Source organism: Miniopterus schreibersii (assembly GCF_964146895.1).
Source record: "Miniopterus schreibersii genome assembly, chromosome: X".
Classification (NCBI taxonomy): Eukaryota; Metazoa; Chordata; class Mammalia; order Chiroptera; family Miniopteridae; genus Miniopterus; species Miniopterus schreibersii.
Window position 1 is genome coordinate 6,838,312 of NC_138104.1, and position 121,564 is coordinate 6,959,875.

Consider the following 121,564-nt stretch of genomic DNA (forward strand, 5'->3'; position numbering starts at 1 on the left):
CTATTCTGTTCCATTGGTGTATATGTTTTTATGCCAGTACCATGCTGTTCTGATTACTTCAGCCTTGTAGTATAGTTTGATATCAGGTAGGGCGATACCTCCAACTTTATTCTTCTTTTTTAAAGTCGCAGTGGCTATTTGGGGTCTTTTGTGGTTCCATATAAATTTTTGGATTATTTTGTTCTAGTTCTGTTAAATAAGCCACTGGTATTTTGATAGGAATTGCATTAAATCTATAGATTGCTTTGGGTAGTATGGATATTTTAATAGTGTCTTAATTCTTCCTATCCATGTGCATATGCTTCCATTTATTTGTATCTCCTTCAATTTCTTTCTTCAGTGTCTTATAATTTTCCAAGTGCAGGTGTTTTACCTCCTTGGTTAAACTTACTCCTAGGTATTTTATTTTAATTTTTGATGCAATTATAAATGGGATTGTTGTCTTAGTTCCCCTTTCTGATAGTTCATTATTGGTGTATAAAAATACAACCGACTTCCAGATATTTATTTTGTATCCTGACACTTTACTGAATTTGTTGAACAGTTCTAGTAGTTTTTTGGTGGAATCTTTAGAGTTCTCTATATACAGTATAATGTCATCTGCAAATGATGGCAGTTTTACTTCTTCGTTTCCCATATGGATGCCTTTTATTTCTTCTTCTTGTCTGATGGCTGTGGCTAGGATATCCAGTACTATGTTGAAGGAGAGTGGGAGAAGTGAACATCCCTGTCTTGTTCCTAATCTAGAGAGAAATCCTTTTGGGTTTTCCCATTGAGTATGATGTTTTCTGTGGGTTTGTCATGTATGGCCTTTATTATGTTGAAACATGCTCCCTCTATTGCCACTTTGCTGAGAGTTCTAATCATAAATGGGTTTCCTGCTGTTTTAAAGCTAACCTCCCCAGCTCAGATGTGTTGACCCTGAGAAAGAACACACCGGCCAAGGACTCCTGGTGGCTAACTGGGCTCAAATTTAAAAACAGAGCCTAGCAGCTGTTTCTAAACATTGGCCTCTCACAAAAGCCACCTGCCATTTGCCCTGCCTGCACTGTGCTTTTGCAGGCTGAGCCAACCCTTATAAAAGAGATCCTGGGATCATATTTCAACCGAAGGACAGAGCCTATTCCCTAACCAACCTGAGCTGTGTAGCTGTGTGCTCATTAGCATCTTCACCAACCAGTCAGAGTGGCTGCGCTCTGATTAATCAGGACAGTGCTTTTTAGAACAATCAAACTGTGAGGATCTGGAGTCCTCATTTGCATGACGATGGACCACTCAGGGACCAGAGGCATGGACTTCTCAGTCTACAAGACAGCTCCCCTGTGGCTGAGAGTGCACCTCCCTTTTCCTTCTAAGGCTGTGTTTCCCAAGCTGGAGAAGTCACCTTGCTAGAGGAGCCAGTGGAGACCCAGGTGAACAGTCTAGCCAGAAAGGGACCTTACCGCAGGGCCTGCCTCACAGTGTGCCTCACAACTGTAATTAAGCTGTACACTACTGAGCTGTTCCACAGCCATGCTGTTAACACAATTGAGCTGTTTGCACTGAATAATTTCCTTCTTCAGTGCACCCCAAACTGGGGATTCCTGATGGTGTTGAATTGGCACCAATGACCATCGGTTTATAAAAGTCACCTTTGACACCATCTTTTATCTCTCTTCCTCAAATAATATTTTCTCTGCTCTTAGCCTCTCAACCTCACACACCAGAATTGTCACAATTCTTATCTCTTTGAGAACCGTGGATTCCTATTTTCCCCATACCTCTCAGATCACTCCTTAGCCTGCATGGGCTTCTTGTTCTGTCTAAATTTTCATTTTCTACCTTCACATGAATGAACTACAAATCCCTAGCCCTGACCTGCCACTCTCCCTTCAGGTATCTACGTGTTGGATACTGGGTACATATCTTGTTCAGGCTCCTACCAATCTCAAAAAATAAAATTGTTTTTAAATGGATTCATTTTTAACCCCCTACAAGCATGTATTCTTTCTCAAAATTTTCATATCATCAATGGTACTACTATCAATCCAATTCCTATCATTCTGCCTGGAATTCATGATTCTCAAACATTTTCATCTCATGGACATAAAACCTCCTGCCTAAAACAGGTAACCTTCAGGCAACACTAAGCTGCCTTGGTGTAGATTTACTCCCATTAACCAGCTGCTTATGTTCTGCAAGGCTGTTGAGCTTTAAAAAGAAAAAAAAAGTGCTAGAAGGGTGTTCAACTCCAAGTTGGGTCAGGAACTGCTCCAGTAACTGTGAGCTGATTCTCTCCACTTAGTACCTAGGTCTGTCTTTGTTTTCCCAAGAAACCTCACGGCTGCCTGTTACCAATACCCTGACTGAAGCATAACCACACTGCTCTGTTCACACAAGGCTTGGCTTTGTAGAGGCAAGAACCTCACGTGAGGGTCCTTCTCAGTCTCCCTCCCAGATCTATCATGGTCGCCCCAGAAGACTAGCGAAGGAGTATACCTGCTTCTTCAGGCCTAACCACCCAGTTCAAGGCTGTTTTGCCTCAGCACAAAATCATTTTTCATTCTCCTAGTGTTTGGAACTTGAAAAAAACAAAGTCACATATTGCTTGCCTCACCACAGTTAGCAACTCTTTAATTCTCAGACTCTACCTCTGTTTATATGATGCCAGCAACTTAGTACACCCTCCTCAGCAACCTCTTTACCTCCTAGTGCCAGGAGGAATCCTGAGATGGCAATAACTCTACCAAGCAGGCCAATCCCCACGAGCCTGCAGCTCCCCTCAGAATATACTTCTCTCTCACCCGACACTACTTATGCTTCTGACTCTCACCTCCCAGTTTCTCCTCTTACTACTCCCCTCCCTGCCAATCCTTGTCATGCGCTTTCTGGAATGACCTCTATTATAAACAAATTACCCAACATGCTCAGTTGCTGCATGGATGCTCCCTCTGTCTCCTTCTTTTACCAGTACCTGAATTTCGCCTAGGATGTCACATGCTCTATAGCTGTTTCAAGAGGAGGTTGCTCATTTCCTCACCACCCCACTGTGCCACACACACATACACAAATACATAGAACTCACACACTGTATCATGTGGCCTGACGAGGAGTTGGCACTCCATTCATTCACCATTGTTCTTCCAAGTGCAGTGCTCCTCCACCCTCCACTGAAGCTTGAACAACCTCTCCTGTTCTTCCAGCCTTCATCTAATGACTTCCTGTTCACTCCCGCACATTCATGGAGGACTTGGGCATCTGGTTCACAGCTTCCTCTTTTCCTCTGGCTCCCCCCACCCCAGCCCTGGCATATTCTGGGTGACTTCCATTCTCATACAGTCAAGTCACCTGGAATGCAAACCTTGCCTCCTTTTTAACTGGGAAAAACTAGATCCTCAAGAAAATTGTTGTCATCTTCCTTACCCTGAAACCTAGTTAAATGTACCATCAGTGCCTATTCTTTCTTCCTTGCCTCCAGCCTCAGTGTAAGAAGTGCTTCCTACTCCCTTATGAAACTTATGCCTCAGTCTGTACTCTGCATTCCATCACCTCCTTCCTACCCGTTTCAGGATCTACTCCAATAGCCCTCGCCCAAAGGAGAGAGGGTAGGAAGAGAAGGGTTGCAGTATAGGAAATGCCCATATTCAAGAAACAGAATAAAGACTAGGTCACAACTGTTAGAACCCAGCGTAATTATGCTGGAGCTTTCAGTTTATTTCCTAACCACAGCGGCCCAATGTACTCAAAAAGCAAATAAGATGTTCTGTTTCGTTTTGGGTATCAAGGGTTTTTAAAAATGAATAACCATATTAACCCAAGACAAGTAACCTAGGATACTTTGTGCAGATGTGGTAATGAAACCCCAGGAGAGAGATTAGTAAATCTGGAAATGGTCCAGAGGAGAGCAATTAAAGTAATCAAAGCAAAGAAGCAACTGATGTTTTAAGAGAGACTAAAGGGATCAAGAAACTCTTCAGTCTGGAAAAACAGCTAAAAGAGGCAACAGCAGCAATGACAGCAATTATCATGATGGCTAACATTTAGAGAGTGCTCACTATGTACAAGATTATTCTAAACAGTTTACATGTATCATCTCAATCCTGACAATGGTTTTATCAGGCAAGTACTGTTATTATCCCCACTTTACAGATGGGAAAACTGAGGCACAGTGAAGTTAAGTAACTTGTTCAATCTCTCAGACGTAGTAAAGGAGAAGACAGGATTCAAACCCAATCTGATTCTAGAGAATATCCTTTTAACCATAGTAGTATGGACCTTCCAGAAAACAAATCTTAAAAATATGAATCAATTAAAAGCATTTTTGTTTACTAAGATTCGAAACTCGAAATACCAAGGCACCACTTAATGCTTTAAGGGGATCACATTGTTTTGTCATTTCAGTTTTTTACACTGAGCACACATAACTTTTGTAAAGAAAAACATTAACTGAGTGCAATTTCAATATAAATTTTGAAAATCCTACTTTACCCAGAAGGTAGTAAACTACTAGAATTTGGTACCCAGGGAGGTTGTAATAAATATAAATAGCTTGAAAAGATGTTTAGTACCCACAATAGATATATAGATACCTATCATAGTCAGGAATGTATTCCTAGGGAAAGTGGAGCTCTTAACCACTTAGGAAAGGACAGAGTGTGCTAGATGGAGGGAGAATATGTGTGGGAAGTGGAGAGGTGGATGAGTCGTGTATGAAGTTACTTGTTTAGTTGGGTGGAATGCAACAAAGTTCATTAACTTGACAATTCTAGAATTGCAGTGGTTTCTCTATTCAACAGGCTATCCTAGGGAAACGAGATGAGTCTTCATAAATGACATCTGGGTAGAAAACGCTTTAAAGATTGTTGTGCCTACCTTTAATAACATTCACATCATTTATCCACTGGGCATATGGAAAATGGCTGTTTCTTTGGTAAAACCAAAGGCACTTCTGTGGTCACCTAGGGATTTAAATGCTCTTTCTCATGAGGTTTGACTCTTTTTCTAAGAGCCCACGTAAATGGTGCTGCCACTAGATGTACTTTATGCTTTGGGGATTAACTTCAACTGATGTATGAGTGGATTCAAGGTACTTATCTGAATGATACGGTCTGTGGTAACTGTGATAATGAATACCTTGGCTTCCCTTCCGGTTGGAATCCACAGATAAGACAATTAAAATCTCACTCCATTAATATGAGTTAACCACGTATTTCTAGAAAATGTGAAACTAGCCTAGTTTATTTTGCCCTCAGTACATGGGTAAGAGATTCAAAGGAAGAGAGTGGGGAATGCATTTTAAGAGGGTAATGGCGAGAACAAAATTTAATGCCTGGACACAGGTCACTTCCCTGAAGACTTGGATAATATATTACTGGCTTATACAAATATCAGATTCCTTACTGGCTCTTTCTTTTTTTAAATAATCTCATCCTTTTAAAAGAAACAAGATCTCAACTCCTTTCAGAAAACTTCTAATAATGTTCTGCTTCAGATAAATTAATATTAGAAAAGGTAATTTAATAGGGTACCCGAGAAAGGTAATTTCAATTTGACCATTATCAAAACCAAAACAAAATTTTAAGAGTTTTTTTTTGTGTTTTTTTTGTCAACTATTTTTTCTATCTTGTAACCTCCTAGGGGTGGAGAAGGAAGTACTTTCCCAACCCGAAAAGAGAGATTATTTCCTGGTTCTCCCTGATTGTGAGGTTTATAAATAGAACTGCATTTGTAAGGAATACTTTATACTGTACTTGACATTGATCAAGTACTGTGTCAAATCTTGGCTTAGAGGTGAAGAAATTGAAGAGTTCCCAGAGAAAAATAATGATGGTAATTAAAGGCTTGGAAAATGAGATCCAGAACAAAAAATTTACAGGTAAAGTTGAGGAAATCTGATAATTCTTGGACACCTTTTATTTTCTATTTTCTTCATCTTTGAAGAATCTCAAGAATATAAAAAATGTTAATCAACAATCAAATGGTTATCAAAATTTAAGAGTGTACAAGCTCACAGAGATTTTTTAACCCATTCAAAGTAATGGAAGGACTCCTTCCCTCACTCTTTTCTGTAATTAATTCACTTAGCAAACATTTATTTGAGTGCCTATCATGTGACAGGCAGTGTTCTAGACATAGACAGGAATCTCTGTCCTCTTGGAACTTACATTCCAGTACAGCAAGAAGGATAGTAAACACTAATAACACAACAAATATAATAAATAGATAAATCAGCCTGGCCATTGTGGCTCAGTGGTTGAGTGTCGACATATGAACCAGGAGATTGCAGTTGGATTCTGGTCAGGGCACATTCCCAGTGGGGGGGGGGGGTGCAGGAGGCAGCCGATCAATGATTCTCATCATTGATGTTTCTATCTCTCTTTTCCTCTCTCTGAAATCAATAAAAACATATTTAAAAAACTAAAACTAAAAATAGATAAATCATAGAGTATGTTAAGTGATAAAAATAGAGCAGGTTAAGGGGATGGGCAATCAGAAGACTGCAAATTTAAAAGAGGTGATCAGGATAGGCATCTTCAGGGTAAAGTGATGCAGCTAAAAGGTAGAATTCTGACTGGGCTGAGGAGAAAGTATGTTGACCATGGTGTGCATTTACCTTGTGATATGCAGTTTACAACCCTGTGCTAATGGTGGGTACTGGAGGAGTTGGTGCAGAGTTTGGGGAAAAACAATGAATTCGGCTTTGGCCATATTAAGTTCAAAGTGCCAGAGGATAGAAATAAATGACCAACAGGTAGTAGGAAATGCAGGTCTGGAGCTGGGGAGATACATTTGAGATAGAGACGTCAATTTGGAATCACTGTAGTATCTCCGATGGCTGAAGCGGTGGGAATGAATAGGTGAGCTCGCCAAAGAAGAGCAGAGTGAAAAGAGTTCAAGGGGAGAACGTCAGTATTGAATATTTACATTTTAGGGAACAAAGACAAAGAAAAACCGTGAAAGGAGTGTGCATTTTATTCTGATTAGAGAGAGACGGAGACAAGATGGGCCTGCCTTGTTAGCAGCCTTAGATTCCTCCCCTTTCATTTCTCCCTAAAGTAAACTCATTCTCTCCATGACAAAACTCTCCTGCTGTGCTACACCGCTTCCGGCGTGAGTCCTTCTTAAAGAAGGCATTTAGATGGTAAGGAGAAGGGCGCTAACATTGGTGAGCACCCCCCTGAGTGAGCCACGTGTTTTGGGCTCCAAATACCCAGGGCGATTTCCTTTGCAACCCTCCTCGCTTACACACTCTTGCCTCCTCCCGTAGTGTCAGTCCGCAAAGGGCTGAAGATTAGGAAAAGCCAACACAAAACAAAGGACATAGCCTGAGGGAAAAACAACAAACCAACCAATCAACCGAAAATCCCCTGCGGGCGACAGAAACCCAGCACCAAACGCCTTTAACTGCAGCTTCCAGGCCCCCGCTCCTCAGCCCCACCCTCGCCTCTCCTCTCCTCAGGCTGGGCAGCCTCCTCTCCACAGGCCCCGCCCCCTGCTAGCGCTCATTTGCTGGCGTCCTCCCTCTCGCTTCCCCATTGGTCCGCTGTTGCCTCTTCTTTTACGCCCCCTCCTCCCATCAGCCCCACCCCTCTCCCAGAGGCAGTGCCGGCAGTCTCCCAGGCACTCGCAGACCTTTCCCCGCGTGCTTTCCACTCGTTCCCGGCATTCCCGTTTCCGCTTTCCGAAGGCTCTTTGGTTTTCCCACCTCCGTGAGGCGTTTCGCGCCCAGTGGTCCAGTGACGTCATCTTTCTGCGCTGCGTGGACGACCGCCTTTGGAAGGGGGAACTGCTTCGCTGCCCTTCGCCGCTTTCCTCCGGCTGTCGCTCCTCCGGAATAATGGCGCTGTCACTGTGGAAGGGGCTGGTGGGCATCGGTCTCTTTGCCCTGGCACACGCGGCCTTCTCCGCTGCTCAGCGTAAGTGCCTGGGGGACGCGGACCGCTCGGGCGCGGGACCTCGGGGGCGGCGTGTGGGCGCACCACAGAGGGAGTGTCAGACCGAGGGTTCCAGGAAGGGTCACTAGGGACCTTAGAGTTTGGGGTAAATGCAGCCTCACTCCTGTTTTCAATGGCGCGGGGCTCCCCGGAGGAAGACTGAAACAGCATTAGAAGGGGGTGTCTGGGAGAGGGCTCAGAGCGTGATGGACGCACTGCAAGGTGAGCAGAGAGGGAGTCTATCTGGGAATCCAGGACAAGTGATGTCAGAGCCAGCGAGAGGCTGAGCAGGCAAAGTGTCAGATTGAGCACCTCGGATGCTCGTGGTCCTGTGACAACTAGGTGGACAGTATCTTGGGCACTCCTGGGCTGTCCAGGGTTGTCTAGGCAGTGACTGAGAAGTTAAGTGACCATTTGCCTCAGGGAGGGACTGTGGTACAGGGAAAGAGTAATGGACCCGCAGTCTGGAGGGCAGGTTCTTAAAATCTTGCTTTGCCGCTAAATCTGTGACCTTGGGTAAGTCATGTCACAGAGAGTGACTTAGAAAGTTTAAATGAGAAAAAAAGTAGAAGTACTTTATCGTACAGATAAAACTGTATCATCAAGAAGAAACTTGGATTCCGGCAGAGGATGCAGTGCAATCTTAAGACAGCTGATCTGTTTTGACGCCTTCTCTTCTAGACCAAGGGTCAGCAAACTCTGGCATGTGGGTCAAATGCAGCCTCCCTCCTGTTTTCGTAGTGAGCTAAGAATGTTTTTACATTTTTAATTTGTTGGGGGAGAAAGCAAAAGAATATCATTTTATGATCCATGACAGTTATATAAAATCAAAGTTCCAATGTCCATCAGCGAAATTTTATTGGCACACAGCCACGCCCATTCATTTAGGTATTGTCTGGCTGCTTTCTAAGGGCAGAGTTGAGCTTGTAATAGAAACAGAATGGCCTGCAAAGCCTAAAATATTTATTATTTGGCCCTTTACAGGTAAAGTTGGCTGACCCCTGTCCTAGCCTATAGAGCCCACAAGGGCAGGGACAATGTGTATTTTATGTTCATTGCTGTAATCTCAGTGCCTAGCATAATTTTCCTCACAGGAAATGAATTCAAACTTGAACTTTATTCCTTTATTTGCTGGATTGCTCTCCTTATGTAGGAATAAAATAGAAAATGAAATGTGAATTCCTTCAAAGCTCCATTTTTTTAATGTTAAAACCTTTTGTTCTGTTTATTATATATAATTTAAGTAATCAAATTATTTTAACTACTGATTACATACATGTATTGTGACATTGTCTGAAGGAAATGCAACTTATTTTTTTAAATAAATTTTTATTTAGAAGTTTTAGGTTTATAGAAAAGTTGCAAAGATACTACAGAGAGTGACTATATATACCCACCCCTTCACCCAGCTTCCACCATTGGTAACATCTTACATTACCGCGGTTTATTGTCACAACTAATAAGAAACTGACATTGGCATATTACTATTAACTGAAGTCTAGCTTTTATTTGGATTTCACCAGTTTTTCAATTAGTGTCTTCTTTCTGTTCTAGGAATCAATCCAAGGTATCACGTTACTTTTATTTGTCATGTTTCCCCAGTCTCCTCTGTTCTGTGCTCCAAGCTTTAATGACAGTAATAATAATAGCTAACATTACTAAGTGCTTACTAAGTGCCAGGAACTGAACTAAGCACTTTACTTGTATTATATAATTCAGTCCTACCCAAAAGACCTGTGAGGTAGCTATTATTGTTACTACCGACTTTGAGAGATGAAGAGATTGAGACACACAGCTAGGAAACTTGCACAAAAGTACAGAGATGAGAAGGGCCAAGGATTTAAAGATGAGGAGTTTGACTCTAGAGCCTATGTGCTACACGGCTTTATGAAATTCAGTCTCAGGGAACTGGTTGAAATTGCACCGTGCTTAGGTGCTAGAGGTACAGTGAATGATGCCCTGAGGGAGTTCAGTGGCAAGTGGAGAAACAAATAGATCAAGAAATAATCACAATAAAATTATATAAGTGCCATGCTAAAAATATGTAAAGATACGTGGTGGGGCAGACCAGCATGATTGTAATCACGTGGGAGCTTGTTAGAAAAGCCAACTCCAGGTCTCCTGAAACCAAATCTGCATTTCAGTCAGATCCCCAGGTGATTTGTATGCAGTGCCTTAGGGGAGGGTAGGATTCGGTGGAGTACTGCAGCAATTTCTACCATAGCCTTCAGCTGTAAAATGTTAAGGTCCTAGAGCAAGGTCATTGAAGTTCAACCCCTTAGTTTTACAAATGAGGAAATGCCTGGTTAAAGGTATTAGAGAGTCAGATTGGACTTCAGGCAAAGAAGAAAGCTAGCTGGGATCCGAACAGACAATAGGAAGTTAGGCAAAACCTATTTTTGGTATTGGTTTGATTTTTCTTTTACATTTGTCCTTATGATAAACCCTGTAAGAAAAAAAACTCTGGAAATGTCTCTAAACAAATTCTCTTTTAAGAGTCAATATACATTTACACTGAACAATTTAGCTTTTTTAGTTCACAATACATTATTAAATAGGGATTGTGCAAAGTTCATCTAGAATTAGGATTTTGTGTTTTTATGTTTCCAGTGAGATGAAATGCCTTGTGGCATTTGTTACTGTTGTGGGACCTCTTTATAATGTTCATGTTGGAAAGAGACTAATATTTACCTTTGAAGCTAATTGTGTCATGTCAGATGGTGGCAGCAGGCAGCATCCTGTGGTGCCATGGCATGCTCATCTTTGCCATAATGAACTTTGTCCTGGCAGAGAGCCTATCACATATGTCATTTAATCTTCACATTATTCACATTTTACTGTTGCAGAAACTTAGTGAGTGAAAAGATAGGCACTGTATTCCTTTGAGTCTAAGACACTTTTGACCTCCCACATCTCCATCTTAACACTCTGAAATTGAGGTAAATGTTACATGAGACTGTCTTGCGTTAAATGAGATAACATCGGTTACAGTAAGTTGAAGAGCTGGTTTTATGATCCAAGCTTATCAGCTTCCAAATCCTGATTCTTTTCCTTCATACCTTGCTACTTCCTGAGACTAAGGCAGAAGCAGAATTATAATTTAATCACAGAGGCAGAAATTGATGTCCTGGAATTTTTCCTATTCCACCACTGTCACAGCTTATTCTCTCAGGAAAAACGTTTCCATACCAACTCGATGTGATGGTGGTGCTACTTCAGAGTGGATATTTTTTGTAGGCTTATTAATTTCAAAATAATTGTGATTTCTTTGACCAGTTAGTGAGTGAAAGAAATGATTCGTTTCAGAGGATTCTAGTTTTCCTGTAGTAATGAAAGAAATTATGTATAGGTGTTTCTTTCTCATACTTGCTTACCTTTTACCTCGTTTTATAAAGTGAAAACACAGGTCATGATGGGAATAAAATACTTCAAGTTCAGGCTGATTGCCTTAGAAGATAGAGGTTTTTGAGGAATCCAGGATTAGCATTACTTTGTGTAGCATCTAAGTCAGCTGCTTCTTTGGTATATTGATTTGCTTATATTTTAAGGAAGAAAAATTAGCTACAATTTCCTTAATGGTATGCTTCTGGTTTATAGATCGTTCTTATATGCGATTAACAGAAAAGGAAGATGATTCACTGCCAATAGATGTAAGTTGGTCATTTATATTCTATTAACATATATTCTTAAAATTAACCATATGCTTTATAATATTTTTACTGTTTTTTATTCTCTTAAAATTTTTCAGACATGAAATTACATCTGTTCTCTATTTTTTGTCACTGTGCTTGGTTTCTAGAACTATACTTTAAATAGTCTTTCTTGAAGTTGCTCTTCCCTAGTTTGAGATGCACTTAAAAAGTTGATTGATTGACTTCATTTTTTTATCCTCACCTGAGGATATGTTTATATTGATTTTAGAGGGCAGGGGAGAGAGACAGACAAACAGAGATGGATGTGAGAGAGAAACATTGGTCAGTTGCCTCCCGTAAGCACCCTGATGGGGGATCAAACCTGCAACCCAGGTATGTGTCCTGACTGGGAATCGAACCCGCAACCTTCTGGTGTACAGGACGAGGCTCCAACCAACTGAGCCACCCCGGCCAGGGCTTTGACTTCATTTTTTGAAATTTTTCTTTTTATAAAAAGTTTAAGAACAAGCAAAACTAATAAAATATTATTTAGGAACATATACATAGGAGGTAAAATTAAAGAAAAACAAAGAAATGTTCTTTTAAGCTAAAATAATATGTGAGCTTCACACACAATTTTTATCTTTATTGGATTTTTAAATTACAAAATAGTAAGTTCTTTGTAACAGAATCAAACACTAAGTGTGAAAAGTAAAACAGATCCCTTCCGAAAAAACCTGACTCTATTGCTCAACAATTCTACTTCAATTCTGAACAATTTGTAGTGTACCAGTAGTTCAGTTTTCTTCCTATGCATAAACAACATTATCTTTATGTCTGTATAGTTTTAGCTAATCAAAACACAGAAGCTTTCTTTAAAAAAGTTATTATGTGCGTGTGTGTTTGTGTATAGTTTTATAATTAGATTTTTATCACTTAACATATTTTCATGACTACTTATAGATTTACCACATTCTTGTTAATAGTGCCTATGATTGCATTGTATGAAAAAGGTCATGGTACACTGGTGGTGGGAATGTAAACTGGTATAACATATGACATTAGGTTTAATTTAGAAAGAATAATAGCTTGTGGCTAATTTTGCCTCTAGTTGTCTATGATTAAGGATATGGTAGATGTAGCTATTAACTCATACTACCATCACTTGTGCTTTGTGGTAGATGCACACACATTCATTTATATCTATTTAAAATAACTTTCTTCTGTTTATGAATTGGAAAATTTTTTAAATAGAGAAAATCACAATCAGGAAAATAAAATATGCCTGTAATCTCATGTTGGTTAATATCAAGCATGCAAGTTTTTGCTTGCACAATTTCTTTGGAAAGCAGCTTAGTATTACCTAATCAAGTTGAATGTGCATACACTCTACACCAGTGATTCTACTCCCATACACCAGGAGATATACACCAAAGGATATCCATTGACATTATAAAAGCAACACACAGGAAACAGCCCACATAACCATCAAAAATGGAATGGATAAATTTATAGTGTTTTCATGTAATGGAATGGACTACAACTATATACTACAACAGGGATGAATTTCACCCACAAGTTTTCAAAATATGGAAAAGTAAGCAATATATGTTTTAGAGGTACACACATAGCTGGTAAAATTATAAAGAAAAGCAAAGAACAGATTAATACACAATTTGGGACAGTAGTTAACTTTGAGAGAGGGTGAAGGGTATGATTGCAGAGGGATGTATGGGACTTGAAAGGTACTGGTAATGTTCTGTTTCTTAAGCTGGGTGGTGGGTAAGAGGTATTCTTTTTATATTCTGTATTTAACAAGAATACATTAAAAAATTCTTAGTTGCTCTTAGAAGCAAATAGTAGTTGATAACTGAGTTTTGAATGGCTCAGTACCTGTTTTTGCTATTTGAGCAAAACCCACAAGTATTTTTGTAGCCAGTCTGCAGAATTTATAGATTTCATTGTGTTTAAGTCCAAATCCTTTAAACTGAGAATTGACTCTTTGATAGGATCTGGGAGAAATACCTGTTAGAGGCTAAAAAGAGATGGAGAAAAAATTGTAAATTTTTATAATAAGATTTATATTTATTTAGTAATCTTTAATCTTTATACTCACAGATAGTTCTTCAGACACTTCTGGCCTTTGCAGTTACCTGTTATGGTATAGTTCATATTGCAGGGGATTTTAAAGAGATGGATGCTACTTCAGAACTAAAAAATAAGTAAGTTTTTCACTTTTCATAGGCATTTAATTTCTTAGGTGTTTTGTTTCATTTACATAAATGCATGTGTTCTGGTATTTAAAAGTCGGCTTTTACATTTTGGTTATACAATCTGAGTAATGAAATAAAAATATTGAGGCACTGTTTGATATGATAGGAAAAATGGAAGTTGAATGACAGGTTATTGACATTAAAATCAGATGATATATTATGATTGTTTAAAATTACTTATTGGATGGTTGGGTGGACAAGTAGACAGAAATAGATATATAGGAAGCTATTTTCTCAGAAACGTTTTCCTTCCCTCCCTCCCTCTCCTTCCTTCTCTTTGCTTCCCTCTCCTTCCTACCTTCTTCTTTCCTTTTTTCCTTTTTCCTCTTTTTGTCCTCTGTCCCAGCTTAGTCTTTGGAAGAATAAGGGATTTCTTGTTTCCTCTATCACTTGAACCTAGTCTGTGACATAAACTCTGTTCTCAGGCCCTTTTCTATCCCTGGATTAAAGTATATTTGTTATTCTGCTTCCTTTTTTTCTTCTGTATTACTTCTAAGCTATTTTCATGTGCTTTGCTTGGTTTTCTTTTCAATATTTCTTTTTTTAAAAAAAAAAAAGATTTTTAAATTGATTTTTAGAGAGAGAGGGAGGAAGGGGGAAAAAGAGAGAGAAACATCAATGTGAGAGGGAAACGTTGATCAGCTGCCTCCTGCACAACCCCGCTCACAACCTGGGCATGTGCCCTGACCAGAAATTGAACCAGCAACCTTTCAGTGCGTGGGATAATGCCCAGCCAATTGAGCCACACCGGCCAGGGCAATATTTCTTACCTTTATAAAATCATCCTTTAGCTTTGTTCTTTTCCATCTCTGTGCTTTACCCACTTTCTTGATTCTGGAAAATTTAACCCTTTATAATATCTTCTTAGGAGGATTCACAATAAACATTTATGTGTTAAAGGAAACTCACCTTCTTTTTACTTTACATTTTAAATAGTCACATCTCAGGCTTCCTATTTTATGTGGGGATATGTTTGGATTTTTAGGTAGGCTGACTTTGAGATTTGAGTTTTTATCAAAAGAAGAATCCCCTCCCGCCCAGGAAAATAATGTTTAGAAACAAACCAACAGTAAAAGCCATACACTTAGGTGTTTGTGAACCTTTTTTAGACCACGTATCTCTCACTGGAGAAGAAATGATACACTACTGTCATCATCCACTTGGGTTCTTACAAAGTTTACTAAGAATCACAGGCAAAGGGCCAGGAAAGAAAGAAGTAAAACAGAATGGTAGCAAAATATTGAGTTTATTAGGTGGTAGTAAAATGTATGAGTTTGGACAGCAGCAGGTACAGAAGGACCAAAGAAATTTTAGGAATTTTTTCGTTATACTTGAAAGATTCTCAGAAAACAGACCTTTCAAATGATCATAGGGCTTGGATAGTGAGGGCCAAATGAGAATAATCAAAGGTACAATCTCTGTACTGATTTTTTAAAAAGACTATTTGGGATGGGCTTATCTTAGATCTACAGAGGTGATTAAAGTTGAGCAATTGCCTGTGTTATTATTAGGCACACTGGAAGGACTGGATGTATAAGAAAATTCTAAGGCTATATGTTGCTTTTCCAGGTTTCTTATTTTCCTTATACAGGAAAAAAATGAGATATAGGATATAGTATGATTACCATTTATGGTCTGATTTCATGGATTTAATCTTAGCTTAAAATGTAACCCATAGCAAATTCATCAGAAGCCTGCTTATTTTCAAATAGGCTTTTATAAGGGTTTGTCTAAAATTGATGCATTTTTTTTCTTTTAAGGACATTTGACACATTAAGGAATCACCCATCATTTTATGTATTTAATCACCGTGGTAGAGTACTGTTCCGGCCTTCGGATACAACAAATTCTTCAAACCAAGATGCATTGTCTTCTAACACATCGTTGAAGTTACGAAAACTTGAGTCACTGCGTCGTTAAGATTTTTACAGATCATAACAGTATAGGACACAGAGTTGGAATATTGGGGTTTGGAGTATAAAACACTCCCCTATCAGTATTTATATTGATCTTTTAGACCTAACTAAAAAGTCTGTGGCTCTTGTTTGTACACTGTAATCAAATTATTATTTTTTTTGGAGAATTTCAAGATTTATTTATTTTTTTTAATTGAATTTATTGGGGTGACATTGGTTAATAAAATTATGTGAGTTTCAGGTGTACACTTTTATAATGCATCATCTGTATATTGTATTGTGTGTTCACCACCCCAAGTCAAGTCTCCTTCCATCACCATTTATACCCCCATACCCTCTTCTACCTCTCCCACTCCACTCACCCTCTAGTAATCACCATACTGTTGTCTGTGTCTATGAGGGTTTTTTTTCCTTAATCCCTTCACCTTTTCACCCAGCCTCCCAACCCTCCTCCCCTCTGACAGCTGTCACTCTGTATCTATGAGTCTGTTTCTATTGTGTTAGTTTATTTTGTTCATTAAATTCTGCATTTAAATGAAATCATATGGTACTTACCTTTCTCTGACTGGCTTATTTCACTTAGCATAATGTTCTCCAGCTCCATCCATGCTGTCACAAAAGGCAAGATTTCCTCCTTTTTTGGGCCGAGTAGTAATCCACTGTGTAAATATCCCACAGCTTTTTTTTTCATCCACTCATCTACTGATGGACATTTGGGCTGTTTCCATATCTTGGCTACTGTAAATAGTGCTGCTATGAACATCAAATTATTGATGCAGTATAAATTGTTTGTGAAATGAGTCTTTGATCTTTCATAAAGAGAATTCTTTTTTTCATTTACAACAAATTGACATCTTTTGTAAGTCACTGATTTGAACACATTTCTTTGGAAAAATGTTTTTTTGAAATTATTTATTTTCTTAGATTTTTTTTTTGTTTTGCGCTACAGTTTTTAGGATCCTTTTGGAAAGAGTGTGACTACTGCATTTTGCAGCATGAATGATAGTAAAATGGTCTTCATTTTTTAACAGCAAATGGATTTCTCTAAAGAGATATAAAAAGGTGACATCATTTTTTCTTATGCCCCCTAAAAAGTGGCTCTGCTTCAGTACTTGCCAGTTTTTAATTTATCCATGACTTCTCACTCCACGTGACTCCCATGTACCATCTAACATCAGCTGTCTTGTCAAGGGTTCTGTGTGCAGTAAGCAATTTTTGTGTCAGAAATTCTTTTTCATAACAAATATATTTAACACACCCAACTTGCCGTAAAACTACTTGTGTTCTCTTCATTTAACTGTAAAATTTTCCCTAATTGGTTATGTAGTGTAAGAAGAGTTAAAGATACGCCAAAAAGACCCTTAGTGATTTAATTACCCTGCCTGTGTAGAAGGATAGTAATCACTGAGGAAAACTGATTACTTGTCATTAGCCAGTTTAACTTATTCAAAGTCTATTATTTTATTGCATACTAAACTAGTGAATTAGTAAAAATAAACTCATTAAGGGTAGTTTTCAAAGGAATTTGGCCCAAAATGTTCTAAATATTTGGAACTAATATATATATATTTTATTATTTTTTAATCCTCACCTGAGGATATTTTTTCCATTGCTTTTCAGAGAGACTGGAAGGGAAAGAGGGAGAAACATCAATGTGAGAGAGACACATTGATTCGTTTCCTCCTACATGTGCCCCGACCAGGCCAGGGATCAAGCCTGCAACCCAGGTATGTGCTCTTGGTTGGAGTCGAACCCTTCAGTCCATGGGCCAACACTCTAACCACTGAGCCAAACTGACCAGGGCCTAATATTTTTTTAAAAATTCAGGTCATTCAAGAAATTGTTTTGTAGCTACTGTCTTTTAGCAGGCTTAGAGTTTTCTATCATGGTATGTTGATGGATGAAGATACAGAGTAGGACTTTTTTAGAAATAATAATTTTAGTTTTAGGGAAATTTGGCTAGGTCTTTGATCTGCAGAAAGTTTAACATTTCTTTGTGGAGCACATTGCTTTTATTGAGTTCTACAGATATATAAACATTGCTAATGTTGAATTGCATAGATGTAAAGGGAATAACTATGCAGATTTGAAAAGGCAACGTGCTTTAGGCAAGAGTCATATGATGCCCTTACTTTGATGGCATTTTTTTCCATTAGAAATGAACCTCGGCTCTTCTGCCTGGTAACACACAGCCCCAAAGCAGGAGATTATCTTTTCATTGTTTTTCTGTTTTGTTTAGCTTTGTTTTGCCAACCTAGTCTTTCTTTGGAACACTGACTTGGTTCTGTAAGGAGAACAAAGTTAGAAAGCTTCTGATAACCTAAAATAATTTAGAAATGAGTTAAAAATGTGGTCAGGAGTTAAAAGTGGTGGTAATAAAATCAAAATAATGTGTGAGAAACCAGCTCCTTACCTCAGGCTTGTGTACTGTTTCCTCAGATATGACTGGATTCGCAAGAGCCTCATTTTCTTCCCCCCTGGGGCTGTCTTCCTTTCCTAATATGTTTCTTTAGCAACTTTATTAAGATATAATTCACATACCTTACAATTCACCCATTTAAACGGTACAATTCAGCGGTTTTAGAATATAGTCACAAGTTGTGCAACCATGACCACAGCCAATTTGAGAACATTGTCATCACCCCAAAAGAAACCCTGTACCTTTTAGCATTCATATCTCATTTTCTTCCAATGCCTCCCAGCCCCAAGCAACCACTAATCTACTTTCAATCCCTATGATTTGCCTATTCTGGTCATTTAATATAAATGAATTAATATAATATCTGGTCTTTCATGACTGGCTTCCCCAGTAGGGTTTTGTCCTATGTGGAGTGAGAATATCTCATCCTGAGAACTGTGACTGCTATGAAAGGAAGTGGTTGGTGAAATCAGTAGATGTAAGGACAGAGGGTCAGATACCTAACAGCTTTCTCAGTCAATCTTATGCTGAATAGTTTTTCCTCATAACCAAATATTCATGATATACTAATAATATTTTGATTAGTCTCTAGAGTGGATATTGAAGTCTTTGCCTGCTCAGTCAGGAAAGTCCTGCTAAAAATGATGCCAAATAATTTGGCAAATTGACATAGTAGTTTTCAAGTGTGTCTCACTTGGCTAACAGCTTCTTTACATGCCTTGGGCCTGATGAACTCCCCAAATTTCTTTAATTTCCTCCAATGAATGTCTGCTATCTTTTTCAAGTATGTACCATAGGACTGAAGGTGCATCATTACAATGCTAAATGTGTTAGGTCCAAATTTTATCTATAATACTGTGAAACAGTCCATGACTACATAGGGATAAGTCCCAAAAATGTGGTAATGTGAGCTTGTTCAGCCTGCAGGTGACTATATTTCAGTACCATTCAGAAGTTGGAACTATCGAAAACTCTATAGAATAAGGGAAGACTCACTTCTTAATAACCGGGGAACCAGCCAAATGCTATGGGCTAATGGCTCAGCTGCAGAAAATGTAGATCAGCGAAATGGAGACTATGATGCTTTGTAACTCCCTAGTGATCATTTCCTAAGCACTGTAGCTTCTTTTTCAGTGGCATGGCAGCATCTTCTTGGTTGTATGTGGCCTGTTTCCATGATGTATTGAGTAGTGTTGTTTGTTGTGAGCATCAATGCCTGTAACACCAAGCAAAGCACATTCTTTTGAATATGTTTCCTCTTTTAATGGCCTGCCCTGTCTAATAAATAAATGATTGTCTTGCCTTCACCCTGTTTTGGGTAGTGGTTTTTTACTTTTTATCTCATTTTCTTCTGCTTCTCTGTCCCCAGAAAAAATTAAGAGCTAATTTTATGACTAATTTTTCCAGTGTGGTACTTTTTTACTAAATTCAATAGATACTTTACTTTTGATTGTATACGTAGTCTTACTGCAATTTTATGGCTTTTTGGAATCAAAAATAGAATGTGTAATCTCATTTACATTTATAAATTGTCAAACAACCTTTGGGATATAAGAATTTTGGTCCTTGGGTAGCAGTGTCTAAAGATTTCATCTTAAATTTGTTATATAGCCAAACTGCCTTTACAAAATGTCACTTTATACTTAACAGGAAATCATGATTAAAGCAGTAGGGGGCAAATCTAAAGTTTGATGAAAATCCAAAAGGAAGTTCTGGTTTGCAAAACTTGGCACTTATCTGCAAGTATTTTTAAAAATAGCACTACCAGTACAGTGGAACCTCGGTCCTTGAACTTAATTCATTCTGGAAGGCTGTTCAAGAAGCTATTTGTTTGAAAACTGAATCATTTTTTCCCATTAGAAATAACGTAAATTGAATTAATTCGTTCCAGGCCCCCAAATGATTCCCTGTTTTAACCTTTCTTATATGCAGTACATCTCTAATGTACTGTTTAATCTATAAACAAACACTTCTTTTCTTAAATTTATGGACCCCCCCCCAGTAGCCTTAAACAAATCACTGTCAGCACTCGGTCCAGGGGTGTCTTTTAGGAAGTCAGCATTGGGCATCTTGGTTTTTTCACATATGGCGGCCTCCAAAACCCTGTCACAGGCCAACTGCTTTTCGTTTATCCAAATCAACAACAGTTTTTCTACCTCTTCAATTGCCTGTGATCATTGTTTCTTTCGCACCCTTAGCAACATCAGCACTCTTGATGACCTCTTTATGTTTTAAAATTGTGCTAATCGTCCATTTCACCAGCAACAAAAGCAAAATAAAAACAAACCCCTAAAATATTCACAGCACAATTAACTGAGATGTTAGCAAGGCAAGGCTTAGCTGTAAGCTGACTTTACTGGCCCATTCTCTCCTTGGTTTGTAGCCTGAGAGACGCTTTTTGTCATGCTGATGTATCAGCATGAAAGGGTTGTCAGGAGCACATTTTTTTCTGTGAATAATGGTCCGGAACCAGGGTTTGGCTATATTTAAATCCACCTAGGACTGTCTCAACCTACTAATCAAGTATTCTTTAAAAAGGAAAGAAGATAATCTATGAACATGGCAAAAAAAAAAATCAGATGATACTGAAAGGCATGAAATGAAAACCTGCCCCTTTCTTCTTGCGCCTAATGCCTCCCTCCAATGGTAACCAGCTTAAAGTGGCTTAGATATTCTTTCAGGAAAAAAATTATTTGCCAGCAAATATATACTTTTTAAAAAGTTTACATTAATAGAATCAAACGGTATTATACTCTTCTGTACCTTGCTTTTTTGCTGTCTTATAATACCTTTCAATATCAGTATATATAGAAATGCCTCATTCTTTTTAATGACCGTGTGGTATTCCAATGCATGAATGTGTTGTAAATGTTGCAACATTTTCCTATTGCTAAACCATATTGCAGTGAACATACTTGTGCACATAATGAGATTATGCCAACAGGGTTCATTACTTGCAATAGAGTTGCTGGGTCAAAGGGTATTTTTTATTTCAGTTGTTATTGCCAAATTGTTCTCTAGAAATCTTTGCCCAGTTATACTTCCACATATAATGCATAATAATTATTTATGAGGCCCATGCCTATACTGGGTACTAAACTTTTAAAAATTTGTTCATCTGAAAGTGAGTAAAGGGTATCTTGCGGCTTAATGAAGCTGTAATGCAATTTAATGAAGGAGATGGACTGACCACATTTTCATGTTTATTGGTTTCTTACATTTCATTCTGTGTGGTCATGTTCTGTTTTCTATCGTATGATTTTTATTGAGTTGTATGTGCTCTTTGTAAGCTATGAAAATTGGTTTATTGTCATATGTTTAATAATATTTTTCTGAGATTTATTTATTTATTTATTTATGTAGTTAAACTTATCAGTCTTTATAGCTTCTGGGATTTGTGCCTTGCTTAGAAAGGCCTTTTTTACACTTAAGAATGAATTTAATGTATTTTCCCGGTACTTTTAAGGTTTTTAAACCTTTAAGTCTTTGATTCATTTGGGATTAATTTAGATAGAAGGAGTGAGGAAAGGATTCAACATTTTTCTCCTCTAAATAGCTATATTGTTATTCCAATATATTGACTTTTTTACACGATGATTTGAAAAGCCATCCTCGGTCATGCACTGAATTTCCACAGAATTTCCTAGCATTTTGCCACTTTTGCTTTTGTTCTCTCCATATGTATTTAGATCTTTTTAAAATTAAATTTATTTGAGTGACAATGGTTAATAAGATTATATGGGTTTCAAGTGTGCATTTCTATGAAACATGATCTATATATTGCATTGTCTTTTTGAGCTCTATAGTCTATTGCAAAAATTACCAGTCTTAATTATTTTAAGTTGTTATATATTTTCATATTTGGCATTGCTAGTCCATATCTCATTATTATTATTTTCAGGACTTTTTCCTAGTTATTCTGGCATATTTATATTTCCAGATGAACTTTAGTATCATTTTTTCCAATTTTAAAATCCAATAGATATTTTTCTTAAATTTTATTTTGAAAAATATCAAACTTACAGAAAATTTAAGAGAGCAGTGTGATGAAATTCTATATACTTTCATTTAGTCACCATTCCTAACATTTTGCCACTTTTGCTTTCGTTCTCTCTAAATGTGCTTTTTTCCTCTCTTGAATTGTTTCTGGTAAGTTGCAAACTTCATCATCACACTTCACAACATCATGACATTAAATATTTTAGTGTACCTCTCCTATAAGAGTGAGGACATTCTCCCTTTAAACTAGAATACAGTTCTCAAACTGAAGAAAATGATGAGCCATCCAATATTATCTGATTCAAATTGCCCATATGTACCCAGAATGACTTTTATAGCTGCCTCCACCAAGGTTCACAAATTACATTGGTTATTGTGTCTCCCTAGTTTCTTTTAAACAGTCCTTCTACCTCTTTTTTAAAAATATATTTTTATTTCAGAGAGAGGAAGGGAGAGAGAGAGATAGAAACATCAATGATGAGAGAGTCATTGATCATCTGCCTCCTGCATGCCCCCTACTGGGGATTGAGCCCACAAGCCTGGCATATACCCTGATGGGGAATCAAACCAGCAACCTTTCAGTGCATGGGATGATGGCCAATCGAGCCACACCAGCCAGGGCTCTTGATTTAAACTCTTAAAATGCATGCACTATGTAACATTCTAGCCCTTGAATGATTACTAGGAGAGAGTTTTATCTCTTCTTCATATTTAAGAAATGCTGAAGGTTTATTTTTAAGTATATCTCCAGAATATAAAAATCTTCAAATTGCTTGAAGGAGTACAAGGATCTCTAGAAGTGAGGATACAGTTGGTTGAATTTGCCATCAAGGAAGCAGCAAGGTAGGTTGTAAAGGAGGAACTCTCCAATTTTTTAACAGCTGGGGTGAGTGGTGGGAACAGGCCCTGACTTGCTTTTCTCAAACCCTGGTCCTTACTCAGAGTTAAGGTTGTCACCACAGTTATTAGGATTGATATTATCTGAGTCGGTATCATTCTTCCAAGCTCAAGGAGATTTCTATTCACACCAGAGTTTGAGATGGGCAATGATCCTGAATTGACACACTGTGCATTTGCTAGATTGTCTCTTACCCTGAAAATACATCTTCTATTCCCATGTAAATTTATGCTCCTCTTTCCATTCCCTACAGTGCCTCCTGCATCACAGGTTCTTTGCACTTCTTTTGGCTAATGACTTGTCTCTTTATTTTTAGATTTAAAAGAAGACATTTAATTCAGCACCTTGAGGAGTTACTAGAAAAAATGCACTGCTACCATTTTCAAAACAAAGGTAATCACACCCCAAACATGTAATCCTGTTATCAAAATGATCCTTGAGAAACAAGAACCAGATTGCTGTGGTCTAGAATGGATCAGGATATTGTTGAAGCCTCCTAGCATGTGTTAGTTAAGAAAATTATCTCCCAGAGGCTAAGAAAAGCATTGAAACTTGACTGTTAAAAATTCCTGTTAGTAAAAGATGGGCAGTTGCCCTAATAATGCATTTGAATTGATTGTTTGTTTGCTTGTTTGTTTTCTCCCCTGACTTGGAGGATATTATTAACTCATCAGATTACACTATAGCCCTAGTTCTACAGCAGGTCACAGAGTTGTAGATGGAATTTATAACTACCTTCTACACTACCCATTTCTTATTCTTTTTGCCTGAGACAGCACCTAATCCACTGGAGGGCTCGGCCTGGGGGATGATTCAAACCTTAGTTACCGATGGATCTGGACCATTCGATGTCCTGCCTGAGTTCAGTTGTTATAATTTTGATTTTAATCACAAAACATGAGAATACTAGATAGAAGAGCTCCAAAAATTCCAGACATATTCCTCCCTACCATCTTGTGTAGTTGCAAGCCAATTTCCTTCGATAGTTAGGTTCCATCTCCCCAGACTGTACAGGAACCCCATTTTTGCCTGCTGATTGAGAGCGATAAGCAATCCAACCCGACCAGCTGGCATTGTCTACTTCCATTTCAGCCATTGTTAGGGCTCCTGTTGAAAATGTTTCTCTTTTGGAATGAAGACCTCAAGTACAGTAGAGTCTAAAGTTGTGGGGACGTGAAGCAAAATTTTGCTACTGGATACACAGGAGTGATAGTGAGAGAAAGCCCTCCTATTGCCACCCCTTCATTAATGAAGGGGTTAATCATGGCTATAGGAGAAATAGTTCTATATACTGGATGCTGAGATAGAGAGAGCATTGCCACCTCCTAAATTATATTGCCCCAGCCCCACCAAGTTAGAACCATAGCTATGGCTTAAAAAGATCCTTCCATTGTTTCATTGAAACTGCCACTTTAGGTGATGGGGTAGATAATAAAACCAGTGAATTCCATGAACATGTGCCCTGAGGAGTAAGTTCCTTGTTTATAAGTGATGCTATGTAGAATAGCATGATGGTAAATAAGGCATTTTCTAAGTCCACAAATGGTTTTCTCAAAGTACTATGGGCGGGAAAGAAGATCAATATCCAGAATAAATGTTTATTTGAGTGCAAACAAAACCTCCCTTTCCCCAATGGAAGCAGACCAAAATAATCAACCGGTAGCTGACTGAGCACTCTGGGATTGAGCTGTCAGCAGCGTGTGTAGCAAGATTAGTCTTGGTAAGTGGAAGCTTGTGTTTGTGGCCCATGCGTAATCTACATCCCTGCCCCCATGACCCATGATGCACCATCACTGCTTAGAAGTTGGAGGGTTATACTTAAGGAGGTATGGGTGTGGTCTTAGGAGCTCAGAGTGGCTTCAGCTGAAAGAGCAAGAAAATGGAGAACTCAGTCCTATAGCCTTAAGAAACTAGACTTGCCCAAAACCTGAAAGAGCTCAAAAGCAGTTTTTCTCTCTGAGTCTCCGCTTAATGACTGACACCTTGACTTTGCCATTGTAAGACCCTAAGCAGAGAAACCAATCAAACCAGCCTGGACTTCTGACCTACAGAACTGTTGATAATATATTTGTATTGTTTTAAGCTGCTAAATTTGTGTTGATTGGTATGCAGCAATAGAACTCTAATGCAGGTGGTGCATGCATATTGTGAAGTAACAACTGAAAATCAGGCACAATTTCCCCTCACTATGCTGTATACATAAACCTAATAGAATGTCAACTGTAATTGAAAACTGACTTTTTAAAAAAAGAACATCTGAATTAGACATCCCTCTAGGGCTGAAATCGTGTACCCAAGGAAAAGATCCCTCCCCCTTAGGACTAAAGGAGACAACCTGTGGAAAGTTCATTTCCTGAGCTGAGATAAAGCACCTCAGAAATAACCCCACTCCCCACGGACATGACTGAGCCCTTGAGGAACCACCACTGCAGCGTTGAGGTAGTGCACCCATGTGAGAGTCCTCTCCCAGGAAGGGCCACTGCATTCATGTTGAGCTTGATGACCAATGGAAGTTCTCCAAAGGCTTAGAGCAAGCTTACAAGGACCCCGCCCCCCCAACAAGCACACATAAGGGTTGAAGTCTAGATCTTGCTGGAGCAGTCCAGGTGTGATTCAATGGATGGCAGAGAATTTTTGAGGTACCACACCAGTGGAACTTGCTGGAAACCCACTGTCTGTAATTAGAGATATATCATGCAAGGAAGAATCTGTTTGCCCAGGGCTGAGAGAGTTCACCCAAGGAATAGTCCCTCCAAAAACATGGCTCAGGTAGAGTATACTAGAGAGAGCACCTCACCACTGGGCCAAAATAAAGTACTCAAGTAACCCACACAGGAGATAGAGCACTCAAGGAAACGTATCCCCACCCCCAGTGTTGAAATTCTCACTTTGCTGGAGGAGCCTGGCAGAAACTCTCAGAATGTCAGTAAGGTTGTCATTGTGCCACATCAGTGGAACTTTCTAGAAATCTGCCCTCTGGAAGTTGCTGGAAATCTGCTTCCAAAGTGTATGGGAATGTTGCACACAGGGAAATGTCTCCCCAGAAGCACTTGGATATATTACTGTCCAAGGAAGGTGTAAGGGAAGCTGCTGGCCATGGGGTGATGCTGGCCACCAGGCGCTGCACGAGCCAGGCTCTTGAGAAGCCATGTGAGATACAGAACCTGGTGCTGCAGAAGCCTTGGTGCTCAGGAAGTCAGCTGTGCTGGCATTTCCCAGATACAGTAAGCAATACTTTTCCTTTTCATTGTCTCTGCCGCCCTCTATTGACAATCTTCAGTAACCACTGCCACAAGGGAAAAATTTAAAGGACCCAGAACATTTGCACAGAGCAGGAAAATGAGTGAATTTGAAGCTTATGGGCAATATAACCAGCACACTTTATTAACATATTAAAAGAAGAAAGTCATGCAATCATCCCAGTTAGTGCAGAAAACACATGGGATAAAAAACAATATATTTATGAAGAAAAATTGAAAGCATTTGTTGAGAAGGGTATATACCAGAAATCTATAGTATACAATATTTCTAGGTGAAAAATTAGAAATAGTTCCTGTAAGATTAAAAAATAAAACAAGACAAGGAAGTCCACTGTCATCCCTTTTATTCAACATTGCATTACAGGAATTCCTACCTTGTACCTTCAGGTAGTGCATAGGGCTGTCCATCCAGAGTGAGCTCTCAGACTGTTGAATTATGGACAAATCCCAAGAATAGTGCCAGGGAGTCACCAGGCACATCAACTAGTGACAGTTTTCTGGGAATAGAGATGCTGGGAAACTCCAATCAGTTTTGTCCCCTCCAGTGGCTGATAGGTTGCTGGGGTTCAGAGCTACTCTAGAATTGAGGTCATTGGTTTCAAGGCTACAACGGAGCAGAGAAGAGGGTAGGAATAGTGCAAGTTACAGCATCCCAGCCCTCACTGTTTGTATTGTTATATAGCCATTTTTTCTTTATTAAACACTCTTCATGTTGTTGCAAACCTTTTGTTAATTTCCAGAGTTCTGAAACATTTATTGTGACATTTGCCAGTGTTCTCATTGCTTTCATGCCAGAGTGGATTTTCACAGGCCCTTGCTCCACCAATCCAGAAGTGCTTCTTCATATATACTACTTTTAAAAAATATATATATATCTTTATTGATTTCAGAGAGAGGAAAGGAGAGGGACAGAGAGAGACAGAAACATCAATGATGAGAGAGTCATTGATCGGCTGCAGCCCGCAACCCAGGCATGTGCCCTGACTGGGAATCGAACCGTGATTGCCTGGATCCTAGGTCGACACCCAACCGCTGAGCCACGCCCGGCCGGGCCATATATACTACATTTTAAATTAAGTATAAGTCCAATGAATCAGACTGTAAATTATTTATACTGCTTCTCTTTTTGTCCTAGAAGAAAACTAACATAGGCAGTATCTGTATACTGTAAAAAAATACCTAAAGAAAGGCCTCACATGTTGCTTCTGTAGCCAACTGGTTTTAGTGAAATCCATGTGAGAATATGGGTGCAGATTCAGAGAGTGTATTCGTTTTTTATTTTTTGTACATTACCCAAATTCAGTGGCTTAAAAAATTACCCTAAACTTAGTGGCTTAAAACAACACCCATTTCTTACTTCACAGTTCTGTAGCGCAGAAGTCTGAACAGTCTTCAGTTGGTTCCCTGCTTCAGTCTTAAAAGGCCAAAATGAAGATTTTAGCCAAGCTGTGTTCTCATCTGGAAGATGTAGGATGGAATGTGCTTCCAAATCCGTTCAGATTATTGGCAGAATTCAGTTTCTTGCCATGTGGGACTGAAGTCCTTGATTTCTTGTTGGATTTTCACACAAGCAATGAATGAGAGTTACTATTGCTCTATATCCTCACAGGCATTTGATGTTATCAGTGTTCTGGATTTGTCCCATTCTATTAGGAGTGTAGTGGTATTTCACTGTTGTTTTAATTAGCCTTGATGACATAATGTGGAACATTTTTTCATATTTATTTGCTATCTGTGCGTCATCTTTGGTGAGATGTCTGTTATCTTTGGCCTACTTTTTAGTCAAGTTATTTGCTTTCTTATTGTTGAGTTTTAAGAGTTCTTCGACTATTTTGAAGAATAATCCTTTATGACATATGTCCTGTGCAAATATTTTCCCTAGTCTCTGGTTTGACTTCCCATTCTCTTGACATTGTCTTTCGCAGAGCAGATGTTTTTAATTTTAATGAGGTCCAGCATGTCAATTTTTCTTTCATGGATTTTGTATTGTGCCTATGGTGTCATATCTAAAAAGTTGTCACCATACCCGAGATCATCTAGGTTTTCTCCTATCTTGTCTTCTAGAAGTTCTATACCTTTGCATTTTACATCTAGGTCTAATTTTTGTGAAGGGTGTAAGGTCTGTGTCTACATTTGTTGTTGTCGTTTGTTTTTTTACATGTGGATGTTCCAGCACCATTTGTCAAAGATCAGTTGACTATTTTATGTGGGTCTATTTCTGAGTTCTCTAATCTGTTCCATTTTTCTATTTGTCTATTCTTTCGCCAATACCACATGTCTTGATTACTGTGGTTTTATAGGAAGTCTTGAAGTTGGGTAGTGTCAGTCCTCCAACTTTGTTCTTTCCTCCAATATTGTTGGCTATTCTGGATCTTTTGCTTCTCTGTATAAACTTTAGAATCAGTTTATTGATACCCACAAGATATCTGGCTGGGATTTTGATTTAGATTGCATTGAATTGATAGATCAAGTTGGGAAGAACTGACATCTTGACAACTAAAGGTGGAGCTTTTCTATCAGACTTGTCCACACTGAACATCAAGCAATTTGCCAGTTATAGCTCAGGTTTTCCTACCCCAGCACTGGTTCTCATGGTGGTCTCCGGTCATGAGTCTCTGCTCCAGTAAGCTATAACTCCCTGTTATTTGTCTGTCTCTGCATTATTGGGGGCAATGGTTTACCCTATATCCTCTCTTATGGATCTAACAAGAGTTGATTTTTCAGCCTGCTCAGCTTTTTACTTGTTGAGATGGAGTGGAGACTTCCAAGCTCCTTACATGCGGCTCTGGAAACCAAAGTCAGTGTTTGTTTGTTTTTTAAACATTATTATATCTCATAATTTTGTATGTCAAGAATTTGAGCAAGGCTGAGATAGGCAATCATTCTGCTCCATATGGCATAAAGTGGCTTCAGGTGGCAGCTAGACTGCTCTGGAGCATTTTGTTGTTGTTGTAAATAACACATGAAATTTAGCTTTCAAAAATGTACGATTCAATAACTAAAGTACATTCATAATGTTGTGTAATCACCACAAAACTATTTGGTTCTGGAACTTTTTCACTATCTTAAAAGGAAACTCCATTAGCAGCCATTCCCCATTTCCCCCTCTCCCCAGCCCCTTGCAAACAGTTATTAGCTACTTTCTGTCTCTCTGGATTTGCCAATTCTTGATATTTCATATAAATGGAATCTTACAATATGTGCCCTGTTTTGTCTGGCTTCTTTGACTTAGCATAATGCTTTTGATGTTCATTCATGTTGTAGCACATATTAGTACTTCATTACCAGCAATGTATGAGGGCCCCAATTTTCTACATCTTCAACACTGGTTCTTTTTCTTTTGATTATTACCATCCTAGTAGGTGTGAAGTGCTATCTTATTGTGGTTTTGAGTTGCATGTCCCTAATGACTAATGATGTTGAGCATATTTTCGTGTGCTTGTATGCCATTTGTGTATGTTCTTTGGCTATAAGTCTTTTCAAATTCTTTCTTTATTATGGATACTAGAGTCTTGTCAGATGTATGCTTTGCAAATATTCTCCCATCCTATGGGTTGTTTTTTCATTCTCTGATAGCATTCTTTGATGTACAAAAACTTTTCATTTTGAAGTCAAATTATATTTTTCTTTTGTTGCTTGTGATTTTATGTCATATTTTAAAAAATATTGCCTAGTGGGTGTGGCTCAGCTGTTGAGCGTCGACCTAGGATCCAGGCGATCGGGGTTCGATTCCCGGTCAAGGCACATGCCCGGGTTGTGGGCTCGATCAATGACTCTCTCATCATTGATGTTTCTATCTCTCTCTCTCTCCCTCTCCTTTCCTCTCTCTGAAATCAATAAAGATATATTTAAAAAACAAAACAAAAAACCCCACTATAGCCGCCCTGGCCAGTTTGGCTTAGTGGCTGGAGCATTGGCCGACGAACCAAGGGGTCCCGGGTTCAATTCCGGCCAGGGGTGCGTACCTCAGTTGCAGGCTTGGCCCTGGTAGGGGCTCAAGTGGGAGGCAGCCACTCGATGTGTCTCTCTCACATCGATGTTTCTCTGTCTCTTTCTCTTCCTTCCACTCTCTGAAAAAATCAAATCAAATCTCAAAAAACACACACAACTATTGCCAAATCCAAGGTCATGAATGTTTACTCCAAAATTTCCTCCTAAGATTTTTATGATTTTAGCTCATATATATTTAAGTATTGGTTCATTTTCATTAATTTTTGACTATCTTCCAGAGGTCCAATAAGCTTGATTCTGACAGTTAATTTTTGTATATGGTATGAGGTGAGGGTCCAACTTCTATTATTGATTTCTAGTTTGACTCCACTACAGTGAAGAAGCGACTTTCCATGGTTTCAAACATTGAAAATTTATTAAGACTTATTTTGTGGCTTAATATATGGTCAATTCTTGAGAATACTCTGTGAGCACTTGAGAAGAATGTTCTTTGCTGTTGTTGGGTGAGGTGTTCTGTAGGTGTCTATTAGATGTAATTGGTTTATAGTGTTGTTCAAGTCTGCTATTTCCTTACTGATCTTCTGACTAGTTGTTCTATCCATCACTGTGCTAAGCCTAAAGATGAGGCAGAGGTGAAATCTTATGGTCTTCTCAGGTCTATTCTGACACTGAGTCTTGCCCAGGGACACGCACATGGTTTTCTAGAGACCCAGGTATACATGGGAGTATTTCAAAGCCCTTATTCTCCAAAGTATCTCACTCTCCAGGTTTTCCTCCCAGGATTTTGTCATGTCTACTGTTTTTTATACATAGAGGCAGCTTGTTCACTCTCCTTTCAATATTTTTGAGGACCATTCTCCATATAGTTGACTTTCCACCCTAAGAGAGTTAGGAGTTAGGTGAAACAAGAGCAATCAATCCCCTTGTGTCAGACCTTCAGGGAGCCTCCCAGACAGGTTCAAACAAACATAATTCCTTGGGAATAAGGTCTGCCCTCCTCCCTCCAGAACCAGGAACCCACACTTGGAGTACAGGCTGCCATCTTCCACTTCTATGCCAGGGAGTGGAAAGGACAAGAATACCTTAAAATGCCACAAAACTCTATCATGTTTCACTGGCTTTTCTCCTGATTCAGGATTCGCTTGGTTGCTATGAACTTTTGACTATCTTTCAGAGGTCCAGTAAACTTGATGCTGACAGTTCCTCCCACCCAGTGTTTTTAGTGTTTCTGGAGAGTGATTGACCTCCAGAGTCCCCTACTCCACCATCTTCACCAACATCATTCAGTTCTGTGAGTGATATTTTGAAGTCTGAATTCTTATGTTAACACCTTAATTGAATCGTGTGCACTTTTTTCTGAAAGAAGTAACAAATCACAAGAAAGACAAAACTAGAAATTTCTCTAGCATTAATAAACTTGTGAAAATCAATAAAATGATTTATTTCATATATTCAAAGTCAAAATCTCTTTGTAGGCATAATTTTTGCAAATTAATACAAACATAACAATACTGCTCCATATAAACCTTTGTATAAACATTAAAGGAAATATATACATCATTTTTTCCTTTAGTGCTTTCAAAGCACAAAATGTACAAGTCCACCTGAAGGCTTTCTGTCATCACATGCAAGAACAAATGTCAGGGGTTGGAGCAGCCTCAGGTGCACTTCATAATGTCGCTAGACAAAATAGAAGAGAGTTGGAGGTAGATTGTTTGGTGACTCTCCCTGTCCCCCTCCTACAGAGAAATAAGTTACCTGAATAGCAGCTTTCTTACTCTTTGATTCAAACTGTCCTGAATATGTCATGGTTTAAAAGGCACAGCTGGAAATTGTTGAAAACATTGTTCAGCACACACAAGATTACCAGTTGGATTCTGAACATCTATTCTTTCTAAAGGACATAGTAAGAGCACCAAGTAGTACTCCACTTGCAGGTGGGCCCTAGTCACTCTGGAATTGCCCAGATGACTGAACCCTTATCACTTGTGGCAGGGGCAACAGGGTTTACTGAATTTAACCTGCTGCATTAATAGCATAACCTTCCTCAATTGGCAAAAGAAAAAAGAAAACAAATTGATACTTTCAGAGAAAATTCTTAGGGCAAAAGCCAGCTTTTACAGCCAGGGAATCATAACATAAAAAATTTCCACTGCCTTTGCTTAGCTTCTGGAAAGCAATTCCCTTGGCTACAACATTCTAGGAAGCTTCAACAGTATCCTGTTCCATCCTGAAGCACAGAAAACTTGTCCTTTTTTTTCTCCTTGGTCTTTGCATTAACATGATGATCTGCTGTTGATGTGATTAACGCTGTTGAGAAGGTGGTAGGAATCTATTTTTTCTAGTACCTTCTCAAGGTACTGGATTAAGACTCGTCTTTTAAACCTAAAAATAAAGAGAAATGTTATTAACCTTAAAGTACTATGATATGAAATGCACTATGTGGGGTACAATTGGAACTGAAAATAGACATAGAAGAGAAATGTGTACACATATAAAGATAGGGTTTAGCAATACTAACAGTGCCACTTGAGGGCGTAAGCCCACCTCAAACTGTGGTGAGCCTTCAAGGCTCCAAAGAGTTGGATGAATGAGTTGGACTCAGATGATATCTAAATGCCTCTGGAGACAGCTTCAACTACAAGTGAGGACCAGGTTTGAGCAGAGCCTATTTCTCCCCCTGCCCTGCATTGGGCCCCAGTGCTTAAAAAAAACAAGCTCCTCTTCACACCCACCTTGCAGCTTCCTTGATGGTGAATTCAACAAATTGTTTCTTGACCGCAAGAGGTCCTTGCACTCCTTCGAGCAAAATGAAAATTCTTTCATACTCTGAAGATATTAAAACTACTTCAGTATTGTAAAAAATATGAAAGGGAAATACAATTCAATCTTTACACATCCTCAAGTAATTATTCTTTATGGGTGGAAAGTTAGATATAGTTTTTATTTTAAACACTCAAATCAAAACATCTGTGCATATCTGATAAGGAAATGCCTGTAAACACTCAGATGTGGTAGGCTGAACAATGGTCCCCAACACTGTCCATGTCCTAATCCCCAAACCTGTGAATACGTTACCTTATATGGTAAAATGGACTTTATTTTGCAGATGTAATTAGGTTATGGATCTTGAGATGAGGAGATTACCCAGGTTTGTGCACATAGGCACAAATAATCACATATCCTTCTAAAAGGAAGGCAGTCGAGTTAGAATCAGAGAGGAAAGATATAAGGATGGGGGCAGAAGTTAGAGATGAGAGAAAGTACTACCACTGCTGGTTTGAAAGTGCAGGAAGGGGCCATGGTGTAAGGAACACAGGCAGCCTGTAGAAGTTAGAAAAGGCAAGGAAACAAGATTCTCCCCAAACCCTCCAGAAGGAATGCTGGCCTTCCAACACCTCCATGTCAGCCCAGTGGAAATCATCTCAGAATTCCAACTTCCATAACTCTAAGATAATATCATTTCAAGCCACAAAGTTTGTGGTAACACGTTATAGCAGCAAAAGGAAACTATTAGGATAAGAAAGGGGGAAAAAGAGAGAAAGGTATATTGGATCTTTTTGGTTAAAGAGAGTCACTTTAAATTATGTGAAAGCCCAATGCTTCCCCAAAATTCACTTCAAGGGAGAGCTTGAATCTACTCTGAATTATACAATGAGAAGGACCTTCCATTATGTGATTCATACATGTTCTTTCACTACTTACTTCGTCCAAATTTTCGAACTTCCTTCATTAACTGATGTTTTATATCAGCATTTATTCCTTGTGCCATAGCAGGCGTTATTTGCAATGTATTTGACACAGTTCCAAAAGAGATTACTGAGACATTTCGATCATCTGCAGGGACACTGCAGTTTTTGGTTCCTTCAATAAGTGCATTACTTCCAGGTTTGTTAATCAGGCCATCTTTCCTTAGACTAGTAAAGTCATCAGACAGAGAATCCAACTGGTTGGGTGGAACACCATCTCCTGTCATATTCATAAGCTCTGGTGCAGCAGATTTTGACAAGAAGCCATCAGGTGGGATTTGGCCATTTTCCATCTTCTCCTCATGGACATCGTGAATCACAGTAGCATCTGGAAACCAAATTAAGCAGCTGAGCTGTAAGGTCAGTGTGTTATACTAGCTCCACAGGCAAATATCAGTGTTCCTCAGTCCTGAGGAAATTAGTTGTTTCATAAAGCAAGAAGATGTTACCAGATGGAGTTTGAGACCCCTCAAATTGAGGTCAGGAAGATAATACAACTCAACTGCTTTCTTTTCTTCATGGCACTATGAATTCACATGGAAACTAAGTAAGACAGTACAATTAATAAGCATCCTCAGATCTCTGGCAGCTTATGCTTTACAAGCTGAAAAGCAGCAAGTCTCCCTTGATGTCATGATTTCTAAAATTTACCTATAAAATGTCATGCTTGCCTGGCTGGCATGGCTCAGTAGTTGAGCATCGACCTATGAACCAGGAGGTTACGGTTGGATTCCCAGTCAGGGCACATGCCAGAGCTGCAGACTCGATCCCCAGTTGGGGGCATGCAGGAGGCAGCTGATCAATAACCCTCTCTCATTATTGATGTTTCTATCTCTCTCTCCTTCTCCCTTCCTCTCTCTGAAATAAATAAAAACATATTCTTTAAAAATGATCCTCCTTGTCTATGTTTTCTGTCTCAAAAAAAAGTGAATTTATTTCCAAGGCTGACATCCATATTTCCTTTTCTCATCCTTCGATGTGCCAGGCCCCATGCCAGGAGATGGGGCAGAAAAAAGACAGACAGAAACAATCTGTACCCTTCTGGGACTTACATTCTGATGGGGAAGTCAGACAGTAAGGGCACAATGAGCAAATGAAATAACAACAGTTTGAATTTGTGTTAGGGAGAAATAAGCAGGGATGTGACACAGAGCAGAAGGGGGGATTCTCAATGGATAGGGTGGTCGGGCAAGGCCTTCTGAGGACGTGTCCTTTGTGCAGAGCCTGGAGGAGGACAAAGAGTTAGCCCTGTGTACAGACAGAGGAAGCTCCAGGCTTGGTGAGGCCAGTGCAGGGCCCCTAGAGGGTTTCGAGCGAGGACCATAGAGTAAGGGACAGAGGCAGAGAGAGCAAAGAGACAGATAGGACATGTGTTAAGAGAAGATGGCAGGAAGAGGGTAAAGGGGGGGATAAATGGTGATGAAAGGAGACTTGACTTGGGGTGGTGAACACACAATATAATACACAGATGATGTATTATAGAATTTACACCTGAAACCTATATAATTTTTTTAATCTATGTCACCCTAATAAATTCAGTTTTTTAAAAAAAGGACAGCAGGGCCAAGTTCTAAAGATCTTGTAGACTAGAGTTCAGAGTTCAAATTCTGTTGTGAGTGCATAAGGAAGTTGATAATGAGTTTTCAGGATGGACATGGCATGATCTGATTTCCATGTTGACATGATCACTCTGGCTGAAGGGCAGAAATAGGAGAAGATGGGTGGCATGGTAATCAAATAAGAAGCTATTGTTGTAGCTTGGTGACAGACAGATGGTGGCATCACAGACCAAGGGACAGAGAAATGTGGGATGCAGTAATTATATGGGTCATCAAGTTGCCTAGAGTTGCTCATGGATGGAAGTGAGAGAAGAGTAAGAGAGAGATCATGGTGATTCTATGGTTTTTCACCTGAACCGCTGGGTAAATAGTGGCAGAGTGTGCAGGTGCCGGTGCACAACTGCTCATGACAGTGGATTGTGTGTGCCTCTTCCTGACCTAGCTCAGTGACCTCATATTGATAGCATGACATTGACAATGTTGCCATTAGTTACACTGTGGAAATCTGCAAACACTGTGATCCAGGGCTTCTCCACCCTCCCAACTGCTGCACCCATGGAAAGCCGGCTGTCACAGCTTTACCAACACACTGCTGGATGGTGCCCTTAACTGCACTGGGGAAGGCTGCAAGTAGAGCTGTTCCAGAGAAAGCAGAGGTCAGGAGTTCAGTTGAAACAAGCAAAACCTACTGGGTTTTATATGTCTATTAGTCACCTAAGTAGAGATACTGTGTCCACAGTTAAATTTGACTCGAGTTGGGAGCAAGTTGTAGTTTAGAGGTATAAATATCTGAGTTGTTGAAATGTAAATCTTATTTAAAGCCCCAAGACTGCATGGGATCACCTAGAAGAGAGTGCAGTGAAGAGGAGAGGGTCCAGAATTGAGCGTTGAGTCCCTACACTATCCAGAGAAGAGGATGAAAAACAGTCATTATGAAATGAGGCAAAACCCAGGAGTTGGTGGTGTCTGGGAACCCAAGGAAGTTTTCATGGAGGAGGGAGTGAACAACTGTGTCAAATGACGCTTAGAAATAATGGCAATGTGCAGAGACACTGGGGTCCTTGATGAGACCTGTTTCAGTGGAGTGGAGGAGGAAGAGCCAGACTACACTGCATTAAAGCATAAAGAGGAGATGAGGACACCGAGAGCAAGTGCAGGTCCATCTTATTGAACCCATTTGCTCCTGGTGCCTTGGGAACCTGCTTTATCACTCTGCCTTGAGCAGCAACGCCAAATATTTCCACCTCATTATGCCTTGCCCTGGCAAGACAAACGCATATAGCTCTCCATTTCTCCATTTTTTGTTAATTACTATGTACATATGGATCTCTTCCTCCTCATAGAAATTGAGATCCTTGAAACAGGGTCTCTGCTTCCCCTGGGCCCCCTGTACCTACCACACTGATGATTTCTTATTGATTTACTTAATGAATGAAACTGAATACAAAAGAAATACAAAGAAAAATAAAATTGTTTAGTGTCTTAGTCCTCTAGGAGCCATAAGGAAATCACAACCACTACTCTATACCTGTATGTACAAGAGTGGGTTTTATGAGGTTTGGATAAGATGGGAACCACAAGGCTGAGGATGGTCCCTTTCCGCCCACATGGTTAGTTACAGTAGGTGGTGTTTGTGGTTTCCTTGACAGCGGGGACATACTCCGCCTTCTCTTAGATGACATAGGGTTGCTGGGTTCTCCAGGACGTTTCACTTTGTTTTGTGGCCCTGTTACAAACTCATCTGCTTCATCAATCATCATTCCCTAAAAAACATCAATGATTACATTCCATTAAAGACAACAGTGGAAGCACTCTTCATATGCATATACAATCATGTATTACATCATCATTATAGGTCTTAATCATGGGCCAAATATTCATCACCCCCCACACAGACTTTGTTCTCATAAAATGCTACTCAATTTTAATCTGATCTAAGTAAAACAAGGAAGGAAGGAAAATATAAGGTGTTGCCCAAGATCAAGCAAAATACAATCATGATTAACCAGAAAGCTTGAAGAATGAGCAACTCTCAGCAACCAAAATGGGAATAAACACACAGTGACTTTACGAAGAAGTACAAACCATTTAGAATCAACCCTTGCTAAGGGAGATGATCCCTTTTTGTGTGCTCTTGTGCCTCACACTCATCATTAAGAAATACTGATCGTCACCGTACAGAATGCTGCATGCAGATGGTGAAGGGCAGGCAGACAAAAACTGTAATTCCCCTAACAGCAACCTCAGAGATTAAAATATGTCCACTTTGGTGCTGGACAGAGATGAAGGGCTTTTTACTCTTGGGGATGGATAAAAGATAAAAGGTAGCAGTATAGAAGGTTAGCTAAAAGCTGTTCTCATCCAAGGACAGCCAAAGAATATATGCTCCCATCATCTGAATAATATCACAATAAATGACCTTTCCAAAGCATTTTCCAAAGCAAAACAGTACAGAAAGGGGAAAACATATTTGTGAGCATTTACTACATGTCAGGTAATGTTCTAAATGGTACAGATGTACTAACTCAGTCCTCCACAGAGCTCTGTGAGTTAGGTGTGATAATTATTCCTAGTGCTGCAGATGAGGAAACCAAGACACAGAAAGATTCAGAAAAACTACCAATTAATTGAGGATTGGGATCAAGTGGAATACCTTTCAGTCCAGTTTTGTTACAGAAGAGATTATTGCATGTTCTGCACCTTAATGGTCTCCTCCGTGAGTGCAGATATAATCTCCTTTGTCTTCATGCTTAAATGGTCAAGTCAATCTCTCTCTCTTACACACACACACACACACACACACACACACACACACACACACACACACTCCTCATATTGAGATTTCTAGTAGGATAATCCAAATAAAGCAACATCACCTTGTGCTTCATATTTCAAGAGGAGTACTTTGCCACTATCTAGATAGAGCACTAGACATCTGAATAATGAAAACAGAGGAAATAAATGGTGATCTCAATATTAAATGAATTAGTATGTGGAAATGGGAATGAATACAGACTCTGCAGCTGGAAAGGTATGGCTTTAAATCCTGGCTCTTATCAGCTGTTTCACTTAGGGTAAACCATTTTACCACCATAAACTTTGACTTCTTATTAAAGGACAGACAGTAATATTCATCTGCAGAATGGTTGTAAACATTAAATGTGATCATTTCAAACATCAGCCCCTACTAGGTACTCAATAAATGTCATCTATTATTTTTTTCAACCAAAACAATCTTGCATCAGGAGGCTCCCACTTTCCATTCACAAAGAACCCTGGTGTCATATTTTATCTTTTAAATTAACAGGAGAATTTCTGATTTATATTCACCTTGCCCAGAAGAAATGAATTATAGCAAGAAAAGCACAATTTAGGCAGACATAGAAATAGTTATCTTACCTTCTTATCTTGTTTAAATGGATTGCCAAAAGTATGCAGTCTTTTGGGTTGATCTGGATCAATCTCTCGAAGTGGAGAAGGCAATGTCTTTAGATATTCCTGATAGTTGCCCATTTGTGCAACTGGAACACTATGAAGGGAATCTGCAGAATCACCATAAAAGAAACATGCTATATAGCTTAACCTTTATCGGACGAAAGGGAACTTTAGTTCCCGGCAAAATGTAATTTAAATTGTAAATGTAATTTTTATATTTTTTAACATCAGTAACATATGTTAAAAGATAACTTTAATAATAAACAATACATTTTCTTTATAAATGTTTTTACTTTTCATAAATAACTCAAAGAATAGATAAGATAGAGGCAAAAAAGTAAATGCCTGCAGAGCTGAATTTAAATGCCCAAAAAAGCTCTGGCCGGGAGACCCCACTACGGGAATTTAAATGCCGTCTTTTAAAGGTTAAGGGTATCATCCTTTGGAGAGGACATGATCATAGTATCCTTAGTACTATGTATGTTGACATCTGATAGTTTAAAAGCTTGAATCCAGCATTCTAGGTTCTAAAATCATCTCTCTTCATCCCACTCATTACCACTCTACCATCACTACTGCCTAGAAGCTCAAATCACTAGTTCAAGAACAACTCCTTTACCCTTCAAACCAGGTTTGGCAATGGGCTGACATTTCTTATACCACCATCTCAACTCAAAACACCATATTTGCTCTGTGTTTCAAAGAGCTTAGGCTCCATGATTTTCTCTTAACATCCAGAGAACCTTGGTTTGTCAGTCTCACCCTCTTGGAGAATTTGATTACATCTATAGGCTCTCTTCATAGAAAAGTCCTGCCCTCCCCACAAAACTTAGTATATGATTTCAGGAGGTTGGCCAGGCTAAGATTTATGCATTTAAATGGAAAATTGGAGGAGGGGGCAGGAAGAGATTAACCAACGAACTTATATGCATATATGCATAACCCCATGGACACAGACAATAGTATGGTGAAGGCCTGGCGGTGAGGTGGATGCAGGGTGGAGGGGGTCAATGGGGGGAAAAAGGGGACATCTATAATACTTTCAATAATAAAGATAAATAAATAAATAAATAAATAAATAAATAAATAAATAAATAAATAAATGGAAAAGTGACACTCTCTAAAATGAATAAAAGGCAGTATAGAGGAATTGTACTCTGTTGCCAATTATCCTGGACACTATCTGGCTCATTCTTTTCATGTAACTGAGGAATTATGGATTAAATTCATCACAGTAGGCTGTGATATAGCTTTGGAACATGCAATTTCTGAAATCCAACAGACTGAGGTTCTGTCACTTTCCAACTCACTAACCCTGTGCTAACTACTAAAATCCTGACTCTCAGTTCTCATATCCATAAAATGGGCATCAAATATGATCTATCTCATGGAGTTATTTTGAGGCTTGTAGAAGCTAAATCATGGAGTGTAATACATGCACTGATTAATGTATACTTTTCCTTAAACCTGAGAACAATCAACTTGTGCCTGGATAGATATAGGGATTTAGTGAAAATATGGATTCTAGACATTACAAAAATAACCTACCCAAACCTTCATTTACATCGGGCTTGACATTTTCCTAATCAACAAAAATGACTTTTGTGTTCACTTACCTTCATCTTGTCCAACAATGAACTTGTGTGTTTTCAGCAGATTGGACCTCATTCTAGTTAACTGGTCTAAAAGACCTCTACGTGAAATATCATAAGCATTTCTGTATGTCTGAGGTTTCAAATCCTATTTGAAATGAAACAAATAACTTCAGTTACTCTTGAGGTTTTTAATATAGAAATACAATTCTTAACCCTCTTAAAATCATGGTAAAGGACTAAGCATTCACTAAAATTGACTACCATAAAATTTTCCCAGTGGAAAATCTATACTCGCTGGCCTTGTTCTGAATTCTAATACTCCCACAAAGCATTCAAAGCCACTGGGAATATTATTTTTGAAGTGTGTAATTTAAAACACCAAAGCCTGAGATTCATGCCTGTGGCACCATGGAGGTGAACCACTGGGATTTCCTTCCAGGAAGCAATGGCTGATCCTGAAGGGAGTGTAGTTAGCTGAGCTTAAGGATCTGCTGCAGCATTTGAGCTGAGGCCATGCTCTTCCCAGGCTGCCCCCCACCAGTCACTGAGAATGGTGGGAGGTATTAGGCCCTGGCCAGTTTGCCCAATGTGGGCCTCTTCTATGGCAAATCTTGGTGCCAGAGGTCCGTGTTGGGCTGGCCAAGAGTTTCTCCCAGCTACACCAGTGTCTGAGGCTCTTCATAACCATTCCTCCTTCCTTTTCCCCTCTTGTCACAGGTGCTAGGTCAGCAGTGTAATCTGAAGGCTCTCTGTGCTTACTCCTGTTCCCTCTCCCCTGTATCTTTCACAGACATTACCCCCTAAACATATCTTGTACATTTAATTCCATATTGGCGTCTGCTGGCAGGATAATGTCTAAACTGGTCCATCAATAACTATAAGGTCCAAGATGGGATTGTAATTATTATGAAACTAAAGTAATATGGAAGACACAAGTGTATCAAATAAGTTCAAACAAACAAACTATTTATGTAACTTACTTTGTTTAAAAGCCCTACTTGAAAGCCAGCAAATTCTTTGGTATTCAATTCTGTCAGCCTTGGTGAAGTTTCCCCTATGATTTCTTTCAATAGTTTTCTAAAATTTTTACTGTGAGTCAAAGACACACCACCTCCAGAATGATTTTTCACTTTGATTCCAATTTCTTGGGGAAGTTTCTTCCCCACTGATGCTAGAATTCGTTCTGACTCTAGTTTGGTCTAAAATGAAAGTACATAGTATGTTATTAAAAGATTTATATTCTCACTGTCATTTTTACTACTTAAGAAAGATAATACTTTAAGAACCCCACAGAACAATTTTCAATTGCAAATCACAGAAAAACGGGTAATTAAACATTTTCCTGTGCTTCTCTGTACTACCACAGCAAACAGAGGGGGGGGCTAGAAGACAAATAACAATACATTTTTTATCTTGTCTCAAAATTATGATTGAATCATGGAGGGAATGGAAACCATGGGTAAGAATTACATTCATAGACATTTAAAATTGCATTTTGTTACTAAAAAATCGAGTCTACATATTCATTTTGGGCTCTGTATTTATAAATGTAAACTAGTGCTAAAATTCAGATTACATAGATTGGTATTATATCTGAAAAAAATCCAACTGTTTAGTTCTAAAATTGAACCATCCAAAAATTTAATGCCTAATTTAATAAATATTACCAAGTAAATAATTTGTAATATGTGCTCAATGTTTCTTACAACAACAACAAAAAAATCCTCCTGCTAAATACCATAGCGATAAATAGTGCTTGAAAGTGCATTGTGACAATATATTGGGCATATGTTGTGATTTACATACATTTGAGATAGTTCAAAAATTGTTGGTGGCATAGTTACTAATGAGTAATTAGAGCTATTTTAAATTAGTAATGATCTTTTATTTTTCTGTAAAAGATGGAATTCCACCAATGTCCAGTAAGCTCAAAATAATTTTGAATTTTTTGTGGTTTGATTACAGATATTCATTAATTTTTCCTAATTATTGGAATTAAGTATGTTAATTTTTTAAAACAAATTAACTCAAGAAATAAGGGATAAGAGCAAATGAAGGGTCTGTTTCATAAATGGTCCTGAAATCTCATGTATAAAACTATACAAGCAATGTGTCCCAGAAGACCCCAGAACTTCCATGAGTTTCAACTCTGTTCACTATTCTTCCTTGTGGCCACACCCTGCTGACACAGCCTTAAAGGCCTAAGGTAAACATCAAATAAAAATATATAACTCAATAGAACAATAAATAAATAATAACAACAACAACAAAAAAACATTAACAACAAAAACATATCAGCAGAGAGGAAAAGGGGTTAAGGGGACACCTAATAGACCAGATATCTGGGTTTGCCCTTCCTTTCTTTGTATTTATGAGCACACTGGACTGGTGGGAGCTGGTTAACTCCAGAGCATACTTAAGTTTTTGCCAGTTCCCTGTAAGGTGTGTCAGCATCCCAAATTGTGGAGGCATTTTGGGTCTTGAGTGAAATCTGCCACTTTTTTGCTTACTACCCTTTTTAAAGGTCCAATTTCCAAACATGTGGAACTTGAAGCATTATAGTCCCTGCAAATGCTACTACTATTCTCTCCCTGGGATTACATTTGTGCATAAGTAAAGCTGCTGCATGAATGTCATAAAACATAACACATTTGTATGTCAGTAAAGCTCTAACTCAGTAGTTCTCAAACATTTCCATCCTGCAAGAATGGGCTAGGTAGAGGTGAGAGGTATGATAAGTAAGGGTGAGTGGAGTATGAGGTACTAATAGAGAGGGGCAGGCAAGGGACAAGGTGAATAATGGTAAATGAGGTGTGGGTATAAAGTAACAGATGGAGGGCAAGAAGAGAGAAGATTGAACTCCGCTCTTCAGGTCCCCTTGAAGCCTACCACCCTCTAGTGTGAGGAACACTGGTTTCATCTCCCCCTCTCCAAGAAAAAGCATATGAATATTTATTGCTAAAAAACAAATTTCAGGCAAGTAATTTAATCACACCATGCCTCAATATGCTGACCTAAAAAGGGGGATGCAATACCCCAATGTGATTTGAGAAGGAACTAGGTTGAAGATAGACAAAATGTGACCCATGAAATAATTCTATTAAGTTTCTGTCCCTCTTAGGCCGTAAAATATCAACCAGCTTGTGGGTAGGACAAACTGGCAAGCAAAAGGAGAAATGGCACAGCATCAGATGATACTGACAGACCCTTAACTGAAGTTTAATGGTGAAGCTAGAAGCCATAGAGAATCACATTAGTACTAATCCATAAAGTGTAGAAATATATACACATTTAATTGGAAAAATTACAATTACACTAGAGAATAAGGAAATGCACTTCTGAGGGCAAAGGATTTTTGTTTGTTTGTTTTTTACCAATACTACCTGTTGGCTGAGTTTTTTAAGGTAAGAGATAACACTGTAACTAAGTCCACAATCTAAATTATCTGATATCAGATTTGGAGCTCCCATCATCCTTAGTGCTTTCTTTAATGGCTATAAGGAAACAAAATACACAACAGTAAGAATAGAATAAATCTTAAAATACTCAAAGTTCAGTTATAAGGGGCAAAGGGACATGATTCATTTCTTAGAAGTCAAGGTGCTGCACATAAAACCAAACATGGAACATTAAAAAGTGGCAATGAAAATAGCAGAGAAGTAAGGAGCAGAAAGTAAAAAAAAATCAGAAGAGAGTGGGGTAAGAAGAGCAAGTAACAAATTCAAACAGGTAAATTGCTTTTGGTCTTAATTCCCAAGTCATAAAATTAGTTCATATTGCAATTTATTGTGCACCCCATTCCTGCCATGGTAAATAATAACACACCCCAATTTCTCTTCCCAGGGACACCAGACATCATGGCTCTGCCTTTTCACCTCTAGAAACTTGATTTAAAATTTACCACATCCACCTCTGAAATGATTTTGATAAATCTTGATTTAGATTATGTGACCAGTTTAAAATCATCACAAATATGTTTCTCCAATTGTAAAAATCCAAATGAGGCCAAGTAATTTATTACTCTTTTTGGATCCCTCCCCCCGCCGCATTAGTGCCTCTGCTTCGTGCTGTGTCTAGGACACATTTAATAGTCTATAAGTAAATATAATGTCTTCAGAATTTTTTTCAGAGGGAAACTCCATATTGAGAACTTCTAGAGTTAAAAAGGGAGGTTGATATAGTACATGAATCCAGATCTAGTCTTCTTAAATTCCAAAATTACGATTTCATAAGGTTAATTTTAATAAGAGAAATACAGATGTGCTTTATAAAAATAACCATGGCAGTTAAAGGAAATAAAATAAAACAGTTCTTTTTGTGCCACTATGACATCTCCAAGCTCTTACACATAATTTGAGAAAACAATGGTGACACAAATATTTATAAATTAAAAAAACTATCTCATTTCAGGGGTAAAGTTTTTGGTTCATTGACATTTCTTGTGACAAGAATCATCACTGATAGAGTTAATACATATATACACATAAATACATACTAATAAGTAATATGGAGGCAGAGTTTTTAAGTAGCTGTCAAAAGCCTGTCGCCACTTCAGATTTGGCTTAAGCTTGTGAACTTTAAACAAGTCATCTGTAAGAGAAAATCAAACCAAATATTATATTATTTCAGTCTCAAATACCAAGATCTAAATCAAGCAGCCCACATCTATTATATCATTTCCTAGAAATCTCAAGTTTTAATTACATTAGATGAAACTTTCATTAGAGTTTATTTGATTGTTGTTGTTTGTTTGTGTTTTTTTTTTTTTGGTACTATTTCCCAAAATTATATATAGTATTTTTCTAGAAAATGAAGTAAAATCTCAAGTTACATATTTCTCTTTTGCCTGTGAAGCTACATAAAATATAATATTGCAACACTAACTCTGATCCATGTGAAATATTTTTTTGACCTTTTACATATTGGTAACTCTACTGTCTTAATTTCCACCTGTCAGGGAATCCATGGTCACTGGTTGATGGAATATTCCCTTTATTTAAATAGAGGATGTGAAAAACAACAGCAACAAACTTAACTCATAGATATAGAAAACAGATTGGTGGTTGCCAGAGGTGGGCTTGGGGTGGGGGTGGGTGGGTGAAATGACTGAAGGTGGTCAAATAGTACAAACTCCCAGTTATAAATAAGTCATGCAGATGTTAGGTTCAGCACAGTGACTATAGTTAATAATACTGTATTGCATATCTGAAAGTTGGTAAGAGAGTAGATCTTAGAAGTTCTCATCACAAGAAAAAAATTTGTAACTATGTAGGATGATAGATATTAACTAAACTTCTAGTGGTGGTCATTTCACAACATATACAAATATTGAATCATTATGTTGTACACCTGAAACTAATATAATGTTATATATCAAATATATTTCAATAATAAAAAATAGTGTTATACTTTTTGCTGAAAGGCCAAGGTAATGGACTTTACAAAGTATATGAGAACAAAAGCTAAGCCTCTAATTTCTAGGTAATGATGGCAAGCTCAAATTATGTTTTGGATTCTCCACAATCAGCATATACATTGTTAGTCATATTTTCCCCCTCTTTATTTCTTTGATTTCAGTAGTCAGGCATTTTAAGCCAAACTTTGAGCCTCTCAAGTGTTAGTTAACAATTGGGTGCCAGATGGGAGAGGGATGGAGGAATGGGTGAAAAGGGTGAAGGGAATAGGAAGTACAAATTGGTAGTTAAAAAATAGTCCTGGGGATGTAAAGTACAGCATAGGTAATATAGTCAATAATACTCTAATAACTATGTATGGTGCCAGATGGGTGCTGGATTTATCGGAATGATCACTTACTAAGTTATATAATGTCTATTCATTGGGGTGTACACCTGAAACTAATATAATATTGTATGTCAATTGTAATTGAAAAATAAAAAAATTATTTAAAAAAATTGGGTGATGGCACTAGTAAAAGCAAGTAGAGATGTTAGGTTGGTTTAAATTCTGCACAATTAAATATGTTTCTTTAATACCATGTACATTGACACAACTAAAGATATTTTGGTTAAATAAGCTGATATCCCTATGGTTTCACACTTAACCTTAATTATTTTAATAATCTAAATGCATTACATACAGCACACAAAAATTTCTAAAACATCGCATTATTTCCTTCCGAGGATAAGAAAAAATATTTTTTTCTAACATAATTCAAGATTGATATCCCCAGACATCAACATGAGCCTGCCACACTTACTATAAATATGAAAGATAAAAATTCAACCTCTATTTTGTTTCTTCGGGTTTTATTGGCTCTTATCCCAAAACAAATGCTTTTACTTCCAATGACAAGACCATTTCTATGCCATATGTATAATTTCTCTACAAATAGGCTGTTCTTTGAAATTCTGAATTACTTTAGGTAAGAAAAGCAACTATGTATTTTCTTCCTTTTATTGCTACAATAAATTATTCACTCCTGTTGAAACTAATTTAAATGAATTTACACAGTCATAAAATGTAGGGTTTTTGTTCTTTTGGAACAGGGTAGAAAGAACAAAGAAAAAAGATCTGAAGAGACTGCTGACTCATTATAGCATGCAGGTCTTTTAGAGACCATTCATATCTTGAATTGTGTCTTTATGTGAAGTCTGTTGGGAATTAGGCATATTTTGGAAACTAACAAAAATTTAAATACCATAAGACTGGAGAGATATTTGAATGTAAATAGATTAGATAATGAAAGTCAATAATAGTTTTAATATTTCTAACAATGCTGATTGCAATGATTCTGCTCAGGAGCTAATTTAGTCTAATTATTTCTCAGAGGATTTTTTGAAATGGGTGTGAGGAAGAAAGAAAATCTTCCACAGTTGAAATTAAGGGTAGAGATCTGTTAGGGTGACAGTGCTGTGTAGTCACTATCTCTATAGCTCAGAAAATAGTTTCCATGGTATTAAATTTCCATTCACATGGAGTCTCTAAGAGGGTACAGTAAAGATGTCATCAACAATCAGTTGAAAGACAAGAGAGTGCAGAACGAGATTAAAATGATACTGCCAACACTTCAAAAATTACTGACATGTCCTCTTCCAGTTCCTTTCTCCCCATTTCCAGCTTCAAAGAAGAGGAAGATGTGGGTTTGAGTCCAAGATCAGCCACATTCTTAGCTGAGTGAGCTTTGAGAAATTACTTCACCTTTTTGTGCCTCCATTCCATCTACAAAGTCCATTTAATGCTAACTTCCTTCCCACACAAGATTGTTCTGAGAATTAGATTATGTACATGAAAACACCGTATAAAATGAGAAATGGTGCAAGCTGTAAAGCACTGAGTATACATTGATTAGTACACATCAAAGTATCTTCCTTCATTTATTCTCTTTTGCTCCTCCTGGTCTCAACATGGAGTTAAATTTTATTTTTTACACAAGTCCCTAGTTCTTAATTAAAAAAAGAAACCAGGCAAATTGAATGTAGTATATTTTAAAAAAGAAAAGTTGTCCAGCCAGTTGTGGCTCAGCAGTTGAGCGTCGACCTAGGATCCAGGCGATCAGGGTTTGATTCCTGGTCAGGGCACATGCCCGGGTTTCAGGCTTCACCCCAGTAGGGGGCGTGCAGGAGGCAGTCGATCAATGACTCTCTCATCATTGATGTTCCTCTCTCTCTCCCTCTCCTTTCCTCTCTCTGAAATCAATAAAGATATATTTTTTAAAAAAGAAAAAGAAAAGAAAAGTTGCCATAAATTCCTTAATTTCTGTAGTTATTAGTTCTCAGCAACAACAAAAAATTCTTAATTTCCTAATTGAGAGATAGTCTGTTCGCCAACTATTATAATCTGGTTACAGCCCTACTAATGTGATTCTTATGATAGTGCATTGATCCAATTAAGCCTCACTTATCTATCCCAGGTACACTTTAGTGTTTAAATAATTAAACCTTTTACTACTTTTGATGGTAATCTTGAATTGATAAAGAAACAGAGGTCACCTTCTTGGACAGTTATCGTACTGTGCAGTAATACATTGATGTTTCTGGGCGTTATGAAGTGTATGTGACTTAACTTTCGTTTGTACTAAATGCTCTGTCCACTAAAAGTGTGAAACCATCCTGTAACTTCATATTATCTTTAGTATGAAATAGTGCCTTTAAGAGCTACTAAGATAACATAGTTATTAATAATGCTAATAGCATTATTGAGCACTTACTATTCGTCAGGTGAGTTGTAGGCAATTAACTGTATTCATTTAATTCCAACTAAATCCCTTTGAGGTAGGTACTATCGTTATTCTCACTTTATAGATGAAATAACTGAGGCACAGAGAGGTTAAGTATATTATCCAAGGTCACAAAGCTAGCAAACAGCAGAGCCAGTATTCATATCAGGGTAGCTATGCCATACAGTTCATACACTTAAGCACTATGAAAGCTACACAACCCAGAAAATGAAGTAATGGTGGAAATGTAAGAAGTGTCTATTTTAGAACCTCAACATAAAATCCAACTTCGGGATACATGAGTACACCGACCTTCAGCCTCAAAGGGTGTGCGAAAAACCCCACGCTTCTTAGAAGATGCAGATTATAGAAAAGCCTGGAAATAGATATTTGAGGCAAAAGGGCATAACGGGAACTGAGTCAAGGATGGGATGACCTCAAAATGAATATGTGAGGTTAGGGACGGGGGAGAAATCAAAGATGCCTCTGGGGTTTCTGGTTTGGGATATTTGCAAAGGGATCATGATGCTCTAGGCAGGGTTGGATTCTCAGTGTTGTAGGTTAAGAAGGACCAGGAGCAAATGCCACATATGTCTCTCTGGTGTTAGAAGACATTTCAGAGAGAAGGAGAACTTGACATTTAAGGAATAGAGTGATATAGACTAAGAGGTAACCAGGACAGTGTCAGGATTTGACCTTACATAGTACTATGGAGTCTGGGAATGTGGCAACTTAGGCAGAGAAGGTTTGAGGCAAAGGAAGAACTGAATGCTTCCTCTTAACCATTATGCCATGTCCACATCTGACCTCTATTACCTAAGACCATCAAAGACCAATTTTAGAGGGTGGGTCTTGCTATTATAAAAGTGCTATGTATCTCAGTTTCTCATAGAAGACGAGGTACTCTATTTAGGGGCACTTTCATGCAAGAATTTGGAAGACAGGTTGAGTTTAGACCAAAGATGAAATGCTGGAATTCAACCCCTAATAGTTCTAAAGAACTTTTCCACTGCCCTGCGGTAATGAGGCCACCTCCACCCTTATGGTGTCAGTGGAGACCATGTGGGGAGGAGTAACAAAGAATTGTTACTTCTCTCAGCCAGGGAGGTATTCTAGTGAGGCCAAGTGGGGAACCTGGACTTCCCTCCCTCTAGCACTAATGAGGCAGTAACTCAAAATCTCTGCCAGAGGAGTGTGAGAAGAAGCGAGCTAAAACAGAAGGTTTAAATAAAGATCCACACACTCACAATGCTGAAAATGTCCAGGTTTCAATTGAAATTCACTCACCATATCAAGAACCAGGAAGATCTCACAACAAATTCAAAATGACAATCAAGAGACACCAACACCAGCCCTAGGTGGTTTGGCTCAGTGGTTAGAGGGTCGGCCTGCGGACTGAAGGGTCCCGGGTTTGATTCCCGCCAAGGGCACGTAACTTGGTTGCAGGCTTGATCCCTGGGCCCGGTTGGAGCACATGCTAGAGGCAACCAATTGATGTGTCTCTCTCGCATCGATGTTTCTCTATTCTCTCCCTTCCACTCTCAGATGAGGATTAAAATAAAAAAGACACCAACACCAAAATGACAGAGATGTTAAAAATATTCAATAAAAGTTTAAAGAACCCACCATAATAAAAAATATTTCAACAACCAATTATAGACATGCCTGAAACAAATGAAAAAAAAAACAGAAAACCTCAGCAAAGAAATAGAAAGTGAGCCCTGCCCGTTGTGGCTCCATTGGTTGAGCATTGTCCCATGCACTGAAAGGTTGCTGGTTCAATTCCCAGTCAGGGCACATGCCTAGGTTGTGGGTTCAATCCCCAGTCAGGGTACAACAGGGAGCAACCGATCAATGTTTCTTTCCCTTGTCTTCCTCTCTCTCTCAAATAAAATAAAAATATTTAAAAAACAGAAATAGGTCCATGGCTCAGTGGTTGAGCATCAGCTTATGATCAGGAGATCCTGGTTCAATTCCTGGTCATGACACATGCCCGGGTTGTGGGCTTGATCCCCAGTGGGGGGCATGCATGAGGCAGCCGATCAATTACTTTCTCATCATTGATGTTTCTATCTCTTTCTCTCCCTCTCCCTTCCTCTCTCTGAAATCCATAAAGACATATTTTAAAAAAGGTGTGTGTGGGAGGGGGGGGTAAGTAAATCCACAAAATACAGGTTGTTTTTTGTTGGTAGTCTTATTAATCTCAAAGACATAACTTATATTTATATCAGTGACAATCACCTTTTAATAATTCTTTTTTTCTTTTTTCTTTTTAATGTGTCTTTATTGATTTCAGAGAGAGGAAAGGAGAGGGAGAGAGAGATAGAAACATCAATGATGAGAGAGAGTCATTGATCGGCGACCTCCTGCATGCCCCCGACTGGGGATCGAGCTTGAAACCCAGGCATGTGCCCTGACCAGGAATCAAACCCCGATCGCCTGGATCCTAGATCGATGCTCAACAACTGAGCCACGCCTGACCAGGCAATCACCTTTTAAAGGATACTTTTAGATTAGACTAAGAAATAAAGTAGATAGGCTATACAGAACAATCAAGCTAATGTATTTATGATCACCCATTCTTAACCTTAACTTGCAACATTTGAAAGAATTGCCTTTTCAGTACATTTAATATATATAGTACTTATAGCACTAAAAATCTTACGCTTCTTTCAATAATTTTTATTTTTCAATAATAGGTGACATACCATATTATATTAGTTTCAGGTGTACAAAATAATTAGACATTTATAATATAACTTATGAAATGATCACCCAGATAAGTCTAGTACCCATCTCACACCATACATAGCTATTACAATATTATTGACTATATTCTCTATGCTGTACTTTACTTCCTCATGACAGTTTTTATAACTGGCAATTTGCACAACTTAATCCCTTCCCCCTTTTCACCCATCCCCCTAACCCACTCCTATCTGTCAACCATAAAAAGGAAAAATAAATAAATAAGTAAAAATAAAAAGTTCTCTACATCTATGAGTTTGCTTTTGGTTTGTTCATTTATTTTGTTCATTAAATTCCACATATACATGAAATCATATGGTATTTGTCTATTTCTGTCTGACTTATTTCACTTACCATAATAAAAAACATTATGCTTTTAATGACTATTAGAATTCAGTAAAGGCTTGGTTCTTTTGGCAAAAGTTAAGAGGCTCCACCAAATAAAAATGTTCACAACTTTACAACTAGAAGGATACCATGTGGTATTATATTACTCTAAAACAGATGTGGCTCTTTAAATGAAGAAAAAGTCTCTACACATGTTTTCAGTGATACCTGAGTAATAGCTTCTGGAGTTGTTCCTTTTAGAATATTGCCATGGAAACCACAGCTTCTATAACTACAGTTATTGCAGAATTTACTCTTGTACTGATTGCCATAACTTGCTACTGTGCCTAAAACAGATGCCTCAAGAGCATTGAATATTCTTTTGTGGAGGGATTAGTGTGAGCCAATACTCCCCATTGAAGCTGTATTTTCTGAAGAAAAGGATCATATTTTTGTAGTATTAAACCCAATCAATGGTTTTGGGTTTTTTGGCTCAAACAAGTCTATGAAAAAGGCAAGTGCACTTAAAACTGGGGGTTGGCGCCCGACTGGCATGGCTCAGTGGTTGAGTGTTGACCTATGATCCAGGAGATGGTGGTTCGATTCCGGGTCAGGGCACATGCCTGGGTTGTGTGTTTGATCTCCAGTAGGGGGTGTGCAGGAGGCAGCCTATCAGTGACTCTCATCATTGGTGTTCCTATCTCTCTCTCCCTCCCCTTCCTCTCTATGAAATCAATAAAACACATTTTAAAAATGCACACAAAAAACTGGGAGTTGGAGTGGAGGGGTGGCAGCATTGGACCTTGCAACCTGAAGAACAGCGTAAGAATCACATACCAGAATTTAAATGCCTCTCCTATTTGATGTAAAAACAACAAAAAGAAGACCAAACAGAGAACAGTATGCAAATTTTATCCTTTCAAATCAGTTTTTAGATTTTTATATACCCAGATATTAATTACTCTTTGACTAGATTTAAGGTGCTTAGACCATCATGTATTTTTGGTTGTATTTTAAAGATGACTAAATAGGACATACTCTACTTACCTAAAAGAGGGAGTAAAACTGGGTAGTTGTAGGGCATCACAAAGAGGTTTACACAAGTTAAGGTTGTACTGGCTTTTAAATAACCAAATGGATATCCAAGTTCATTGTATTTTCCACTGCTAGTAACAAATACCTGAGAATAACGTGAAGTAATATACAGTTATGACAATGAGGGTTTTATGTAAAAGCAAACTCACAGCAATATTCCATAGCCATACCTATGGCACAATTTAATTGTAATTTAAAAATGGAAATAGTGCTTTTGGCCTATGGTTATGTCAAATATATCATACTAAATAAGAATGTTCAGATTGCAATTCTTTTGTAACTTGTATTAAGAAATGAAACTGTACTATGCAATAACCATTCAGAGTTTGCAGTCTACATCAACAATGCCCGAATATTTACTTGGCTAGCACAATGGAAAATATGGCTGAAATACCAGCCATTAAAACAAAGTGACTTTTCAAAGGAAGAAGTGGTGACCAGAGTAAAGACTTTCAGGAAAATGGAACATGGTCCCCTGCCTAAAGCAGGCAATTATAAAACACAGCCCTTTTAAAGGATTATGCTAACACTCTTCATGTGTACTACTATTAAATCTTGCTTTACTTCCCTTTGATACCCCATTCCCCTACCCACTATTCATTTTTCATCCAATAAGTATTTACTGAATAGTCAGGCACTGGTACATTTGTGCTAATTATTTTGCGGCAGCAAGAAAATGCTTTGGATTTTTTCTGGAAGTCACTTATCTTGTAAGTTACACTGGTAGAAGAAACATTCAATGATGATCAAAACATTAATCTTTATTACATATGACTATCACCTTATTCATTATTGATATTCTTGATTTGATATATATTATATTGTTAGGTCCCATACACTTGCTATGCTGTGCTGGAGTCCTCTAGCTACCATGTTTTCTCTGTGCTTCATGAGTCTTTCAACAGGATTACTTAACACAAAAGTCAAATCCTGATGGTAAACAAGATTCATTTCCCTTGCTAATTCTTGGTACCAGCAATATCACCTAGCAGGTAACTAAATTTTTGCAATATTTAGTTACAGCTAAGAATAAATTCTTCTTATGTAATTTATGACTCCACAGAACAATGAGTTGTGCTAAAACATGACTCATCTACTAGATTTCATATCTTAATTTGAAACTTAATAGAAACAGAAAACTGCAATAAACCATGTTGGATTCCCCCCTATTTCCTTAATTGCGAACAATAGAAGAGGGGGGGAAATCATCATAAAGGATAAAAAACTTACACAAAGCCATCAAGGGTCAGACCTATGATTCTTGAGAAAGGAAAAACACTGTTTTTGTTCCTCTCTCACTTCCTTTCTCTCTTCCCTCACTCCCTTCCTACCTTCCTTTATTTCCAATAAGCCCCTTGAGTTTTTCCAAATTCCTTATCACCTGCGGATTCACAGAATTTAGTGGTTCAAAGCAATCATTAGCGACCATCTAGTCTAAAAAAAGTAAGTGTCTAGTTCAAGACCACATAGTTTGTACAGCAGAAATCCAGTCTCCATTATGATTTCCCCAAATTTCCTGGTTCCTGGTCCATCTTATTCTTTTTCACACCCAATAATTAATCACATTAAAACTACTCTAAACCAAAGTAACATAAGGTAGGGAGAAAGGCATATGGCATCATATTTGAGGGGTGATGCAGGGAGCAAGGTCAGGATTTCAATTTCTTTGGAGAACATTGACAAGGAATGTGCTACATAGAAAAGAGAGTTTTTAGGAAAAAGGTATAATTTACAATTTTATTTGCTTTTTTTGCAAACTTTTTTTGACCCATAAATTCAAATGTCTTATATTGACTTTAAGTTACCATTCTATAACCCACATGTCTATATTTCTAGTACATTTTGGGTGTTTTTTGTTGAAACATAAACAAACATTCAAAAAAGTGCATGAATTATAAGTCTATAGCTCAATGAATGTTCACAAAGTGAATGCAAATGTGTAATTAGCACCCAGATCAAGAAATAGAACACAACCAGAAGCCCCCTCATGCCCTTTTCTGGTCACTACTCTGCACCCCTGAGAGAAACCACTATCCTGACTTCTAACAGAGTAGGTCAGTTTGACCTCTTTTTGAACACATATAAAGAAAAATCATACAATATGTGACCTTTTTTTCTTAATTTATTTTTTTTAAAGAGGAAGGGAGGAGAGAGAGAGGAAAGAATGAGAGAGAGAGAGAGAGACAGACAGACAGACAGACATTGATGTGAAAAAGAAACATCCATAAGCTGCCTCTTGCACACCCCCGACTGGGGATTGAACCGGCAACCTGGGCATGTGCCCTGACCAGGAGTCGAACCCACAACCTTTTGGTGCATGGGACAACACTCCAACCAACCAAGCCACACCGGCCAGGGCTAATATGTGACCTTTTAAGCCTGCCTCCTTTCATTCAATGTTATATTTATGAGATTGTTGTTTCTTGCACTTTTACATCCTTGCTTTAAGCCTGTTCCTTTTTTTCTACCCAGTTTTAGCATCTTTGGAGAACTTACGTATCTAAAAGAAAACCAGTAGCAACTTAGCATGAAACATATGGCAGTCTGAAAGTGTTCCTTGTGGAAGTAGAACCTAACAATTACTGATTGCTATATGGTGCTATAGTTTAGAAACAGAACAAACATCCTTACAGTGTAAGACTTCCTTATTACATACAAATAAAAAGGCTGTGACTGCCATGTCTGGATTTTTACAAATCAAAATCCAAAGGTGAATCCAGTAACAAATCAGCAAGCCATTCTCGTTGAAAGATCACACTTGGAAGAGCCAATGGTGTGCATTTGCTTTGTTCAAGTAAAATCCACACTATACACACCAATATGCTTGGTACCACAAAAAGAGTTTGATTACATTACACTAATACAGAAAGTAGTTTCAGGGCTTTTGGCTTTTTGTCAAAAATATTTTGTGCCCTGGCTGGTGTGGCTCAGTTTATTGGGCAGCGTCCCATGCACAGAGAGGTCGAAGGTTCGATTTGGGTCAGGGCACATGCCTGGGTTTGGGGCTCATTCCCCAGTAGGGGGCATGCAGGAGGCAGCCAATTGATGCTTCTCTCTCATCAACGTTTTTCTCTCCCTCTCCCTTCCTCTGTCTTTCTAAAATCAATAAAAACATATTTTTAAAAAAAGAAAAAACAGATCTTTTACTTCCGATCTGTTCTGCTTCACCCTGCAGAAGCCATAACTGAATAGAATTACATCCCTTCGGTTAGAGATTCTAAACCTGGGGTCTCTGGATAGGCTTCCAAATTCTCAAATACACAAGCTTCATTAGATTTGACTACCTTAAATGGCTAATGATTCATTATCAGTGTGAAATTATTTGCTTGGCTCTGTTGTTTATTTGATAACATTTTGGAGAAACATTAACAGACTCAGCCTAATTATTCCCAGATTAACTTTTGAAATTTCTTAAACAATTCCCAAACCCAAGAGTGGTTATTAATACTTGTCTAACAGGTAAGGATAAGTACCTGCCAGCAAGTATGGGGAGATTTCCGTTCCAGGATGTACTGAGTTAAAGGTGAAGGTTCAAGTTCATATTTGTCAAAGGGAAGTTTGTCTATTACCATTGGTTCACAATCTATACAGGAGAACCTCACAACAGGATGAGATGTTCGTGGAGGCTAAAAAACAAGAGGGGGAAATATCATCAGTTACGAGCCAGCTTACATTTCTAACAATTCTGCAACCCCTTTTATAAACCATCCCTGTGTTTTGAGAAACAGGGCTGCTGATCTCTAAGCATCACCAATGGCTTCAATGCAGGAAGGGCACTGAGATTCTTTATCTCTACCACCAACTTGGCAATGAGAAAGGGAAATGTAAATTATAATGCTCATACCTACAATTTCAGTGAAACAAAACTTCTTTGAATATTTTTAAGAAGTCATTACAATCTGTAGGATGAACCCTGGGCTTTATTCATTCCTTTGTACCATGAACTTACAGATAGCCCAAACACTGCTAAGGAAGAAGAAATCCATGAAGCTTTCTAAGGAGGTAATGAAAGAGCTAGAGCCACTAACAAGCAAGATGAACAAATTGTATAGGCTTATAAAGGGCAAAATAGAGAGTGAAAAGGAGCCAGTCAAAACTCCAGGGTCCAGTAGAATTTTTTCCAGTTGAATTTTTATAGCATTTCTCCCATTTACCTTGAATAGCTAGAGCTGGGGGTGCTTTTGGCTGGGCTGCAAAGGCCTGTGTGCCTGGGGTGTCAGAGCAGATTGATGGAGCAGCCATTTTATTAACAGATGGAGCTTGTGGGAATGGAGAGCACCAGAGACAGAAATGGTGGCAGCAAGGGCAATATGGAGAGATAAGGGGATAGGACAAGTCCCAGGAACAAGGGTGAGGCATGGGTTCACCTATTCTTGCTGAGAACTATAAGGCTAATATGAATAACGAAACATCTCTGTTTCCTTTATAAAAAGGAAAACCTGCCCACTTGCTCTTATGACTTACAAACCTACAAGATGTTTTGGGAGCTGAGAAAAATAGGCCTCAAATGTGCTTTTAAAGCTAAAGGCATGGTAATGTGAGCTATGTTGAGTTACTTGGAATTTCTTTATTCCAGTTTTTCCTGGTTTTCATTTTAATTAAACAAATATTTTTAGGTTATTGATTTAAACCTGTAAGAAAGCAATAAAGACATGAGTGAAGGCCTGTCACTGGTAATGATGAAGTGACTTCGTAACTAGAACATTCACTCTGGGGTTTGAAGGGGCTGAGAGTTAGCTGAACATTGAGATTTGACCAGTGTGCCACCTTGGAGCCCTGAGGGAAGGAAGAAAAGATTCACCCTCTCCCACAGCAGGGGCTGAAATGGTTCTTCAATTGTACATTCAGTCCTTTCATGGCCATTGCTGAAAAAAATGCAGGAGCCTAAAAATAGTAATCAGGAAAAAAATGCAGTTCATGTCAGAAATTTCTAAAACTTAGACTACAGATCAGTTCAAACTGAAAGAGTAGTGATCCTTCCGTGCCCCTCACCCTCCCTTCCTGAGGGGAGAAAGGAAGATGAAAAGGAGAACTAAATTCATATAATGTCCCTGTTTACTAGACACCACCCTTACCCCCAAAGCCAATTCATCTAGTACCAGAAACAACTACAATATCAAACCCGCGTCTACCAAATGCAGTCAACAAAAGGCAAGTTCTTGCTTGGAGATCATTTTAAAAATATTGTTTAATTACCCATCATTTAAAGGTACATTGCTAAGGAACACAAGTCCATTGATTACAAAAAGATGCAAAGTAGGTCCACAAAGTTCCACTAGTTGTCTAATGAGTCCCTAGGCGGAAGTAAAATGACCTCTGATTTGAATATGTTTCTAAACTTTATTTTTTTATTTGTTGGATTTATTGGGGTGACAATGGTTAATAAAATTATATAGGCTTCAAGTGTACAATCCTATAATACATCATCTGTATATTGCTTTGTGTGTTCACCACCCCAAGTCATGATTTGAGTATGTTTCTAGAACCTTTACAAGGTGTAGACTAGTCCTAATTTCCTGAGAATATACATGAAAACCAATGCCAGCCCTTAGCCATTGTTTTTACTATGTAAATCAACTCAGCTGCTCTGAAATAAAAACCAAGCCACAGATTGCAACGGCATCAAAAATAGCCATGCTTTAACCTCTAAAGAGGGCAGTTCAAGTGGTAAAGGCAGCTGAAAGAGAGAATGCCAGAATAGAAAGTCTTCTCTTGCTTCTGGTACAAGCTAGACTTCCAGCAAGAGATAGAATAGGGTTGGGTGGCTTAAAAGCTTCAAAGCTATTTAAAATCAACCAGCAAATTGAAAATCCAGAAGGCTGTTTCCCTTTTGTTTTATACTTACTAGTGAAGGTAAATTCTGATCTGGCCAAAAAGACTCTGGAATTGGCCAATGTCCAACAGGAACACCGGTTTTAGAGTTAGGTCGCACATAAATGAGCTTATGACAACTATGCCATGGTTGAGCAGCAAGTGAATTGCTTGGCCTTGATGAATCTATAAGTCCATCTGAAAGTTAAACAAAAGACAGACTAAGGCATGGATTTCTTTTTTTTTTTTTTTAATTTAATTAATTAATTTTTTAAATTTTATTTTTGTTTAAAATATTACAGATGTCCCTTTTTCTCCCCAAATAAGGCATGGATTTCTTTTTAAAGCTGCTGATCTTCTCATACAAAATTTTCAGCTAAAAACAAAATACAAAACAGTGATTCCTGAAAAATGGAAGAAAAAAAGCAATTCTACTAGGATTTTTGAATGTTCTCCTTACAATCTCTTTTCATCTAATCCATCCCTTCTAATCCAACATCCCACACCACCTGTCCTTAATTAAGACCAAAATAGGCAGAAAATAAAAAACTATTGTAAAATTAGTTTTACATTTTTCTGAGATTTGGACACATAAACATACCAAACCAGTAGAGTTATTTTTCCAAATTAAGCTAATGAAACTGTTCATTCCCTGGTATAGCTTTACATTTTTCAAATCTGACAAAATAAGTCATAAATTCCATTTATATTTTCTTTATAATACCAATTAGATGACAAAAGTATCCTTTACTAAACACCACAAAGGCAAAATAAAAACTATCCAATTCACTTAAAAGTAGAAGGAATGTTTACCAAAAAATCTATGTACATAGTTGGGGGAGGGAAAAACCAAAAGTGTCAAGTTTATTGTGGACTAATTCAGTATAGTTTCCCCATCACCACTAAAATTCCGAGGAAAATTGATATTGTATAATGCTGCATAATGTATACTGAGTGCATTTTAATTCTTTAAACTAGCATATTTCATTTGCTTCCCCCGAAATAGGGCAAGGTAGACTTACATAACCTTTAACGTGATCATTCATCAATCTAAATTATATTTGTAAAAGATATGTTTTAATTATTTGAGTCTTATTTTTTTCTAAATTACAGGTAATTTGATTTATTTATTTAAGCGTTCCTTTAAACAAGTAACTACTTTAGACCAAGACATTTCTTGGGGTCTCTGGGGCTCTAGGGAACATATGTAATGGCTTCAGGGGAACAGGAGACCCCCCTGAAGTTGAGCTCACAATTCTGGAGATATGCATTTTTCTAAAGAAAGAGTTCTTCGCTTTTATCAGAATCTTAGCGGGTAACAACTCTGGACAAAGGGGAAATGGAGCTAGAAAGAAAATCTGAGCTATTTATATGACACCAAGTCCAATGGGTTTCAGTATGAAAGTTCCCAGTGCATGTTAAGGTAATGAACACAACATTGTGGATTGAGCAGTCAATTGTTAGCAGTATAACATGTCCTTCCTTTATGATTAACTTAATTAATTTAAAGTAGGCTGTGAGGCCTGTCTTCTATGGGACATGTTCTTAAACTAGAGCCCAAGAAACCCCTGAAATTAAATACAAAATTGTGTGTGTGCAGCCTATATCCATTTTTCTAGGGAGAAGGGTCTCTATTGCTCCAACAGTTTCTCAAAGGGTTCCAGGAACTAAACAGCAAAAAGGTCAATAATCACAGGATTGACTGCTTCATACAGAAATGTATGTTTTTCTGTCCCTATGCACTTGCTCCCTTTTCTTCTCTAGGCAGCTAGCTAGCTACCACTGATTGTGGCCACAGCAACTAAAATGTATAGATCAGACCAGACAAGCACTTCAGTAATGAGGTGCAAACAAGTGTGTAGGTGTGTGAACTGACAGCAATGAGGAGAAGGTTCACCATGCAGGTATGATTTGAGGGAGAAGCTCCTTCCTCTATACAAAAATAGCTCTGCTTTCATCTATTTTGAGATGTTGAACTTTCAGTAAAATCTCATTTGAAGGGAAAAAGTTCTGCAGTTAAAAAGAGTCCAGGAAAATACTGGTGTAAGATCTTAGAGAATGCTAGCAATTCCTGCATAAACATTCACAATCCCTTGCTGACACGTGGTAACAAACAAGATTTCATAAAGACAGGTTGGCACATTTGGTGCTCACAAGACCCAAACTAGTTAAGTGGCACTGGCACTCTGAAGTGAATGTCCAGATATTTCATGAATAGAGAGGGAAATAATTCAGTGTCATTCCAAGACTGGGACCAGGGAACATGAAATGGGTAAGGAAAAGGAAGAATTTTCTAAAGAAGATTTGACAGTGAGTTAAAGTTGCTAGAATCTGGCTACCTGGCATGTATATGTAGGTGATGCATAAATGGTAGTTTTTTGGATGGATGTTTGTAACCACTTGAATGCATGTGGATAGTGAAGATTGTTGTCTATTATGATTAATTTAATGTCTTCCCAGTCACAGATGGTTCTACTCAATAACGCTATAGGGTAAAAGCAAAGTTATCTACTGTACCTTCTCCAATAAGAAGCGGATCTGGTCCTGTTTTTTCAAAGTTAATAACTACACCACTCTGAACTTTTTGAACTAGAGATTCTAAACACTGATTCAACATTCTTTGTGTTCTAACACAGTAGGAGCGACCTATACCGGAAGGAAAAAGAAAGAGTACAAGTTCGATCAAATCAAATACTATTTCACAAGAGTATAATTGAAGCATTTGAAATTCTAAAATACAACTTGAAATAATTATAGCTACATTGGCAGCAAACATCACACTGTTAATGAGCTTAAGCAGCAGAGTTTAAAAATTCTGAGGAAAAACAAGTAAAGGCTGGATGTGGCATTTAAGAAAAACTACACTCTGCTGCCTTGAATTCTTGAAATAGTGAATATTGCCAATACCTCCAGTGACTTCACACATTTGTGTGATAGCAGATTCATCAGTTGGTACACTCCCTAGTTGCTCTGGCTCAGTAGAAGCTAATCCAGGCAAACGCAACACCAATGCAAATAACCTTTGATCCCAACGAAAAGGTTCTTTGGTTAGTTCACTCCCAGGCAGAGGAGAATTCAAAGGAAGATGAAGCTGGTAAGGCAAAATTTGAAAAGTTTTCATCATAACAACCCAGACAAGAAGAAAGAGTTAAAGAATTAAAGGATTCACTTTTCTTTCGTGTACTCAATAAAATGAAGCACTCTTTCAGGGATTACCAGGATGGAAGATTTCATTAAACTTGTTCTTAACTAGAAATGTATGCCCTCCACAGAAATAGCTGCATGTTCCCTGCCATTCAAATGAAAATTTAAAAAATGAAATCTCACCTCTTCTTGAACACCAGCCATACTTGTTAGCTTGTTTCCATCTGTGATAGTAATTAAAATAGATGGTTCTAAAAAAAATGGATTTCTCCCCTAAAATACATTTAAAAAGTATTAGAGCCATGTAAGGTAATACAATTGTATTTAAACTTTTACATTTGCCTTGCCAGTGATCTCCCAAGAGTGTGATAAAATTTGCCTGGATAAATAAGAAGGAAAAGATTAGGGACTGAGTGGGTGGGAATGAAAATAACAATCCCTGAAGAGGTAACATTCAGAATAAACTGAGGAATTCTTTTAATTCAGGAACTCCCAAAGTATACATCCAAATACTCCTCTCCCTCTGCTTTCCAAGTGATCATAAAAGATATTAAAGAGATTATAATGTCAGCATCACCCACACCACGTGCCTGAGTTGAAATCCTGGCACAGACAAGGAGACATTAGTGACTTAGGCTCTGCAACCTGGACAGTTACTAATTCATTGCGAGCAGAGCTTTCAAAGTAGGAAAGGACAATGGTAGCAGCAGCAAATATTATTCTGCTTTCCTCTCCTTCTAGAGCTTTTTCATTGAATTGGGAGGGATGAGGGAGTTAAAGGCACTGAAAGTTTCATTAGTCTTGTCCCAGTATTTCTCAGCATTTTATTCATCCCATTCTCATCTATCTAATGATCTCATGGGTAGGCAATTTTAACTATTTTATGATCAAACCACATACAAGACCCCCCTAAAAAAGGTAATTAAAAAAAGTAATTAAAAGATATATGGACCTCTTTTTGGAAGTTATGAAAAGAAGCAGAAAACTTGGTAACCATGCCCAATCTTAAATTCTTACCCCAAGTCACCAAAATAAATTAGTTGTACTCACTCCAAAATTTTTTTTACCTGTCCATAATTGTCTATTCCAGATATTAATCTATTGAGATTTAACAAATCAAATGAGGATCTTAGAGCCTGACCAAGAGTAGTCAGTCCAGAAGCCTGAAGATTTTTTAGTTCACTCATGAATGTTGCATGATTTTCCTTCCAACCAGCCTGAAAACCAAACATTTACAAAGAAATTCCCAATTATACAGTGAACAATATATATATAAAGTGCAAACAACCACTAAAGAGCAAGCATCAAACCTCTAACAAATTAATAGTTCCTTAATCTAATTCTATTCTATATCTGGACCAAACAAGTGCAACTAAGGCAGCTCATCAGTTTTAGAAAGATCTTCCAGCGTTAATGATCAAGGGCAAAGACACAAACAATGCATTGTCCATTAAGGCTGGAGGGCTTTGGTTCAAGAAATCCAGTTTTTTTATTCAGGGTCAAACACACCCACCAAAACACCTCAGTATTTACCTTAGTTTGACAATAATGGGGAGTAAGGGGTAGAGGAAGGAGTAGTTTTTAAAATCCATTGGTCCTTGAAAGAGACAATCAGCTATTGGGTGCCTGATCTACATGAACTTTTCTAAACAAGATTCTTCCTCCCAAGCAAGAACAAAGGTAGGACCTGGCCGGTGTGGCTCAGTGGTTGAGAGTCAACCTATGAACCAGGAGGTCACAGTTCGATTCTCAGTCAAGGCACAAGCCCTGTTCTGTGCTTGATCCCCAGTAAGGGGCGTGCAGGAGGCAGCCAATGGATGATTCTTTCATCATTGATGTTTCTCTCTCTCCTTTCCTCTCTCTGAAATCAACAAAAACATATATATTTTTTTTTTTTAAAAAAAGAGTAAAGGTGGGGGTTATAGGAATAGAATGACGACTATTTGGAGACAACTCTGCTGGCATCTTCAAGCATTCAGAAAGCCCTAAATCTAGAATAAGGGGAGAAAGAAAAGAAACAAACAAAAAAACAACTTTTGGCAAAGAAGCAGCATCACCTAGGCACACCCAGCAGCTTTAAACAGCAGAAAAAAACAAAGACCCAAGGTCAATAGCCAACATAATGTGAGTGAATGGTTCGTAGAATAGAAGAAAGAGTCATGTTGACTGGTTAGTGATGGTTATAAAAACAAAGCAACACAAAAGGCCTAGAAGAGAAGCTAAAAGGAGGCAACTAACAGTAAGGTCACAAAGGAGTAGGCCAGCAAGGGAGAGAGCAGACAGCACAGTTTGGCATCTTGGTAGGACAAAACAACCACCTGAGTCTCGGTAGCCCTGAGGGCAGCAGTGATATTCTAGGTGCTGAAGTCATGTGACCAGGCCAGCACAGCTGGAGGTGGAAAGCAAGAGCAGATAATGCAGAAATAAACTAAATGATTCAAATTTCATGTTTAGCTGAATGCATACTGGCCATATCCATATAACTATAGCAAATACTATCTTTTCTAGTTTCAGGTTCCTGAAGCAAGCAATTTGGATCAGAATGACTGAGAGGCAGAAAGGGGGCAGATTGTTGATGGTACCTTCCCATGAAGTATCTGGGTGACCTTGAGCAAACCTATTGGCTCCTAGAACCTAAATTTCATTATCTGAAAATGAAGAGGATTAGGTAAGCTGGGATACTGTGTAAGGCTGTGCATGATACAACCCTGGAGGAGTCATTAACATTGTAATGGTGAATGAGCATAGTGCCCCCTAAGGCTGAACAGTACACAACCTGCATAACCATACAAGGTAAAGGTGGTCTTAATTAAGATCCTGGGATTCTGTGTAATTGAAGAATGTTATGTGCTGGGGATATATAGAGTAATTAGGCTTGAGGAGTTCCTGGCACAAAGGAATAAGGAATGGAGTTATGGAGTCAGAAAGATCAAAGAGTTAAGGAAGAACATGGGGTGTCTGAGGAAGCCTACCAGCATGAAGATCATGGGACTCCCCACACTGAAGTGACGAGTGCAGGGGGCAAGCCAAGGGAAGAGAACAGAGTTCATAAGAGGATAGGGAGTCATGGGGAACCACAAGTAATTTGATTAGCATTTTTCTGGGTATATGGCAGAAGGCAAGGCTGATAAGTCAGGCTGACTGTAATGTGCTTTGTACATTGTGCTCAGTAGTTTGGATCTTATCTGTCGGCCCTGGGAATAACCTGAGGTTTTTAATTAGAGGAGTGGCATGATCAGATCTCTATTTTAGCAAGTTGATTCTGCTGTGAGCTGGAGAATAAATTGTGGGGTGGAGGGGAGGCTGAAGCTTGAGGCAGGGAAACTGGTTTGAAGATTGGTGCAATAGCTTATTAGAAAAGGGATGAAAACTTGGGTGAGGGCAGTGGGGATGGAGAGGAGGTTGCAGATAGAAGTATTTCAGAGGTGGAGTCATAAGGATTTAGCATCTAATTAGAGGGATAGATGAAAGGAAAAGGGTCATACATTAGGTTGAGGTTTCTGGCTTGGACAAAACCTATAAATGGTAGGGGTCCTTTGCCCAGAAGCCACTTTATAAAGTTGACTTTACTTCCTACACTGTAAACTTAAGAGTTACATCTATAGCAAATGTTGAACTCTTGGAGAGCCACAAGATAGCTCAAGTCATAGCTAAAGAAAAACTAGTAGACTACTTGATTTGGTAAAGAGCTGGGTTAAGATTTGCACATCACTTAAGAAAGCACCCTATAACTCAACACTATTTAAAATAACGTGTTCTCTGACTGTGTAATCTTACTAATCAACCTGCCAGAATAATTACTATTTAAAATTTCCTTTATAATATGGGTTGAAGACATTTTACAAATCATTTCTCCACCCAAATCACTGGTGTTCTGTTTTTAGGTCAATTCCAATTCTTTGTAATGAAGTGGATGAATTTGAATGAAATTTGAGTGCTTCTCCTACCTTGGTAATACAAAGCACATGGGCTACATTTACTACCCAAAGCAATCAGCTTTTTGGTAGCAGTCTGGCTCCTTCAAGAGAGGAACTAAATGTCCCTAAATCCATTCCTCAGAATACTGAAGGGGGAAAAAGGCCTAAGATTAATTTAAATATTTAGAGAACCTTATTAATGTGACAAATTTCTTTCAAAAAGATCATTATGAAGAGCTAGTGGGAGAAAGTATACGTTTACATTCTTTCATTGCTTGAAGTTCATTTTTTTCACAAATGTATTCTGGCCAGCCCATTTACCTTCTTAATAGAGTATTTTCTTTCAAATTATTCAAAGATATCCTATTCTCATGTCAGCAAAGCATTTACTCCTGATAATAACTTCCTACATTCTCATGGATCTTCACAGCTTACAAAGCACAAAGCACTTCCACACCTCACATTTGCTTGGGAAAACCAACAAAATAGGCATGGTGTTATCATCCCTATTTTGTTTGAACAAACCAGGAAGAAGTAAGATTTAGGTATGTCTTGTTTATGGAAGTGAGTGGTAGCGAGTCACACTCTACAGCTGCACTAACACAGTACCCCTTAGCCACATATGGCTCCTGAGCACTTGAAACATGAAAAGTCTGATTTGAGATGGATGTAAGTGTAAAATGCACATGGGACTTGAAGGACTTGCAACAAAGAAAAGAGAGAATAAAAAATATATTTTATTTTCATACTGATTACATGTTGAAATGACAATGTTTTGACTGTTTTCAGTTAAAATATATTACTGTAAGTCACCTGTTTCTTTTTACTTTTTAATGTTGCTACTAGAAAATCTTTAGTTTTGTGTATGGCTGGTATCCTATATCCATCGGACAGTTATGTTTTAGAAGGACCTGAAAGTCAGTCAGGAAACCTTGGCCTTGCTTTGGCAGACAATAGACTCATTACAGATCCCAAGGCAGGGGGAAACAGGATCAAAGCACTGTCTCAGGAAGGTCAGCCTGGCAGTGACATATAGGACAGACTGGAGAAGGAGAAGCTATAGCCAGGAAAAGAAGCTAAGAGGCTTGGCTAGTAGTAATCCAGGCCAGAGGGAAGCAGGGCCTGAATCAGAATGGGAATGAAGAGGAAGGGGTTAACAGAGAAACATTTTAAACAAACAAGATAGTACTTGGTGACAGACAGACTATGGGCTTAAATGAGAGGTAGTAAAAGATGATTACAAAACTTCTAGCCTGGGATACCTAAAAAATGGAGGTTTAGGACAAAGGAGTAACCTGGGATGGGTGAAATCCTAAAGTAAGAAGTTTACTGTCTTCACAGGTCAAATTTTAAAAGTGATGCTGATGATGATAAATAATAGCCCTAGGTAATATTTATCAGTGCCTATGTGTCAGGAATTCATTTATGTGAAGCATTGGTATTTTATATGTATCCTTCTCATCTGAGCCTTATTACCACCCCACGAAGTAGGAACTATTACTATTTCCATTTAATAGATGAGCATGCTGAGGCTCAGAGAGAATTAGCAACTTGTCCAGGTAAAACAACTAGTAAATGATACAACTAGGATGTGAATCCAGGTGACCTCACTTGAGAGCCCACCAATTTAAACCACTGTACTAGAGATTCTACTACATATTCCACATAGTCACATCACAGACATGTCTTGTTATATCAGCTTAAAAGTTTGTAAGTTTAACGATATTTCCAAATTCGTTTAATTTAAGCCTACTTTTCCTGATGTCTAAATGCAGACAAATTGGGTGTGGGAACAGTGGATTAAGACTTGGAAAACCCTAGTCTATTCCACGCTATAACTACCTAGCAAAGCAAGTAGTCTAGAGTAAGTCATTTACTCCTCATTGGGGCTGTTTCTGACCCTTTTCACACTTATTTCCATCTTCTTATCTGAGGGGTGGCTTTGGGAACAGGAAACCGGCATGCTCCCTCTAAGCCTGTTGTTGAAGGTTTTTCTAATTTTCTGGTATGTTCTCTGACATATGATGCTGAAGGGGCAGGCTTTGCCCCTCTAAAAGACCTATAGGGGAGGTCTGTAAATATGTCAACTATTTGGGAGCTTTTTGTGAACACACATCTAGGGTATATCCTCCACCCTGGCTTTTAACAGGAATGAAGCTGTTATTTAGAACTCCAGCTAGCTCCTGTGTCTTATTTCTCCATTGGTTTCAATGGAGGAGGGAAAGGTGGGATTGTTGTTTGGTTAGCCTCTCAAACCTCAACATCCTAATACTTGTCTTCCTGAACTTCATCCCATTTTGGATGGACCATTCCTGATTCATTTATTTCTATTTATTTTTATATTTTAAAATAGAAGAACTTTTTCCTCCATCAAAAAGTTGCCAGGAAGTATAAAACAAGTAAAAGAGATAAAGGCAGATTAACTGTCCTTTAAGGGGATGTGGGAGTGGTATTAGAGCCAGTGGTGTTCTGAAAACCACTGCACTATCTCTAAAGGTCACTTGTAATCCTTTTTCAAAACAACATATGATCTGGTCAGACTTGGTATAATGTGCAGATTTAATGAACATGCTATTAATTTCCCCATCCAAGGTCATTGAAAAACACATTTAGGGCAGCTGCCTCTAACTGTCCACAAGAGAAGTAAATCAGATATTTATAAATCAAAAATTAATCGAATAATTAAAATTATCTAGGATGACAGCTATTAAAAGAGAATGGCAGTGAACCTTTTCAAAGAGAAAAATAAGCCTTCTATATTATAGATGGTCACAAGCCAGGCACCACTTACTGTGTCCCTCTGACTTGGTGCTGAGCCACTGCACCAACCCATTTGGAGCACACACACCCAAGAGTCTATTTGGACAGTAGTTTCAGTTCTGTCCAAGTCTTCCTAGCTTGTTAGCAAGCCCCGAATAAAAAGCCTTGCTGGAATCTGTAGACAATACATGTTGCTTCCCTCTCTTTGACGAGACTTCTTATCAAAGGAAATTAAATCAGCCTGATAATATTTGCCCTTTGTTATCCTATATAGGGGGCCATCCTGGACCTTGGGCTCTTCTTCTAGGTGGTTATAAACTAGATGATTAACGGATTTGAGTTTTTTCCCAGATGTCTCCAGTTAAAGCCAAAGAGTCTAAATTTAGTAGGGCCATTACTTCTCTTGTTGAAAGATAAACTATTTTTCTTTTTCCATCTGCTCTCTACAAGGTTGGGGGAAACATGTTCTGCAACAACGCAGACAATTTGAATAAATCAATCTCAACAGCATTTCTCAACCAACTTACTTTCTTCTCTAACTTAACATTCTATCATCTTTGTCATCACAAACTGTTCTTTTGTGAAACAGAATGAGATGAAAAATAAGAAGCCCTGCTTTTCCAATCAACTCTTATCTCCCAAGGAGACAAATTACTTTCCCCTTGGTCTTTCCCCTTGGCTTTATATGGAATATTTGTGTGAGTTAAAACTTTCCAACTTCAATAATTTCCTTCTCACAATTAAAATGGACCCCAATTCTGATAGATATAAGGCAAGGTTTACTTGCCTCCTTAGGTAAATGAAACACTGTGAGAGCTGAATCACTTTGAAATGTTCAAATGTCTTTTTAAATTGTGTTTACGGCTAGCACACCTATAAGGAGGTTTTTAAAATTGTAAAGTGTGCCCAGCCGGGCGTGGCTCAGTGGTTGAGCATCGGCCTAGGATCCAGGCGATCAGGGTTTGATTCCCGGTCAGGGCACATGCCCCGGTTGGGGCTGCAGCAGATCAATGACTCTCTCATCATTGATGTTTCTATCTCTCTCTCTCCCTCTCCCTTTCTCTCTCTGAAATCAATAAAGATATATTTTTAAAAAACAAGTTTAAAATTGTGAAGTGCACATCAGGAATATGCTGTGTCATTGAAAGAATGGAACCGTCTTCTTTCTTAATTGTATGTCAACTATAATTGAAAAATAAATTTTAAAAAATAAACAGGACAAAGAAATAATTCACAATTTGATTCTACTGACACAGAGTTCACCATTTTGTGTTACCTGTCTCTTTAAAATACCTAGTCTGATTTTGTACTGGATAAACAATCATAAGGATTAGTCTAAAATATCTGCAAAATGCATTTATGAGTTTTCCATTCTTACCACAGGGAATTAGGATAAAATTATGAAGTAACGCACCTCTCTGAGCTCACTTGAAAGCATGACAGGATCAAAAGAAATTTGGTCTTTACCAGAGGATGCTAACATGCAGAAACTGAATTTTAGAAACTCTTCTCCTTTGTTCTGGAATCGTACTGCTACTGAAGGAAAAATACCTTAGAGTTGCAAAGAATTTGCCAAACTTGAGCAGATAAAAATGTTGTTTCCTCTCTCACTCTCAGACCATTTCAATGGTAGCTACTGATCAATATCTGTTATGAGAAAAAAAAATGCTATTGTGTAGATCATATGTTCAATTATTTAGATTTTGGGCTCTGATAGGAGACACACATACACAAAATGAAAATTTTTTAAGGTGATCTTGGAAAAATACACAAGGATAGGAGGAGTGAGGCTAAACCACTCAAACACAGCAGAAAGAGCTGAACAGAGGGGATAGCAGAAAGGCCATTCATCATTTTCTAAAGATGATATAGCACTTCTTTCCTCCTAATTTTTAAAAATAATTCTCTCAAAAAATTTTATGAGCTGTTTTTTTTTTACATCATAAAAGTAACACACATTCATTGTTAAAAATCCCAACAGAAATATGAGGTTAGTTGCTCTGGCCGGTGTGCTCAGTGGTTAGAGCGTCAGCCTGAGCACTGAAGGGTCACAGGTTCAATTCCCAATCAAGGGCAAGTACCTGGGTTGCGGGTTTCATCTGGGCCCTGGTCCGGGCATGTGCAGGAGGCAACCAATAGACGTCTCTCTCTCAAATCAATGTTTCTCTCTCTCCCCTCCCCCTTCCTCCCTCCCTTCCTTCCACTCTCTAACAACAACAAAAATCAATGGAAAAAATATCCTTGGGTGAAGATTTTTTTTGGGGGGGGGGGGGGTGAAGATTTTTTTTAAAAAAGAAAGAAATACAAGGTTAGTGTATCTCTTCACCAAACTCTCAGTTCCACCCATCAGAGTTAACCATTGCTAGGACTCTGTCCTGAATATTAAACAATTATCAGCAAAAATAAACAACATTAATAAGGTGGAGTGACATTTACTGATTTAACCAGTGTGAGATATAGCACATAAAGCATGTATAGGAACTGTTTTCTAAAATTTTAAGCAATTTTGAAATCACCCTGAATTTCATGCCTCAATTATTCCACTTCCTGCCTTTCAGTTATACAGTTCTCTCTAGTACTTTTCCTGAAGGAACAGTGTTAATAATCTAGTCTAATCCCTTCATTTTACAGATAGGAAAACTGATATCTAAAAAAAAGTTAAGTGACTTGCCTTGGGCCATGTATCTATCTAATCAGTAGCAGGTTGTGGCTAAAAACCCTGGTTCTCGGCCTTCCAACCCAGCACTCTTTAAGGGGCTGATAAAGGACAGAACTTGCCAGATTTACATGGTAGTGGATGGTGTGATCCATACTACAGATAGACTGTAGTATGACCACTTTTTAAAAATCTAATTTGAATAACAGTACCTAGACTTAAGTAGACTTCTAACATACAGCTCAGAAGCATCACCATGAAATGGAGTTTACAATGTCTATACACATGCGTATGCTTTTAAGAAAAATGGATAAATGGTGATGGAAGGAGACTTGACTTGGGGTGGTAAACACATAATAAAATATAAGAAAAAAGAAAAGTGGAGAGCTTTGCTCCACATATCTTCAGTATTCTCCTACAAGAAATAAAACAAGAGGAACTCCTACAAGAAAACAAAAAACAAAAGCAAAACAAGAGGGACTCCCAACTTTCCAATGCCATGGCTATATTAAAGCCTAGATATTTTCCCTAGAATCCTATTTCTACTGTCTAGTTATGTGGGTTTTCTTCTATAGAGACAATGCAAAGAGAGGTTGGTTTGGGCTTCTGATTAAACAGCAGTGCCTCCAGGCAACTTCAGGCCAATCTAAATCAAAATGTCTTGGTCTAGTTCAGGCTAATCAACCACTAAGGTCATAACCAGCTCCCTCCCACTTCCTTCAGCAACTCCTCATCATTAAAATAGCACCTCCCTCTCAAGTCACACCCTTAATGGAATGCTTCCAGTTTGCTTGTTCTCCTCCCCCAGGCCTCCAGCTGTCCTGGCTTTGTATTTCCTCTTCCTCTAGTTAACTGATGTTCTAAGGGCTGGCATCAGGAATGAGGAGACAAACTCGGGGTAGGAGACACAAGTCTGGCTGAAGCACAGGGCTCCTGTGGGAAAATGATGGGAAATAAGTTTATATAAACATATGGAGCAGATCCCAGAGAGCTCAGAATGGCACTCCTTAGGCATAGGGAGTCTTCGAAGGGTTGGGAGGGGAGAGTGATTTGATGGAACCAGCTTTTTTAGAAAGTTAACAGTTGGTGTGAGTAAAGAGTATGAATTTGGGAGGTACTTGGGAGAGCACATAGAAGGTTGTTATAGTGGTTGAAGCATGAAAGGTCAGGACCCAGACTCAAGTGATAGAAGCAAAAATTGAGTTGAAGGAACATATGTAAGAGATATTTCAAAGGAATGACAGGCCTTAGAAGAAGAGCAAGGACAGGAACCATGCTAAATAATGCCTAGCTTTCAATCCTGGATGACTAAAAGATGGGGAATATGGGTGAGGGGATAGGCTTTAGAGTCATAGGAGGTCTTGATGTGTTAACTATGTATGAACTGATGGCAGGATAGATAGGCAGGTGGAGATGTTTTGTAATTAGTTAGAGATGCTGAAGGTGGAGAGGCATCAGTGTAGGAGGACTATTTGAAACCATGATGAGGTAGAATGGGTTCAACAAGGGAAAGATTTAGGAAGACAGGGAAAGGTTTATCATAGAGAGAGGGGTGGAGAAACAGAATAGAAGAGGTGATAAGTTTCTGGAAGGAAGGAAGAAGTATTAACAGTTTCAAATGTAGTGAAGGGCAAAGAGAATAAACATTAGTAAATTGGCCCAAGTAGCTATATGATAAATCCAAAGACCTTAATAAATCATATTTACTTTTTCCACTAGTACTATTCCTTACTTGCACACATATAAATGTTTCAAGTCTTTTGTCCAATAGCATTCAAGTCCAGAGTCTGGCTCTTGGTACTAAGTTTACTGAACTACTCAAACTTCAGGGCAGGATATAAGTAATGAAAGAGCAACTGCCACAAATGAATAATCTAATCAGGTGAATATGGTTTGAGATCCAGAACTCTACTTTTCCTACAACATCTGGCACATCAACACAAAAGTCTCACATATAACTTTTTCTGGTTAAGGCCCTAATGGCTGATTTGGCAGCATCTCCATTCCTTCTCTGAAACCCACCCCTTACCAACCTAACTAAGCAGGAAGAAAAAAAGCTATCTGGCCATGGCAGGGGTGTGGCTTGAGGAAAATGGGAGATCTGGATGAAATGAAGACTGCACCATTAGGTGAGGCACAGGCTGATACATAACCACTTCTGTTTCCCCCACAGATTGTGGATTAGGAGAAACTAAATGGTTACTGTGGAGTACATTGAATATCCTCCTTTTCCCTACAAGAAAAATATTTATCAAGAGATTGATAAAGGGAAGATGGCAAATCAGTTTCTGCAGGCCACTGTGATAGCCAATGTGTTGCTTTTTCAAGCCTACTACCACCCTTCCTATAGGGCCTATTCATCTTAAGCCATAGTCCTCAAACTTTACCCCCAAAATATACATATTATCTCAAGCTCCAATCAGCTTAGAGTCTCAAAAATCCCACATCTGTCCCTGAATAGGGGCATAATTGTGGGACATCAAAGGCCAAAATGTTTCACAAACAAATGCACCATGATATTCACCTAGGAATAGAGAAATACTAAAAGTGGTAACATTGGCAGTAATAATTTTCATTCATTGAATGCTTCCTATAATACTGAGCACTCATATCAAAAGCAACTATAAACAACAGCACGACAATTCTGTCTAAAAACATGTCTCCAGGGCATCTGTGATAATGAGAAAATACCAGTGAGAAGTTATTGAAAGGAATGTTATACCATGACTGATAGGAAAAATGAAGTGGCTCATTACTTAAGACTGGAATAGAGTCAGACCTAGGTTACTCTTCAGCTGTGTTATTTAACCAATCTGGGCCCCAGTTTCCTTATCTGTTAAATGAAGATAATAATAGTACTTACAACTTAGGCCTGTAGGGAAGATAAATGAAATAAGCACTTTATATTCTTTGGCACACTGCCCTGTGCATAAGCATTATTCGATAAATGTTAGCTACTATCATTAGAATGCTATTACATTATTGTTCATTATTACAAGAAAGCAGATATAAGTGAAATCATATTGGTAAACACCAGATAACACCCTTGACTATAAGATGGTTTTAGGAGGACCCAAAACTAGGGCATAAAATGGTTGCACCTCCTATGTATGTTATTCATCAGCAAATCTCTACTTTCGCCCAACCTCAGAATTAAACACCAGTATTATTCCTTAAATGGGAGCCATTACAATAACAAAAAATAACACAGTCACTTCTGTAATCCCCATTATGAGGATTGAGTTTAGAGAAAGTAATAATCATGGCAGACTTCCTGTGGTGTGAATTTGGTTTTAATGCTACTGATGACTTCCCATGATATAATACAAGGGCTCTGCTAGGGAACATCAATGAAATCTTCAATAAGAGCAGTGATACAAATTCCCCTTTGTTTTATAGGTTTTACATTATGCCAAGCTGGATAATTTATCCGTTAGTCTACTTTCTTGATGAATACTGTTCCTGGAAATGCTTGAGCCAAGTAGCTATGTAAATCTATGAAGGGATATACTACATATTTCTAATAACACTAAAATCATGAAACATTTAATGCAACTGGTGAGCATATATTACAAACATTATTCTGAATTACTATAGTTATATTAGGAGTTCACATATATCTTCTACTGTACTTAGCACAGGAAAAAAATTCTAACCCAACCAGTTGGATCACCAACTACATCCAAAAGTCTATGCAACCAAACTGGCATTCAATACAATCAAGAATGGGATGCTTTCATATTTTTGCCTCAGGGCCAAGGGTTATCAATCCATCAACTCTTAACTGTATGATAACCTTTTATGCACAAATGAGTCCAGTATGGCACTATTCATTTTAAACTGAACTTCAAGAGAAAGGGTCCTCCTTCAGAAGCAATTTCTAGGATATGAACATCATAAATATCTTAAGAAAGAATATAGACCAATACATCTGTCTAATAGAACTATAGTGCAAGCACAAATGTAATTTTATATTTTCAAGTAGCCACATTAAAAAATAGAAGCAAACAGGTGAAATTAATAATATATTTGATTTAACCCAATATTTAAAAAATTATTTAAACTTGTGATCAACATATAGAAATTGTTAAAAATATATTTTATATATTTGTGTATTGTTTTCAAACTCAAGTGTTTAATTTACACTTACAGCATATCTTGATTCAGACCAGCTGCCTTTTAAATACTCAATAACCACTCATGGCTAGTGGATGCTGTACCGAACATGCAAATACAGCCAATCTAAAATATGAATGACTGCTATATTTGAAGAGCCATGCCTACCCTCACTGCCACCTCAGCCCTTCACCCTCTTTGATTGAACCCTTATAATGTCCCCACCCCTCACTGGGACCACTAGTCCACCAGAGTTTTGAGGAAGGGGGAAGGATGTGTTATTAAATCACCTTGGAAACCCAAATCCATTTCCCAGTAGAAACAATAACAAACACAATAGTTCTATGGCTAAGTGACATTAAGGGTAAAAAAGTTTTCCTGGGAAGGAAGGTCTGGGAACCTAATCACCATGTAGAACATTGTATCCAGGTGAAAGTGTGTTCCAAGCTTCCAATATGCACACACAGGGACTTGCCTGGATCTCTCATTTAAACTGTCAGTGAACGCACCGGTCAGTTTGGCTCAGTAGTTAGAGCGTCGGCCCTCGGACTGAAGGGTCCTAGGTTAGAGTCCAGTCAAGGGCATGTACCTCAGTTGCAGGCTCGATCCCTGGCCCTGGTTAGGGTGCATGGGAGAGGCAACCAATCAATGTTTCTCTCTCTCTATTCCCCTTCCACTTTCTCTGAAAAGCAATGGAAAAAATAGCCTTGGGTGAGGATTAAAAAATAAATAAAATAAAATAATAAAATAAAATAAACTATCGGTGAATGGGAACTGGAAGCCTTGTTTAACAGTTTTTCATTTAAGGACTTAAACTAATGGGTTCTCTTCATCCCTATTCCCCCTCCTGCCCATACAAAGGGTCCTTCAAACATGCCTTTCTCTGGAAAGCACATTGCTCCCTGAGATGTGGAACAGCTGAGATGTTTGGCCACTCTGAAATGAAGAACTCTGTCTCGTGAACAGTTCTAATTATCTTCCTGAAGCAAAGGCCAACTGAAAAGTACAATATTTGCCCTTTCCTTGCGTGTGGCCTTGCCCTGCTAACCCCCACTTCCACACACACCCTAATCCCAAACTCAAGGCCAAAATCTCTCACGTGTCCAACACTAATGCAAAACTAGGCAATTTCAACTACATCTTTTGGATCTCCCCCATCTTTCATTCTTCCCTCTCCCCAGCGCACCTCAACATATGCTTCTATGTAATAACCAAACAAGTACACAGACAGCAAGCCTTGCCCTATTTCTCTTCAAGTCCATCATAGCCCTTTATCCTGGGAGAGGTGTACAAACTATAGCTTGTAGGTTTCAAAGCTCTTTTGTTGTCCAGTCTCAACTAGTTACAATCTTGACTAGATAAACTGAATTCTCACTGGGTCTTGCCCGTCCTCCCTCCCCCACCTCCAATCTGTTGGTTCATAGTCCACTGTTCTTGACATCTCCCCCACCTTGATTCACATCTTGTCACATATCTCTAATGACTATTCTCAACACTCTTGATAAATAGGACAATTTTACTATTCTGATCTCTCCTTGGGCAAGGTCTTTCTTGGTGCCACTTTAGGCCCCATAATAAAGCCTGGTCCAGAGAGGGTGCTCAATGAACATACGGTAAATAAATACTTAGAATGCTGTACAGCCACTGTCAGACTTATCTTCCAAAAAACACCATTTTAATCATAACTCTACACTGCTGATAAAAGTCAGGCCAACAGTTATCAGTAGTGGAGAAAGGGATTGCCCAAAGAAGCAAAACACATTTTACGGATTGATGGAAATGCTCTGTACCTTGGCCTAGGGTGGTGGTTACATGAATGTACAAAGATGTAAAAATGCACCAGGTAGTTAAGATTGATGTATTTTACTGTATATAAGTTATAGTTCAATAAACAAAAGGGGACACATATACATTGCTGTTGTAAAAATACGATTCTACTACATTGTAAACCTCAACCTAAGTGAAAATGCTAGCTGTAATAAATATTAAACATATCAAACTGTTAATGGTGATCACCCTCTGGAGAAGAGTAGTGAAAATGGAAGGGGGAACTGGGTACCTTTCACACTTACATATTACCTGAAATCTCCCCCCACCCCATATTTATTGAGTACTTACTAAAATCCAGACACTCCCTTAAGTACTTGGGGTCAAATATAGAGGAGTTCAAATGTGTGCCCTTAAAGAGCTCATATTAGGGAGGCCAACATGAACACTATCACCATATAACATGCTAACTGCTATAGTTAAGGTCTGGACAAAGTGTTAAGGAATCACAATGGGAGTTCTTACACTGTTTGGAGTAAGGGTAGGGCAGAGGAGCAGGATGCCTTTTGAAAATGTAGAATGAAGAGTTGAGGCACATCAGGCCAACCAGTGTGTCACAGGCAGAGGGAATAACATATGCAGTGGCACAGAAGCAAGAAGCAGAATGAATTTGGAGAAGATGGCCTAATTTCTCGTTGTGGCTCGCTCCTGAGGTACAGGAGAAGAGAAGAAAGTGGGGAGACATTGTTGGAAAAGTATGATAAAAGATCATGAAGGCCGTGGAAGCCAGGTTAAGGAGTTTGGATTTTATTCTGAAATGTAATGGAAAGCTACTAAACGATTTTTTGTAGGGGAATGACTTTCTATTTTACTTTATTGTATTTTAAGAATGATCAATTTAGTGGCATAAAAATGTAGGAACTTTAGCATAATCATATTTTCTTTATTCATTTATCCATCAGTGGACACTTAGATTGATGCCGTGTCTTGGCTATTGTAATTAATGCTGCACTGAAGAAGGGAATACATGTAGCTTTCAAGTTAGTGTTTTCATTTTCTTCAGATAAGTACCCAGAAGTGGAATTGCTGGGTTGTATTGTAGTTCTATTTTTAATTTTCTGAGGAACCTCCATATTTTCTTCCTTAGAGGCTGAACCAATTTACATCCCCACCAACAGTGCACAAGGGTGCCTTTTCTCCACATCCTTGCCAATACATCTCTTGTTTTTTTGATAATAGTCATTCTAATAGGTATGAGGTGATATCTCACTGTGGTTTTGATTTGTACTCCTCTGATGATTAGTGATGTTGAGCATCTTTTCATGTACCTGTTGGGCATCTGTATGCTTCTTTTAAAAATGTCTATTCAGATCCTTGGCCCATTTTTTTTTTTTTATCAGATTGTTATTGTTTTTTGCTACTGATTGAGTTGTATGAGTTCTTTGGATATTTTGGATATTAATCGCTTATCAGATATATGATTTGTAAACATTTTCTCCCATTCAGTAGATTGCCTTTTAATTTTGTTGATGGTTTCTGTCCCCTTTTATTATTTCAAAATAACTATCATCATATGCTTCAAATGGCCCATGAGGAAGGTGAAAAGGAAGGGAGATCAGGAAAGAAACAATTCATAGAAGTCAATGCACTGCTTTTGTGGCATTTTGAGTATTAAATGCCCCTTCCATTCTCTCAGCCTGCTCTCTCACAGGCGATGTTGCTATCGTTTCACCCAAAAGCACTTCCTTAGCTTCCAACCACAATTAAAGACTCCCCTAAAAGTCATTCCTTTTCCAAATTAGACCTGTAAAATATACTCATGGACATATGAAAAGGTTATGCCTTAGTTAAAATACCAATAAATGTTTGGAACACAGGTCATAAAAAAGCATAAGTTTACTTCCTAAATCTGTAAGCCAAAATATTACCTTTTACTGATACATGTTGACAGAGGCATGCAGATACCAGTAAGCAAAGCTAACTATAGGACGTGAAAAAGCAATACTCAAGGGAAAATTTCACTTTTTCAAATGCTCTGTGATTTTAAATTACAGATTTAGGATGTTTCATTGAAACAACTCTTCTTATTTTAAAAAAATCCTTCTGTTCTCTATCTGTACATGTGTTTTGCTATAGCTAGAAAAGTGACTTGCTTTGATGTTTAAAAAGTATTTCCTTCAATAAAAAATTCATTTTAAGAAAATAACTTCAAACATAAAACTATTTTGAATTTTTTTATTTTTTATTGAACTTATTGGGGCGATGGCTCACTTTCTCCTTGATGCCCTTAATTTACCCAGATTTAGTAGTAGTGACAAGCTTACTCTGCTATTCACTGAATAAGAGGAAATTTTGATTCATAGCAAAACAAAACATACAAGAAAATGGCAGAACACAGACAAAACTATTAAGAACTATTATACAAAAAAACAAAAACACCCCACTTTTAAAAATCATGTTTTTGTCTTATAAGGATACATGGACATTTTAAAATATTAGAGTTCCATCCTAGTATACACTAAAGATACCGTTGTATAAATGTAGTATTAACACTTATGACACTATGTATATAAAACTTGTCTGCAAAGGAACACTTGAAACAGATATAGCACAAATGCTTGAATTTCATATGATTTTTATATGGCCCTTGATTCAAACTTAATTCCATCTATCCAAAGCTGACTGCAAGTAACAGGTATGACTAATTTTAAAAGAGCACATATCCATGACCTAAGGGGTGTGCAGTAAGAAGTCACTAAGTCCTAGGTGAAATACTATATTCACATACTCAACAGTATACATTAGTGAAAAGTTCCAGTCACAGAAACTTTTCACAACAAGATTTATTGTCAGAGCCTGTAAGTGGATATACTGGGAATGATTCCATGCCTATTAGGGAAAAAAACCTCCCAACCAAATGCACAACTTATGCCTGTTGCAACACCAATAGAATGAATCGTCTAGCAGGAAAAAAACTTTCGTTTTGCAGTGTTTCAAGTTGAATATAACAGAGACCAGAGAAATAAGCAGTTATTTTGAGAAGAGATCAAAACAATTGCCCTCCAGCTGTAGAGAATTGAAAAATACATTTCACTTTATTCTGCATAAAAATAAGCTGCAAGTTAAACCCTAACATCACTTTGCTGAAAGGATCTGGGGAACTAAGATGTCTGCTGACAATCAAAGAAAACTATTTAATCATCAGTGCGACAGAAAACAGACATTTATGGCTCCCATATATGAGCAAATGAAAGACTAAGTTTTAAGGAAAATTCACCAGCTGTTCTAAAATTTCAGACCTTCCAAAATGGCTAGAACCTAACAGCAAAAGAACAAATAGTTACCACATGCTGAGGGGAGGGTTGGGGGTAAGCAGTAGGGAATGGCTGGAAGAGACTAAGAAAAAGAAAATGCTCCCAACCTAGGGCATATCATTAGTAATTCAGGTATATATAACAACATGACAAGAACATAGTTAAGATCATTAACCATTTCCTAGAACATATAATTATCATGTAAGATTAAAAGGAAAAACCTGACCTTGGAAAAGCATAAAGAGTAAATAAGAAAAGAACTTATGATTAGTAATTAAAGGTATTACATAAAGTATCTTCCCATACCTGGTCTACATAAGGAAAAAAGATCAAACTCAAATGGAAAGAATGTTTTTTGTTTGTTTTGTTTTTACTTTAGGAAAAAATGTAGTATATAAAATGGCAGGATTAAAAGAGCTAACAGATGAAATTTCCACTAAAAACAATATCCAACTTTTCCCCTCTGTTCATAGAACTATCTTGAGCCTCTAAAATACCATGGATAAATTACACAGCCACTAAAAATTTTAAGTATGAGGACTATGTGGCAGCCTAGAAAAATTCATGGGACATTATAGGTGGAAAAAGCAGAACACAAAGTAATATGTACAGTGATTACAATGCTGGGTAAAAAGATATGAGAATGATTAAGGGGGGGGTAGGGGGCTGTGAGACTTTCTTTTTCCTTTCCAAAGATTCTGTAAATATTGCCATGAAAGTTTTATAGGTCAAAATCCATTTTTATTAAAAACTTTTTTTCTGATGTCTGTATGTATGAGTTTGTTTATATTTGTTCAAAATCCAATTTTAAATTATGAGTCTTGGCATTCAGAAAAGTGCTAAATAAGTGAGTGGTTCCTTTAAAGAAAAGGCACACTGTTTTTGCAGCTTATCCTTTTTACTACTTCAAATTAAAGGACTTTAAATGGCTACAGTATAAATGGTGGGTTCTTATCTGTATCAGTACTCAAGGGGTGTAGAACTTTAAACTTAAGATGTACAAATATCTGCTCTTCTAAGTGGAAGAAATGGTCACACCCTTTTGGGAAACAGACATTTTTTTAAAGATCAGGGCATTATGAAAGATGTCTACTTGCTCCATTTTTCTAAATAGACAAATCAAAAACTGAAAACAAAGTATGGAAACCAGAGATTTTTAAAGGAAACCTACTAATCAAACTGATCATGAAAACAGAGTTACAAAGTTAAAGCCTCTCTTTCTTTTTTCTATCACCCCACCTTCTTTGGTTTTATTTCTGAAGAAGCACTCTCCTTGACCAGTTAACTATTCAATTTGGTAGTTTGCATTCTTTTAAATACCTTACTTGGCTGAAATGAATAACAACACATCCAGATGGCCCCTCCTCAGCACTACTGAGATAATTCTAAGAAAATGAGGGCTTCTAGCAAAAGATTTCAAGGATTAGGGTAATATGTTTTTTAAGGTTCAATATGCAAAAGGACTCTTCTGCAGGTTGATTTAATAGTCTGAGTTGTATTTCATCGGGTCACTGCAGGCAAAGCGGTTCTTTATATCCTCTCTATTAGTAGAATAAATTACCCCATGGAGGTGAAGTCCTCCACACTTTTCTCCTGTCGGTCAGAATCCTTTGGGTCAAATCATACTATTTTACTATTGTAACTGCACTTGAGTCCTCTCCTTCCTTCCTTCCTTTTTCACTGGAGAAATCCCTAAGAGGCTAACACAAACCAAACTTATGATGTAAATAGGTAGGCCAGGTCCCTAAAAGGCTCTGCCTCCTGTCGGTTCGGACTGGGTATCCCCCTTCCCACCTCGTTGCAGCTTGGCAGGTCTCAAATGAATCACTAACAGTAGCTAAGGTAACTGACAGCCGGGCCAATTCCGAAGAAGAAACGAGAAGAGTTTCTCTGGTCTGGGGGTAGAGAGGCTGGCTCAGCGGACACATTTTCTTCGGGCAGCGGTGGGTTGAAGACCACAGAAGTCCTAAAGCAGTAGTCTAATCTTTGAAGGCCGGTGGCAGGCGCTGCCATGCTCTCAGCAGGAAGAGAGAGGAGGGAGCAGGAGGAAGGGGGGGCGGGGAGAAACAGTGGGGAGCAGGGGGAGCAGGGGAGGGGGAGGAAGGAGGGGCCAGAGGAGGAGTCGGCCCTGGGGCTGGAGCACCTGGGGCGGAGTCGCAGGCTCGCCCTTCCCCTTGGCCACAGCCGCGCGGGGTGCACCCCGAAGGGGCGGGTCTCTTCCCCTCCCTCCTCTCCCTCCTATCCATCTCAGCAGCGCCCACAGTCTCCCTCTCTGGCTCATACAAAAGCAAAATGTCCGCCATCTTCCGAGGCCACTGAGGTCGCTGCCGCCACCGGCCAGGATCTCCTATGGTTTCTCCTCAGGGCTGCCCCTCCTCTGACCCCCGGCGCCACAGCGACTGTGAAGCCACCGCCAGCACCGCGCCGCCAGCCCAGCGCGCCCCACCCCGCCCCGCACGCCTCTCCAGGCGACGCAGGACCACTCAGGCACGGGCAAGGCGAAGCCGCCCCAGCCCAAGGGTTCCCGATCCCTGGCCGCCCCACTTCCCTGATAGCCCCTTTACCTTGATGCAGTACGGGGGCTCATCGTAGGTGACCAGCATGTACCTGTCTCCGCGGCTGGCTGGGTCCCGGGCGCGCAGCTGCGGGACGAGGGATGACGGAGGGGGCCGCGAGGGGAAGGAGGGAGGAGGGGACGACACAAACGTTACAGAAGCACCTAAATCCACCCCCACCCCCACGGGAGCTCTCCCTGTCTCTGCCCTCCCCTCCCTTTACCTTCAAAAATAACTCCACAGCGCCTTTGGCAATGTCCAAATAGGAGGTGCCCAGGTCAGTGCGCTGGTTCATAGAGGCGGACGTGTCTATGAGGAACAGCAGGATGGGCATCTTCCCCCTCACCCCTGGCTCCACTCCCCGCTCTCCTGGCCCTCTTGGCCTCACTGCTGCTTACTGCCACCCGAACCCTCAACTCTCGCAGAGCCAGGGCAAAGGGAGCCAGAGGGGAGAGGGAGACAGGACTGGACGGATGGAACTGCTCCTGGCCTCCTCTTTCTGCAGCCCCACCTCCTTTCCCTCCAGGGGAACTTGAAAGTGTGAGCGTGTGTAGCCCTCGGGGCCCTCCCCCTTCCTCTCTTCTGCCACCACTACTGCCGCCGCCCCTGCCGCAGAGACTACAGCCCTAGCATCCGCTCAAGCTCACTCAAGCGCTCGCCCCAGACTGAGAGCTGTCTCTGTTCACCGACACACAACTTCTGTTCGCTCACCTACCACCGGCACCATGTGACCAGAACCCACACCATTGGCTGCCAATTATGTTGTGTTTGCATATTCATTAGATGACAGCAAGGGGAGGGATTTGGGCGAACCCTGGGAGTTGAAGTTTGAACCTAGGCGGGGTAGGGGAAATATTAAAGACCCTCCTTTAAAGGCCTCCGGAGGTGTTAGGATATTTTGGGGGTTGCATGGATTTTTCTCTTGCTCTCCAAAGATGATGACTCATTCAAAAGGAAGAGTGAATTGGAGCAACAGTTGTACAGAAATACAGAACCAGATGCTTAGACTGGCTGCTCAAAAAACGCTTTGCTAACTGCAATAGATCAATCCTGCTAGTGGCTAAGCCCAAAACATTTCAGAAGCATCAAACTTCATTCCTGGCAAGACCTACTCACATTCCTTTAGCTCCCTCCCCACTTTTGATCAGTATTTATTAGTCAGTTCCTGGCCTTGCATTCCACATATATCTACTTTGAAAGGAAACTAAAACTTAAACACAGTTACCTAAACTGGCCTTTTGTGTGCACAAGCTTCTTCAGTTTCACTGAGCTCTTGGAAGTATTGGCCTGCTTGTGATAAATCCGCCAACTTTGCACATGAGAGATTTGCCAGCCAAGATTCTGATTCAATTCACATTTATTGAGCACCTACAAACTGTCAGGCACCTACGTTAGCCTCATTTAATCCCTGAAATGATTATAGTAGATGGCATTTTTCAGTAAAAGGATGAGGGATGTTCTCAGGTCTGGCTCCAAAAAAGGCTCAATAAGAGGCCAATCACACTTGGCTGACTACTTTATATAACATGATTTTTAAATGCAGAAGTGCATATTCCTAGCAGGATACTATGCACAATGTGTAATCCTAAGTTTCAATGAGTTTATCATTTTATTGATATACCTTTATGTAATCTTTTATACATTCTTTGTATAATATATTATAGATATGAGAACACATTCAATAATATTTTCAGAAAAATAAGATTTCTGAAGAGACCACATGGCAGTATATGAATCAGGGACAAACAAGTGATGCAAACACAAAATGCAATGAAAGCAATGGTCCAGTAGTTTAGAAGTTCAGAAGGTTTCATGGATGAAAGGGAGGAGGCACAAAGGGGGAAAAGAGGGATTCTGGGTTGGAAGGAATGCTGTAAACAAAAGTTCAGCCAGAGATAGTAATACACATGCTGCATTTCAGGCAAGTCTAGTGGGATTCACCTGGTGGGAATTAATGGGGAAATAGACACTACAAGCCCCTATTTCCATTCTGATACAAATATTGGAGAAGGGCAATGCCTACATGGGTTGTGGTGCTAAAAAGTGCAGGACTAGTGGGGGCTGATGTGTCAGCTTTCTATTTCTGTGTAAATAGAAAACTTTACCAATGAACTATGCAGCTCAAAGCAACATATACAATTATTACCTTACAGTTGCTGTGAGTCTGAGTTCTGGGCATAGTGTAGCTGAATTCTCTGCTCAGTTATACAAGAAAGAAACATCAATTGAACTATCAGCTGTTAAGTGTGTATACTTTTATGGGGGACACCATATATATTCCCTAGGTCACAAATGGCATTTTAAGATTACATTAAAAAACCTTCTTTCCCCCCAACTTTTCTACAATGAGTATGCCTTCTTTTTATAATCAGAGAAGAGGTTATGTTAAAAATTAGATACAAAGTATTTTTTAAAAATCATTCCAAGGCAAATACTCTTCTTTAAAAAATTATCTTTTATTTATTTATTTATTTATTTATTTATTTATTTATTATTTTTTAAATCCTCACCCAAGGATATTTTCCCCATTGCTTTTCAGAGAGTGGAAGGGAGAGAGAGAGAAAAACACACACAGATGTGAGAGAGAGACATGAATTGATTGCTTCTCAAATGAGCCCTCAATTGAGCCTGCAACTGAGATGTGTGCCCTTGGAATTGAACCCTGGACCCTTCAGTCTGCAGGCTGATGCGCTAACCACTGAGCCAAGCCAGCTAGGGCAAGGTGAATACTCTTGAAACAGTTTTAAAATGGATTCACCTGTATTAGGGAAGCACAAATGATTTTAGCCACACAGTGCTCTGAGGGTGAGGGCATGCAGCACCCATAGGGCCTTAGGATGTGTTCCCCAGGCAGGTGAATGTTTTTTAAAGTGTTTATTTTTTTTCTAACAGGGCATGCTATTGATCCTTTTTGATATGCCCTCAAATGGAATTGAAATGATGTAAATATAGACTCTGAAAAATACTTGTCTCATTATAAAACAGAAAATGCGACAATATACAAAAAGTAACCATCTGGTAGATTTATGAGTTTATTCAAATTAAACCAAACCCCAAGACTTTAGCATGAAGCCTCTCTTCTTTACTTCCTGAAGGAAAGTAGACCCTGCATTATCTCGAGCGTGTGCAGACTTTTTCATTGGGTTTCTTTGGCACATATCAACACTAAAACCACCACAGCCCTTTGGCACATATCAACACTAAAACCACCAAGCCCTCCGTCACTGAGCTTCAGCGTCTTTGTGTTATAGGGTAAGCTATGTTTTGGCTTTCTCTCACTGGAATGTAAACTCCTGGAGAGCAGGCAGAGCCTCTAACCAATACCTGGTGTGAAGTACATGCTCAATAAATGTTTTTGGAAGAAATCATTGAATATGCTGTGGCTGCCATTCTTTCATTCTCTTCCCAAGAGCTCCTTTTCTCAGGCTGCCCAGCCCTGTGTGTTGGCCCTGCCTGCTATTCCATACCCAAGAGGGCTGTAGGTGCAGCTCCCTTTCTCAGTGGATGCAAGGTCTCTTGGATTTGGGTCCCAGTAGGCCCCTTCAGGCCAAGCCCTCGAGCTGATAACAGCCTCCAGAACCTCTGCACTTGCCCTTCTGAAATGACCCTCCTTTGGGCAACTGCTCACTGTTTGGCTCCCTCAGCCAAAACCTCTTTCCAACTGATCCCAAATATCAGGCCCGTTTTCACTACCAGGCCTCTGGCCAGTTAACAAAATTCTTTTTTCATTGCAGTTACATGACCCATCTTGTCTTCTTTCTGGCTTTCTCATGCTTTTTGAACTCTTGAAAATAGTTTTCTCTTTCCTCTTCATGTCTCTACTCTTTATCTGCTTTCCTTTCACTAGTAGCCTCTAAATCAAGTCAGCAAACTCTCCCATACCAGAGCTTTCCAGTTCACGTCTAGGGTTACCAGACATTTCTCAGGAAAAAATTCCTACCAAGCACTGTTGTCCAGACCTTCATCACAGACATTAGCATACTTTACCCATGTTTACATTTTATGGAGTTGGCTGCGGTGTGGTCCCTCCACTGTACAGCAGACTCTTTGTTTTGGTTTGACTTGAGTTATTCTCTGCAGTTTTGTTACCTCTTGCCATGAAGCAGACCCTAATCACCACATCTTGGCAAAAAAGACCTTGCTTAACCTAACTAATACCCCTTCCCAAATTCCTCCTTTTATGGCTCGGAGGGGAGTAAAATCTAACCCACACCCTCCTCAAGCCCATGCAGTCTGGTTTCTCTCCCCAGCACTCTTTGGAAACTGCTCTGAGGTCCCCAGGGGCCAGCTCCTGGCCAAATCAAATGGTTGGTTCTATTTTTTCCTTTGTTGACTGCAGAGCTATTTGTCACTTGCCCTTTTGAGCTGCCTCTGCCTCTGCTACCTTGCCTTTCATCACCTGCCACTTCTCCTGGTGTCTTCCTTACCCCTTGGACTATTTGCTTTCAACTTCTCTGACTCCTAGCCTTAATCTCTGTGTCAGTATGTGGCTACATTTTTTTCTTCCCGCTGCTCCCACCAAGGACTTTGATATTTCCACTATCTTTGTTCATTTAGTCATTCTTTCTTTTATTCAAAAATTTCTTGAGTGGACCTTCTGTGTGACAGGCAATGAGAATACACTGGTGAACAAGGAGAATAGTGTATTGTAGTAGTTAAGAGCTTGGATTTTGGGGTTCACATCCCAGCTCTGCCATTTACTAGCTATGTGGCCTTGGTCAAGTTACTTAACCTCTCTCTGCCTTAGCTCCATCATCTGTATAATGGCAATAACAATGGTTCCTCACAGAATTGAAGATTCCCCATGAAGATTAAGTGAATTAATATTTAATTAATATTTGTAGAATTTATAGAACTGTTTACCACAGAGTAAATTCTATATAAGTGTTAAATAAAAGCAAGAATAGTCCATGCTCTTGTAGATTACATTCTAATAGGGAAAATAACCAAGAGTAGATGCAATGTGATATAAGTGCTGTGGAAGAGGAAATACATGGTATTGTGGGAGCACTGAGAAGGAACATGCATTCTAAGGGGTGGAGAGGTCAGGGGACGTGCAGGGATTTCCTGAAGGGTATGACTTTGAAGCCATCATTCACAGGAAATGTAGGAAGTATCCTGGTGAAGGAGGACTGGTGGGAGAGAAGAATGATGTGGGGGAAGAAGAAGAGTGCTCTAGACAGGAAATGGTGAGGTGGGTGAGATGGTGAGAGACATTGAAATAGACCCATTAGGAAAAAGGAAAGTTCTGTATTTCTGAATGAAATGTTACCATTTGCAACAACAAAATGGGTGGACCTAGAGGGTATTATTCTAAGTGAAGTAAGTCAGGCAGAGCAAGACAAATGCCATATGATTTCACTTATATGTGGAATCTAAAAAACAAAATAAACCAACAACAAAACCCCACAAACAGACTCATAGATACAGAGAACATACGGATGGTTGCCAGGTGGGAGGGGGGTTAGGGTACTGGGTGAAAAGGTGAAGGGATTAAGAAGTACAGATTGGTAGTTACAGAGTAGTCACAGAGATGTAAAGTACTGCATAGGAAATATAGTCAATAATATTGTAATAACTATGCATGGTGCCAGGTGAGTACTAGAAATATCAGGGGAATCATTTTGTAAGTTATACAACTGTCTCACCACTATGCTGTACACCTGAAACTAATAGAATATTAAATGTCAACTGCAATTGAAATATTGAAGAAAAAAAAAACTTTTTAAAAACGTTTTAACTTTTCTACTGCTGTCAAGTTTGATCAAAATATCCTTTATGGTTTCTGGGTTTCTTGTCAGGGTTTAAGAAGCTCTCCCTAATCTATCATTATAAAAATGTTTATATTTCTCCTAGTACATTTATGGTTTTATTTTCTAACATTTAAATCTTTATTCCAAAGGGGGAAAAAAACACATTAACAACAAAATGGATTACAAATGAAGTGTCTCAAAGGGGAAGTGATTAAGTAAATTATAGTATATGCATACATACCATGCAGTCATTAAGATGTATATGGTAGCCTGGCTGGGCGTGGCTCAGCGGTTGAGCATCGACCTAGGATCCAGGATGTTGAGGTTCAATTCCCAGTCAGGGCACATGCCCGGGCTCAATCCCCAGCAGGGGGCATGCAAGAGGCAGCCAATCAATGACGACTCTCATCATTGATGTTTCAACTGTCTCTCTCTCTCTCTTTTCCTCTCTCTGAAATCAATAAAAAAAGATATATATATTTTTAAAAAGATGTATATGGTAGATCTTTAAAGTACTGACATGAAAAGATGTTCCCCATATTAAGTGAAAAAGAGAGAAGGCATAGTGTGATTCCATTTTTGTACAAATGTAGTGTCTGGAATTATATACACCAAAGCATTAAGAGAGGCTTTTTCTAGGAAGTAGGTAAGTTCATGGACAACTTTAATTTTTTTCTTTATAATTAAAAAATGTTTAAATACTGTCAGTAAGAAAGACGTCTTCCATTTTGGAAAACATTGCATAAATGATGTAAATGTTAGAAATGTGCTACACATGGATGAAAGAAACAAAAGAACAAGATGGGGGAAACAATGAAAAAGCAGTTAGAAACCTACAGTTGACATCAATTCACATCTGTTAGCTGTGCAAACTGACTAAAGAGACATAATTAGATTTATGAAATCATATGTCTAATCATATGGATTAAAAATACATAGGCCATTTCTCTTTGTTAAACATAGCTCAAATATAAGAACACTTAATTGTTCTTTGGCAAACATCTATGGTAAATTAAAATTCTGATTAGCTCTATTCTAATAAGCTACTAAAACAGTGAGACATTTTTAAAAAATAACATAATTTTCAATTTAAAGAGAAAAAAACTTTCAGTGCCCCCATCACGTAAGACTATGTTTCCCAAAATTGCTTGAACATCAGAATCACCCCATGTACTGTTAAAATAACAGATTTTTCAGGAACTACCCCAAACATGAATCTTATTATAACCAAGACAGAAACCTTTTAGACAATAACTACTCTACTCCAGTCAAATCCCACAGAAAATGTTGTTCCCCAACCCAACCATGCCAGTGAAGTCCTAGTGTGGAACCTAAACTTCCAACCTCAGCAGGCTGTAATAAGGTGTCCTGAACTCCCTATGCTAGGGTGGAGTCAGGGGAGGCCTAGTGAAGAGTTATGACTTTACCATTGCCCAGTGGAAAATAGGTCACCCAACATCACCCACACTTCCCCAACATCAATGAAGGCCATGGAGGAGCAGTAATAAGGCACTGAAACCTCTCCCAGGCAAGCAGATATCACTGGAGACCATATGAGGGGCCAGAACTACCATCCCTTCATAATAGTAATTAGCCACCCCAGGTGTTGATGGAGCCCAAGTGGAGAGAACCTGGACTTCTACCTCCACCTGTCAGTAAGGAGGCAGTGTCATCCCCTGCCAGATCAGTGTCAGCAAAAAACAGCTAAAAAAGAAGGTTTAAATAAGAGCCAGAGTCTTGCAACATAATACAAAATGTCCAGGTTTCAATTAAAAAATCACTTGGTATACAAAGAGCCAGGAAGATCTCTAACAATGGAAAAGACAATAAGTGGATACTAACATCAAGATGACAGAAATGTTAGAATTAGCAGGCAGAGATTTTAAAGAAGGCATAAAAATGTTTCAAGGAGCAATTATGGACACATTTGAAACAAATAAAAAGCCCCATAAAAAGAAATGAAAGATATAAATAAGAAGCAAATTGAAATTTTAGAATTGAAAAATTAAAAATAAAACTAAAAAATCCAATGAATGACCTGTGAGCAGAATGGACAGGACATAGAAAAGGAGCTTTGAAGTTAAAAATAGAGCAATAAACATTTCCTTTTATACAAATTCATATAACAGACACATGTGAAACTATAGTCAATAATATTCTAATAACTATGTATGGTGTCAGGTGGGCATGAGATATATTAGGATGATCACTTAGTAAGTTATACCAGGATTGTACACCTGAAACTAATATAATATTGTATGTCAAATGTAATTGAAAAATAAAAAATAATGAAGTTAAACTAAGAGAATGTGATGCCAGCAGAAAAGAATAGTTACAGGAACTTCTATAAATAGGCAGGAAAAAATAAAAGGAGTATCAATATCAGATTGTCAGGAAGGAACAATAAGAGAATGAACAAAAATATAGGCAAGTATAAAAAACTTTTAATCTCTTTTTGTGTTTTCTAAATTGTTTGATGGTTGACACAAAAACCATAATTGACCTGGTTGTCATTTATTTAAGACAGTTATATGATAAATAGGGGAGTGCAAAAAGGACATAAAGGGGGATAAAGTTTCTACACTCATCTGAACTGGTAAAGTGATGATACTAGTAAACTATGATAAGCTATGCATGAATACCTAATGTAACACCTAAAGCAGCTACTTAAAAGCCGTATGAAGAGATACACTAAAATAAAACCTTTAAAAATTGAATTTATTTGGGTGACATTGGTTAATAAAATTATATAGGTTTCATTGTGTATTCATCACCCCAAGTTAAATCTTACCATTTATTCCCCCTCACCATTTATTCCCTCACCATTTATTCCCCCTTTACCCTCTTCTACCCCCCCCCCACTCCCTTTCCCTCTGGTAATCACCATACTGTTGTTTGTGTCTATGGGGTGTTTTTTGTTTGTTTGTTTGTTTTGTTTAATTCCTTTAACTTCTTTACCTAGCCCCTCAACCCCTTCCCCTCTGACAGCTATCCAGCTATCAGTCTGTATCTATGAGTCTGTTTTTATTTTGCTTGTTAGTTTGTTTTGTTCATTAGATTCCACATATGAGTGAAATCATATGGTATTTGTCTTTCTCCAACTGGCTTATTTCACTTAGCATAATACTCTCTGGGTCCATCCATGTTGTCACAAAAGGTAAGTTATTTATAACTCAAAATAGAATTCTAAAAAATGTTTGAACAATCTACAGTAAGACAGAAACAATAAAACAGAAAAGTTTCAGGGTCAGAGAATCATTACATAATGATAAAAGAGATAATTTGCTAAGAATCTTAAATGTGTATGCACCAAATGGCAGAGCTGAGAAATTTGTAAAGCAAAATCTGATAGAACTGAAAGAAAAAATTGATCCACATTTATAGTTGAAATATTAACACTCCTTTCTCAACAATTGATAGTACAACCAGGCAGAAAATCAGCAAAGCACATCATCACCGAAGGATCTGATCAACATTTGTAAAATACTCCATCCAATGACAGCAGAATGCATATTCTTTTCAAGCATGGAACATAACCCCAAGGTAGAGCATACCTTGGGCCAGAAAGTAAGCCTCAACTAATTTAAAAGAATTGAAATCGTACAGAGATTGTTCTCTGATCACAATGGGATCAAACTAGAAAATAATAAGAGAAAGATAATAGGAAATTTTCTAAACACTTGAAAACTACAGAGCACACTTCCAAATAATCCATAGATCAAAGAAGTCTCAAGGGAAATTAAAAATACATTGAACTGAATGAAAATGAAAATACAGCATACCATGATTTTTGAGACCCAGCTAAAGCAGTGTTAAAGGGGAAATTTATGGCACTAAATGCTTACACTAGAAAAGAAGAAAAGTATCGTAAATAATGCTGCAGTGTACATAGTGGTGATATATCTTTCGAAATAGTGTTTTTGCTTGCTTTGGATAAAAGTATCAAATCAATAATCTAAGTTTTCACTTTAAGAACCCAGAAAAAAAGAGCAAAATAAACCCAAAGCAAGGAGAAGAATGGCAATAATAAAGAGAAGAAATCAATGAAATTGAAAGTAGAAAAAAAATTACAGAAAATTATTGAAACAAGAAGCCAGTTCCTTGAAAAAGTATATAAAATCAATGAACCTCTAACCAGACTGTAAAAAGAGAGATGAAAAATGACTAATATCAGGACTGAAGCCATTAAAAGGATAATAAGATAATATTACAAACAACTCTACACACATAAATTTGAGAACCTAGATAAAATGGACCAATTCCTTGAAAAGCACAAACTACCAAAACTCACCTAATATGAAATGAATCACTTGAATAGCACTATAACAATGAGGGAAATTGAAATTTCAACTTTAAATCTCCCAAAAAAGACATTTCTTGGCCCAAATGATTTCACTAAAGAATTTTACCAAACATTTAATGAACAATTAACAATAATAATCTACCATATTTTCCAGAAAATAAACGAGGGGAACATTTTTTAACTCATTTTATTAGGCCAGTTTTACTCTAATATCAAAACAAGACAAAGACATTACAAAAACAAAAACTATAGACTAATATTCGCTCATGAATTTAGATGTGAAAATATTCAAGAAAGTAATTATAAATAAGTTTGGATTATTATAGTGGATTCTATTGGTTCTTTTTTAAAAAACTACTGTCTCAGCCTTGCATCTCAGGAATAAAATTTGTTTGGTTATGATATAGAATTGTTATATATTGCTGGATTCTATATGCTTATATTTCCTTGAGTATTTTTGCATTACATCCCTGTAGGGGAGAGGAAACCTGGATATTAATAGCTAAACATCAGTGTACAATACAGGGGATGACATAGCAGAGATATTTAGGGAGAAAATATGAAATTGCTGATATTCAGTCTACTAGGATGTGATCTCCTTAATTTATTCTTTCTTTTTGTAACCCACTGCATCACCTAAAACAGGGTTTTGCACTCCCACTAGTTGGTAGTGGCCCATCTCTAGGACCAATGGATCTCAGAATGTAGTGTTCCTAAGAGCCATGGAGGATGCTCGTTTCAGTGAAAATCCATGGAATTCAACTCAGAACTCTGGGCGTAGAATCCAGAAGTCTGCATTTAACAAGCTCCGCAGCAGGTTCAGGCACTCAGAGGACCGAACATTGAGAACCTCTGGTTGGGGTTGAAGGGTTCAGCCAAGGAAAAGGACTTATAAATAACCACAGGTGTCCAAGCTTTAGTGTGTCTGGCAGTATTCTTTCTAATGCAGCATCTCAAACTTGGCCACACAATTAGAATCATCTTGGGAACTTAAAAAAATCCACATGCCCAGACCACACACCGGAACAATCAAACCAAATGTCTGGGGGAGGGGAACCCAGGGTATTAATAGCTTTTAAAACTCCCCAAATAATTCCATTGAGAAGCCATGGTTAGGAAACACAGCAAAAATAAAAAGGGCAGTGACCTGACCAGGATTTAGTGTAAAATAGTGAGAAGGCAGAGAGAAGCAATGTGATAAGGTCAGGGTGGTATGGTACATCTTTGTACTTGCTAGGCTTCTAATTGTGGGGATGGAGACAGAGTAGGTAGAGCCGCTGCCACAGCTTAAGTTCTAGATCATTGCCACAGCCCTGACACAGTCATTTGCTCCACTAAAATGTAAACTCTGTGAGAGAAGAACTGTTCATCTTGTTTCCTGTTGTATCCCCAGCACACAGTACCAATTAAGTATTTGTAGCATCAACTAAAGCACGAGTCCAATTTGGGGCCCATCTGCCTCAGAATCATCTGGGGTGCTCCTTAAAACAATAGATATCCTTCATTATTGCACTATTGCTCTTCTCTCTATTCTATCCAGAGTTGCTTTGTCTTTTTTGTTAGGCCAGTCAGCATAGCATCCTCCAAAGTACTAATTACAAAACCCTCTTAAGGTAGGTAGTTGGATGAGAGCATTCATTCACTCACTAGATGTTTATTGGTGAATAAGTGCTAGACCCTGGAGAAACAGCATTCTATCTAGTAGGGAATACAGACAATAAACAAATGAACAAACTAGTAAGTATATAACTTTAAATCACGAGAAGTGTCATGAAAAAAAAGAATATGATGTGCTATAAAGAATGAGTAACGGGAGAATCTAATAGACTAGAGAATCAGGGAAGGCCTCTCTGAGGAAGTGGCATTCCAGCAGATTGTAGAATATGTGCGAGTTATTCAGGTGAAGAGGGGCAGAGAAGAACTTTCTAGGCAGAAGAAACAGCCTGCATGAGTATCCAGAGCTAGGAAAGGATTTGGTGCTCTTGAGCTGAAAGTAGGCCAGGGTAGCAAGAATACAATAATTAGTGGCAGAGTAGATGGTGAGAAAGGCAGGACCAGTTTGTGTGAGGCTTTGTAAGAGAAAGGGAAGAGCTTGGATTTCTTTCTGAATGTGGTGGGAAGCCATAGAGAGGTCTGAGCTGGGAAATGGCATCATCTGATTGACGCAGTTGCTGTGTAGACAAAAGATTGTTGCAGGGCAGGTTGGAAAACAGGGTGTCCACACAAGAGGCTCCTAATGTACTCCAGGTGGAGTAGTGGAGGTGGGGAGAAGTGGATGACTTGCGACAGTGAATTGAGTCTTTTGTCCCATTCTGGCTCTCTGTACTCTAAGAGTGAGAAATTGCATGAAGCTCCCTCCATGTTAGGACACCAGGGCACATACACCTAAGGGTAGGAATACTCTGGGGTGGGAGGGATTATCTCAGGTGCACCAGAACAGACCGCAGGTGGTGGCAGCCTTGCTTCAACCATTTCAGATGGAAAGAAACAAGTACCTTAGGTGAAACCAATGAGAAACAGGTTCTTTAAAATCACAACTGATCCACTGGCTCATTAACTTACTTTACTTTTTTTATTGAGGTACAACTTTATTCAGTTAAAGGCACAGATCTTCAGTATAAGGTTTTATTTTTTTAAAAATGTTTATACCCATGTTACTATTAGTAACCCCAGAAAGTCCCCCTGTGCCTCCTTCCAGGCAGTTCTTATCTACTCATAGGTACCCATTGTACTGAAATATATCACCATTGATTATTTTTGCCTGTTCTTTAACTTTATATAAATGGAATCATATAGTATATATTCTTTTGTGTCTGGCTTTTTTCATTCATCATAATATTGTTGAGATTCATCCAATGTTCTGTGTGTATCAGCAGTCCATTCCTTTCTATTGCTTAATAGCATTCCATTGTATGAATACACCACAATTTATTTATCTAGTCTCCTGTTAATGGGCATTTGAATAGTTTCCCATTGGTAACTTTCATTCTGACTCCAGTTTCATTAGTAGACTAAGATACAGCTTCAATTCACTTTTCATTTTCTAGCCTTATCCCATCGTTTTCTACTTTAAATTCCCACCCATTCTTACATATTCACCCTTCTATTCATCAGTTCCCTTCCTCAAAATCTTTTAACCCTTTCTATGGGAATACTTTTCTGTTTTTACCCAAAACAGTTCCAGTTATACATTTTTCAGGAGTCCTCATATTCTCACTCCAGTTATGTCTATCCCTAGAAAACAGATGATAAAAGTCAACTAGCTTCTTATTTAGAATATATTTCTTTCTGGAATAATAATTAGTAGATGTGATAGTAATCCAGGGAGGTGGTGAGGGCTGTGTCTCATTTGCAATTTTAATTTCATATCAAGTATAGGTATTTCTCAGAACTGGTAAAATGAATTTTTTAAAAACCTTACATTTTCCAAAACAAAAAAGTGAGAAAAGTGGTATTGTTTTGCATTTTTGAAATTCTCTTTAATGTCTGGTATAATAAAAGATAATTTCTCATATCTGCTTCTGTGTTCAATTGACTGCCATATATTGTTTTGGTTACAGTATGGGAAGAGAATCGTGACTCATAGATATGCATTTAGAAAAAAGAGGAGTATTTTAATAACTTTTTCAGATAGTTATGGATACTACACCATGTGTCAGGTAATTTGATAACTTTGGAAGATAGGAGTCATGGGGTTGGAGGAATTCGATTTTGGAGGTGTTGAAGGAGCTATGCACTTTTCCTACAGATGCTAGTCCAGGCTTCAACCAGGGCAGATTTCTCAACCCTGATTCTATTGACATTTGCACTGGACCATTCTTTGTTGCGTGTGGGGAGGAGGTGTACTGTGCATTGTAGGATGTTTAGCAGTATCTCTACCCTCTAGATGTCAGTAGCATGTCTCCCACAGTTGTGACAACTAGTGATGTCTTTAGACATTGCCAAATATCACCTGGTGAGGCAAAGTCAACCCTGGTTAAGAACCACTGAAGAGCCCGGTCGGTGTGGCTCAGTAGTTGAGTGTCGACCCATGAACAAAGAGGTCTCCAGTTCTATTCCCTGTCAGGACACTTGCCCTGGTTGCGGGCTCTGTCTCCAGTAGGGGGTGTGCAGGAGGCAGCTGATCGATGTCTCTCATTGATGTTTCTATCTCTTTATACCTCTCCCTTCCACTCTCTCTAAAATCAATAAAAACATATTTAAAAAAAAAAAAGAAGAAGAAAAAGAACCACTGAAGAGGCACTCAAGAAAGACCCCTCTGCCTGGACCAAACAATTCAGGATAAAAGTTGTGTAAGGAAGAATGTATTTGCAGATAGCTTCACTTAAATTTCTCTGTTGGATATACAAATGACAACAACAATGATAACAGCTATCATTTACTAAGTGCTATTAGACACTTTGGAAACATTAACTAATTTAATCCTCACAGCAACAATACAAGGTCAGTATTAATATTCCCATTTTACATATGAATAAATAAAAACTCAGAAAGATTAAGCCAAATGCCTAAGAGAGAGAGAGGGGCAGAGTTGGGATTAGTATCTGTGTGTAATTGACTCCTAAACTTATGCTCTGAACTACCATAGTATTAATTTTGTTAAAACTAGTTTCCTCTGCAGGATGTGAATATCTGGCACATGTTGTATAATTTTGTCTTTAGATCTTATTAGGATAACAGAGTCATGCATGACTTTAGATGGGAAATAGCATAGGGGTGACTGACTTCTTGACCTAGTACCTGGCATAGCTTTGGGATAAACATAATTGAAGCATTACTTTGATGGATTACAGAGACTCCTGAGGTAAGATCAAAGAGACATATGTATAAGGCCTTGAGGGACCAAATTACCCATCTCATTGGTTCTAGAAGCCATGGCAATAATTAATCAAGCAGTCCTGTGAATGTGCTGGCAGGACTTTTCTGATACCTCTGATTATCTCCCTCAAGGGGACCAATACCACCTCTGATTGACCCCAGGCTTGGCTGTTAAGACCTTTGCTTTAGTTGAGGAGAAAAATGTATGGGGGAACATTAACCATATGCTCTAACTTCTAAGTCAGAAAGAGAACAGGTTGGCTCCTCTTTACCTTTCCTTTGATGTCATCATTTTCAGCATAACCTGTTAGCTAATACAGGAAAGTAACACAATAGAATGTGACAGGGTTCCTTGGTCTTCTATTGCATTCTTTCTGCTCAAGAGACAAGTTCTGGTTGGAAATGAAAGTGTGGCCTCTGGTTTGTCACCACCACCACTCCCCCACCCCACTCCCTGCCTTACTCAACTGCAGCTACAACACACTGGACTTGTCCCTGCTTTGAGTCTTGCTGAACTCTCAGGCATCATGAGTGCACTGGAGTTCTGTGCTCATGGGGCATCACGAACTCTATATGCAAATGGGGCAGCAAGAAATAGCAGCAGACACACATATTGCCCGAATCTCATCTGCTTACAGGCATACTCCACTGTTCCATCTGACTTCACTTGCAAAACACAAGTTCTAAAATAAAATTATTAAGAATTTCAATACAGTGAGGGGCCAGGACACGGAGCTCTGCTGCCATACAGGTCACATGCCCAGAAAGCTGGCCCTGATTTTCAGATATTGTTTGTGAACATTTTATTTCAGGTTTGTGTGTGAGTGTGTGGTATGTGTGTACCTCTCCCTTCACATCCCTTTCCCCCTCTCTCACTGTCTTCTGTAGATACTATTTCTTTATATGCATTATAACATTGGTTCAGCAAAAGTTAAAGCAGTTGTTCCTTGTAACTAGGAAACATTTTTTTCCCCCATTTGGCAGTTTCCTTCTCAGGGGAGATCTTTCTTCCAAATTTCATCATTGTTCTTGTAATTTTCACCCTCTGGAGAAAGGATGAATATTTTTCTTGGAGCTAGAATCAGACTTCTACACCAAGTTCAACTTTTTATCAAAAAACATATCCCTGCCCAGACAGGGTGGCTCAGTGGTTGAGCATGACCCATGAACCAGGTCTCAGTTCGATTCCCAGTCAGGGCACATGTCCGGGTTGTGGCCTCAATCCCCAGCAGGGTACATGCAGGAGGCAGCTGCAGGAGGCAGCGGATCAATGGTTCTCTCTCATCATTGATGTTTCTCCCTTTCCCTCTCCCTCCCTCTCTCTGAAATCAATAACAAAACATAAAAAAAGAATATATCCCTTTTTATAACTTTGTAAGTACCAAAACTTTAAATGCAATACCCAGTGAATCTGTTAAGCAAATATAAAACCCTCCTATGTACATCTTTTTCTAAGTAACTTGGCAGCCCTTGGTTCTTTCTTGCCTTTAGAACCTGACCTAGACTATTAGAATTTCTCTTCTCCTTATGCCTACCTGCCCTTATGTTGGCCTCCTCTCTACTCCCCATCTGGGAAGGCAAAGACAGTGTTTTATTGATATTGAACTGTAGTTTTCAAATAAATTAAATAGTTTAATTAAAATAGCAATGTTAAAAAGTAACTACTCCTCTTCCCCAGATATAACTTTTTAAAACACATTTCTAACAGGAAAAAAAGCAGAGATTTCAAAATAAATACAACAGGGTTCTTTCCCACTATCAGAGGCTTTGGCTGACTCCATGTTCTAAAACTGAGTTTCCTCCCCACCCCCACTTCTAAGGATTACTACCCAGTTTCCTCCTGAGAGTCAACACTAGTCAGGCAGTTGAGATGGTCGGGCTCTGACGTGTCCCATTATATCCAAACAAGGAAAGAGCATTTGGAGAGGATTTTTAAGGAAATGCCTCTGTCCATATTGTTATCATAAGCACATTCTAGAATAGATGAGAAATGATGGTGGCAACTATCCAAGGATCTCATAGCTCAAGTTATCTTGAATTTGCAGAGCATGAAAACCATAGAATGTCAGACTCTGGAAATCATCCCAGCTGTTCCTTCATTTCGAAGATATGGAAACAGATCCAGAAAGTGAAGGAAGTGGCTTGAAAATCACATATATAATGTAGTTAGTGGAAGATCTGAGGCTAAATAAGGCCAGGTACCTGCCTCTGAGTTCAGCACTTTCAACTCTGCCAAACTATCTTAAACTGGGAATTGCTCTCCACTTACAGAATGATTTGGGGCTCTGAGAAGCAGCAGTGTGCTGATTGACAGAAGAGCCAAAGGAGACTACTGCCACTGTTTGGCAGCATGTGTAATTTGTCAGGGCTTTTGTGAAAATGGAATTTATTCATTCTTTACTCATTCAATTCCATAAATATTCACTATCAGCCTGGAGTGTGCAAGCAAGATGCTGTGCACTATGGGGTGGTTCTCACCTTCATGGGGCTAACATATTATTAGGGATATCGTTTGTAAGAAAGTGTAAGTAAGTGCCATGAAAGAATATAAATATGGCTATGCAGGAGTTTAGGAGAGAGGCAGTTTAATGCTTTCTGTTAGGGATCTGGGAAGGGTGAGGTATGGAAAAAGGACGGGTGAACTTGGCTTTGAAGGACAAATAGTTTAGAGTTTGTTGAAATGGAGATGGGGCAGAAAATTCAATCTTAGATCTGGCTAAAGATCTAAAGCCTCATCTCAGACATGCTGTATAAGCCCTTTGACTAGGTTGGTATTTAAGGTGGGAAATAGCATAAGGCCTTAAATGCCATGCTAAACAATTTGGATTTATTCTGTAGACAACTGGTAGCCATGGGAAGTTTTAAAGCGTGTGGTCTGATGAGAACTGTGCTCTTGTCCCAAAAGCGCTGAGCACTTAGATCATTAGGCCCTGAGAACAGATCAAAGACGACAGTGCAAAGGCCTGGGTTCCATCAGAAGCTCTGAGGACTGGTAATTATTCTACAGCTTTGATTGCTCAGAGCCTTTTGCTAAGCTCTACTCTGTTACACTTGGCTGGTCAAGTTAAGAGCTGTCAAATCTATTCCCTGAGTTGCAGAGTAAACCAGGATTTTCTCGGAAGTTAGGTTTTATGCAAAGAATTTTATAAGTTTTTATGGAAGAAGGGTTTACATTGGTTTGTAAATGAGAAAAAGTATAATGTCATTTCTGATTACAAAATTTTCTAACATTACAGAACTATACAGGTATTGTATAAAGGGAAATTGTCCCATAGTCCCAGCACTACAGAGATAATGACTATTAGGTTGGTATCTATCTATTCCTTCAAACATTTTTTCTTGTATGTAATAATAGCATTTATTAAGACAAATCAGTTTTAAGGCAAACTATTCATGCTGTTTTAAACTTCTTTCTTCACTGAGTATACAGAGTGGAAATTTTTCCATATCAGTACATGTACATCCATCTAATTTTCTAAAAAAATAATGCACCATTGTGTATTTTCTCACTTCCTCTTTGCATAGACATTTGGGCTGTTTCCATTTTTTTTCTATTATGAACAATGCTGTAACAAACATCCTGTACATAAATCTTTGCACATTTAAAGTGACATTTCCATAGGATAAATTTCTAGCACTGGAGACGTTAGATGATAGGGTCTGAAAAGTTATCCTTTAATAAGATATCTTTAATATCTATCTTTGAAAATGTTGTACTAATTTGCACTTTCAGTAAGAGTGTGCTGGCTTGTTCATATCCTCTTCAATACCATCAAACATTAAAACCTTTCTACTATGATGTTTAACACCCTATATTTAGGATGAATAAGGAAGCTAGTATTAGCTGGCCTTTATAATTTTTCCTATAACCTGAAAATATCTTCAGAAGTTATTAGGACCACTTTTCAGGGTCTGGTATATTAGATGCCCACTCTGGGCACACACACCAAGACATTTGTCTGGTATATATTACTTCGTAGAGTGTGTGTATAAGAAATATAGATATAAATGAATAATAGGTGTGACTTAGGTTGCACACTAGCCTGATCCAAGGAAATAGCCAAATCACCCATCAAAGATACAGATGAAGAAAATCTCAGGTAACAAAGACCTAGAGAGTGTAGTGGATCTGTCCTGGGTCTGCCACTTGGCTGTTTGCCTTATTTCACTCATACCATGTATAAATCATATTTTCTAAATGGTGACAAAAGCATCACTAATACTGTGGCTCAAGTAATGTAATCACTTTGCCAGATGCCTTAGCATTGTTGGCTCAAACCCAAGAAGAGATGATGGCATAATTTCCAGTCAGGAAAAGCAACAACTGTAACAAAACCATCTAAGACCAATAATTTGAGTAGTTTATTCTCTGAACACAATAACCAACAGACCAACTTAGCACAGGATAATCAGAAGTAATATCTAATTGAGCTAAATCTAGCACTCACCTTGCTGGTGCTAGTCTAACAGGTTTTCTTCTTCCTGGCACATTGAAGGATTCCACTACCCCATGCCCCTTTGCTGTTGGGAGGGGCCATGTGACTCATTCTAGCCAATGAATTGTGAGATGAAGTGACATATTTCATGGCTGGGGCATTTCATTGCCTGTGTGAGACCCTCCACTCTCTCTATTTCTCCTCCCACAGTGATTGTGGAGGCATATGTGGAGATGTAGGTACCACAAAATCAGAGCAACAGCTATCACTGAGTCACCACATGGAGGAAAGCTGCCCTAGATTGTCACCTGGATTTGAAATGGGCTTTGTGAGAGTAAGAAATTAAATGTTGTAGTTGGACATTGAGATTTTTGCATTGTTTGTTACCACAGAATAATTAATACATCATCCCTTGGTCAAAATGAATCTGTTAAATAGCCTAAAAGGTGAAGAGGCAGAATGGTCAATTAAGAATCAATTCTTGAGTGCTTCCTATGTGCCTAAGAGAGTGCTAGGTGCAGGTACAATGCAAAGATGTCTGAAACATATTCCAACTCTAACTGTCTCTGTGGTCTTCTTTGCTTCCTGCTCTTTCTACTGGGAAAGTCACTTTCCCTCCCCAGTTCCTTGTTTCCCTAGCTCTCACTCATCCTTCATGTGTAAAGAGTATGACACTACTTCCTCTTGAACTCTTCCTTGCTCTCCCAAGTCTGGGTTAGGTGCCTCTTCTCTGGGCCCTCACAACTTCCTGGGCCTCCTTCATCACACCACTTATGATGCTGTAATAATATGATTGTCTTTTTGGCTGTCTGTCACCTCTACCAGATGGCTAAAGACTGTCCTTTTAACCTTTGGGATCTAGCACCTCATCAAGATCCTGACACAGAGTACTTACAATATGTTTTTGAATGAAACAAATACAGTATCTCATTGTAATATGACAATCTTTGAATTAATAAGCTTACTAAGTTCTTGGGTGCACCAGTGGGACAGGCCTGAGCAGAGTGGAAGAGGCATGTTAGAAGCTGTGGGAAATAAGAATGGGTGGGGCCTGGGATGAGGCCTGATGGGGGAGGGTCTTAATAAGCTAACTGATAAGTTTAGATTTTTTGCAATTGAAAATCTGGGGAGGCATTGAAAAATTTAGCACTGGGGAATGAGTGTCATATGTGATGCTGAAAGACCATTACTTTGGTATTGGTATGTGGGATGGATTGAAGGGGGGAGTCACTGTCGTTATCTCACCCAGCTTGTGATCATTCAAGCAGGAGAAAATGAGAGCCCGGGCTAGGTTGGAGGTGGTGGGACTGGAGAAGAATAGATGGTGGTGGAACCTTTTCAGTCATCATTAACAGGGGCCTGGGAAAATCACCTCACAATGCTTTCTCTGATCATTGTAGTCTATTTTTCAAATCCAGATCAAATCAAGTTAAAATGCACATCAAGATACTCTTACAGGGAAAAGAAGTCAGAGATCAGGATGATTCAGGGTGGTTGCTGAATAGTAGCTGCCAGGGAAGCCAGTCTCTCACCACTTTACAGTCTCACTTTACAAACTCCAGGTCTTATTTATTTATTTATTTATTTATTTATTTATTTATTTATTTATTATTTAAATATGTCTCCACTGACTTCAGAGAGAGGAAGGGAGAGGGAGAGAAAGAGATAGAAACTTCAATGATGAGAGAGTCATCATCAATCAGCTGCCTCTCTCATGCCCCCAGCTGGGGATTGAGCCCACAACTTCAGCATGTGCCCCTACCGGGAATCAGACCATGATCCCCTGGATCATAGGTTGATGCTAAACAGCTGAGCCATGCCGGTGGGGGAGGTCATTTTTATTTTTTTATGTCCAGGATTTATTCCCTTTCCCAGCACTCCCTCTACATGAGTTCCAGCAAGGTGGGGCTCCCAAAGTAGCCTTCCCAATTGGCCTTAAGCTAGGGTTGATTCTTCTGACTTGACACAAGTCGTGTGTGTGTGTGTGTGTGTGTGTGTGTGTGTGTGTGTGTGTGTGTGAGCTGCCTCACAGTAATAACATCTAGGCATGCAAGGTTGTTATAGGTAAGGTCCTTCATTTGATAGATATCATGAACTGAGTTGTTGCTTAATGCACACACACACGTGTGCACATGCACACACATGCATGCACATACATATGTGCACCCTTAGAGAGGAAGAGTGAGTGAATTGAATGAGTTAGCCCAAATTAGAGAAATTTTCCATACAATATAGAAATAGAGGATTCTGGTTTCTTTGCATAAATTAATGACAGGGAATCTTGTAGCAATCACATTAAAAATAAGCTAAGAAGAGGTATCCAGAATAAACATGTAAATATTAATAAGAATATAAAATAGTACAGTCAATTGGCATGTAGGTATAATTTTCTCATTCAATATTGTATGGAACTTATTAGGGTGCAAAGCATTTAAGAGAACAGACCACAGTCAGTCAGACCTGGTCCCAGCCACCACTGGCTAGCTGTATGGACTTTATTCTCTGTACCCCAGTTTCCTCAGATGCTGAATCAGGTAATAATAATAATTTCATATATTTTTTTATAAAGATCGACAAACAGTCTGATATATGCTAGTGCTCAATACATAATGGCAATTCCTCTTTAAATACAAACGTAAGGTTGTATGTCCCTTATCAGTGATAGTATTTTCTCAACTGGCCGGACGGCAGACCATCACAGTGGAGTCAGAGGATAATGATGGAAATGCTTAATGCAAGAAACCAGAGAGGAGCCCACTGAGGTAGGGATGATCTAGAGCCTTTATCATGCTCACCTATGTCCAGGGATTTTTATAATAATTGATTGGTACTGGCTGACCATCTATGATAACCTAGTGTCCTTTAAAAAAGCTATCCATATTATAAAGCTACTATGGACCTGAATATGAAATTGTTCAAAGGGCTTGTCTTCCTTAATTGCCCATCTTCTTGCCCTAGTTCAAGACTTAGAATACCTGAGAGGCTACTGTTCAAAGACTTATTCATTTTTACTTTAGTGTAGTAAGTGTGGATTCTGAAACCAGACTACTTGGACTCAAATTTTGGAAGTAGTATTTGATAGCTATGTTTTCTTAGCCAATTTATTTAACCTCTCTGTACCTTGATTTCCTCATCTGTAAAATGGCCACAATAACAGCACCTCCCTCCTAGAATTGTTGTGAGCCTTAAATGAGACAATCTATATTACTTTGCACTATTATCTTTCTATTTATTGTCTATGTACTCTCTCCCCAACTAGGTTGTGGCATATCAGTAAGGGCAGGAACTGGGTCCTATTCATCTTTGAAGTTGATGTCCAATAGAAATTTGTTGTTGATTATGAGGAAACCCGAAGTAATCATTTTCCTTAATGCATTGCTTTTGAAAGATCTCTGCAACTGACATGAGGTGGATTTTAGTTGGCATTTTCTATTTAGACTGAAAGTAGGTAAACGAAATGGGTCACCTGCCATCCTAGCTTTATAAAACAAAACCAGACACTCTCATACAATAACGAGTGTTTCAACTACAACTTATAACCCAATGTATAGCATAAACCTTTGACCTTTGTTTTGAAGAAATCCCAAAAGGTGTGTGTTTAGCGAAGTAAAGGATTTCTGTTGTGAGTGTGGTATTGTATAGGACTTTTACATTTGCTCCCTAAAGAAATGTGTTTTCCTGGAGAGCATGTAATTGACTACAGATGGACACATCCTGATTTGTTGCCTAGTGACAGCCAAAGGAAGTCACCCTATGGTGAACTGCAAGTCTGTTTGCCATTACAGTTTCACACAAAATGGCCTTGTAGCAATGTTTGATAAAAGCAATATAGGGCTCCTTCACCTCAAACAATTGCCTTGGGGAGGTTCTACATTCTGAGCCCCTGGTTTGCTCTAATGTGCCCTAGGACCACCAGGGAGATTTGGGTTGAGATAAGACAAAGTCCAGTGACTCCAATTAGCCCCCTAGTTATTTGGCATTACCCTGTAAAATCTGGGGTTTTCAGAAATTCTGGGGGAACTGATTACTCTGTACACCCCTTCAAGATTTCTTAACTTTTTCAGGGGTCTGGACTCAGTTGGAGTCTATTCTCTAATCAATCCTTATACTTCAGGCCTTTTGCCTCCCTTACTCTCCATATACCTAGTATTAGTTTCCTAGCTCTACTGCAACAAGTACTACAAACTAGATGACTTAAAATAACAGAAATTTGTTGTTTCACAGTCCGGAGGCTCGGAGTCTGAAATTAAAGTGTTGGCAGGGTCATGCTCCCTCTGAAACCTCTAAGGTATTCCTTTCTTACTTCTTACTAACTTCTGGTGGGTTGCCAGCAATCTCTGGGGTTCCTTGGATTGTGGATACATCACTCCAGTCCTCTATCTTCACATGGCATTCTTCCTGTGTTTTCATATTGTTCCCCCTCTATATGTGTCTGTCTCTGTGTTCAAATTTCTCCATTTTATAAGGGCATATAAAGTCATTGGATTAGAGCCTATACTAATAACTTCATTTTTATTGGATTACTGCTGTAAAGATCCTATTTCCAAATAAGGTCACATTCTGAGCTACTGGAGATTAAAACTTCATCATATATTTTTTTGGAGGGAACACATTCAACCCATAATATACTTGTTTGTTGTTGTTTTGGTTTGGTTTTTTAATCTCACCAGATTTCAGTCCCTGACCCTTCCATGTTTTCCTAGTCAATTACTCCCTTTCTGTCTTCAATTCCTTTTCAATCCAGACCAGACCATACATCATTCAATTACTCCTTGTCCCCTTATAATTCCATTCTATTTCTCCAGAAGAACTTCAGTCCTGGATCAATCCAACTGCACCTGCCTTCTTTCTGCCTTTTTACTCTAGGGCTGCTGAACACTGCCTCCACCAGAGAGATTAATGTATTTATTTCTCCTGTTAGAATAGGAATTTTTTGGTTACAGCTCTAAGCATCATTCCACTTCCAGCCCTTTCCTCTTTAGCATTTCATTCAACTCCAAGCACTCTGAGATAGCAACTGAGACATCAAAATCTGCTGTGGTGTGAGGCATCTCAGGGTCCCAGGTAGGTACACTACATATGTGATCAGCTGAGTCAGTTGTTACTTGGCTGAAATGAGCTCTTAAGTCAGGCTTTTCTAAGTTTTGGAAACATAAACACATATTTCAGATCTGAAACTCTAGATGAAACATGCTTGTGTTATTAGTCCAAAACTTACAGTCTGCAGAGAAGGAAATGAGATCTCACAAAGTAAAATGTCTTGCTCAAGAGTACACAGTTGGCCAAGGACTGAGATTTCTGGACTTGTGACACCACTCAATTCTCTCTATATATTATGCTGCTGCTTAGTACCAGCCTATTTCACTCTGGGCTGAGCAGGTTATCTCACTCAGCCCTGGCCCTTGGTCCTATCTTGTATGGGTTCTAAGAACAATTTCCCCGAATCCAACTAGAAACTGGATCATGACAGTTCCTAACGTGGCAGCTCCGCATTGCCTGGTCCTCACATCCAGAAACATCCAGCTTCCTCCTCCTCTAGACCCCTTGTTAAGACTGGAGTTACTCTCAGGTACAGATCCTCCTCCCTGAAGACCCTTTTGGGTTAGGAGCTTGGAAGCAGCCTTCTGTCTTTTCAGGTTTTTCTGCCTTCAGCTTTCCCCTCAGTGCTTTCATCCTCTGCCTGAATATAGTGTCAAAGAAACTGCAGGTACAGGGATTACCCCAGACTCAGAGCTGTCTTTGAAAACTCTAGCGGGAGGTGGGATGATGGAAGGTCTTTCATCAGTCTCAATCCAGGAAACCTTTAGATCAGTGGATCTTATAATTCTTTTGGCCACAGACCACCTTAGGCAACTGGTGAAAGCAATGGACACTCAAATCCACATTAGCACAAAATTATACCTGTGACTTCAGGGCCATCAAAACCCATCTGAATGCCATTCAGGGTCAATAGATAATTGTAGAAGATTTCATCACAGTAGTTACTTCCTGGACTTCAGCAGACATACTTTCAAATAATTATGGGGAGAAGTTGAACATTGCAGTTTAATTCCTTCTCTAAAACAAAACATGTATAATTGTTGTGTCTGGAGTGGGCTGTAGAGGATTTTTTTACTGTAAGTTTTTTTTCTAGGCTCATTAACACAGATGGCCTCCTAAATAATTGTGAAGACATTGTCACAGTAGGTGACTACTTAAAGTCTTCCTGCTAATGTACCTCTTGGGCACAGAATGCATTATTCCACACTGTCAAAAATAGTTCCAGGCTCCAGGTCAGGCTATAACATTGGGAACAAAAAGCTGCTTATGATGGCTTCTTTTTAGCTTTTAAGATTATAGCTGAATTAAGTCACAGTTATTTTTGCATAGTGTAATAGAGCAATCTTGTTAAAGGCCTATATTGTACTCTCTCCCCACTTGCTATGGTTATGCCCCTAGAAACCATCATGGTAAGATAATTTACAGTTGATGAACTTAGAGTCTTATGGAGAAAGTAGAAGCATGAACCAAAAGTAAAATGTGAGTTTATACAAGCTCTTAGAAATGTTTCTTGGCCCGATTGGTGTGGCTCAGTGGTTAAACATTGACCCATGCACCAGGAGGTCGCTGGTTTGATTCCCAGTCAAGGCACATGCCCAGGTTTCAGGCTCAATCCCCAGGAGGGGCTGTGCAGGAGGTAGCCAATTGATGTTGATGTTTCTCTCTCATTGATGTTTCTATCTCTCTCTCCCTCTCCATTCCTCTCTCTCTGAAATCAATAATTTTTTTTTTTTTTTAAAGAAATGCTTCTTGGCTTTCACTAAAATGAAATGTTAAAGATGGCACATCAGAAAAAGAATGTCAATATATTTTATAGTTCTTAAATTAGAAATAGTCATAAATAGTTCTTTACAATGTCCATCTATCATCCCTTAATCATTAGGGCATTTTCAGGAACTCTCTCTTATTCTGTTTTATCTTTATTGTGTTATTTTTAAAGTAATATTCCTATAACAATTTAATTGTATAGAAGTGCTATAAAGTATAAAAGCAAAAATCTCTCCAATCTCACTCCCCACTCAGAGATAATTACTATTGTCAACTGATGGTCTTAATGCCAACTGGATTCAACAATTTGGCATGCAGTGAAGAAGGAAACTTTATTCAGTGCAAACAGTGCAATTGTGATGGCTTTGACATGGCCCTCTGACAAGGCCTCTCCAAGGAAATGCTGTCTTCAGTCTTAGGTGGAAAGATAAACTATGCTTTCCAAATCAGAGGCGAGCTGACCTATATAAAGAAGCCCCGCATCCCCCCACCCCATCCCTGATTGGTTTGTCCTCATGCAAATGAGGACTCCAAATCCTCACAGTTTGATTGGTCCAAAAAGCACTGTCCTGATTGATAGGAATGGAGCCACCCTGATTGGTTGGTGAGGATGCTAATGAGGAAATAGCTGTGCAGCTCCAATCAGATGGGGCAAGTCTCAGTCCTATTGGTTGAAATACAATTCCAGGAACTCCTTTATAAGGGTTGGTTCATCCTGCAAAAACACAGAGCAGGCTGGAAGTTCAGTGTGGGAGGTAGGCAATCAGTGCAGGCTTAAGTGAGAGGCCCTCCTTTAGCAGTGACTTCTAGGCTCTGTTTATAAATTTGAGCTCGGTTAGTCACCAGGAGCCCTTCTCAACAGGCACTTTTATTCTTGGGGTCAACTCTATTAAAAGAAAAACATTTTGTCTTTTTCCATTTTGGCTTTGTATTGTTGTTGTTGTGGTTCACTTTTCAGGTGGATGGTTTTCATGGCCACTGTGATTGTGAGGCTGCTGGATTTTAAAGCTCCTGTGAAGCTAGGGAGAAGGGGGTGGGAATAGTCCAAGTTAAAAAGCCATAAATCCTGCTATTCTTACTGAGATTCAGCAGTTTTTATTGAATACAAGTCTCACAGACTGTTGCAAGTCTTTAGTTAATTTACAGAGTTCTAAAACATGACAATTTCTGCCGGTGTTTTTGTTGCTTTTAAGGAGGATCAGGCTTATGGAGGTCTTCACTCTGCCATTCCGACTTCCCACCACTCTCCAAGTCCTTTGTATTTCTTTCTTTTTAAGAAATATGGGGGCCGCCTGGCTGGTATAGCTCAGTGGTTGTGCATCGACCCATGAACCTGGAGGTCACAGTTCAATTCTTGGTCGGGGCACATGCGCAGGTTGTGGGCTCCATCCCCAGCAGGAGGCATGCAAGAGGCAGCTGATCAATGACTCTCTCATCATTGGTGTTTCTATCTCTCTATCCCTCTCTCTTCCTCTCTCTGAAATCAATAAAAAACATGTTTTTTTTTTAAAAAAAAGAAATATGGAGGCCACTTGGCAATGAATTGTGGGCTGCTTCTAGGAGCTGAGAGTGACCCCCAGGTGATAGCCAGCAAGAAAGTCCTAAAACCACAAAGAAAGGAATTCTGTCAACAGCCAGTTAGCTTGCAAGAGGATCCTGAGCCTCAGATAAAAATTTCAGCTTGGTTTAGACCTAGAGCAGAGGACTCAGCTAACCTGTTCCCAGACTCCTGACCCTTGTCCTACTTATCCCTGGCATGTTCCTTTCCCCACCAAGGTCCCAGTTCAGAACACACAGACATTTAATAGAGTTAGTTTTCACAAATATCTTTTAAGGATCCATGGAAACCAGGAGTCTTTCATTCTTGGTAGTTTTGGAAATTGTTCAGGTGTTGAGGAAATAATTTTTTCAGAGTAGCACTTATTATCCCCCACCTGAATACTAGTGGCCTCACATAATTTATAGAGGCCTGGAGAAATTACTCTACTTAGGGGGATCATTGTTCCTCAGTGTCACCCAGGGGCTGTAGAGATTTTAGCAGCCGTTTCCATGTTGTTCTAAGAACTTCACACAGACATTGAGGGGGCATAAACAACTCTCAATAGTCCACACCTCCAGTCACATGCGCTTTGTGTACTGAAATCCAACAGGAACCCCTGCAATATCTCATACTCTCAAAAGCTCACTGCATAGATGAGGACTTCTGCTAATCAGCAGCCAAAGATGGCTAGTGAGAGAAACAAGATGGAGGAGCAGGTAACAGCTGCACCCGCCGCCTCCCACAACCACATCAAAATTACAACTAAAATACAAAACCACCATCACTCAGAGCCTCCTGAAATCTGGCTGAACAGAAGCCCTACAACCAGGGAACTGAAGAAGCACCGAGAGCAGTAGGAGGGGCGCAGATGGGGGCGGATTGGGGCTGGATTGGAGACGTGCAGCGGGCCCACACCCGGTGCCAAGGTTGAAACCCGGGAGGGAATCTCAGTGGTGGGGGTTTCCTGGAGGAGTGAGGGGTCCCAGCCCCACAGCAGGCCCCCAGCCCAGGGCTCCAGGGCCGGGAAGAGACGTCCCCACAACTTTGGGCTGTGAAACCAGCGGGGACTGTGGCTGAGAGTCGCGGAGGCTGCGGGAGCCCCAGCAGCTCCTCTTAAAGGGCAGGCACACAGACTCACTCAGACACGCTCCCGTTGAGCCCAGCACTGGGCAGCAGCTTTAAAGGACCTGGGACACGGGAAGGAACTAACCTGCCTGAAATCTGGGTGAGAGGTGGAGGGGCAGCTTCCTCCCAGGCAGAAGAGCTGGCAGAGGCCATGGCTCCTTTGGCGAATCCTCCCCACACACAGCCAGCAGGTAGGTGCCATAATTTGAATCGCCAGCACCTGACTCGCACCTCTGTCCCCGCCCCGTGATTCCCGGAGGCCCCGCCCCTCCCCACCTGCAAGCTCATCCAGGCGATTTCCAGGGGCTTTTCTATGCAAGTGGCCTCTCGAGCCTCATGCTTAGGACTTTCCTAAAATCTCTCAAACAAGCAGCAGCAGGTCCCATACAGCTTGATAAGTGGCCCCAGGCCTGGCACTAGCGGCAGCCTGCATTGGCTCATAGCTTGGCCTCTCCTGGACACCTCCAAGCCCAGCACAAGCAGCAGCCAACTACGGTTTGCTGTGTAGCTCATGCTGGGTGACCCTGGGCAGGGCACTGGCAGAGACTGACTTTGCACCTCCCCGGAGGCCCGAGAGACAGTGCACCTGGTGGTCAGACTCGACCACACTGGATTACAACCCTACCACATCCACTAGTGACACTCAAGGGGCACACTTGGTGAACACCAAAGCTCCACTGAAGTAAATCCTGATCCATAAGGGTGTCTCCAGCACAGCAGCTCTTTGGCTGTAGTTGCAGCTGGTCCTCAGAGCTGATTGGCCTGGGGTTCAGTTCCTTCCAGGGACTCCAACAGCAACCAAGGCTCAACTACAACAGGACAGTGCACATAGCCCACACAGGGGAGCACCTATGAGGCCCAGCTCAGGGGACTGGGGAGGCTGAGCCACTAGACCCTACAGGACACCTACTACACAAAGCCACTCTACAAATTCCAGAAGACATAGCAGCTCTACCTAATATATAGAAACAAACACCTGGAAGCAGCCAAAATATGGAGGCAAAGAAACATGTCACAAAGGAAAGAACAGAAGAAATCTCTAGAAGAGTAACTGAATGAAATAGATCCAAGCAAGCTAACAGATACAGAGTTCAGAATTTTGTTTATAAGGATGTTTAAGCAGACTATTAGGGAAATAACTGAGAAAATTGATAACATAATAAAGTACCAATTTGAAATGAAGGCTACATGAACTGAAATGAAGAATAATTTACATGGAATCAACAGTAGAGTAGAGGACACTGAGAACCAAACTAGCAATTTGGAACATGAGGAAACAAAAAACACCCAACCAGAAGAGCAAAAAGAAAAAAGAATCCAGAAATATGAAGGTAGTATAAGGAGCCTCTGGGACAACTTCAAGAGGCCCAACATTTGTATTATTGGGGTGCCAGAAGAGGCAGAAAGAGACCAAGAAACTGAAAACCTATTTGAAAAAATAATTACAGAAAACTTCCCCTACCTGGGGAAAGAAATAGACTTACAAGTCCAGGAAGCAAGAGAGTCCCAAGCAAGAGGAACCCAAAGAGGCCCACAGCAAGACACATCATAATTAAAATGCCAAAGGTTAAAAACAAAGAGAGAATCTTAAAAGCAGCAAGAGAAAAGCAATTAGTTACCTTCAAGGGAGCACCCATACGACTGTCAGCTGATTTCTCAACAGAAACTCTGCAGGCCAGAAGGGAGTGGCAAGAAATATTCAAAGTGATGAAAAACATGGAACTACAACCAAGATTGCTCTACCCAGCAAAGCTATCATTTAGAACTGAAGGTCAGATAAAGAGCTTCTCAGACAAGGAAAAGCTAAAGGAGTTCATCACCACCAGACCAGCACTACAGGAAAAGTTGAAGGGTCTTCTTTAAGAAGAAGCTAATGAACAAAAGAATCTGACGAACTAAATAGATACAGAGACATTGACGCATGCAACAGACCATCATATTTCAGAGGAAAGAGGGAAGGGGGGGTGGAGGGTGGGAAGAGATTAACCAAAGAAGTTATATGCATAACCCATGGACACAGTTACTAATGGGGTGAAGGCCTGGGGAGGGGGTGGGAGCGAAGTGGAGGGGATCAATTGGGGGGGGAAATGGGATACCTGTAATACTCTCAGCAATAAAGATAAATTAAAAAAAAAAAAAAAGATGTCTAGTGATAACCCACCCCAGTTCATCTCATAATGATAAGGACCATTTCCTTCTTGCCCAGCAGAATGCATCTTCCATTCATGGATACTGTATGAGACAGCCCTATTCTGGTGAGGAAAGGTATTGAAAGAACCCAAGAACATTCACATTTTTCCAGCCTTCCACAACTGCATATGTTCATGGACTTGAGTTGTGGAAATGCTCAATTCTTTAATATAAATCATTCATCTCCAGTAAATCATGTCTAAAAAAGTGTGAAGTCATTTTGAAATGTAGGGTGCTCCTTCCCTCATTCATACCCATATCCAATTTGTGCTGAGAATAATATAACTTGGTACTAGGCAAAAGGGTTCTCCCCAGCTTCACCTAATCAGTGGGTTTTAAGAGTCCTAAGGGAAAGATAGCATGACTCAGATGATAGAGTGAAGCCCAGGAGGAGGGAACATAGTCTGGGATTTGTTTTCTTCCTTCCTTATCTCATCTGCTAGTAGACTGTTGCATTTCAGATGTGTATGGAGCAGCAATTTTCAATTGGAGTGCTACTACACACTGGTGTGCTGCAAGACTTTAAAGCATGCAATATCTGACTATTTAGTCAGGGGCATTGACCTCTTTTCCTTTAGATTGTCAAATAAAAAAGTGACAGCAGCCAACACAACACTAGCCGTCTGGTGTGAATGAATCAAAACTATACCTAATTTTTTGTCAAATTGGCAAAAAATATAATGTATTTTGGTGTGCTGCAGAAATTTAGTAATTAGTTTATGTGTGCCATGAGATGAAAAAGGTTGAAAATCACTGGTATGGAGAATCCAATTAAATACACAGTGCCAGCCTCCTGCTGCTGGCAACAGTGTACCAGGACTTTACAGAGAAATCCGTTGCTGCAGTCCTGGGTCACTGGGACACACTGTAACCACCATAAACTACTACTTGTTTTACCCAGACAAATGTGGCCCAAGACAAAGCCTACGTTGAGCATTCCCAGCCTCAGTGTGAGTGGTTCTGAGATCAGAAGCCAAGAAGCTAAGGCTTTCAATTTGAGTATCATGGTGTATCCATTATGTTTTAAACTGTTCTTAGAAGGAATAGGCTGAAATGTTTGTTATGGGTGGCAGCTGCCCTACTTGACAGCTTCAGCAGAAGCAATATGTCCAAATAGTACTCTAACCAAGAAGCAGGAGAAGTGGACAGCAGTCCCCATGTTGCTCATCCTAATTCTTGCCAGAAACTCTAATCCCAGCCTTGAACTCCAACCAACCTGAGGACTTCCCAATGTCAAATGCCTACCCTCTTAGATTTTTACCCATTAGGCTTTCAGACTCATCAAAAACAATTTCTAGCAAGTTCTAGAGTGAGGAACGTTTCAGGAGTGGGGAGTAGTGGGGCAAGTTTTGACCCCAGTTCTGGAGGAACTTGGTATTAGGTAAGAACTCAAGTCATGGATTTAGATGCAAAGACATGAGACAAGGGCCCTGTTATAGACACCAGGCACAAGGCTGGGGCTTTCCCCAGAAACAAAGGACAAACCTGGCCTCTGGGATCAGAGGAGATCCATAGGGTGCTATTGACAAGACTAGGGCAGAAATGCCTCAGCTGAAAGTCAGACAACCTGGTTACTAACGTTGGTTCTCCCACTCACTAGTGGTATGGCTTTGTGCATATGATCGTGAGCCTTCCTTAGTTCACTTGTAAAATAAAGAAGTTCACTTATGTCAACATCTGGGGTCTCAAGCTACCACAGAGCTGTGCTTCTCGAACTCTAATGTGCACTTGAATCACTGGGGCATCTTGTTAAAATGCAGGTTCTGATTCAGTAGGTCTGTGGTGGAGGCTTCAGACTAACAAGCTCCCAGGTGATGCTGATGCTGCTGGCCCCTGGATCACACTTTAACACTTTAATAGCTCAAGGCTATCTCTGCTGGTGCAGATAGGAGGCCAGAGGCAGGATTCTAGTCACCATCCCCTCCCCAGCTTCAGCCAGAGCAAGCTGGCTTTCAAATTGTTTTGCATAGTAGGGTTCCACCTAAGAGTCTTTTTGAAAAGTAAAAGGAGTAAATTTGTTTATTTTATTTTATTATTATTATTTTAAAAATATCATTATTGATTTCAGAGAAAGGAAGGGAGAGGGAGGGGGGGGAGAAACATCAATGATGAGAGAGTCATCATTGATCGGCTGCCTCCTGCACGCCCCCTACTGGGGACCGAACCCACAACCCGGGCATGTGTCCTGACCAGGAATCGAACCATGATCTCCTGGATCCTAGGTCGATGCTCAACCACTGAGCCATGCCTGGCCTGGCTTGTTTATTTTTTGAAAGATCTTGAGAATCATTGGATTACAGCCCTTTTGAAAAGAGATATTTTAACCTATTTTTATTATGGAAATTTTCAAAAATACACCAGATTTGAAAGAAAAGCATAAGAAACTCACATACCCACTAACCAGCTTCAACAAGTACCACCATTTTGTCAATCTCACTTCATATCCAACTGATAGAAACTTACAAAACCAGGGCAGCCTTAGTTCTGGTGTCTGGCCTCAGGCTCTGTTGAATGAAACTACTTCTATGATGGATGACTCAATATTCGTTACTGTGTTAATGAGACTGAGTTTGGACAAGATGAACTGCAATTTCTGTTTTTTTCTCTTTTTCCCCAGTTTATTTTTATTGTTGTTTGTCTTTTTCTGTCTTTGAGGTGCAACTTCTGAAGGACAGATTCCCAGAATTAAATAGCCATCATGCTGAGCAAAAAAGCAAAGACAAAGACCACCAAGAAGTGCCATCAGCACACAACATCCAATGAAAATGTTTGCCAGGTTTGAAAAGTTAAATGACAGATCCAGAAGATGTCATTAGAAATACTTTTGTTTGCTTTGATAAAGAAGCAACAGGCACCATTTAGGAAGATTACCAGAGCTGCTGACAACAATGGGAGATCAGTTTATAGATGAGGAAGTAGATGTGCTGTACAAAGACTATTGACAAAAGGGAAATTTCAATTACATTGAGTTCATGTACATTCTTTGTTGTTGTTGTTGTTGTTAAACTTCACCTGAGGATATTTTTTTCCATTGATTTTGAGAGAGGGAGAGAGAGAGAGAGAGAGAGAGAGAGAGAGAGAGAGAGAGAGAGAGAGAGAGAGAAGGAGTTTGGGGGGGGAGAGAGAGAGAGAAACATTGATATGAGACACACTGGTTGCCTCTCGCACACGCCCTGACTTGGGCCAGGATCGAGCCTGCAACCCAGGTACGTGCCCTTAACCAGATATTGAACCCCAGACACTCTAACCACCGAGAACACCTGCCAGGAGAGTTCATGAACATTCTTAAACATGGAGCAAAAAACAAAGATCACTGAAAAACCTTTAACTACAAACTTTCAATTACTGTGTCTTACTCTATTTTATTTCCCAGATACTTACCCCACCCTTATGGAATGTGTTGAATGTGACTTAATTTTACAGCTTTGCCCTTTTTTGGTATGCATTTATTCCAGATCTTTCTGCCACTTAGCACTTGTATAATGAGACTAGAAATGGGGGTGAGGTTGCAAATTGTATTGAAAAAGAGATTGCAAATAAAAATCAATAGATGTGAAAGCCCAGGAAAATATATCCATATTTGTTGTTTTGCTGAATTTTTACATTTTCATATAATAAAAATGATATTTTGAAATAAAGATTATTCTGACTCAAATGGAATATAGTGGCAAGTTAAACAAATAAGTGGTAGTTGGAGATAGTGTTTTTTCAGGTTTTCAATTTCATGTAATGCAGATTTCATGGTAAAATTGATTTTTTAAATGTACATGGTACAGTGTCCTTCAAAAATTTTAGTACACTTTAACATTATTATGCATGAAAAACTTGTTATGCCTTTGTTTTTTCATGCTTTTAGTAAGTCAAATGTTTAAACTATCCTTGGCCGGTTTGGCTCAGTGGTTAGAATGTCAGCACACAGACTGAAGAGTCCCAGGTTCAATTCTGGCCAAGGGAACATACCTCAGTTGCAGGCTCGATCCCAGACCCAGTTGGGGCTCGTGCAGGAGGCAACCAACTGATGTGTCTCTTTCACATTGGTGTTTCACTCTCTCTTCCTCCCTGCCTCTATCCCTCTCTCCCCTTCTCTCTCTCTCTCTCTCTCTCTCTCTCTCTCTCTCTCTCTCTTTCTCTCTCTCCCTTCCACTCTCCCTGCAAAGCAATAAGAAAAATATCCTCAGGTGAAGATTTAAAAAAATGTTTAAACTACTGAATGATATAGAATGTATCTAAGAAAACATTATACATTCTATTGATCTAAGCTTCTAAGAAGAGGCAAAATTCTGAACATTTACTGTGTGAGGCATTACACATATATGATTTTCATTGAATCCTCCCAACAATCTTGTGAGATAGACTTTTATTAGCCCTGTATCTTTACTTTTTTTTTAGCCCTGTATTTTAAATAGAAGACCTGAGCTTTGAGTAGTTCAGTAATTGATCAGAGTTACTATTACTAAGGGTGAGTTGGAACTCCAGCCTCAGGCACCTAACTCCAGAGATTATAGTGCTGTAACTGCTGTGCTATCTGGGTAAAGCCCCAAATGCCTAAAAGACTCAAGACACTTCCATTATATTCTAAAAACAGTTCTGTAGTCACTCTTAAAATTTCAAAATAATTGGGGTAATTGATCACTTCAATAGAATTTTAGAAAATTCTATCCTATGTTAAAAAAAATAGAAGACAAAAGATTATAAACAACACTATTGTATGTTTGAAAGCAGTTCATGTAGAGTAGACTGTAGGGAAGGACTAAAGAGCATATCAACAAGGGTGCTATAGGCTTATTTAAAATCCTCAAGGCAAAGCAATTTGAGAAACAGGGGAGAAAATTTTTAAAAAGGAAACACTTCGTTAAAAAAAGTTTTTCAACGTTGTTCAACATCTATTCCCTCTCCTCAGAGTGTTGTATTGGTATTTTACCTACTTAAAATCAATTCATTTACATATTGTTTAGTATTTGTGCTTTACAGCTTGGTGCAATGGACAAATTTCTGTTCACTTGTTATCACTTAATTTTCTTGGGCTTCCTTGTCAACATTTTTCCATTCTTGTGGTCTAGCACAGTGGTTTGCAGTTCATAAGAGCTTTCACTCTCATTTATTATCTAATTCTCACAGCCCGTGAGGTAAGTAGGGCTTAAGTAAAGCTGAAGTTTAGAAAAGCTGAAGCACTTATCCAAAATCCCTCAAGGACAGGAATCCATACCTGGTTCCTTTTTCCACTTCCAAGCTTAAGGTCACCATAAAGTGTCACAAAGCCAGGTGAAGAATCACCATATGTTCATGGAAAAGGGGGAAAATGGTGGGATTATCTTTTTTTAAAAAAATATGTTTTTATTGATTTCAGAGAGATGAAGGGTGAGGGAGAGACAGAAACATCAATAATGAAAGAAAGAGTCATTGATCAGCTGTCTCCTGCATGCTCCTTACTGGGGATCGAGCCTGCAACCCAGGCACATGCCCTGACTGGGAATCCAACCATGACCTCCAGGTTATCAGCCACCTGTTATGTGCCAGGCACTATTCTAAATGTTGGGGATAACTGAGGTGGGGAGTGCAGGACAGACAAGGATGCTCCACTCCTGGGGTTCACATTCTCCAACGAGAGACAATCAATAAGGAAACATGGCAGAGGGTGGTCAGGAATGCCCACTTTGACATGGCATGTTAAGATGAGGCCTGAGCCCAGCCGGGCATGGCTCAGCGGTTGAGCATCCACCTAGGATCCAGGAGATCGGGGTTCAATTCCCGGTCAGGGCACATGCCCAGGTTGCGGGCTAGGCAGCCTATCAGTGACTCTCTCATTATTGATGTTCCTGGCTCTCTCTCTCCCTCTCCTTTCCTCTCTCTGAAATCAATAAAGATATATTAAAAAAAAAAAAAAAAAAAAAGATGAGGTCTGAATGGCAAGAAGGAGGTCCCATGAGATAATCAGAGTAAAGCTTTGCATTAAAAAGGGATGGCTTCTCCCAATGCACATCCTGCTTCTCCCAAGGTAGGATCTTTGGGACAGCATAAGAGAACAATGCAAAGATGGTATTTGCTGCGTAGTCTAAGTGTGGGATCATAGGGCTTTAGGCAGTGAAGAGACATATTTTATGTTTTAAAAAACTCAAACTTGCTGTGTGTATAGAATGGAGAGGCAAGAATAGAAGCAAGAAGACTTCCAGTTAGGAGGCTGTCACCCTCATCCAGGCAAGACATGAGGACAGCTTGGACTCCGGAAGTGGTTGAGGAGATGGCTATAAAATGCCCCTCCTTGCCCCACCTGTTTCCTCCCCTCCAACTATATCTCGTTACCATCTTTGTGACATAATTTTAATTGCATTTATTCTATTGCTCTGCTTAAAACCAGATTTGAAAGATTGGAGAGAAAAAAGCTTTCAAAATTACAACCAAAGATACTTAGTTCTTTTTTGAATGCCTTATGTTTACCTGACATCAGCCATTCCTTTCATCTATATTGTCTATAAAAAGCATTGAGGAATCCAGTACTATAAGGTGCCTAGCCCACAGCCTTGCTCCTCTTCAGCATCCAATAAATACTATTACTGCTGACGATGAAATCAAACCAAATCAAACAAAAAGCAATAACAAAGAAACATAAAGATTATGTTTGGTCTCTAAAATGCTGGGATTTAAAATTCTTTCCACTATAAACAAACCTCACTCCAGAGCCTCACTGGCTAGACTGAAGCAACAAGTGGGGAATAAGTGTGCCTGCTTAGAAGAGCTCTCAGGAAGCAAGGACAGGAAACTGTGCAAAGCATTACACAAGGCATGCTTCTCCCTGGCAGGGGAAAAGGCAAACTCACAGGAAGAAACTGTGGGGCAGGAATGTGACCGGGCTCTGGTCCTTCACTTGTCCTCCCAGAGGCACTCTCCTGGAGAGTCAGTGCCAAGAAGCTTGCTCTGTGGCCGTGAAGGGTCAAAGGTTCAGGCATACTAGGACTCTTGAGTGTTTCCAGCAAAGCTGGGGGCCAGCAGAGGAAGGCTGTGAGCTTCAGGGAGGCTCACCGAGGATTTAAGCTGTAGTACAACCACCAGAGTCATGGAGTGGCTGTCTTTTCCAAATCGGGGAAAATGTTGCCGGATAGAATTTCCTCTGGGTTTTGTGTCCCCCCCCTCCCCCCCCGTGGATATCTGCTACCTGATCTGTGCAACTGAGTGCGAGCAGGTGAGAAATAGAGGAACAAGGCTGAGAGAAGGTGGAAGGAATGAGTTGTTTCCACGTGTGTGTGGCGGGGCAGGGGTGGGGGGTGGGGAGTGCTCCTGTTTTGTGGACTTCCTCAGCAGCTGCCACCTATGGAGCCCTTCCTAAGAGCCAGGCACTTCCACAGGCACAGGGTGGTCTTTTAACCCATGACAGCCTGCGAGGTGGGTGTTGCACATGCTAGTCTTACCAGCCAGGAAGCTGGGGCTCAGAGAGGCCCAGCGGCGTTCCCACAGTCCTTGTCAGGTGGTAGAGCTGCTGTATCTGAGGACGAAGTTCGTGCCCTTGACACTGACACAGTGACGCAGTGCTGCCTTTGGATGTCCCTGAGACTGAGCAGCTCCTAGGATGAATAAGGCTAGTAGCTAGCAGAGACCAGTCCTCCTGACTGACC

At 39.2% G+C, this 121,564-nt stretch overlaps 2 protein-coding genes across 5 annotated transcripts; one reads left to right on the forward strand and one right to left on the reverse strand.

Moving 5' to 3' along the window:
- Positions 1–7,580: 7,580 nt before the first annotated feature.
- Positions 7,581–16,283, forward strand: MMGT1 (membrane magnesium transporter 1). The gene is made up of 4 exons (XM_081125019.1): positions 7,581–7,895; positions 11,511–11,563; positions 13,664–13,767; positions 15,579–16,283. Exons 1-4 carry the CDS (start codon positions 7,817–7,819, stop codon positions 15,736–15,738), a joined length of 396 nt encoding a protein of 131 aa, XP_080981145.1. The 5' UTR covers positions 7,581–7,816; the 3' UTR covers positions 15,739–16,283.
- Positions 16,284–31,686: 15,403 nt separating this feature from the next.
- On the reverse strand, positions 31,687–83,704 carry LOC308551292 (integrator complex subunit 6-like). 4 transcript variants are annotated; one of them, XM_081125755.1, is made up of 18 exons: positions 83,209–83,401; positions 82,995–83,072; positions 62,968–63,117; positions 62,084–62,173; positions 61,664–61,847; positions 61,274–61,402; positions 58,791–58,954; positions 56,419–56,571; positions 52,898–53,030; positions 45,095–45,189; positions 43,983–44,093; positions 41,580–41,798; positions 40,621–40,744; positions 38,969–39,111; positions 37,098–37,332; positions 33,967–34,338; positions 32,997–33,090; positions 31,687–32,646 (listed from the first exon to the last, which is right to left on the reverse strand). In XM_081125755.1, exons 1-18 carry the CDS (start codon positions 83,317–83,319, stop codon positions 32,538–32,540), a joined length of 2,694 nt encoding a protein of 897 aa, XP_080981881.1. In that variant the 5' UTR covers positions 83,320–83,401; the 3' UTR covers positions 31,687–32,537. The 4 variants fall into 4 exon arrangements, with proteins under 4 accessions (XP_080981881.1, XP_080981883.1, XP_080981882.1 ...); XM_081125757.1 differs by lacking the exon at positions 43,983–44,093 and having other exon boundaries at positions 37,230–37,332; positions 83,209–83,704; XM_081125756.1 differs by lacking the exon at positions 43,983–44,093 and having other exon boundaries at positions 83,209–83,488.
- Positions 83,705–121,564: the final 37,860 nt, after the last annotated feature.

What these genes read in the sequence shown, in the direction of transcription:
- MMGT1 (XM_081125019.1), top strand. Translation starts at nt 7,817, where the DNA reads ATGGCGCTGTCACTGTGGAAGGGGCTGGTGGGCATCGGTCTCTTTGCC. An exon ending in GGCCTTCTCCGCTGCTCAGC is followed by an intron (nt 7,896 to 11,510) that starts GTAAGTGCCTGG and finishes TCTGGTTTATAG; the next exon opens with ATCGTTCTTATATGCGATTA. An exon ending in ATGATTCACTGCCAATAGAT is followed by an intron (nt 11,564 to 13,663) that starts GTAAGTTGGTCA and finishes TTATACTCACAG; the next exon opens with ATAGTTCTTCAGACACTTCT.
- LOC308551292 (XM_081125755.1), bottom strand. Translation starts at nt 83,319, where the DNA reads ATGCCCATCCTGCTGTTCCTCATAGACACGTCCGCCTCTATGAACCAG. An exon ending in AGTTTTACTCCCTCTTTTAG is followed by an intron (nt 45,190 to 52,897) that starts GTAAGTAGAGTA and finishes TTTCTCTTACAG; the next exon opens with ATGACTTGTTTAAAGTTCAC. An exon ending in AGTTCGAAAATTTGGACGAA is followed by an intron (nt 33,091 to 33,966) that starts GTAAGTAGTGAA and finishes TAATATCTTCAG; the next exon opens with AGTATGAAAGAATTTTCATT.